Source organism: Procambarus clarkii, chromosome 7 (genome assembly GCF_040958095.1).
Source record: "Procambarus clarkii isolate CNS0578487 chromosome 7, FALCON_Pclarkii_2.0, whole genome shotgun sequence".
NCBI lineage: Eukaryota > Metazoa > Arthropoda > Malacostraca > Decapoda > Cambaridae > Procambarus > Procambarus clarkii.
The window spans coordinates 43,332,543-43,476,721 of NC_091156.1; the positions used below are offsets into that span (position 1 = coordinate 43,332,543).

At 43.5% G+C, this 144,179-nt stretch overlaps 1 protein-coding gene across 1 annotated transcript; it reads right to left on the minus strand.

Annotated features, from left to right (window-relative positions):
• Positions 1–38,546: 38,546 nt before the first annotated feature.
• On the minus strand, positions 38,547–79,216 carry LOC138358155 (spidroin-1-like). The gene is made up of 2 exons (XM_069315659.1): positions 76,666–79,216; positions 38,547–39,013 (listed from the first exon to the last, which is right to left on the minus strand). The coding sequence occupies exons 1-2, from the start codon at positions 79,214–79,216 to the stop codon at positions 38,547–38,549; spliced, it is 3,018 nt and encodes a 1,005-aa protein (XP_069171760.1).
• Positions 79,217–144,179: the final 64,963 nt, after the last annotated feature.

Below are 144,179 nucleotides of genomic sequence, written 5' to 3' on the forward strand. Positions count from 1 at the left end.
GACATGTGATAATATGAGTGACTGTTTCCGACAGGTTGACACCCCCCGCGTGACAGCTGAGCCTCAATGCAGCGTTATACGGAACGTTGGTCGACCTGACGGTGGCAGAGCGAATGCCATCTGCGATGTGCAAACAGCCCCGTTGAGACTAGGAGTGGACCTAGTAGGGTATGCCGTAAGTATTGACTTACCCACTGTCGCGATCACTCTGAATTATCTGACCCCTGTATTCCAGGTCCCTGTCTCCCTGAAGGACCACCGGACCGGTACTAGAAATACCGTCTGGGATCAGCCATCATCGGTGCCACGACGCAGGGAAGTGTCGAGACGCCCCAGATCGTGTCTACACCGATCCTTCCTTGAGACATGTGAGATGACGCCCCTGCTTGACTTCGCAGTGGAGACGTGGAAGGTTACGCCAGACAGGACATCGCCTTCAATCTGCAAGTTCCCATTGTGCCGGAATTGCCCAGTAGGACAATTCTGTAGACGAGACAGCCTCGCAATTCCAGATCATAAAGCATGCGTGTCCATTTGGAGTTGTGTCGTCGTACTAATTTGGTTTGTGTTTCTTTTTATAGAACCCCAAACCAAATTCTTTTTGGTGGGGAGGTGTTACGAACCCGGATCCAGCGTCCGAGCCTGGAGCAGTGACAAACACGCCATCTGTGGGTCAGCTCCCGAAACCCCCGCCAAACGAACGACGACACCTAGTGAGGACAGCGTGTACTGGCCTCGAGGACCAGTTTCCAGTCTGGTTCAGCGCTCAACACCGCCGCTCCTGACCTCTGGTGAGGTGGTGCTCCGACGACAGCGCCATCTATGGACTGGATACGTCAGGTGTTTGTGTCTGAGGCTGTAAGAGTGGTGTTTTAGTGTCCCTGTTATTGATGACGTGTCTGCTTACAGAGCTGACCTGGGACCACTGTGTTGAAGGTGGAGTCAGTCTACCCGAGGCAGCCAGTCTCCATACTGTGAAGTTTGCTGCAGCTGTTGTGACGTCGTCCCCCCGGAAGAACACTGTGGTGTGTTAGCCTGCCAGTGGAGTGGCAGTGAAAGGATTTACCCAGGACCGACTGTTGGAGACGATAATCCACTGGGGTATTGAGGACAGGAGGGTGATTTGTGATATCACACGAGACTCCTGTCTAGGGCGTACCCCTTTTATCGTTCGTGGAGTGGCCGTACCAGCCTTGGTGGCTCAGTACCTGCCAGCAGACCTGCTGGACGTGTGGTTGACGGCCTCCACGACGGTGCCCCCAGTGGACCTGTGTTTTGGCTGACCTGTGGCCAGGGTAGGCTCGGCGTTCTCAGAGGACACGTCTTGAGGCCACGAAGAAAGCACCGAGGACTCAGCACCTAGCTTCTTGATCAAGAGTCTTCAGCAGAAGACTAGTTTGTGCATGATCCCCTTTGTAAAGTGTTAATACCCCTCCCCCTTGTGTACTCTTTTATTTTATATATTTAAGTGGTGATGGTACTAATTATAATATTAAGTTCTTAACTTTCTTTCCCTACTCCCTTTTAAGTTACTTGCGTCACGGATCTCATCCCTTGATAGCCACTACTGGCTTGGGAACGGATACATATATCTTCCTCTAACAACATCAGAGCAAGAACCCCGTTGCGTCCCGAGAGGGCCGTAACAGAGAAGAACACGATCAATGGGATGGGAACACGAGCTAGGGGGAGAACAAGAAGAAATGCAGGAAGTCGGAGCCAGGGAAGAACAACAAAATCAGGACAACAAGAACAGAGTCAATGAAAGGGGAACAAGTGCAGCAGGAGAAGAACAGTATCAGTGGGAGGAGAACAAAAGGAAGAGGAGAACAGGCGAAAAGGGAGGAGGAAAAGAGAAGGGAAGGAGAACAGGAGCATCGGAAAGATAACAGGAACAGGGCAACTAGAATAGGCAGTGGGAGAACAGAAACAGGTGGAGAATAACAGGAGCATGAGAGGCGAAATACAACAGCTGGAGGAGAACAGGAGGAAGGGAAGGAGAACATTAGAAAGGGGGTAAAACAAAAGGAAGGGAAGGAGAAATGGAGAAATGGGGAGGAGAACAGGAGAAAGGAGAGGAGAACAGGAGCAAGGGGAGGAGGACATGAGCAATTTAAGGAGAAAACGAGCATGGAGAGAACAAAATAAAGGTGGGGAGAACACAAACAACTAGAGAAGAACTGCCGCCAAGGGAAGAAAACAGAACCAAGTGGACGAGAACATGAGCGAGGGCAGGAGAACAGGAGCCAGGGGAGGAGAACAGGAGGATACGAAGGAGAATAGGACCAAGTGTAGGAAAGTAGGAGCGAGAACCAAGAACAATGAATGGAGAAAAGGAGTAGGGAACACTTACAGAACACAATGAGGGTAGCGACGTGCCAGAGGTTAAAGGGTCTTGGCATGAGAGCCTCCTCCATGTTCTCCAGAGTATCACTTGCCACGGTGTACAGTCTGTGTCTCCGAAGGATCAGCTTGCTGGCTGCTCCAGCTCCTGGCCCATGTCTGCTGCCCATCATCCTGCAATATCCACAATACTGTTAGTGATGCTTTGCCTTGCTTCTGGCCCCTGCCTGCTGCCCATCATCCTGCAATATCCACAACACCGCTAGTGATGCTCTATCCTGCTGCTAATGGTATATTTAATGGTGTTATCTTACCTTGTGACACTGATGATACAGTCTCTCAGGGTATTATCGTACCTTACCTGATAACACTGGTGATACCAGGCTCTCATGGTGTTATCTGTAGTGGAAACCAGGACTACAACCTTGTGTTTTTGCTTTCCCAATGCACGGTTTTATTCCAGTGTCGTTTTTAGTTACCTCAGTGATACACGGCTGTAGTCTTGGACATTTTTAGTTACATCAGTGATGCTCGGTCAAAGTTCAGGCCTTTTTTAGTTACATCATTAATGCACGGTTGTAGTCCAGGCCGTTTGTAGTTACCTCATTGATACACAGTTGTAGTTCCGGTAGTTTTTAGTTACCTCAATGACGCACGGTTGTATTCCAGGCCGTTTTTAGTTACAGCAGAGATGCACGGTTGTATTCCAGGCCGTTTTTAGTTACAGCAGAGATGCAAGGTTGTAGTCCATGCCATTTTTAGTTACTCCAGTGATGAACGGCTGTAGTCCAAGCCGTTTTTAGTTACCTCCGTGATGCACGGTTGTAGTCCACGCCGTTTTTAATTACCTCAGTGACGAACGGTTATAGCCAGGCCTTTTTAAGTTACTTCTGTGATGCATGGTTGTAGTTCGGGCTTTTTTTAGTTACCTCAGTGACGCACGGTCGTAGTTCGGGCAGTTTTTAGTTACTTCAGTGATGCACGGTTGTGGTGCGCATGCTCACACACACCAAACCTCGCGGCTGATTGAACAGCGCTCTGGAGTCATAGTCCTTATGACCCGGGTTTGATGCCCGGCAGAGGCAGAAACAAATTTAACCCTGGTGCGCCTGTTCACCTAGCAGTAAATATGTACCTAGAAGTTAGACAACTGCTACGGGCAGCTTCCTTGGAATGTGTTTGTGTGTGTGCATGTGTTAGAGAGAAATATGTGTAGTAAACATAATAGAAGAAAATATAATTTGGTTAGAATGCTGGGCCCAAGAGATAATAGCTCGATTCTGCAAATACAAATAATAAATAAACACAAACGCCGACACGCACACACACGCTCACCTACTTTCTGCTTAAGGTAGTCTTGCAATGACTGGCACAGGAAGAGTTACTAGGGCGAGGAGCAAAGCAATGATAAGATTGGAGAAAAGAGTAACTAACGCAGAATCAGTTACAGCCTGGGTGGGGGTAGACAATCCAAGACACCGGAGCAGCAGAGGTAGAGTCAATCACCAAGATACCGAGCAAGCTGTGGAGGGAGGGAGAGAGAGGCGAGACTGCAACAGGTAGAGGACGAATTGGAAAGATTACAAAGCACCTCTTGAATATGTGAAAATGAAGGGAGCAATATTGTAATTAGAAACGACAAAGAGAAAGCTGTGGGCACAATATATCATCATCAGCAGCAGCAGAAGCAGAGAGAGATGATGACAAGGAACTACAGAAGAAAAGAACAATAGTAATACAGGGACTAATCGAGGAATGCATGCCTTCAAAACATGAGAGGATGCAATATGTCAAACTATAGCTGAGAGACATCATGAGATGTTTGAATGCTGACCGAGCGATGATGGGGATTGTGATATCCCATCGTATTGAACCATATACTCAGAATACTATGAATCTACCTGTTCTTGTAGAATTTACAAATGTACATCAAATTGAATATATATTGATTCACATACATTTACTAAGGAGGTCAGGGAATTAGTGTAATGTTTACATAGAATGATTCATGGCGAAGTATGAACAGAAGGACCATAAAACACAGAGATTTCATGCCAGTACAGGAAAAAACAATCAAACAATGACTGGAAGTACCTTGACTTCGCTACCACATAAAGAACTTGAATTAGAAGAAGAAAATGGAGCTCTCAGTAGTGAGTTTTTAACTTTAAAAGAAAGTATTCTTGAGCAAGGTAAGAAAACTACCATCTTAACAGACAAGGTGCGGATTCAGGAGGAACTAGAGAAAGAAAATGAGGTATGTAGAGAGAAGAGTGTTGAATTTGATGAAATTAACAAGAAAATGGTCTCATATGGTGAACAACTCCAAGAAACCCTGAAGGCCAACAGAGAGTTAGGCGAGAATATGCAAGGAGAAAATTCATGACAACTCACATAGAGAAGGTTAACAAAGAATTAGAAAATTAAAAGAAGGAAATTAAGGTGACATATGCACAAACTGTAAAAGAGAAAGGCACGATAACGGAAGTGTTTCTGGAAGTCAAAAGCAGAAATGGCCAACAAGCAGCAGACGTTTGGCAAGCAATTAGGAAATAGCTAGTTACCAACAGTAAACTAGTACAAAACACTGCAGATAGAAGCAAGTCCATAATAATTTTTGGGTGTTTAGAAAAGGAAATATCATCTAGGGTGGGCAAAACAGCAAAAGAAATGAAAATCATAAAGAAAATAGTAGGTTTAGGAGAAGGCCTCAATTCAACGGAAAATTCATTGATTTTAGGATAGGAAAATATGAGAACAAGAACACCCTTCCCCCCTTAAGGGTGACATTCAATGCAGTGAAACAAATGACGGAAGTGCTTAGAAATGCCAGGAAATTGGAGAGATGAGGTTGGTAAACTTTGGTCAATAAGTGAAAACCTTTCAAAGGAAAGCAAAGAAAAGCTGAAAACAAATCTCGATGAAGTAAAACGTCTAAATAGGAATAGAAATGAAGAAGAAAAAACTACTTATTTTTACAAAGCTTTAGGGACTGGAAAGGTAGTGAAATGGTATATAAAAACCAAGCAACCAAATCATTAGAGGAAAGGAATGTAAAGGACAAAGGGAAAGGGAACATATTCCTGAAAATTGTATATACCAACATAAATGGATTGGGATAAAAATACTGGAACTAAAAGATTACTTTCAGCTCAAGGTCACAGATATTGTCGCACTAACAGAGACGAAACTTGAGGAAAATATTTTATATGAGGTCGTATTTACAAGGGGCCACTCAGTTTGGAGACATGACAGGAAATTAGGAGGGGGGGGGGGGTGGCAGTGCTGGTGAAAGAACACCTGACAATAAGGGAGTTAATAATCAAAACCCTAGAGAAGTTGACATATTGGCATTGCAGGTCTGAACTCAGGATGATAAACTGATAATCATAAATGCCTACAGCCCACCAGCAACCAACACATGAACAAAGGAGGCACTAAATGACAAACGAGAGGGCCTCATAATGGTTATGAGAGATTGTAGTAAGAGCAGATAGAGATAAGTCGCAATTGTTGGTACTGAGGGACTTCAATTTGAAAACAATAGAGTGGGTGGCCTACAAAGCACGAACGTAAGACAATTGGACAGGCAGATTTGTAAACCTCATTCTGGAGATATTCGTGTATCAACACGTCAAGCAGGCCACAAGAATGAGGAAAGGGGATGTTCCATCAATACTGGATCAAATATTCACTAGGAAAGAAGAAGAGACATTTGTCATCCAGTACCTTCCTCCCTTGGGGAAGAGTGATCATATCCTGTTGGAAATTAAATATGCTTTGCGATATAATATAGAACAGAATGGGAACATTGAAATAGTTAATAAACTCAATTTCAAGAGAGGATACTATGAAGAACTTGGAAAATGTTTTTATGAGTTTAATTTGACAGACATGTTGCTAGGCAAGGAAGTAAGTAAACGAGATGAATGCTAAACATTGTGAAATATCCGATGAAAGCACACAAACATTTATACAATAAACGAAGACGCAGGACCAGAAAACAGGATTAATTCAACAGAAATTGCTAGAGGGACAGAGAGGAAAACACAAGAAAATGGGTTCATTATTGGAGGAAACCTGCAAACATACCAGATTACAAGCAAGCAAGAAACAATTACATAGCAGTGAGAAGAGAGGCAGCAAGGAACTTTGAGAAAGATGTAGTGGACAAGTGTAAAACAGATCCAGGCCTTTTCTATAAATTCATTAAAAGCAAATTGCGTGTAAAGGATAAAATCCAGAGATTGAGAACTGAGAACAGGACTACTGAAAATTAAAAAGTAATTTGTGAAATGCTAAATCAACAGATCCAAAGTGTTTTACAAAATGAGGATTTCATAGAGATGTACCAAATTCCAATGCCAGAACACGCAATAGAATACATAAAGGTATCTCAAGACGACGTGGAAAAAAATACTCATGGGGCTAGGAAGAAATAAAGTGGTTGGACCTGATGGAGATTCTTCTTCGGTGCTGCAAAAATGTCCAACTGAGCTGAACATTCCACTCCAGTTAATATTCCAGACATCCTTGTGCACAGGAATCTTAGCAGATATATGGAAAAAGGCAAACATAATACCAGTCTATAAAAATGGTAGTTAAGAGAAACCTCTAAATTATAGACCCATGTCATTAACAAGAATGGTAATCAAAACACTAGAAAAAAGGTAAAGTCAAATAGGTCAAACACCTAAAAAGTAATGACATATTAACGGACAGACAGAATGGTTTTCGAACAGGAAAATCCTGTATAACAAATCTACTTATCTTTTATGATAGAGCCACAGAGATAATATAGGAAAGACATAGATGGTTTGACTGTGTCCATCTGGAGTCCCACACAAGAGGCTGCTCTGGAAACTGGAACATGCTGGAGGAGTGACAGGGAGACTGTTATGAATAAAATATATTCTATCTGACAGACATATGAGGGCAGTAATCAAAGACAATGTATCTGACTGGAGAAGTGTCACTAGCGGAGTACCTCAGTGTTCAGTTCTTGCAACAGTAATGTTAATCATCTAAATAACGATCCACCAAAAGGATTTCAGAATTATATAAACATGTTTGCAGATGATGCTAAGATAATGGGAAAGATAGGAGACGCAGACGATTGCAATGCCCTTCAAATTTATGTCGATGAAGTAAGTGCTTAGAGAGTCAAGTAGCAAATAGAACTCAATGTGATTAAATGTTATTTTATGGAATGTGAAATAGGAGAAAAAATACCACACACAACTTACAAATTATGTGGAAAGGAATTATAGAACTCTAGTAAAGAATGAGACCTATGGCTGGTTTTGGATAATAAGCTGTCACCAGAGGAACACATAAACAATTGTGAGAGGAGCATATGCGTCGCTTTCCAACTTCAGGCTTGCTTTTAATTATATGGATGGTTAAATACAAAAGAAAATGTTCATAACTTTTGTAAGGCCAAAATTGGAATATGAAGCTATCTGTATGCTGCCCAAATCTCAGGAAGCACATAAATAAACTGAAAAAATTGCAGCAACATGCTACAAAATGGCTTCCGAAACTGAAAAACAAGAGTTACGAAGAGAGACTAGAGGCGTTAAACATGCCAAAACTGGAAGACAGAAGAAAGAGGTGATATGATCACCACTTACAAAATATTAACTGTAATTGACAAATTGACAAGGAGTAATTCCTGAAAACAGCAACTTCACGACCAAGAGGACACAGATTCCAGCTAAGGAAACAGAAGTGCCGAACAAATATCATAGCCATATCTTTTGCAAACAGAGTGGTAGACGGTTGGAACAAACAAAGTGAAATGGGGGTAGAACACACACACACACACACACACACAAGAAAGGGACAAGAAAATGAACAGAAGAAAGTGAGCTTCAAGGCGATGTACACTAACATAGATGGGATTACAAATAAAACAAGTGAACTCGGAGAATAGGCACTAGAAGAAAACCCAGACATAATAGCACTCACAGAAACAAAGCTAACAAAAATCATTACAAACGCAGTGTTTCCACAGGGCTATTATGTAGTAAGGAAAGAGAGAGAAGGGAGAGGAGGAGATGGTGTAGCTTTGCTACTAAGAGAAGGTTGGAGCTTCAAAGAGATGGTAATTCAGAACTGTGAAGGTTTCAGTGACTACATATCAGGCACTATAGCAACTGAAGAACAGAAAATTATAGTAGTAGTCATATATAACCCCCCACCGAATGACAGAACACCCAGACAGGAATATGATAGAAACAACTTGGCCACCATCAACATAATAGAGAGAGCAGCTTCTGTGGCTAGCAGGAACGGATCCAGACTACTAATCATGGGAAACTTCAACCATGGAAAGATAGATTGGGGGAACAGAGACCCACATGGAGGCCCAGACACATGGAGAGCTAAGCTGCTGGATGTGGCAACAAGAAACTTTCTAAGTCAACACATCAAGGGACCGACAAGAATGAGAGGAGGGGATGAACCAGCCTTGCATGATCTGATATTTACCCTAAATGAGTCGGTTATAAGGGAAGTTAAGTTGGAAGCCCCCTTGGGAATGAGTGATCATAGTGTATTGAGCTTTGAGTACCTGGTTGAGCTAGGAATTATCACCCCCAAAAAAGAACTGGGAAACAAAGGGCTGGCGTACCGAAAGGGAAACTATGAGGAAATGAATAAATTCCTATATTGGATATACATTGGGACACAGCACTCGGAAATAAGTCCGTACAAGACATGATGGACTATGTCACCCAAAAATGTCAGGAGGCTGGAAGCAGGTTTGTCCCAGCCCGACAGAAAAAACAGAGAAGCAAAGGAAGAATCCGTGGTTTAATAGGGAATGTATGAAAGCAAAGGAGTTGAACGAAAGGGCATGGAGGAACTTCCGTAATAACAGAACACCAGAAACTAGAGAGAAATACCAGAGAACCAGGAGCGAGTATGTTAGTGTGAGAAGAGCAGCTGAGAAAAGGTATGAAAATGATATGGCTAATAAAGCCAAGACCGAACCAAAGCTTCTACACAGTCACATCAGGAGGAAAACAACAGTGAAGGAACAGGTGATGAAACTTAGGGAGGGAGAGGACAGGTACACAGAGAATGACAAAGAGGTGTGTGACAAACTCAACCAAAGGTTCCAGGAGGTCTTTACAATAGAACAGGGAGATGTCACGGCGCTAGGAGAGGTGGCAGCAAACCAGGTGACCTTGGATAGGTTCGAAATTACAAGAGACGAGGTCAACAAGCACCTATTGGAGCTGGATGTGAGAAAAGCTCTTGGGCCGGACGGAATCTCACCATGGGTATTGAAAGAGTGTGCAGGAGCACTTTGCTTGCCACTCTCCATAGTGTATAGTAGGTCACTGGAAACGGGAGACCCACCAGAAGTATGGAAGACTGCTAATGTAGTACCAATATACAAAATGGGTGACAAACAAGAGGCACTGAACTACAGGCCAGTGTCCTTAACTTCTATACCATGCAAGGTGATGGAAAAGATTGTGAGAAAAAACCTAGTAACACATCTGGAGAGAAGAGACTTCGTGACAACCCATCAATATGGGTTCAGGAAGGGTAAATCTTGCCTTACAGGCTTGATAGAATTCTACAATCAGGTGACAAAGATTAAGCAAGAAAGAGAAGGATGGGCGAACTGCATTTTTTTTTGTACTGTCGGAAAGCCTTTGACACAGTACCCCATAAAAGGTTGATGCATAAGCTGAAGAAACAGGCAGGAGTAACTGGTAGGGCGCTCCAGTGGATAAGGGAGTACCTAAGCAATAGGAAGCAGAGAGTTACAGTGAGGGGTGAGACATCAGAATGGCGCGAAGTCACCAGTGGAGTCCCGCAGGGCTCTGTTCTTGGACCTATCCTGTTTCTGATATATGTAAATGATCTCCCAGAGGGTATAGACTCATTCCTCTCAATGTTTGCTGACGACGCAAAAATTATGAGAAGAATTAAGACAGAGGAGGACAGCTTGAGGCTTCAAGAAGACCTGGACAAGCTGCAGGAATGGTCGAACAAATGGCTGTTAGATTTTAACCCAAGCAAATGTAATGTAATGAAGATAGGGGTAGGAAACAGTAGACAAGATACAAGGTATCATTTGGGAGATGAGATACTTAAAGAGTCAGAGAGAGAGAAAGACCTGGGGGTTGATATCACGCCAGATCTGTCTCCTGAAGCTCATGTCAAGAGGATAACATCAGCAGCATATGCCAGGTTGGCTAACATAAGAACGCCCTTTAGAAACTTGTGTAAGGAATCTTTCAGAACATTATATACCATATATGTCAGACCAATCCTGGAGTATGCGGCTCCAGCATGGAGTCCATATCTAGTCAAGCATAAGACTAAACTGGAAAAGGTTCAAAGGTTTGCCACCAGACTAGTACCAGAGCTGAGAGGTATGAGCTACGAGGAGAGGCTACGGGAATTAAACCTCACTTCGTTGGAAGACAGAAGAGTTAGGGGGGACATGATCACCACATTCAAGATTCTCAAGGGAATCGACAGGGTTGATAAAGACAGGCTATTTAACACAAGGGACACACGCACTAGGGGGCACAGGTGGAAACTGAGTGCCCAAATGAGCCACAGAGATATTAGAAAGAACTTTTTTAGTGTCAGAATGGTTGACAAATGGAATGCATTAGGAAGTAATGTGGTGGAGGCTGACTCCATACAGAGTTTCAAGTGTAGATATGATAGAGCCCAATAGGCACAGGAAGCTGAACACCTGTTGATTGACGGTTGAGAGGCGGGACCAAAGAGCCAGAGCTCAACCCCCACAAGCACAACTAGGTGAGTACACACACACACACACAAACACACACGCACACACACACACGCACACACACTGGAAACAGGGGAACTGCCAGAAAATTGAAAAACAGCTAACGTAGTCCCGATATACAAGAAAGGGGATAGATAGGAGGCACTGAACTACAGGCCAGTGTCCCTAACCTGCATACCATACAAGCTGATCTAGAAGACTGTGCGAAGAAAGCTAGTGGAACATCTGGAGCGAAAGAACTTTGTAACACAGCATCAACATGGGTTCAGGGAAGGCAGGTCCTGCCTCACTGGGTTATCTTGAATTCTACGACCAGGCAACAAAAATCAGGCAAGAAAGAGAAGGGTGGGCAGACTGCATATTTTTGGATTGTCAGAAAGCCTTTGATACAGTACCACACAAGAGGCTAGTGAAAAAGCTGGAGTGAAAGGAAAGGTACTCCGTTGGATAAAGGAGTACCTAAGCAACAGGAGACAACGAGTCAGTGTGAGGGGTGAGGTCTCAGATTGGCGAGGGGTGAGGTCTCAGATTGGCGAGACGTTACAAGTGGAGTCCCACAGGGGTCAGTCCTTCGGCCTATAATGTTTCTGATATATATAAATGATCTCCCAGAGGACCTTGTGGATCCTCACTGATCCACAAGGTCCTCTGGGAGATCATTTATATATATATTAATATACACAATCATTTATATATTTATATAAATGCAAACAAGCCTGAATGGTCCCCAGGACTATATACAACTGAAAACTCACACCCCAGAAGTGACTCGAACCCCAGAAGTTCAAGTCACTTCTGGGGTGTGAGTTTTCAGTTATATTTATATAAATATATAATCAATCATTTATATACACACTCTCAGGGAGGACCTTGTGGATTCTCACTGAACACTTTGATATTTTCTTCTCCTACCACCCCTATTCTTTTGGTATGTGTGTATATTTATCTAACTTTATTTGAAAATGTCATTACACAAAAAAAAAGTTACAATATTACAATATTCCACTAGACTCGTTTCTCTCAATGTTTGCTGATGATGCAAAAATTATGAGGAGAATTGAAACAGAGGATGATAGTTGGAGGCTACAAGATGACCTAGACAGACTGAATGAATGGTCCAACAAATGGCTGTTGAAGTTCAACCCGAGTAAATGCAAAGTAATGAAACTAGGCAGTGGAAACAGGAGGCCAGACACAGGATACAGAATAGGAGATGAAGTACTTAATGAAACGGACAGAGAGAATGATCTAGGAGTTGATATCACACCAAACCTGTCTCCTGAAGCCCACATAAAAAGAATAACGTCTGCAGTATATGCGAGGCTGGCTAACATCAGAACAGTGTTCAGGAACCTGTGTAAGGAATCATTCAGAATCTTCTACACCATATATGTTGGACCAATCCTGGAGTATGCGGCCCCAGCATGGAGCCCGTTCCTTGTCAAGCACAAGATGAAGCTGGAAAAAGCCCAAGGTATGCCACTAGACTAGTCCCAGAAGAGGTACGAGTTTCAAGGAAAGGCTGCGGGAAATGCACCTTACGACACTAGAAGACAGAAGAGTAAGGGGAGACATGACCACAACCTACAAAATCCTCAGGGGAATCGACCAAGTAAAAAGGGATAAACTATTCAACACTGGTGGTACGCGAACAAGAGGACACAGGTGGAAACTGAGTACCCACATGAGCCACCGGGACGTTAGAAGGAACTTTTTCTGTGTCAGAGTAGTTAACGGATGGAATGCATTAGGCAGTGATGTGGTGGAGGCCGACTCCATACACAGTTTCAAATGTAGATATGATAGAGCCCAGTAGGCTCAGGAATCTATAAACCAGTTGATTGACAGTTGAGAGGCGGGACCAAAGAGCCAAAGCTCAACCTCCGCAAGCACAAATAGGTGAGTATACATTCACACACACACACACATTCACACACACACCACAACACTGGTGGCTGAGTAGACTGCATGCTGGATACGTAGCTCGGGGTTCGATTCCTGGCGCCGGCGGAAACAGATAGGCAAAGTTTCAACCACCCTGATGCCCCTGTTACCTAGCTGTAAATAGGTACCTGGGAGTTAGACAGCTGTTACAGTGTTACAGGCTGCTTCCTGAGGGTATGTGTGTGACATCAGAACATAAGAATGAATGCAGAAGGCCTGTTCGCCCATTTCAGCCGTAATATCGCCCATGTGAACAACATGGACAATACTGTGGCTGGAAATGGGAACAAACCCATTATTTGTACCAGTGCTGGAGGAAATGATATATGACGAGTTAGGAGTAAGGAACTGATTCAGAGGTTTAAGACAGCCATAGAAATAGTTAGGAGCAAGGGAGGAATCCCGATCATATGAGGCAATCTTCCAAGAAAGGGAGTTGGAAATGAATGGTTGTCAAGGGCACTTGGTGTCAATTGCCGACTGGACAAATATTGTAAATCAAAAGCAATATCATTTATAGATATCGTACAAAAGCATACAATATAATTTCTTCTATGGAAGAAATGACATCTATGCTCGGGATGGGGTGCATCTATCTAGGGCAAGGGTTGTTGCTGTTACCAACTCTTTGAAACCTGTGGTGGGAGGGATTTGTTTCGGTGTTTATCAACTGTTCGTTGATATTGGTATGGGAATTGATATGGAAAAAGAGGTAATAAAAATATATCTATGCGGGAGAAACAAATTGGCAAAATAATCAGGGAAGGAGTGGAGCATCAAAATAACAATACACTTATGGTATATTACACGAACAGTACGAGTCTAAAAAAAAACAAAATAAACGATTTAAATGCCCTTGTATGCATGGAAAAAATATATATTATTGCACTTACCGAAACGTAGATGAATGTAAAAAATAGAGAACTATTAGCAGAATTTCAAATAAATGGATTTTAACTATTTCACACAGATAGATATATTAGACGAGGAGGGGAGTAGCCATATATGTTAGGGAAAATTTGAGATGTAGTCTCCAAGAGGGAATCAAAAGTGAGCCACACACTCACACAGAAACTATTTGGCTACATTTAAACGAAAAAGTAAATAATCTTATATTAGGAGTTATATATAGGACACCAAATTTAGACAGAATAGAAGCAAATCATCTATGGGATAAAATATCTAGCGCATCTAGGTCTTGTGGGAAATTTTACCCACCATATCTAATAATCATCTAAGAAATGTATCATTTCTATATCATATAAAAATCATATCAAAATCATATTAGAATCATTATAGATTCATTATACAGCTTGATCCTAGATGACAATGCAACTATGATCACGTATGCTACAGGGCCCTATTGATGCCTACGTGACTTTGTGCATGATCTTTCAAGGATCCAGAAGCTTCTAGAAGGATTTGTTAATTAATAAACTATTGGAACATTGATTCAATATCCGGTGGGATAAAATCGAATCCTTAATAAGAATCGGTGGTACTATCAAGTACTACTTATAATATATCCTATATCTAATTATATTATAATCACATCTTATCTCAATCATAAGTCTAGACTGTAAAAATAATCAATCAATATTCATAGAAGGCTACCGTGCTCAGGGAGCATGGGGGGGGGGGACGATGGCTGGGAGAAGGGCCCAGGACACACCCCACGGCACTACCCGTTTGTTGACAAAACAGTGAACAGTGACGGATCCTTAGCGAACATTATTTGGCTTAGGACACCTTATCTAGTTATCTTTATCACCAGGGAATACTCTCTAGAACTGCGGGAGTACCTGGACAATATTTACAAGGAAAATCATTAGAACATTTATATCTATAAGTGTAGAGCAGAGCACACAGTGACTTGGCTCCACCTTCACCATCAACTATCATTCTTCTGCAACTGCAGGGACAAATACGTAGCAACGCTACCAGATCATCATACAGCAAAGCTGTGATATAAAATATCGTGCCTAAACTCAACAAGAGAAAGTTAATCAGTCTGGCACACAGTCAGACAGGCACACCGACTGGCAGAGAAGTATATTGAAGGTTATTTTGGTATATAATTGGCCAATTGTATGCTTGTGTGACTTTAATACTCTATAAATCTGTCTGTCGGTTAAAAAGCGAGGCAACACCTCATTTTTCAGTAAGTTTATTACAATTGTAGTGTAGCTGTGAATCATTATCCAAGCACTAGACCTCATGAGTGTCCATTGTGTCAGAAAAGGATTCAACTGCAATAAGTAATTTTTTTTTTTTTTTTTTTTTTTTTTTTTTTTTTTTTTTTTTTTTTTTTTTGAGATATATACGAGAGTTGTTACATTCTTGTACAGCCACTAGTACGCGTAGCGTTTCGGGCAAGTCCTTAATCCTATGGTCCCTGGAATACGATCCCCTGCCGCGAAGAATCGTTTTTTCATCCAAGTACACATTTTACTGTTGCGTTAAACAGAGGCTACAGTTAAGGAATTGCGCCCAGTAAATCCTCCCCGGCCAGGATACGAACCCATGACATAGCGCTCGCGGAACGCCAGGCGAGTGTCTTACCACTACACCACGGAGACTGCTGCGGAGTCCGTGGTGTTGGAAGAGATTCAGTCAAGCTGACTGTACCTTATTCATATAACACAAACACAAACACATATAACACCAACACAAAGCTGCTATTTGGACATTATCCAACTCTGGCCCCAGACATCACTCGGTTCCCTTACTCAAATCTCTGAATATGTTAGATATTAAGTCACTGCACATTCTCTCTTGTGTATTATACATATATAAAACGCTGAACTGTAATGCCAATCCTGACCTCAAAAGCTTCATTGAAGGTTGTAACAGAACCCATGAGCACCACACCAGAAATAAATACAGTTTTGATATTCCTAGAGTACGACTTAATCAAACTAGAAATGCTCTACAAATCAAGGGACCCAGAATGTGGAATGACCTTCCCAACCATGTTAAAGACTGTACCTCTCTCAACCAGTTTAAGATAAAAACTAAACACTACCTAATAAATTCCCTGTAACCTACCTCACTCCTCTATTGTCAACCCATGTATGTAATTTTTTTTGTTTAATCAACACTGTTTGTCAACCTATTGTATTTGTGCTGCTTTTTCAGTCATGTTCCCCTTTTTTTTTTTTATCTTTATTTGTATTTGTTCTCAACACTTTTTATTCTTTATGCTCAATTAGTATTAAGTTCTAGATATTAATGTTTTTCTTGCCCGAAACGCATTGCGTAATAGTGGCTTTAGGCATTGTATGTACTAGCTCTATCTATATATCAATCCATTAATGTAACATCACTTGTATGTATGTATGTACCTTACCTGAATAAACATATTTATTTATTTATTTATTTATTTATAAATTGCATATATACTTGAATATATAAATTAAGTTAACAATTGCTTGCTTAGTTATTTTTTAAGTTATCATATAAGTTCATTTAATTGAATATAATTTTGTACTTGGTAACAGTACATTTAAAGACATTTATTATACTTTTACAAATTTAATTTGCTGTTTATAGTATAAGAATATATTGGCTGTTAATAGTTATGGTGCTAGGCTAGACTATGTATGTTTTAATCCCTGATTTAAACAGAGCCAGTGTTCAGTCATATAACTGAATTTATTAAATCTTATCCTTGTATAAAATACAAGCTGATGTGAGATCCCTGTCTACAGGTGGACTGAAACTTTTATCAACTAATTCATTCACCCCACCTGTCCCTTACAGCCCACAATCTGTCATTAGGAAAAGAGGAGCTAGGATTTATAACCCTAGCTAGAGATTTTAGTTGAATTAATTTGCAGACAGTAAATTTTTAATTTAGTTCAGTACAAGTCCCTGGTAGTCTCCTCTTATTTCAATCCCAGCAGGTTTTTCCCACATTTTTGGTCCTTCGAACCTAGATATTTTTGGTCCTTCGTTTACCGAATATTATTACAGCAAATGCATAAGAAACTGTTTGAATTTGCATTGGAATAATTTTTATATATTCTAGCCTAACCTAGCTAACAGCCAATATTTATCATAGCTATATATCTAAGTAAACAAATTGTTTACAGTAGCTTAAGCCACCACATCCATTAACTAGTAAGCATTCATAGCATACTAATACTGTTCTGTGTTAAGAAACCACAGTACTTAAGTATCAGTGTCACAGACACTGCACTGCATCTTCTGCCCGAAACGCTTTGCATAATAGTGGCTTTAGGCATTGTATGTACTAGCTCTATCTATAAAGCCAACAAACTTTGTAAAATCTCTTTATGTATGTACCTTTACCTAAATAAATATTATTATTATTATTAATCATACCATTACCTACCTCACTTGTGGTAACATTACATACATATTTAAGTGTATTATCTAGCATTATCTCTAATCAACTGATTTTCAGAGCTGCTTATTACATAATATTCTTTAAAAAAAAGTGTTATCATCACTGTAAGAGTATTTCATTACCATCTAACCATAATTAACTGTACCAAACCCTATTACAGGTAAAACCAGTAGGCATTTTACGGTATTTTATCAAACAACGATTAGGGTAACAGATTTTGTAATAACTTTGCAAAAATAGTGCCATTTACTATTCTTTTTAAATTATTACAGGATTTACCAACTTGGCGCATTCGTGCATTCGGGTCATAAATCAAATTATTACAGTACTTTTCATAATTGAACACCTGCTACATCCAGATTCCAGGGAGGAAATGAAGGACGATCTTTGGAATCATTACCTAAGTACACAGGAAAGCTCATTTATCAAAACACATTAACATCATACCTATTTAACATATTTATCAGAAAAAAGAGAAAAATCTCGGAATCTCCGAAACTCGGAAAAGGTCAAAATGGCTGACAGTAAACCACCAGCAGCTGAAACAGGAAATAGGAGGACACTTAATCGTTTACAAAATCACCTAACTCAACTGATTGACATATGTCAAAAGTTGGCTAGACAACCATCTCCTGATTTAATAATTCTGAATACCAGAGTAAAAGCAGCTGTTGATAAGTATGAACAAATCAAACGCCATGCAGAGATTTATCTAACAGAAATGGTTAATGTAGATTTAACCCGAAGGGAACTTCAGGAAATTGTCGCTGAAATGACAATGTATGAAGATAAAATCCAACATCAACTTGATCCTTTAATCAAACAAATATCTCAAGTAGGAACCCAACCCAATGTGAGCTCATCCACTCAGCAGAGCAATGCAACTATCACACATATAGCAGCAGAGCTCCCAAAGGTACATTTACCATATTTTGAGGGCAAGGATGAAGACGATTGGGATACCTTATGAGAGCCTTTGATTCTATATTAAACTCCAAGACTTCTCTCAAAAAGCCGACGAAGTTTCAATATTTGCAAGGCCAGTTACGGGGAGAGGCAAGGCAGGTCATTGCTAATTTGTCATTAACAGATGATGATTACGACCATGCCTTACAGTTGTTACAAGATAACTACAGTGATAAGGAGACTGCAATTGCCCGTCTCTCATACAAATTATTGGATTTACCCTCTCCAAATAAAAGTTGAGTCACTACAATCATTTTGATTGTCTATAGAATCAATCATCAATGCCCTCAGTACAAAAGTACCTGTAAGAAATGCAGAGTGGCTTACAAAGTTAATCATTCAAAGGTAACTTCCTAATGAGGTCATAGACAGTCTGTGCACTCATTATAACACAAAGCCAAATCTTTGATGGACTTCGAGCTTACGTACAAAGATTACGAAGCCGAGGAAAACTTAGATCACAAGAAAAAATCACTAAAAGTGAATCCATGGACAAAAACAAAAATGTCCAAAATGGCAGTCAAAAATCAAGGCAACAAAACTCCTCTTCTGCAAAGTGGAAACAGAGTAATGTTGGCTCTAATGCTATATCCCCCACAGTTAACAGAACTGTAGGAAATCAAGCTCCTAAGACAGATAAGACAAAGGGAGCTGCAAGTGCCCCAAAATGTTTATTCTGTCAAGAAGCACATAACATTTATCAATGCACAGTTTATGAAGGCCGTGCCAGTCGAATCGATCGACTGAAATCTCTGAACAGGTGCAGCCGTTGTCTACGGAAGCACGATACAAGTGAGTGTAACACTCAATTGCAGAACTGCCAACATTGTCATAAAAGTGTACATCACACAGCACTCTGTGGTGATATCAACACTCAATCCAGATCGCAGACATCCAATAATCAACCTGCATCTCAGGCAAAGCCCAAAGATGATAATACCACCACAGCCGTACAATTCTGTACAGTAATGAGTAATGTCAACGACTTAGATACAGAAATTGTTACAACAGCCATATTACCTACTGCACAGCTAGAACTATGCAATCAAGGAATTTGTATTCAAACTAGAGGCTTTTTTGATCAAGGGTCACAGAAAACCTTTATCAGTAAAAAGATGACAGAAGATTTACAACTTAAATCTTCAAAGCAAGTATCTACATCCATATCAGGGTTTTTTACCAATTCAGGTAGTAGAACCTTTCCCGTAGTAAAACTCAATGTCTGTCTAGGTACATCCCAAAGGACAGTAGAAGCCATAGTAGTTGATAAAGTTTCTACTGAAATGGAAGTGACTGGTCTGGCAGCCACAATTAAATTCCTAAAAGAAAATGGAATCCAATTAGCAGATCCTCTGCTTGATTCTGACTACATAGGGGATATCGGAATCCTGATTGGAGCTGACTACTATCATCGATTCATTCTGGGATCAGAGGAATGTATGGGTATGAATATACTCAAATCAGCAGGAGGCATATTGATGACAGGGCCTATACTAGATCTTGAACCTTCAACTCCTGAAAAATCACATCATACAGAAACTGTAATAGTGGCGTGACTAGGCAAAGAACAGTCACCACTTAACATCCCCCACATGATTGATGATGGATTAGAATCTGTACATCAATTGTGGGAACTTGATGCCATAGGAATAATTCCTGAATAACCAAGTCCTGATGATGTCTGTGCATACAATCAGTACTTAGAAACTGTACAGTACCATGATGGACAATACTGGGTAAGGCTACCATGGAAAATCAACCATAAAACCTTACCTACCAATTATCACATGGCTTATAGTCAATTTAAATCTCAATTAGCAAAGCTAAGAAAAAGGCCTGAGCATTTAAAACTCTAACATGAGATTATTGTTCAACAATTAAAGAATAAATTCATCGAAGTCGTGAAACACGACAATAAGCAAGCAGACCATTTTTTACCACACATGGCTGTAATGAGAGAATCCAAAACGACTCCTTTACAGATAGTTTTTAATTGTAGCTCTAAATCTGGACCCCAAGGAACCAGTCTAAATGACTGTTTGCAAACAGGTCCAAGTCTAACTCAGAAATTGTATGACATACTGTTGAAGTTTAGACTTGACAAATATGTGTATTCAGCAGATATAAGTAAGGCCTTTCTAAGAGTCGGCTTGCAGGAAGAAGATAGAGACTTCACTAAGTTTCTATGGGTAGAGAACCCAGACGATATCAATAGTCCTATAGTGACTTACAGATTCTCCTCAGTTCTTTTCGGCGCGACGTTAAGTTCATTTCTGTTGCAAGCAACTCTAGATACTCATCTGAAGAAATCATCAAGTCCCTATAAGGCTAAAATCAGTCAGGATCTATATGTAGATAATTTTCAAGGGACAGTTAACAGTACAACTGAACTGTTACAATTATATCAAGAGACCAACAAGGAGCTACAAGGTGCCAACATGCCACTACAATCTTGGGCCTCTAATAATGCAACATTGAATAATCAAATAGCAAGAGATTACCCTGAATATCACGTACCAGAATCACAAAAGGTGTTAGGTATGGAGTGGGATTTAATCTCGGACACGATCTCGATCAGAGCTGTACCAGTAAATTATTGCATTGCTACAAAAAGGGATTTGCTTTCACAAGTTAGCAAAGTATTTGACCCACTTGGTCTACTAAATCCTTTAACTATCAAGTGGTGTTTATTGGTGCAAGAAGCTTGGAAGGCTAAAGTTGGTTGAGATGATCCACTACCAATCCAGTTACAAAAAGCTTGGATGGAAGTGGCTCAAGAACAAACTTTAGTTGAAAAGATAATCTTTCCGAGACACATAGTCGAGGAAAATGATAAAGGGATCACAACATGTATTTGCAGACTCGTCAGCCTAAGCTTTTGGAGCTTGTGCTTACTAAGTGACTTCTAATCAATCATATCTTATCACCTCTAAGGCCAGAGTCGCTCCATTGAAAAAGAGGACTTTGCCTCAGATGGAACTAACAGCACTGCTAACTGGCACACGCTTAGCAGTGCATATCAAACAAGTCTTGTCTACCATGAACTTCAAAGATGTCATTATATGGTCTGACAATGAAGCTGTCTTACAATGGGTACGAAACGACAACTGTCCAACTCCATATGTAAAAAATCGCGTCTCGGAAATTAAAGAAATTTCCGCAGGCTTTCAATTGTTGCATGTATCAACAAAAGATAATCCAGCTGATCTCTTATCAAGAGGTATGACATTTAAACAGTTTGCAAAGGCAGATATTTGGTTTCATGGGCCTCGATGGTTAGTGAATGGTAGTTGGCCTGAACAAAAGCCACACGTCATTACGACACAAACCATAACTACTACCAGGCAGCAAGCTCAAATATCAGTCTTGGATTGTACTCGTTACTCCTCGCTCATCAAATTAATCAATGTAACACAGAACGTGTTTCATTATCTCAGGAAAAAAGGTATAAAATACACTTTTCCAGATGCACTTATCTATTGGGTAAGACAAGCCAAGAGAGAAACTTATGGGAATAACTATGAAAATCTTCCGCATAAGTTAAAACACAATCTCGGTCTGTGGATAGACCAAGAAAATCACAACATTCTGCGTTGTGGAGGGAGACTTAAACACGCAGATATCAATCTAGATACCGTGTATCCATGGCTTTTACCAAAAAATCATTGGATCACAAGGTTGATTGTGTTACATACACATCAACAAATCATCAAACATGGAGGAGTGTTAGACACACTCACACAAATAAGACAGCAGTACTGGATTCCTCAGGGAAGACAGTCAGTCAAATCAATCTTGAAGAATTGCATGATATGCCGAAGGTACGATGCAAGAACTTGCTCTTATCCAGGGCCACCACCCCTACCAAAGGAACGAGTGGTCCATCTACACCCTTTCGAAACGACTAGAGTAGATTATACTGGAGCAATATATCTAACAGGGACTGCAGATAAGCAACCTATCAAGACATACATCTGTCTGTTCACCTGTGCTACCACCAGGGCAGTACAATTAGAGGTAACAAACGATATGACTGCTCAATCATTTATTCAAGCTTTCCGCAGATTTGCAGCACGCCGATCATGCCCTAAGCTGATGATTTCAGATAACGGAGCAAACTTGGTAGCTGGAGAAGCATGTCTACGGGAAATCTGTTCCCATCCTGCAGTTACTTCCACACTGGAACAGCGTCATTGCAGATGGAAATTTATCCCTCCGAGAGCCCCATGGCATGGCGGATTTTATGAACGGTTAATAGGAACTGTCAGAAGATCCTTGAGAAAATCTCTACACCGTCAGAAAATCAATCTTCAAGAACTCCAGACAGTAATCACGGAAATAGAATCAAGGGTGAATAACCGGCCGTTGATTTACTTGTCTGTGGATCCTACTCAACATGAGCCTTTAAGTCCTGCCCACCTAATGTATGGAAGACTTCTGACTCCAGTACCATCTCTAGTGGATGATGAGATCAGAGATCCCTCATATGTGGATCAGAGCGAGTTGGTTCAGGGGTATAAGCATCTATCCTGCATAATCCAAAAATGGAATGATGTTTGGACAAAAGAATATCTTACATCTCTACGAGAACATCACTATGGGGCCAATGTCCCACATAATATATCTAATCTCCAACCTGGTGATATTGTCTTGGTAGACAGTGATGGCCCTAGGGCTGACTGGCCATTAGGTAAAGTTGTCTCAGTCCATCCAGATAGCCAGGGGATGTTGAGAATAGTCAAAATCCTGTCTAAAGGAACAACTTCCTTGAAGACATTGGACAAACTCATCCACATGGAATCAGTGAGCCAGCTGCAGTTAGACCCTGAGAGACCTCAAGACACTCTAACGCCACAAGACCCACAGACTCCTAACAGACACAATCGTCCACAACGGACAGCAGCCCAAAAGTGCAAGCAAAATTTGCACTTGTATTATCAATCCAATGGAGAGTAAATAAATACATATGGTTACTATTGTCCTTAGTATTGGACTCTGTGCCAGTTCTCTCCCTCTGGAAGATGTGGGAAATTTTACCCACCATATCTAATAATCATCTAAGAAATGTATCATTTCTATATCATATCAAGATCATATTAGAATCATACTACCTACTTTAACTACCTTTGTGTACTTTAGCTCTGCCTTTCCTTTCAAAAGGTTTTAACTTTATTTAAAAAAATAATAATAATATTGTCATCTTTATTATTGTCTTTTTTTCTTTTTACTCCCATGTTCCATAGTACACTGGCTTTGCCTGTGTCCTCTAGTATTAACTTCATTATCCAGTGTTCCTGAGTGTATCTCTATTTAAACTACCTCAGTTTGTTTTAGTGTAACTTTAGTATTCAACTATAGTGTACTTATAATAGTATAGTAAGCAAGCTTTTCATTTTATAGATTTCATAATTGCTTTTTTACTTTTTTGGTCATCTATTGTTAGTAATTATTCTAGTTAATTTCTTACATTCCTAGTTCCCATTAAGTTTTTTTTTTCTTTTTACTTAAAATTACCATTAAGTTTATATTACTTTAGAATTTTTACTCTACTTTTTTCTTTGTTTTCTATTTTGTAATTTGCCATTCTTGCCTTGTTTTCCTGCAAACAGCCTTTTTATACAGACAAGAATAGACCCAGAACTAAACCTCTTATCCACTATCTATGAAAATCATCACTTCAATGATCAAAATTGCAGATATTTTACAGCACATGATGTAAAAAATGTATTAACAGTTAATCACAATATCTCTGTAATCAACTTGAACGTTAGATCCCTAGGTAAACACTTCGATGATGTTAGTGCCTCGATTGAAACTATTGACACCAAATTCTCTTTTATTATACTTACTGAAACGTGGTTGAAAGAGGATACTACTCAACTCTTTAACATGCCTAACTACTCGGCAATTCACAACTGTCGTCAAATGCAGAGAGGTGGTGGTACTGCTCTTTACTACCACCAAGAACTAACATGCTTAAAAATAATTAGAACTAGAGACTGCTGTGGGGAGTATACCTTCGCCAGTTTCAGAGTCAAGGGTGCCGAGTCTGGCCTGTCTGTGGGTGCAGTCTATAGAATTCCTAACACTGATGTGTCCGAATTCAATTCAAACCTTAGAAATCTAATACTAGATAACAGACTGAACAAAAACCATCTAATTATCGCAGGGGACTTTAATATTGACCTCTGCGAGCCTGAACACCCTACTGCTGTTAGCTTCCTCAACTGTATGAATTCCTGCTTCCTCATACCCTTAATCACTAGACCAACTAGAATCACTGATAGTACTGCTACGACTCTAGATCACATCTGGACCAACATAACCTCTCCGCTTACCTCAGGTATATTCACCGATAGCACTACAGACCATTACCCCACATTTCTCTTAACTAACATTATCAAACCACCTCTTGAGTCAGGGGAGTTAAGCTTTAGGCTGCACAATGAAACTGCTTTAAACAATTTTATAACTGCTGCTGATAATGTCAACTGGGAGTCCGAGTTAGGTAACATAGGGGACATCAACCTAGCAGTGCAATCTTTTCTACAAACAACTCTTAGCCTTTATAACACCCACTGTCCTATGCTTACAAAACAAGTCACAAACAAAAGGCTTAACAATCCTTGGCTTACAAAGGGAATACTTAAATCCATTAACAAAAAACACGACCGTGAGAAGAAGTATAGGTTAGGAACCGTCTCTAAAGAATTCTCAAAGAATTATTCGTTATTGCTATCTAAAATAATTAGACGAGCCAAAACTAAATACTATGAAGATAAATTTACCCAAATAAAGAGCAACATTAAAAAAACTTGGAGCACAATTTCACAAATATTGGGATCAAAGAAGATTTTAAATAACAAACCAACACTCCTGTCCAATAACGTTGGTCAGCTTTCAGCCTCTGATTCTGCTATTGAGTTCAATAGGTTCTTCTCTTCCATTGGGTCATCCCTTGCAAATGATATTCCATCTTCCAGTACTGATGTTAATGACTATCTTACAGGTAACTATCCACAGTCTCTGTACCTAAAGCCTAATAATTCCACTGATGTCAATGAGATAATCCTTTCCCTTAAAACCAAGTCTAGTGCCCTCGAGGAGATACCAACTTTAATTTACAAAAAAGCCTCCAGATCTTTAGCCCCTGCTATTGCATTGCTCTTCAACAAGTCACTTGAACTCCAAACCTTTCCAGACATTCTAAAAAAAGCAAGAGTAACCCCTGTCCACAAATGTGGTGATCACACAGATGTTAACAACTACAGACCTATATCAATCCTGCCTAATTTGTCAAAAATATTCGAAAAACTAATCTACAAGCAGCTTTACTCTTTTCTAGCCAAACACAATATACTTAGCTCTTGTCAATATGGCTTCAGACCCAAAAAAAGCACTAACGATGCACTTATTAGTATGATTAACTTGATTCACGCAGCTCTTGATAAAAAGGAGTTCCCTGTTGGGTTATTTGTGGACCTGCGTAAGGCTTTTGACACTGTCAACCACCAAAACCTTCTTCTTAAATTACATCATTATGGAGTCAGAGGACACTCCCTGCAATACCTCAAATCTTATCTTACTGACAGGCTCCAGTATGTTTCTGTGAATAATACAATTTCTCCCACCCTACCCATCAACATTGGTGTTCCTCAGGGCAGTATACTTGGCCCTCTCCTCTTTCTCATCTACATTAATGACCTTCCAAATGCCTCCCAACACCTCAAACCAATTCTATTTGCTGACGACACAACCTTTATTTACTCCAGTCCTGACCCCCTTGCTCTAAATGCCACAGTAAATACTGAGCTAGAGAAAGTCCATCTTTGGCTAACTGCCAACAAACTCACCCTTAACATTGACAAAACGTTTTATATTCTGTTAGGCAATAAATCCGCTAATCATATAAATCTCAAAATAAACAATACCCAAATTTGTAACAAATTAGATGGCAAATTCCTTGGCGTTCTCATCGACCACAAGCTGAATTTCCAGGGACACATTCTAAATATATCAAAAAAAGTTTCAAAAACTGTTGGCATTCTTTCTAAGATCAGATATTATGTACCCCGCCCTGCCCTGGTGACTCTCTATTACTCCCTCATCTATCCATATTTCAACTATGGTATTTGTGCTTGGAGTTCTACTACCCAAAATCATTTACGTCCTCTAATTACTCAACACAAAGCTGCTATTAGGACAATATCCAACTCTAGCCCCAGACATCACTCGGTACCCCTACTCAAATCTCTGAATATTTATTTATTTATGCATATACAAGAATGTACATAAGGAATGTGAGGATACAGATATGGTAATTACAGTCTTGTAAAGCCACTAGCACGCGCAGCGTTTCGGGCAGGTCCTTAATCTAAGAAAATTTTAAAGAGGTAAATACTTGCAAAATTTATAGACAAAAAAATGATAACAGATTACATGAAATGAAAACAAAGAAAATGACAGAAAAATGTAGGTACAGTATATTAAAGCACATAGGTAGCTAAGATTGATTGCAATGACAGCTTGAATGGTAGTTGACAACAAATTGGTAGGCACAATACAGCAGAAACAATATAAGATTGATTGTAATGACAGCTTGAATGGTAGTTGACAAAAATTGGTAGTCACAATACAGCATATGGCTAGCACATAAAAGAAGACAGCAATGAACACAATGATAAGGTTGTTTGATATTACATAAAAATTAGGAGATTGGGTAACACTAGGTACAGAGCAAATTTAAAGCTCAGTGTAGGAAACTAAGAAGATGAAGTTAGGTACTTTTTGGTTTTACTTTTAAATAAGGCAAAAGTTTTACAGTTTTTCAATTCACTAGGGAGTGAGTTCCATAGACTAGGTCCCTTAATTTGCATAGAGTGTTTACACAGATTAAGTTTGACCCTGGGGATATCAAAGAGATATTTATTTCTGGTGTGGTGATAATGGGTCCTATTACATCTGTCCAGGGAGAGTTTCAGAGCATGGTTTGCATTTAAGAACAGGGTTTTGTAAATGTAGTTGACACAAGAGAATGTGTGGAGGGAGTTAATATTTAGCAAGTTTAGGGATTTAAACAAGGGAGCTGAGTGTTGTCTGAAAGCAGAGTAAGTTATTATTATGATAGCAGATTTTTGCTGTGTGATGATGGGCTTAAGGTGGTTTGCAGTGGTAGACCCCCATGCACAGATGCCATAATTAAGATAGGGGTAGATTAGTGCATAATATAGTGAGAGGAGAGCAGAGTTAGGAACATAATATCTGATTTTGGAGAGTATACCAACTGTCTTAGAGACTTTTTTAGTTATGTGTTAAATGTGGGTGCTGAAGTTGAGTCTCTTGTCTAGGAATAGGCCAAGAAACTTGCCATCATTTTTATTACTGATGTTGATGTTGTCTATCTGCAGCTGAATTGCATTTGATGATTTGCTTCCAAATAAGATGTAGTAAGTCTTTTCGATGTTTAATGTTAGTTTGTTCGTTGACATCCATAAGTGGACTTTTTTTAATTCATTATTCACCACATTATTTAGTGTATGTGGGTTGAGGTTTGAATAGATAAGGGTAGTATCGTCAGCAAACAATATAGGTTTGAGAATATTAGTATTATATTAGAGAATATTGAGAATAATATCTAATATGTTAGATATTAAGTCATTGCACATTCTCTCATGTGTATTATACATATATAAAACGCTGAACTGTAATGCCAATCCTGATCTCAAAAGATTCATTGAAGGTTGTAACAGAACCCATGAGCACCACACCAGAAATAAATAGTTTTGATATTCCTAGAGTATGACTTAATCATACTAGAAATGCTCTTCAAATCAAGGGACCCAGAATGTGGAATGATCTTCCCAACCATGTTAAAGACAGTACCTCTCTCAACCAGTTTAAGATAAAAACGAAGCACTACCTAATAAATTCCCTGTAACCTACCTTACCCCGCTGTTGTCAACCCATGTATGTTTTTTTTTCAAAACAACGCTGTTTGAATGTAATTTTCTGTAATAATTTGTAATTGTATTTGTGCTGCTTTTTCAACCATGTTCCCCCCTCTTTTACCTCTATTTTTATTTGTTCTCAACACATTTTATTCTTTTTACCCATTAGTTTTAAGCTTTAGTCATTAATGTTTTTCCTGCCCGAAACGCTTTGCGTAATAGTGGCTTTAGGCATTGTATGTACTAGCTCTATCTATTAACCCAACAAACTTTGTAAAATCTCTTTATGTATGTACCCTACCTAAATAAAGATTTATTTATTTATTTATTTATTCATCATACAGCTTGATCCTAGATGACAATGCCACTATGATCACGTAAGCTACAGGGCCCTATTGAGGCCTACGTGACTTTATGCATGATCTCTCAAGGACCCAGAAGCTTCTAGAAGGATTTGTTAATTAATAAACTATTGGAACATTGATTCAATTTCCGGTAGGGATAAAATCGAATCCTTAATAAGAATCGGTGGTACTATCAAGTACTACTTATAATTTTTATATCCTATATCTAATTATATTATAATCTCATCTTATCTCAATCATAAGTCTAGACTGTAAAAATAATCAATCAATATTCATAGAAGGCTACCGTGCTCAGGGAGCATGGGGGGGGGGAGGGACGATGGCTGGGAGAAGGGCCCAGGACACACCCCACGGCACTACCCGTTTGTTGACAAAACAGTGAACAGTGACAAGATCCTTAGCGAACATTATTTGGCTTAGGACACCTTATCTAGTTATCTTTATCACCAGGGAATACTCTCTAGAACTGGGGGAGTACCTGGACAATATTTACAAGGAAAATCCCGAGAACATTTATATCTATAAGTGTAGAGCGGAGCACGCAGTGACTTGGCTCCAACTTCACCATCAACTATCATTCTTCTGCAAATGCAGGGACAAACACGTAGCAACGCTACCAGATCATCATACAGCAGAGCTGTGATATAAAATATCGTGCCTAAACTCAACAAGAGAAAGTTAATCAGTCTGGCACACTGTCAGACAGGCACTCCGACTAGCAGAGAAGTATATTGAAGGTTATTTTGGTATATGATTGGCCAATTGTATGCTTGTGTGACTTTAATATTCTATAAATTTTTCTGTCGGTTAAAAAGCGAGGCAACGCCTCATTTTTCAGTAAGTTTATTACAATTGTAGTGTAGCTATGAATCTTTATCCAAGCACTAGACCTCATGAGTGTCCATTGTGTCAGAAAAGGATTCAACTGCAATAAGTTATATACTTAGCCCTTGCCAATATGGCTTCAGACCCAAAAAAAGCACTAACGATGCACTTATTAGTATGCTTAACTCGATTCATACAGCTCTTGATAAAAATGAGTTCCCTGTTGGGTTGTTTGTGGACCTGCGTAAAGCTTTTGACACTGTCAACCACCAAAACCTTCTTCTTAAATTACATCATTATGGAGTCAGAGGACACTCCCTACAATACCTCAAATCCTACCTTACTGACAGGCTCCAATATGTTTCTGTGAATAATACAATTTCTCCCACCCTACCCATCAACATTGGTGTTCCCCAGGGCAGCATACTTGGCCCTCTCCTCTTTCTCATCTACATTAATGACCTTCCAAATGCCTCCCAACACCTCAAACCAATTCTATTTGCTGACGACACAACCTTCATTTACTCCAGTCCTGATCCCCTTGCTCTAAATGCCACAGTAAATACTGAGCTAAATAAAGTCCATCTGTGGCTAACTGCCAACAAACTCACCCTTAACATTGACAAAACCTTCTATATTCTGTTTGGCAATAAATCCTCTAATCAAATAAATCTCAAAATAAACAATACCCAAATTTGTAACAAATTAGATGGCAAATTCCTTGGCATTCTCATTGACCACAAGCTTAATTTCCAGGGACACATTCTAAACATATCAAAAAAAGTTTCAAAAACTGTGGGCATTCTTTCTAAGATCAGATATTATGTACCCCGCCTTGCCCTGGTGACTCTCTATTACTCCCTTATCTATCCATATCTCAACTATGGTATTTGTGATTGGGGCTCTACTACCCAAAATCACTTACGTCCTCTAATTACTCAACACAAAGCTGCTATTAGGACAATATCCAATTCTGGCCCCAGACATCACTCGGTACCCCTACTTAAATCTCTGAATATGTTAGACATTAAGTCACTGCACATTCTCTCATGTGTATTATACATATATAAAACGCTAAACTATAATACCAATCCTGATCTCAAAAGCTTCATAGAAGGTTGTATCAGAACCCATGAGCATCACACCAGAAATAAATACAGTTTTGATATTCCTAGAGTACGACTTAATCAAACTAGAAATGCTCTACAAATCAAGGGGCCCAGAATGTGGAATGACCTTCCCAACCATGTTAAAGACTGTACCTCTCTCAACCAGTTTAAGTTAAAAGTGAAGCTATACCTAATAAATTCCCTGTAACCTACCTTACCCTTCTATTGTCAACCAATGTCTGTTTTTTTCTTTAAAGAGCGCTGTTTGTCGACATAATTGTATTTGTGCTGCTTTTTCATCTATGTTTTCATTTCTTGTTTTCATTCTACTCATTATGCTCAATTAGTATTAAGCTTGTCATTGAAGTTTATCATGCCCGAAACGCTTTGCGTAATAGTGGCTTTAGGCATTGTATGTACTAGCTCTACCTATAAGTCAAACATTCCTTGTAAATATTTATTGTATGTATGTACCTTACCTAAATAAAATTGTATTGTAAAAAATAAAAAAAATTGTAAGTAAATAAAACCTCATAAGTGTCTGTGGTGTTGGAAGAGATTCAGCCAAGCTGACTGTACCTTATTCATATAAATTTAATATAAATACATTGAATATATAAATTAAGTTAACAATTGCTTGCTTAGTTATTTTTTAAGTTATCATATAAGTTCATTTAATTGAATATAATTTTGTACTTGGTAACAGTACATTTAATGTCATTTATTATACTTTTACAATTTAATTTGTTGTTTATAGTATAAGAATATATTGGCTGTTAATAGTTATGGTGCTAGGCTAGACTCAGTATGTTTAAATCCCTGATTTAAACAGAGCCAGTGTTCAGTCATATAACTGAATTTATTAAATCTTATCCTTGTATAAAATACAAGCTGATGTGAGATCCCTGTCTACAGGTGGACTGGAACTTCTATCAACTAATTCATTCACCCCACCTGTCCCTTACAGCCCACAATCTGTCATTAGGAAAAGAGGAGCTAGGATTTACAACCCTAGCTAGAGATTTTAGTTGAATTAATTTGCAGACAGTAAATTTTTAATTTAGTTCAGTACAAGTCCCTGGTAGTCTCCTCTTATATCAATCCCAGCAGGTTTTTTCCCCATAGGTCTAACAGTATTTATGTCATGGGTGACTTTAATTTAGTGGAATAAACTGTATTAACATAACAGGGAATAACAAAGCAGAAGATTTTCTAGAATTAATTGACGATTGCTTGCTTACTTAACACAATAAGGAACCAACACAGGAAAATAATATTTTAGATTTAGTGTTAACTAACACAGAAACACATCGAAATAGGGAGAGAACTAGAGAACAGTGATCACAAAGGCAAATTCCTTGGCATTCTCATTGACCACAAGCTGAATTTCCAGGGAAACATTCTAAATATATCAAAAAAAGTTTCAAAAATTGTGGGCATTCTTTCTAAGATCAGATATTATGTACCACGCCCTGCCCTGGTGACTCTCTATTACTCCCTTATCTATCCATATCTCAACTATGGTATTTGTGCTTGGGGCTCTACTACCCAAAATCACTTACGTCCTCTAATTACTCAACACAAAGCTGCTATTAGGACAATATCCAACTCTGGCCCCAGACATCACTCGGTGCCCCTACTCAAATCACTGAATATGTTAGACATTAAGGGCACTGCACATTCTCTCATGTGTATTATACATATATAAAACGCTAAACTATAATGCCAATCCTGACCTCAAAAGCTTCATAGAAGGTTGTAACAGAACCCATGAGCACTACACCAGAAATAAATACAGTTTTGATATTCCTAGAGTACGACTTAATCAAACTAGAAATGCTCTACAAATCAAGGGGCCCAGAATGTGGAATGACCTTCCCAACCATGTTAAAGACTATACCTCTCTCAACCAGTTTAAGATAAAAACGAAGCTATACCTAATAAATTCCCTGTAACCTACCTTACCCTTCTATTGTCAACCAATGTCTGTTTTTTTTAAAGAGCGCTGTTTGTCGACATAATTGTATTTGTGTTGCTTTTTCAGCTATGTTTTCATTTCTTGTTTTCATTCTACTCTTTATGCTCAATTAGTATTAAGCTTGTCATTTAAGTTTTTCATGCCGGAAACGCTTTGCGTCCTGTGGAACATGATGGTGAAAACTGTGTCGAAATAGCTCTGGATCTCATAAAAGACAAATTGCAGCTCATTCTAAACAAATCTGACGTTATTGCTGCCTACAGAGTAGGCAAAAAGAATCCACCAAGTCAAAACCAACGGAAAATTCGCCTGAAGCTGTCTTCCCAGTTCACGAAATCCAATCTAGTCCGGACAGCTGTAGCCCAACGGAAGGGATTATACATCAACGAGTGCTTGACTAGGAACAGACAGCACCTCCTCTACCGCCTGCGTCAAATCCGTCAAAAAAACCCAGATGCGATTCATCAGTGCTTCGTTAGAGATGGACTGATAAAGGTGAGAAAAACCGCAGAGGGCAAAATGTTCACAATTACTAAAGAAGAGAACCTCAACGCTTTCCTCTCCCAATGTGGTCTGTCTCAGCTCATTATCACTCCCAGTGAATTAACTTAATTAACCCCCTGTCAACTAGTGGGGCTAGGTTTCCTAAGTCTCATTGTTTCATTTTCTGACTTAATTTTAACTTACTCTTAACTAGTCATTTACTGAAATTATTTAATTGAGTGCATAAATAGTTCTTCAGGTCTTATTAATTATACAGTCATAACTGAACTATTTATAGTTAATAATCATTAGCTTAAATTTGCCTATGCTTATTATTCAACTTTTCTTTGATTCCATTTATTACCTAGGTTGCCTAGCCTCGCCATGCTCCCTTACTCCATTGTACCCCTGGCTTTGCCTGTATCTCAAATTGTAAATTGTTACTTACAGTGTACCTGAGAGTACTTGTAAGCAATCTACTTCATTTTTCATTTTTGCTCAATTTGTTTTTGTATTGCTTAGTCTTGTTTATATTTTTGTTTTGTATTTCTATATCTTGTGTTTTGTATAGTCCATGTTTATATGTTTTTTCGTTAATCTCATTTATTACCTAGGTTGCCTAGCCTAGCCATACTCCCTTACTCCATTGTACCCCTGTAAACCCCTTTTGAGTTTGCTTTGTTCTGTATTGTGTACATCTTTTTCCCTATTTTATAGCTTATTTCTACCTTGTTATTTGCCTTTCTTCCCTTGTTTTTACTGCAATCAGCTTTTTTTATGCAGGCAAGTATAGACCCTGAACTTAACCTCTTATCCACTATTTATGACAATTATCACTTTAATGATCTAAATTGCAGATATTTTGCAGCACATGATGTAAACAATGTATTAACTCATAATCACAATATCTCTGTAATCAATTTGAACGTTAGATCCCTAGGTAAACACTTTGATGATGTTAGTGCCTTGATTGAAGCTATTGACAACAAATTCTCTTTTATTATACTTACTGAAACATGGTTGAAAGAGGATACTACTCAGCTCTTTAACATGCCTAACTACTCAGCAATTCACAACTGTCGTCAAATTCAGAGAGGTGGTGGCACTGCTCTTTACTACCACCAAGAACTAACATGCTTAAAAGAAATTAGAACCAGAGACTGCTATGGGGAGTATATCTTCGCCAGCTTCAGAGTCAAGGGTGCCGAGTCTGTCCTGACTGTGGGTGCAGTTTATAGAATTCCTAACACTGATGTGTCCGAATTCAACTCAAACCTTAGAAATCTAATACTTGATAACAGACTGAACAAAAACCACCTAATTATCGCAGGGGACTTTAATATTGACCTCTGCGAGCCTGAACACCCCACTGCTGTTAGCTTCCTCAACTGTATGAATTCCTGCTTCCTCATACCCTTAATCACTAGACCTACTAGAATCACTGATAGCACTGCCACGACGCTCGATCACATCTGGACAAACATAACCTCTCCGCTTACTTCAGGTATAATCACCGATGGCACTACAGATCATTACCCCACATTTCTCTTAACTAACATTAGCAAACCACCTCTTGAGTCAAGAGTGATACGTTTTAGACTACACAATGAAACTGCTATAGACAATTTTATAACTGCTGCTGATAATGTCAACTGGGAGTCCGAGTTAGGTAACATAGTGGACATCAACCTTGCAGTACAATCTTTTCTTCAAAAAACTCTTAGCCTTTATAATACCCACTGTCCTATGCTTACAAAACAAGTCACAACCAAAAGGCTTAACAATCCCTGGCTTACAAAGGGAATACTTAAATCTATTAATAAAAAACATGACCTTGAGAAGAAGTATAGGTTAGGAATTGTCTCCAAAGAATTCTCAAAGAATTACTCATTATTGCTGTCTAAGATAATTAGACGAGCCAAAACTAAATACTACGAAGATAAATTTACCCAAATAAAGAGCAACATTAAACAAACTTGGAGAACAATTTCTAAAATATTGGGATCATAGAAGTCTTTAAATAACAAACTGACTCTCCTGTCTAATAACGATGGTCAGCTTTCAGCCTCTGATTCTGCTACTGAGTTCAATAGGTTCTTCTCTTCCATTGGTTCATCCCTTGCAAATGATATTCCATCTTCCAGTACAGACATTAATGACTATCTTTCAGGTAACTATCCACAGTCTCTGTACCTAAAGCCTATTAATTCCACTGACGTCAATGAGATAATCCTTTCCCTTAAAACCAAGTCTGGTGCCCTTGAGGAGATACCAACTTTAATTAACAAAAAAGCCTCCAGATCTTTAGCCCCTGCTATTGCTTTGCTCTTCAACAAGTCACTTGAACTCCAAACCTTCCCAGATATTCTAAAAAAAGCGAGAGTAACGCCTGTCCACAAATGTGGTAATCTCACAGATGTTAACAACTACAGACCTATATCTATCCTGCCAAACTTGTCAAAAATTTTTGAAAAACTAATCTATAAGCAGCTTTACTCATATCTAGCCAAACTCAATATACTTAGCCCTTGCCAATATGGCTTCAGACCCAAAAAAAGCATTAACGATGCACTTATTAGTATGCTTAACTCGATTCATACAGCTCTTGATAAAAATGAGTTCTCTGTTGGGTTGTTTGTGGACCTGCGTAAAGCTTTTGACACTGTCAACCACCAAAACCTTCTTCTTAAATTACATCATTATGGAGTCAGAGGACACTCCCTACAATACCTCAAATCCTACCTTACTGACAGGCTCCAAAATGTTTCTGTGAATAATACAATTTCTCCCACCCTACCCATCAACATTGGTGTTCCCCAGGGCAGCATACTTGGCCCTCTCCTCTTTCTCATCTACATTAATGACCTTCCAAATGCCTCCCAACACCTCAAACCAATTCTATTTGCTGACGACACAACCTTCATTTACTCCAGTCCTGATCCCCTTGCTCTAAATGCCACAGTAAATACTGAGCTAAATAAAGTCCATCTGTGGCTAACTGCCAACAAACTCACCCTTAACATTGACAAAACCTTTTATATTCTGTTTGGCAATAAATCCTCTAATCAAATTAACCTCAAAATAAACAATACCCAAATTTGTAGCAAATTAGATGGCAAATTCCTTGGCATTCTCATTGACCACAAGCTTAATTTCCAGGGACACATTCTAAACATATCAAAAAAAGTTTCAAAAACTGTGGGCATTCTTTCTAAGATCAGATATTATGTACCACGCCCTGCCCTGGTGACTCTCTATTACTCCCTTATCTATCCATATCTCAACTATGGTATTTGTGCTTGGGGCTCTACTACCCAAAATCACTTACGTCCTCTAATTACTCAACACAAAGCTGCTATTAGGACAATATCCAATTCTGGCCCCAGACATCACTCAGTACCCCTACTTAAATCTCTGAATATGTTAGACATTAAGTCACTGTACATTCTCTCATGTGTATTATACATATATAAAACCCTAAACTATAATGCCAATCCTGATCTCAAAAGCTTCATAGAAGGTTGTATCAGAACCCATGAGCATCACACCAGAAATAAATACAGTTTTGATATTCCTAGAGTACGACTTAATCAAACTAGAAATGCTCTACAAATCAAGGGGCCCAGAATGTGGAATGACCTTCCTAACCATGTTAAAGACTGTACCTCTCTCAACCAGTTTAAGTTAAAAGCGAAGCTATACCTAATAAATTCCCTGTAACCTACCTTACCCTTCTATTGTCAACCAATGTCTGTTTTTTTTCTTTAAAGAGCGCTGTTTGTCGACATAATTGTATTTGTGCTGCTTTTTCATCTATGTTTTCATTTCTTGTTTTCATTCTACTCATTATGCTCAATTAGTATTAAGCTTGTCATTTAAGTTTATCATGCCCGAAACGCTTTGCGTAATAGTGGCTTTAGGCATTGTATATACTAGCTATACCTATAAGTTAAACAATCCTTGTAAATATTTATTGTATGTATGTACCTTACCTAAATAAAATTGTATTGTATTGTATTGTATTGTATTGTATTGTATTGTAATAGTGGCTTTAGGCATTGTATGTACTAGCTCTACCTATAAGTCAACCAATCTTTGTAAAAATTTCTTGTATGTATGTACCTTACCTAAATAAACATTTATTTATTTATTTATTTATTTATTTAAATCAGATTTAGCATGGAATGCATCGGTAGGAGAAAATTCTGTTAAAGTGCCAGATTTTCGAAAAGCTAATTTTAATATCCTAAGAATTTTTGGAGGTCAAATAGATTGGAAAGTCTTGGGCATAGGGGGCAGGCCGGTCTTGGAGCAAGACGTGAACCCAGCGATGAATGATGTAAAAGGGGATATTGATGTGGATTCAAAATATACCTTATTTAAAAATATTTTAAGCAAAGCATAGGAACGTAGTACAAATACCGTACAAATTGAATAAATCGAATAATAATGACCCGAAATGGATAACAAAGTATCTGAAGAACCTTATAGGTAGAAAGAGAGGGTGGTATAAAAGGATTAAGAATGGGAAAGTCACTTTAGAACATGAATTCGTACAACTGGTTTTAAATGTTAAAAAAGAGATAAGGTGAGCAAAAAGAATCTATGAAGTTCGTATAGCAGGCCAAGCAGAGGCAAATCCTAAAGTTTTTTTTCAGTTATATCAAACAAAGGTTAGGGAAAGGATAGGTCCATTAAAAACCGAGGCAGGTCAGATAACGGATAATGACAAAGAGACAAGTAATATTTTTAATAAATACTTTATCTCTGTATTTACTAAAGAAGAACTTAACTCTATGCATTCAGCCGAACAAGTCTATGTTGGTGAGGACGAGGACAGGTTGACTAGTCTAACAGTTACCAGGGATGATGCTATTAAACACAAAATGAAACTCAAACCAAACAAATCCCCAGGACCAGATGAAATGTTTGCCAAGAAACCTTGCTTAAAGAATGCGAAGAGGAGCTTTGCGATCCATTGTCTACCATATGTAATTAATCATTAGAGTCAGGCAGAGTGCCAGAGTCATGGAAGGTGGCTAGTGTGGAAAAAAATTAAAAAAGAAGATAGATCACTGGCACGGATAAAAGCATAAACGACAAGGCATTAACGCAACACAACGAAATAAACAACCTCAACCTCTCATGCACCATGCATCTCCATTGCCGGGTGGGTAAAAATTGAGCAGATGACTAGCTTCATTCTAGATTGTCACTCCCCACTCATATCTTGGTACTATATACCTATAAGAGACGGTAAGCAATCTCCAGTGATGCGGTAGTCATTGAAAGATTCACCGTCATCATGATCTACCGCGTCAAGGTCCGGTTTCGGGATGAAACCATATACAACGCCTCCAATTACTAAGGAAAATCGTCGACATAATGAATGCTGCTCCATTGGACATCCGCGACGAAGCTGTACTTCTCTATTCAAGCAAGGAAGCTCTGGAGCAACTGTTTGCACTAGAACACCAGGACGCTCTTCGTAACTGAAGCTGATCATCATTCCTACCAGACGCTACTTGGCTGAACGAACCATCTTCGTCAGCCACACGAGTGTCTACATCGCCATCCAGGACCCTGTCACCATACTTGATAGCATCAACTCCAGGAACCCTGCCCTGACTGCAGCTAAAGTGAAAGCCATCAAGAACGACGACAGCCCAAAGCTTACTCTCAAGGTCACCTTCACAACAGTTGCTGCAGCGACCCAAGCTGTGGAAAATGGATTCAGATGCTTGGATATTTCCATTACACTTGCCACTGTAAAGAAGGAGCGTTACTACATCGTATGCCAATGTTTTAAGTGAAATAAATACGACCACGATACCAGGAACTGCCCACAAGTAGAGGCAAAGTGCAGCATTTGCACCCAAGATCATCACTTCAAAACCTGCCAGTCACCCAGCAAATTATGTCTCAATTTATGGGGAGCTCACACCGCAGTCTCCATGGACTGCCAAGTACGACTTCATGAAATCAAGAAAACAGCAACTGCCAACCCAACCACTAATCAGCCGGCGAGCTTCAATATCCAGGCTACATCGTTCCCAGTGCTTCCCAACGCTTCTGCTAAACAGACGTCTACACCAGGCCAGACCTCCTCATCACTGGGGACCTAGCACACAATAGGACAATGAGAATCAAGTTCCTCCGACAACACTGACTACTTCAACTTACATGCTGGTGTTCCCCAAGGCTCTGTTCTTTCCCCAACACTCTACATCCTATACATCAACGACATTCCTGACCCTGTTCATCACACTTCATTAACCATATGCTTTACCGATGATATCTCTCACCTTATCACCAGCAACACCATTGATACACTAACAAACAGAGCACAAACGGAACTTGATGTTGTCACTGAATGGGAGTATAACTGGCGTATCAAAACCAACTCCACCAAATCCAAAATCACCTACTTTTTCTGTAAAAGAACTATTCGCCCTATTCCTCTTAAACTCTATTCATACACTCCAAATCCTACTTATATCTCTGTGTCTCCCTCCTCCACAGTCCTTGGACTCACATTTGATCGACAACTACTCTTTCACACACATTACACAGAAACATGCAATAGCTCTTTAAGCCATGAAAAAACTGTACAGACTTAGATATGCAAAACCTGACACAAAAATGCACCTTTACAAAGCACTTATTAGACCTCTCTTAACATATGCTCCACTAGTTCTTTCTTTATCTGCACGTACTAACAAACCAAAGCTTCAAAGAATACAGAACAGAGCACTTAGATAGGTACACAACACCCGGTAGCAAGAGTTAAATACCAGTCAAAGTCTCCATGAAAGTACGAACATTCCTGCCCTAAATGTCTACTGGAAAACTTTATCAGACAAACAACTTGATAACTTGATAGTTATCAAGACAGACAACAACTTGATAGACTACTCACTTATCATGAACAACGCATTGATTTTCTCCTACATACTCTCAGACCACCACGAAACACCTATGACCTCTTCTCTACTATCCCTGATCCTTCTCCTAACTCTGTATTTCGATAAATTTTAGCTCACAACACCCAGCATCCACCATCATTACATATTCAGCTCTCAACAACCAGCACAAACCATCCGTAAAAGTTTAACCTTGACGATTTTGAGCCAATCACTGCCATTTTGTGTGTTTTGTGATGTCCTTGTTGCTGTCACTGAAACACCCGACTGAGTCCCTGCCTCGAATACCGCAACCAAGCGACACGTAGCTGGGTTTAGCCCTGGCACTTTTTCTCCTACATATCTTCTTCCTCTCACCCCCCTTATCTTCCTTTGTCCCCACTTCCAAGCTCGCCCTTCGGGGTATCTTATCCTGTATATATTCTGATTCCAGCACACAGGTGATTGCAGCCCAGCCAGCCAACTCTCCAGTCAACCAATCAGCGGTCTCGGCCGCCACCACTTTCATCCCATCCCTGATCAGGTCCTAGTCAACAACGGCTTCTCCAATGGTTTCGTTGAAGACATCATAAGAAGGAAGGTGAAACGCCATGCAACCTCTGAAGAGACAACTAACACAACACTTGTACCCCCTATTAGACTATTTTACAGTAACTTCTTTTCCACTGCTCATAAAACGGAGGAAAGGGTCCTGAAAGGTATTGTTAATAGAAACGTTATCCCTACAGACAAAAATCAGAAGATACAATTGACGATTTACTATAAAACGAAGAAAACTGCCAACCTACTCATGAGAAACTCTCCAGACACAAAGCAGAACGCATTGAAAGAGACCAATGTCGTCTATGCCTTCAAATGCCTACTTAGGGACTATAAGCCTCAAAAAACTCAGTATATAGACAAGACCACAACATCTCTTTCCAGACGATTAACGATGCATAAGCAACAGGGCTCCATTAAGGAACATATAATCTCTTCTCACAACCAGACCATCACCAGAGAAGTCTTAACAAAAAACACGGAAATCATCGATAGATACAGCGATAGCAGACGGGTTGATATCTGCGAGGCAGTACACATTAAGAAGTCAACACCAGCAATCAACAGCCAATTAATGCACAACTATATTCTAACAGCTTCAAGAGTCCGCACCAATATAGAAGCATCAAGAAATATGGACCAATAGGCCCTTTGCATTTCCATTCTTCTCCTTTAACTTTACCCAATATTACCCAATATTTCGTGTTCTATCTTGTGTTGAAAGTTTGTTTTCACCTCATCCAAAACTGTTGTAACATATCACCTCACCCAAATGCAGGTATATAAAATGAAAAGCCATTTGAATTATAGCATAGTAAGAAATCTGTTTTACTGTTTGCAGGTTATAGTTGTGTGTGTATAAACTAAAGTCTTTGAAAATGTAATAAGTTATTACGAAACGCGTTCAAGTGTCTCGTCAGACTAGAAATAAAAATGAATTTTGGAGGATTGATTTTTCAATTACCATCAACAGTGAAAAGAAATATAAGAAACAGAGAAAATTCGTGTTAGAATTGTTAATCTTACTTTTTCGTTAATATATAATAATATATATGTACATACATATATATATATATATATGTAGTATATATATATATGTATATATATATATATATATATATATATATATATATATATATATATATATATATATATATATATATATATATACTACATATATATATATATATATATATATATATATATATATATATATATATATATATATATATATATATATATATATATATATATTTTTTTTTTTTTTTTTTTTTTTTTTTTTCAGTGAGAATCCATAAGGTCTTCTCTGAATACTCTTTATTTTCTTCTTCGAGGATGCGAGTCCCTACAAATGCACCAGAGGTGGTAACCCTAATATATATATATATATATATATATATATATATATATATATATATATATATATATATATATATATATATATATATATACATACATATATATAGGTTGATGCAAAAATAATAATGCAAAAAGGTGCTTAAAGGTTATGGATCTCTTGAAAAACACAACAATGGGAAACATTGATGAATATCACAGACGGGTTCGATCATTGTTGCAAGTCAAACACTTCTTCGAATTCCTCTGAAGATGGACTAGTGCCCAAGACGCAACAGGCATTTCCCCTCTGAATCGCAACACTGAGGCGCTGGAACAAGAAACTTTTTGCTCTCTGGTCTTTTGTAGCGCTGATCAATTTGTCCCCCAATTCCTTCAGGAACTTCAATGCACATTTTCCCCACGAACCGAGGGTCTCCGAGCCGATCGGAACAAAGCTGTAGCAGTGTGCTATACCTCTGTATTTAATAATTTTCTGCGATTCCCTGAAAGAAGCAGCACCACCGCTTTCACGTGTGCTGTAGTGGAGGTAGGTACTGGCCAGTGTGGCAGCGCACGTGTAGTCCCATACCACTTGCTTACCATCCTTCCAAGGTAGCAAGGTGACCCCATCAGGGCGCTTCTGAGGGTCGTTAGGTCTGGATAAGTGTGGTTCTCTTTGTGCTGGGCAGCGGGCTGTGGCGAGGCTCCTCTTGATGATGTCGTTGACTTCTTCATGTCTTGCAGTTTTACCCTGTGATTTACGACATACCAGACCATGACGACCATATTGGTCTGCCATCGCAGTTCCGCAGATGCACCTATGTTCGGTGAGGATGGGGGCGGCAAGGCGAAGGGCAACTCCAATGCGGAGAGCGTCATGACTGAGGCGAGTTCCCAGGGCTGCATTGGGCACAGCAAATAAAAAATCCCCGGCGTGGGGTGCTGTTACCGCTAGGAGGCGGGCTTTGTTTTCAGCATCAGCGTTGTCAATCATTGCTGTGACAGTCTTTTCCATTATGGGGCTATCTCAGTGGGCCTGCTTGTGGTCTTTTGGGACTTGTGGTCGGGGTTGAGGGTGTGCAATGGTGTCCCATTGTCTGGCTGCTTCGATGAACGTTTGATCATGAGTTCCCGCTGTCTCTCTCATACGCTCTGGTAGGATCTGCCCTACCAATACGTTGGCTGCTGTACATGAGGATAAGAATGCTGGAAGTGCTACCTCAGATGCCTTTCGTATGCCTATCCCTCCAAATCTCACTGGTAGTGTTGCTTGGTCCCACTGACTGTCATCTAAATCTAGGTTGAGCGCCTTCCTGAATATTGACCTGAGGAGCTCATCATATTGATTTAGAAGTGGGTTGCCAAAAGTTGGTGCACACCTTAAGAAGTATGTTAGCCTGGGCAAGGTAAGGCACTTTGTGAGAAGGTAGAGGGCATCGTGGGAGTCCAAGTCCCCAATTCTCTCTTCCATCCTCTTTAGGTCTCTAAACTTTTCGTCAAGGACTGCAGCAATGGCATTGTGGCCCAGAGGTGCTCCGAGTAGTGTGCTGTCGGTAGGTTTAACGACTGAGGCTTCTGGTAGAACTGATTTCACTACTCTAATGATTACTTCACTGGATGCAATAATTTCGCACTTGGAGGGGTTAAGAACGAGACCCATGGACTCCCCCCGTGTCTTCACCAGCTGTAGGTCTTCTAGCAGGGAATCTTGTGTGCCTGCCAGAGTGCCATCATCCAGGAACCAGATGTTGAGCTCACTGGACAGTCTGGTTGTAATTTCTCGAACCGTTATGCAAAAGAGGAACGGTGCAAGTGGGTCACCCTGTTGAATTCCCTCTGCTGAGGTGACTTCATGTTTGCCAAACAGGAGGATTGAGTCTTTGCTGTAGCCTGCTGACACAAACGGGAGAATGCTTGGGCAATGTTCCTGGACTGCAGTGAGGATTGCTTCCCTTTTGACCGAGTTGAACGCGTTTTTAAAATCTAATTTTACTACTGCCTGGTCTTCAGTAAGAGAGCTAATGTAGGCTCGTGCAGCATGAGCCGCTGCTTCACAGCCTTGGGGGACTCCAAACCCCAGCTGGTTGGGTTGCAGCATGGTGGCTGCTTCCATTCGGATACTTCTGACAGCAGCCCTTGCAACTAGGCGGCGAAGGGTATTACCAACGGCAATGGGTCTGATCCCTCCCCCCTTCTTTTTAAGGGCACATAGGGATGCACCAAAGAAGAATGGTTTGATTTCATCAGGGATTAACCCGGCGAGGCAGTTGTTGACAAACGTTGTGATTTCTGTCAGGAGCGCTTCTGCAGCTGGGCCAAGAACAGGGTTCACCATTTCCTTCACATGTTGAGGTCTTACCCCTGTGTAGCCTCCTGAGGAGCCCGGGGGAAATGAAACGATAGCTTTATAAACCTCTGACTCCCGGAGGACAAGAGGTTCCTGGTTAGGGGCGAGCCTGACCTGTGGGGGAGGTCCACCTACGGCCCTGAGGGGGTGTTTTTCTCTCAGTGCTTGGGCTGTGGTTTCATCCCTGGGCGAAATTTTGTCCTCACCTGTGATCAACCTGAGTGCCCCGACTGTGTTGCCCTCTTCAATTTTCTTGCTGACTTGGGTACCTAATTTTCTGTTGTCGCTGATTGTCGTACTTGGTCTGCCTCGGCGGTGTTTGGTGTGTTTGGGGAGGCGGACTAGGTTGTCAGCCCTAGGAAAATCCCTAATTGCTTTATTGACGGATGAGGCCAGTGTCTTGCCTCCTCTGTCTGGTACACCTAAGCATGCATTGCCAAAAAGTAACAGATTGTGCCAGGCTTTGATGGTATCAGGTGCATCAAGGTTATTTGACCCTCTGTTGACTTTTGCGATGAGGTCCGTGTATTTCCCTGCAGCAAAAGGGCGAGAGGCCTTTGGGATGTGGGTGAGTGTCCTGGTTGACGTTGCTTTAATTGCCTCTAGCAGGTCGTCTGTTGCAATGTAATCTGTTGCGATTTGTACTGGTGCAACAGGCTCCTGAGTGCTGCCTCCTCCCACGGGAGGCCTCCCTGACCCAGGACAGTCACCATGCTGGTGTATGACTCTGGAGACAGAGTTGATGCTGTTGTTGCTCCCACAAACACTGCATGTGCCTCTCCTTTGATTGGCTTCGGGAGGGGTGAGCTGGCTGGTAGCGGCTTCTTCTGCCATCCCCTTAGGTAAAGTGAATGTCACCTTGCACTGGAGTATTTGTCTCTCCCTCCTGGCTGGGGGGGACGAGGTTGTCCCCTATACTATGCGTCATGTCTGGGCAAATGTCTGGGGTGGGTGGGCTCATGGAGGTGGTGGGTGGGGGTTGCTGCGCTGGCCCGGTCTGGGAAGGGGGCCGGAGAGGGGAAGGCGCGACCACCTGATCGTGGGAGGTGGGGGCGGGAGAGCGGAAGACACTGCACCACACGGAGGGGGGTGGGGAGACACTACACAAGTGGAGCGGGCGAGCGGGAGACACTACACTCAGGGGGTGGGGGGAGGGTTGATGTGGCACGTAACACTTGGATAATTTCCTTTTAATATATTCTCCAATATTTTCCTTTGAATATATATATATATATATATATATATATATATATATATATATATATATATATATATATATATATATATATATATATATATATATATATATGTACTACATATATATATATATATATATATATATATACTACATATATATATATATATATATATATATATATATACGTATATATATATACTACATATATATATATATATATATATATATATATATATATATATATATATATATATATATATATATATATGTAGCCGGCACTCGGATAGTAAAATAGATAGTATGCTATGCCTCGGATAGTATGCTATGCCCAAGATTACTATCCGAGTGCCGGCAGTGGGGTGGTTCAAATAGCCTCGGCTATCACCTCATTTTGTCCGGTCGTGATGGTCAAGTGGATTAAGGCGTCTTGTACATACCAGTTGCGTTGCTCCTGGGAGTATGGGTTCGAGTCACTTCTGGGGTGTGAGTTTTCAGTTGCATATTGTCCTGGGGACCATTCAGGCTTGTTCGCATTTGTGTTCCTCACGTGTGCCCCAAAGAATGAGGTGATTTGGTAAAATGCTATGCCCAAGATTACTATCCGAGTGCCGGCGGTGGGGTGGTTCAAATAGCCTCGGCTATCACCTCATTTTGTCCGGTCGTGATGGTCAAGTGGATTAAGGCATCTTGTACATACCAGTTGCGTTGCTCCTGGGAGTATGGGTTCGAGTCACTTCTGGAGTGTGAGTTTTCAGTTATATATATATATATATATATATATATATATATATATATATATATATATATATATATATATATATATATATATATATATATATATATATATATATATGTATGTATATGTATATGTATATATATATATATATATATATATATATATATATATATATATATATATATATATATATATATATATATATATATATATATATATATATATATATATTATTAAATATGACCGAAAAAGTAAGATTAATAATTCTAACACGAATTTTCTCAATCTTTCGTACATTACGCTTCACTGTTGGAGGTAAATCAAAAATCACTTCTCCAAAATTCATTTTTATTTCTAGTCTGACGCGACACGGGCGCGTTTCGTAAAACTTATTACATTTTTAAAGACTTCACAAATACACAACTGATTAGAACTTGCGTTTCCCTGATTTTATATCTACATTTGAGTGAGGTGGGAAGGGTGATGTGGCATTACATTTGAGTGAGGTGGGAAGGGTGATGTGGCATTAACACAAGACAGAACACTAGGGGATATTAATAGGGTATTAAAAGTATCAACACAAGACAGAACAGAAACAATGGGTATTGAATAGAAGTGTTTGTAGAAAGCCTATTGGTCCATATTTCTTGATGCTTCTATATTGGAGCGGAGTCTTGAGGTGGGTAGAATATAGTTGTGCAATAATTGGCTGTTGATTGCTGGTGTTGACTTCTTGATGTGTAGTGCCTCGCAAACGTCAAGCCGCCTGCTATCGCTGTATCTATCGATGATTTCTGTGTTGTTTACTAGGATTTCTCTGGCGATGGTTTGGTTATGGGAAGAGATTATATGTTCCTTAATGGAGCCCTGTTGTTTATGCATCGTTAAACGCCTAGAAAGAGATGTTGTTGTCTTGCCTATATACTGGGTTTTTTTGGAGCTTACAGTCCCCAAGTGGGCATTTGAAGGCATAGACGACGTTAGTCTCTTTTAAAGCGTTATGTTTTGTGTCTGGAGAGTTTCTCATGAGTAGGCTGGCCGTTTTTCTGGTTTTATAGTAAATCGTCAGTTGTATCCTCTGATTTTTGTCTGTAGGGATAACGTTTCTATTAACAATATCTTTCAGGACCCTTTCCTCTGTTTTATGAGCTGTGGAAAAGAAGTTCCTGTAAAATAGTCTAATAGGGAGTATAGGTGTTGTGTTAGTTGTCTCTTCGGAGGTTGCATGGCTTTTCACTTTCCTTCTTATGATGTCTTCGATGAAACCATTGGAGAAGCCGTTATTGACTAGGACCTGCCTTACCCTACAGAGTTCTTCGTCGACTTGCTTCCATTCTGAGCTGTGGCTGAGAGCACGGTCGACGTATGCGTTAACAACACTCCTCTTGTACCTGTCAGGGCAGTCGCTGTTGGCATTTAGGCACATTCCTATGTTTGTTTCCTTTGTGTAGACTGCAGTGTGGAAACCTCCGACCTTTTCCATGACTGTTACATCTAGAAAAGGCAGCTTCCCATCCTTTTCCGTCTCGTAAGTGAAACGCAGCACGGAACTCTGCTCAAATGCCTCCTTCAGCTCCTGCAGATGTCTGACATCAGGTACCTGTGTAAAAATGTCGTCAACATACCTGCAGTATATGGCCGGTTTCAAGTTCATGTCGACTAAGACTTTTTGCTCGATGGTACCCATGTAGAAGTTTGCAAACAGGACACCTAGGGGAGAACCCATGGCGACCCCATCTACTTGCTTATACATGTGCCCATCCGGGCTCAAGAAGGGTGCCTCTTTAGTACAAGCTTGGAGTAGTTTCCTCAGAATACTTTCTGGCATGTCAAGAGGAGTACAGGCTGGATCACGATACACTCTGTCGGCTATCATTCAGATTGTCTCGTCCACAGGTACGTTGGTAAACAGCGATTCTACGTCCAACGAGGCTCTTATCCCTGTGGCCCGTGCGCCCCGCAGTAAGTCCACAAATTCCTTTGGAGACTTCAGGCTGAAGGCGCAAGGAACATAAGGAGTCAGCAGGCCGTTGAGTCGCTTCGCCAGTCTGTACGTGGGTGTGGGTATCTGGCTAATGATTGGCCGAAGTGGGTTTCCAGGCTTGTGCGTCTTGACATTTCTATACGCATATCCAGGTTTATATTCCCCAATGATCTTTGGCAGGTGGAGTCCGGATTTCTTGGCGTTCACAGTTTCGATCAGTTTGTTGACCTTTGCTTTTAATTCGGCTGTAGTGTCCTTCGTTACCCTTTGGAACTTAGTTTGGTCAGAGAGTATGATGTTCATTTTCGCCAGATATTCGTCTTTTTTAAGAATGACATATATTGGCGACTTGTCACCTCTCCTGACAACTATCTCCTTGTTCTCACGAAGGCTTTTAGCTGCCGTGGGTATCTGGCATTAGCCAGATACCCACACCCACGTACAGACTGGCGAAGCGACTCAACGGCCTGCTGACTCCTTATGTTCCTTGCGCCTTCAGCCTGAAGTCTCCAAAGGAATTTGTGGACTTACTGCGGGGCGCACGGGCCACAGGGATAAGAGCCTCGTTGGACGTAGAATCGCTGTTTACCAACGTACCTGTGGACGAGACAATCTGAATGATAGCCGACAGAGTGTATCGTGATCCAGCCTGTACTCCTCTTGACATGCCAGAAAGTATTCTGAGGAAACTACTCCAAGCTTGTACTAAAGAGGCACCCTTCTTGAGCCCGGATGGGCACATGTATAAGCAAGTAGATGGGGTCGCCATGGGTTCTCCCCTAGGTGTCCTGTTTGCAAACTTCTACATGGGTACCATCGAGCAAAAAGTCTTAGTCGACATGAACTTGAAACCGGCCATATACTGCAGGTATGTTGACGACATTTTTACACAGGTACCTGATGTCAGACATCTGCAGGAGCTGAAGGAGGCATTTGAGCAGAGTTCCGTGCTGCGTTTCACTTACGAGACGGAAAAGGATGGGAAGCTGCCTTTTCTAGATGTAACAGTCCTGGAAAAGGTCGGAGGTTTCCACACTGCAGTCTACACAAAGGAAACAAACATAGGAATGTGCCTAAATGCCAACAGCGACTGCCCTGACAGGTACAAGAGGAGTGTTGTTAACGCATACGTCGACCGTGCTCTCAGCCACAGCTCAGAATGGAAGCAAGTCGACGAAGAACTCTGTAGGGTAAGGCAGGTCCTAGTCAATAACGGCTTCTCCAATGGTTTCATCGAAGACATCATAAGAAGGAAAGTGAAAAGCCATGCAACCTCCGAAGAGACAACTAACACAACACCTATACTCCCTATTAGACTATTTTACAGGAACTTCTTTTCCACAGCTCATAAAACAGAGGAAAGGGTCCTGAAAGATATTGTTAATAGAAACGTTATCCCTACAGACAAAAATCAGAGGATACAACTGACGATTTACTATAAAACCAGAAAAACGGCCAGCCTACTCATGAGAAACTCTCCAGACACAAAACAGAACGCTTTAAAAGAGACTAACGTCGTCTATGCCTTCAAATGCCCACTTGGGGACTGTAAGCTCCAAAAAACCCAGTATATAGGCAAGACAACAACATCTCTTTCTAGGCGTTTAACGATGCATAAACAACAGGGCTCCATTAAGGAACATATAATCTCTTCCCATAACCAAACCATCGCCAGAGAAATCCTAGTAAACAACACAGAAATCATCGATAGATACAGCGATAGCAGGCGGCTTGACGTTTGCGAGGCACTACACATCAAGAAGTCAACACCAGCAATCAACAGCCAATTATTGCACAACTATATTCTACCCACCTCAAGACTCCGCTCCAATATAGAAGCATCAAGAAATATGGACCAATAGGCTTTCTACAAACACTTTTATTCAATACCCATTGTTTCTGTTCTGTCTTGTGTTGATACTTTTAATACCCTATTAATATCCCCTAGTGTTCTGTCTTGTGTTAATGCCACATCACCCTTCCCACCTCACTCAAATGTAATGCCACATCACCCTTCCCACCTCACTCAAATGTAGATATAAAATCAGGGAAACGCAAGTTCTAATCAGTTGTGTATTTGTGAAGTCTTTGAAAATGTAATAAGTTTTACGAAACGCGCCCGTGTCGCGTCAGACTAGAAATAAAAATGAATTTTGGAGAAGTGATTTTTTATTTACCTCCAACAGTGAAGCGTAATGTACGAAAGATTGAGAAAATTCGTGTTAGAATTATTAATCTTACTTTTTCGGTCATATTTAATAATATATGTCTACAGGAAAGACTGCTACCAAAATATACTAATATATATATATATATATATATATATATATATATATATATATATATATATATATATATATATATATATATATATATATATATATATATATATATATATATATATAATAAATATGACCGAAAAAGTAAGATTAATAATTCTAACACGAATTTTCTCGATCTTTCGTACGTTTCTTTTCACTGTTGGTGGTAATTCAAAAATCAATTCTCCAAAATTCATTTTTATTTCTAGTCTGACGCGACACTTGAGCGGGTTATTACATTTTCAAAGAATTTAGCTTACACATACACAACTGAATAGAACTTACACATCTTCGATTTGTTTATATCTACATTTGAGTGAGGTGGATGGGGTGAGGTGGTATTAATAGGGTATTAAATTCCTAAACACAAGACAGAACACGAAACAATGGGTATTGAATAGAAGTGATTTGTAGAAAGCCTATTGGTCCATATTTCTTGATGCTTCTATATTGGACCATATATATATATATTTGCTTCTATATTGCAGCATCAAGAAATATGGACCAATAGGCTATCTACAAATCACTTCCGTTCAATACCCATTGTTTTGTGTTCTGTCTTGTGTTTAGGAATTTAATACCCTATTAATACCACCTCACCCCATCCACCTCACTCAAATGTAGATATAAACAAATCGAAGATGTGTAAGTTCTATTCAGTTGTGTATGTGTAAGGTAAAGTCTTTGAAAATGTAATAAGTTTTACGAAACGCGCTCAAGTGTCGTGTCAGACTAGAAATATAAATGAATTTTGGAGAATTGATTTTTGAATTACCACCAACAGTGAAAAGAAACGTACGAAAGATCGAGAAAATTCGTGTTAGAATTATTAATCTTACTTTTTCGGTCATATTTAATAACATATGTCTACAGGAAAGACTGCTACCAAAATATACTAATATATATATATATATATATATATATATATATATATATATATATATATATATATATATATATGTCGTACCTAGTAGCCAGAACTCACTTTTTGGCCTACTATTCAAGGCCCGATTTGCCTAATAAGCCAAGTTTTCCTGAATTAATATATTTTTTCTAATTTTATTCTTATGAAATGATAAAGCTACCCATTTCATTATGTATGAGGTCAATTTTTTTTTATTGTAGTTAAAATTAACGTAGATATATGACCGAACCTAACCAAACCTAACCTATCTTCATAGGTTAGGTTGGGTTAGGTTGCCGAAAAAGGTAGGTTAGGTTAGGTTAGGTAGGTTAGGTAGTCTAAAAACCATTAATTCATGAAAACTTGGCTTATTAGGCAAATCGGGCCTTGCATAGTAGGCTGAGAAGTGCGTTCTGGCTATTAGGTACGACATATATATAAATATATATATATATATATATATATATATATATATATATATATATATATATATATATATATATATATATATATATATATATATATATATATATATATATATATATATATATATATATATATATATATATATATATATATATATATATACTATATATATATATACTATATATATATATATACTATATATATATATATACTATATATATATATATATATATATATATATATATATATTATATATATATATATATATATATTATATATATATATATATTATATATATATATATATATATATATATATATATATATATATATATATATATAACTGAAAACTCACACCCCAGAAGTGACTCGAACCCATACTCCCAGAAGCAACGCAACTGGTATGTACAAGACGCCTTAATCCACTTGACCATCACGACCGGACATAATGAGGTGATAGCCGAGGCTATTTGAACCACCCCACCGCCGGCACTCGGATAGTTATCTTGGGCATAGCATTTTACCAAATCACCTCATTCTTTGGGGCAACACGTGAGGAACACAAATGCGAACAAGCCTGAATGGTCCCCAGGACATATGCAACTGAAAACTCACACCCCAGAAGTGACTCGAACCCATACTCCCAGAAGCAACGCAACTGGTATGTACAAGACGCCTTAATCCACTTGACCATCACGACCGGACATAATGAGGTGATAGCCGAGGCTATTTGAACCACCCCACCGCCGGCACTCGGATAGTTATCTTGGGCATAGCATTTTACCAAATCACCTCATTCTTTGGGGCAACACGTGAGGAACACAAATGCGAACAAGCCTGAATGGTCCCCAGGACATATGCAACTGAAAACTCACACCCCAGAAGTGACTCGAACCCATACTCCCAGAAGCAACGCAACTGGTATGTACAAGACGCCTTAATCCACTTGACCATCACGACCGGACATAATGAGGTGATAGCCGAGGCTATTTGAACCACCCCACCGCCGGCACTCGGATAGTTATCTTGGGCATAGCATTTTACCAAATCACCTCATTCTTTGGGGCAACACGTGAGGAACACAAATGCGAACAAGCCTGAATGGTCCCCAGGACATATGCAACTGAAAACTCACACCCCAGAAGTGACTCGAACCCATACTCCCAGAAGCAACGCAACTGGTATGTACAAGACGCCTTAATCCACTTGACCATCACGACCGGACATAATGAGGTGATAGCCGAGGCTATTTGAACCACCCCACCGCCGGCACTCGGATAGTTATCTTGGGCATAGCATTTTACCAAATCACCTCATTCTTTGGGGCAACACGTGAGGAACACAAATGCGAACAAGCCTGAATGGTCCCCAGGACATATGCAACTGAAAACTCACACCCCAGAAGTGACTCGAACCCATACTCCCAGAAGCAACGCAACTGGTATGTACAAGACGCCTTAATCCACTTGACCATCACGACCGGACATAATGAGGTGATAGCCGAGGCTATTTGAACCACCCCACCGCCGGCACTCGGATAGTTATCTTGGGCATAGCATTTTACCAAATCACCTCATTCTTTGGGGCAACACGTGAGGAACACAAATGCGAACAAGCCTGAATGGTCCCCAGGACATATGCAACTGAAAACTCACACCCCAGAAGTGACTCGAACCCATACTCCCAGAAGCAACGCAACTGGTATGTACAAGACGCCTTAATCCACTTGACCATCACGACCGGACATAATGAGGTGATAGCCGAGGCTATTTGAACCACCCCACCGCCGGCACTCGGATAGTTATCTTGGGCATAGCATTTTACCAAATCACCTCATTCTTTGGGGCAACACGTGAGGAACACAAATGCGAACAAGCCTGAATGGTCCCCAGGACATATGCAACTGAAAACTCACACCCCAGAAGTGACTCGAACCCATACTCCCAGAAGCAACGCAACTGGTATGTACAAGACGCCTTAATCCACTTGACCATCACGACCGGACATAATGAGGTGATAGCCGAGGCTATTTGAACCACCCCACCGCCGGCACTCGGATAGTTATCTTGGGCATAGCATTTTACCAAATCACCTCATTCTTTGGGGCAACACGTGAGGAACACAAATGCGAACAAGCCTGAATGGTCCCCAGGACATATGCAACTGAAAACTCACACCCCAGAAGTGACTCGAACCCATACTCCCAGAAGCAACGCAACTGGTATGTACAAGACGCCTTAATCCACTTGACCATCACGACCGGACATAATGAGGTGATAGCCGAGGCTATTTGAACCACCCCACCGCCGGCACTCGGATAGTTATCTTGGGCATAGCATTTTACCAAATCACCTCATTCTTTGGGGCAACACGTGAGGAACACAAATGCGAACAAGCCTGAATGGTCCCCAGGACATATGCAACTGAAAACTCACACCCCAGAAGTGACTCGAACCCATACTCCCAGAAGCAACGCAACTGGTATGTACAAGACGCCTTAATCCACTTGACCATCACGACCGGACATAATGAGGTGATAGCCGAGGCTATTTGAACCACCCCACCGCCGGCACTCGGATAGTTATCTTGGGCATAGCATTTTACCAAATCACCTCATTCTTTGGGGCAACACGTGAGGAACACAAATGCGAACAAGCCTGAATGGTCCCCAGGACATATGCAACTGAAAACTCACACCCCAGAAGTGACTCGAACCCATACTCCCAGAAGCAACGCAACTGGTATGTACAAGACGCCTTAATCCACTTGACCATCACGACCGGACATAATGAGGTGATAGCCGAGGCTATTTGAACCACCCCACCGCCGGCACTCGGATAGTTATCTTGGGCATAGCATTTTACCAAATCACCTCATTCTTTGGGGCAACACGAGAGGAACACAAATGCGAACAAGCCTGAATGGTCCCCAGGACATATGCAACTGAAAACTCACACCCCAGAAGTGACTCGAACCCATACTCCCAGAAGCAACGCAACTGGTATGTACAAGACGCCTTAATCCACTTGACCATCACGACCGGACATAATGAGGTGATAGCCGAGGCTATTTGAACCACCCCACCGCCGGCACTCGGATAGTTATCTTGGGCATAGCATTTTACCAAATCACCTCATTCTAGCCTCGGCTACCTCAAATAGCCTCGGCTATCACCTCATTATGTCCGGTCGTGATGGTCAAGTGGATTAAGGCGTCTTGTACATACCAGTTGCGTTGCTTCTGGGAGTATGGGTTCGAGTCACTTCTGGGGTGTGAGTTTTCAGTTGCATATGTCCTGGGGACCATTCAGGCTTGTTCGCATTTGTGTTCCTCACGTGTTGCCCCAAAGAATGAGGTGATTTGGTAAAATGCTATGCCCAAGATAACTATCCGAGTGCCGGCGGTGGGGTGGTTCAAATAGCCTCGGCTATCACCTCATTATGTCCGGTCGTGATGGTCAAGTGGATTAAGGCGTCTTGTACATACCAGTTGCGTTGCTTCTGGGAGTATGGGTTCGAGTCACTTCTGGGGTGTGAGTTTTCAGTTGCATATGTCCTGGGGACCATTCAGGCTTGTTCGCATTTGTGTTCCTCACGTGTTGCCCCAAAGAATGAGGTGATTTGGTAAAATGCTATGCCCAAGATAACTATCCGAGTGCCGGCGGTGGGGTGGTTCAAATAGCCTCGGCTATCACCTCATTATGTCCGGTCGTGATGGTCAAGTGGATTAAGGCGTCTTGTACATACCAGTTGCGTTGCTTCTGGGAGTATGGGTTCGAGTCACTTCTGGGGTGTGAGTTTTCAGTTGCATATGTCCTGGGGACCATTCAGGCTTGTTCGCATTTGTGTTCCTCACGTGTTGCCCCAAAGAATGAGGTGATTTGGTAAAATGCTATGCCCAAGATAACTATCCGAGTGCCGGCGGTGGGGTGGTTCAAATAGCCTCGGCTATCACCTCATTATGTCCGGTCGTGATGGTCAAGTGGATTAAGGCGTCTTGTACATACCAGTTGCGTTGCTTCTGGGAGTATGGGTTCGAGTCACTTCTGGGGTGTGAGTTTTCAGTTGCATATGTCCTGGGGACCATTCAGGCTTGTTCGCATTTGTGTTCCTCACGTGTTGCCCCAAAGAATGAGGTGATTTGGTAAAATGCTATGCCCAAGATAACTATCCGAGTGCCGGCGGTGGGGTGGTTCAAATAGCCTCGGCTATCACCTCATTATGTCCGGTCGTGATGGTCAAGTGGATTAAGGCGTCTTGTACATACCAGTTGCGTTGCTTCTGGGAGTATGGGTTCGAGTCACTTCTGGGGTGTGAGTTTTCAGTTGCATATGTCCTGGGGACCATTCAGGCTTGTTCGCATTTGTGTTCCTCACGTGTTGCCCCAAAGAATGAGGTGATTTGGTAAAATGCTATGCCCAAGATAACTATCCGAGTGCCGGCGGTGGGGTGGTTCAAATAGCCTCGGCTATCACCTCATTATGTCCGGTCGTGATGGTCAAGTGGATTAAGGCGTCTTGTACATACCAGTTGCGTTGCTTCTGGGAGTATGGGTTCGAGTCACTTCTGGGGTGTGAGTTTTCAGTTGCATATGTCCTGGGGACCATTCAGGCTTGTTCGCATTTGTGTTCCTCACGTGTTGCCCCAAAGAATGAGGTGATTTGGTAAAATGCTATGCCCAAGATAACTATCCGAGTGCCGGCGGTGGGGTGGTTCAAATAGCCTCGGCTATCACCTCATTATGTCCGGTCGTGATGGTCAAGTGGATTAAGGCGTCTTGTACATACCAGTTGCGTTGCTTCTGGGAGTATGGGTTCGAGTCACTTCTGGGGTGTGAGTTTTCAGTTGCATATGTCCTGGGGACCATTCAGGCTTGTTCGCATTTGTGTTCCTCACGTGTTGCCCCAAAGAATGAGGTGATTTGGTAAAATGCTATGCCCAAGATAACTATCCGAGTGCCGGCGGTGGGGTGGTTCAAATAGCCTCGGCTATCACCTCATTATGTCCGGTCGTGATGGTCAAGTGGATTAAGGCGTCTTGTACATACCAGTTGCGTTGCTTCTGGGAGTATGGGTTCGAGTCACTTCTGGGGTGTGAGTTTTCAGTTGCATATGTCCTGGGGACCATTCAGGCTTGTTCGCATTTGTGTTCCTCACGTGTTGCCCCAAAGAATGAGGTGATTTGGTAAAATGCTATGCCCAAGATAACTATCCGAGTGCCGGCGGTGGGGTGGTTCAAATAGCCTCGGCTATCACCTCATTATGTCCGGTCGTGATGGTCAAGTGGATTAAGGCGTCTTGTACATACCAGTTGCGTTGCTTCTGGGAGTATGGGTTCGAGTCACTTCTGGGGTGTGAGTTTTCAGTTGCATATGTCCTGGGGACCATTCAGGCTTGTTCGCATATATATATATATATATATATATATATGATCCAGCCTGTATTCCTCTTGACATACCAGAAAATAATCTAAGGAAACTAATCCAAGCTTGTACTAAAGAGGCACTCTTCTTGAGCCCGGATGGGCACATGTATAAGCAAGTAGATGGGGTCGCCATGGGTTCTCCCCTAGGTGTCCTGTTTGCAAACTTCTACATGGGTACCATCGAGCAAAAAGTCTTAGTCGACATGAACTTGAAACCGGCCATATACTGCAGGTATGTTGACGACATTTTTACACAGGTACCTGATGTCAGACATCTGCAGGAGCTGAAGGAGGCATTTGAGCAGAGTTCCGTGCTGCGTGTCACTTACGAGATGGAAAAGGATGGGAAACTGCCCTTTCTAGATGTAACAGTCATGGAAAAGAGCAGAGGTTTCCACACTACAGTCTACACTAAGGAAACGAACATAGGAATGTGCCTAAATGCCAACAGCGACTGCCCAGACAGGTACAAGAGGAGTGTTGTTAACGCATATGTCGACCGTGCTCTCAGCCACAGCTCAGAATGGAAGCAAGTCGACGAAGAACTCTGTAGGGTAAGGCAAGTCCTAGTCAACAACGGCTTCTCCAATGGTTTCTTCGAAAACATCATAAGAAGGAAAGTGAAACGCCATGCAACCTCTGAAGAGACAACTAACACAACACCTATACCCCCTATTAGACTATTTTACAGGAACTTCTTTTCCACAGCTCATAAAACGGAGGAAAGGGTGCTGAAAGATATTGTTAATAGAAACGTTATCGCTACAGACAAAAATCAGAGGATACAACTGACGATTTACTATAAAACCAGAAAAACGGCCAGCCTACTCATGAGAAACTCTCCAGACACAAAGCAGAACGCTTTAAAAGAGACCAACGTCGTCTATGCCTTCAAATGCCCTCTTGGGGACTGTAAGCTCCAAAAAACCCAGTATATAGGCAAGACAACAACATCTCTTTCTAGGCGTTTAACGATGCATAAGCAACAGGGCTCCATTAAGGAACATATAATCTCTTCCCACAACCAAACCATCGCCAGAGAAATCCTATTAAACAACACAGAAATCATCGATAGATACAGCGATAGCAGGCGGCTTGACGTTTGCGAGGCACTACACATTAAAAAGTCAACACCAGCAATCAACAACCAATTAATGCACAACTATATTCTACCCACCTCAAGACTCCGCTCCAATATAGAAGCATCAAAAAATATGGACCAATAGGCTTTCTACAATCACTTCCATTCAATACCCATTGTTTCGTGTTCTGTCTTGTGTTGATACTTTTAATACCCTATTAATATCCCCTCTTGTTCTGTCTTGTGTTAATGCCACATCACCCCTCCCACCTCACTCAAATGTAGATATAAAATCAGAGATACGTAAGTTCTATTCAGTTGTGTATTTGTGAACTAAAGTCTTTGAAAACGTAATAAGTTTTACGAAACGCGCCCGTGTCGCGTCAGACTAGAAATAAAAATGAATTTTGGAGAATTAATTTTTGATTTACCTCCAACAGTGAAGCGTAATGTACGAAAGATTGAGAAAATTCGTGTTAGAATTATTAATCTTACATTTTCGGTCATATTTAATAATATATATATATATATATATATATATATATATATATATATATATATATATATATATATATATATATATATATATATATATATATATATATATACATATATATATATATATATATATATATATATATATATACATATATATATATATATATATATATATATATATATATATATATATATATATATATATACATATATATAAATATATATATGTATATATTTTATACATTTATATATATATATATATATATATATATATATATATATATATATATATATATATATATATATATATATATAGGGTTGTATATATATATATATATATATATATATATATATATATATATATATATATATATATATATATATATATATATATATATATATATATATATATATATATATATATATATATATATATGTATGTATATATATATATATATATATATATATATATATATATATATATACTGAAAACTCACACCCCAGAAGTGACTCGAACCCATACTCCCAGAAGCAACGCAACTGGTATGTACAAGACGCCTTAATCCACTTGACCATCACGACCGGACATAATGAGGTGATAGCCGAGGCTATTTGAACCACCCCACCGCCGGCACTCGGATAGTAATCTTGGGCATAGCATTTTACCAAATCACCTCATTCTTTGGGGCACACGTGAGGAACACAAATGCGAACAAGCCTGAATGGTCCCCAGGACAATATGCAACTGAAAACTTACACCCCAGAAGTGACTCGAACCCATACTCCCAGAAGCAACGCAACTGGTATGTACAAGACGCCTTAATCCACTTGACCATCACGACCGGACATAATGAGGTGATAGCCGAGGCTATTTGAACCACCCCACCGCCGGCACTCGGATAGTAATCTTGGGCATAGCATATTAAGGCGTCTTGTACATACCAGTTGCGTTGCTTCTGGGAGTATGGGTTCGAGTCACTTCTGGGGTGTGAGTTTTCAGTTGCATATTGTCCTGGGGACCATTCAGGCTTGTTCGCATTTGTGTTCCTCACGTGTGCCCCAAAGAATGAGGTGATTTGGTAAAATGCTATGCCCAAGATTACTATCCGAGTGCCGGCGGTGGGGTGGTTCAAATAGCCTCGGCTATCACCTCATTATGTCCGGTCGTGATGGTCAAGTGGATTAAGGCGTCTTGTACATACCAGTTGCGTTGCTTCTGGGAGTATGGGTTCGAGTCACTTCTGGGGTGTGAGTTTTCAGTTGCATATTGTCCTGGGGACCATTCAGGCTTGTTCGCATATATATATATATATATATATATATATATATATATATATATATATATATATATATATATATATATATATATATATATATATGTATATATATATATATTTATTGGTGTATACTGGCAGCAGGTTTTCTTTCAAACATGTTTCATTGAATATGACCGCATATTCTGTATTTATTATTTTCTGGTTTAGGGCTTCTATCCCTCTAACTATTTTCTTAGCATCAGGGCTTAATTGAAATAGGAGTTCTCCAAAACTCATTTTCGTACTTTTAAGGTGAAGAAAAGAAGTGATTTACTATAGAGTGTATTACACTTATTTGTATAATTTGCACGACGTTTCGAACCTCCATGGTTCATTCTCAAGTGAACAGATCTTACAATACTAGTTGATTTTATACCCGCATTAGGTCAGGTGATAATACAATGAAGGTGAAAACATGGGGGGATACATAAGGGATAAACATAGGGGCTGCAGAAGGCTTATTGGCCCATACGAGGCATCTCCTATCTAAACACAAAGATTAATCCAGTGTAATTGGCAAATTACACAAAGATTAATCCAGTGTAATTGGCAAATTACACTGGATTAATCTTTGTGTTTAGATAGGAGATGCCTCGTATGGGCCAATAAGCCTTCTGCAGCCCCTATGTTTATCCCTTATGTATCCCCCCATGTTTTCACCTTCATTGTATTATCACCTGACCTAATGCGGGTATAAAATCAACTAGTATTGTAAGATCTGTTCACTTGAGAATGAACCATGGAGGTTCGAAACGTCGTGCAATTTATACAAATAAGTGTAATACACTCTATAGTAAATCACTTCTTTTCTTCACCTTAAAAGTACGAAAATGAGTTTTGGAGAACTCCTATTTCAATTAAGCCCTGATGCTAAGAAAATAGTTAGAGGGATAGAAGCCCTAAACCAGAAAATAATAAATACAGAATATGCGGTCATATTCAATGAAACATATATATATATATATATATATATATATATATATATATATATATATATATATATATATATATATATATATATATATATATATATATATATATATAATGATGCCATCAGCATACCCCACATGCAACATAATGATGCCATCAGCATACCCCACATGCTAATGACATCATTAGGCAATCAGTCAGCAATCTCATCTACTGACTCACCACACAACACAGTACATAAAAACATGCAAATGCCTGAATAATCATAGAAATGGCATTCACATAATCAATGAAAATTATATCACCAGATAAATGTATCTCTAACTACGCAGACCTCAGGGTATCCACTGACATCCCTGCACCACTGGCCTGCCTACCTCTACAATGGTATAATTTTACATGCTGGTACTCCATAGCACTAATCCAGTCTGACCGATTATATAGAATCGACAACTGGATCATTTATATGGTAAATCTCTACACTGACCGGTTACATACCCGAGTCAGTCTACACACTTATATAAACTTTATATAACACAGTGTGGTCCCGTGTACAACATCCATCTCCAGGTACCGCCCCTACCAGTCACCTGGACGTGACACTGATAGCTGTCACTCAGCTGCTTCCCTAGCCTGGCAAGGCTATGGGACAACACAGCTTTTACCGGGATTTCCACCGGTCCTCAACACACTGTTACACAATGATAATTGTACTCACGTTCTGTTTTAAATCCGCCATAACAATCATATATCCCTGGTCACTATCTCTCCGGCTGTAAACACCTAGCTCGCTCCTCCTGTGTCGACAAGATGTGGCCCCTAGGCTGTCCAGGGAAAGTGGCCTAAACACGTGGCCCAAACATGTGGCCACCTCGTGGCTTTAAGGGGTGGCCACGGGTAGCGCATGACGTCACAGCACCCCACCCGAATGAGCTGGTGCGCGGGGTGGGGTGGGGTTCGGGCGGCCTGGGGTGGCGCGCGGGCGCATGGGATGCCTCAGCCCAGCTGGCTGGCTGCGCCTACAGACATACACACGTAGATGGGAGATCACTTTACACTCCATCATACCAGCATGCTCGCTCGTACACTTGGGTGACAATGGCCAGCGGCGTCACCACATGGCAGACTGGCTAGGTGGAATTCAAAGTCCAACAGGGGCCTGTAATATTGCCTTAATTACACTGCCCATATTCCACCAATTGTGCATCAACACTAGACAGGATATTCGAACCACCTGTTACACCTTGAGGCTCTGCCAGCTGCCTCATGGGTGCCCATTGTCTCTGAGGCTTTTTTTTTTACTGGTTCTTCCGTGCCTCATCGGCCCCAATTTCACGCAAATTGGGCCTAGACACAACCCAGGATGGCAGGAGTGCCATCCACGCTGAGTAACAAGGGAATGACAGCGATTAATGGGGGTGGAGGTGGCAGGCTGCCACCTCCACCCAGCTACGTCCTCCTCCACTTGCTGCCCAGCTCAAACTGACGATTTCGCGTGCTAAGGGAACTCAAAATGCCCATATCTCCCCCCCCCCTACCTTGTCTTCACCAATCAGCACGAAGCCGGCACAACTCAAGGTGCCGCTTCCAATCACAGCTGTTTGCGCCAAAATTCAGCTAGGAGCAGAGATGCCTAACCCAATCACAGGCCTACCCCACCCTCAGGCGTCCCGTGACGTCACAAGGAGGGGGAGGCCTAAACACAGTGGCACAGTCTCACATGGTGGGGGGGGGGGCAACGTTCACCCCTCTGTCCTTCCCCCCTGTCTAACGGTCATAGAAAAGTACCTACTCACACCACTCACTTTCAACTCCCATCCTATTTCACAGAAACAGGATAATTTCTGTAATTCTCTCTACAGAGCAATCACAGACTTCTGACTAGTCTTAAATGATAGTCCATAGCAAGAGCTTTCATCCAACACCCCACAAGTGTATGTTAGTTTGAAAACTTCTTGACTTGAGTCCCTAGAGCAACTAGCCAAATTTAGAAAACTAGGAGAGGGAATATACATTCCCTCACACTACCACAGTACAATATTGCAAGGTACATCAAGAAGTAAATGTACTTGCTACTGAGTCAGGCAATAATACTACTCTGCCTACGGCTCAACTCAAACTAATTGATAGGAAGTCTAGAGTTAACACTAGAGGTCTCTTTGATCAAGGATCACAGAAAACCTTCATCACACACCAATTAGTCAAGCAGTTAAAATTAAAACCTGCCAAAAGTGTGAGACTGAATATTTCTGGGTTCTTGACTAATAGTGGACCTCGTGAATACCAAGTAGTCAAGGTGTTTGTGAGACTTGGATCTTCCACTAGTCCAATACAAGCGGTAGTAGTAGATAAACTTCCTTCAGACCTGCAGGTCACAGGACTAACTCGCACTGCGAGATATCTCAAACGTAACCGCATGAGGCTAGCAGATCACAAAATAAATTCTGACTGCCTCACAGATGTTGGTATCCTTACAGGCGCTGACCATTATTATAAATTTATAACAGGATGCACCAGACAACATGGAATGAATTTGTTGGCATCTGCTGGAGGCAAATTGCTTACTGGACCGGTGCTTTTCCAACAAAAAACTGTGTCAACCAACAAACAAACTAACAATAGTGGCGTGACGAGGCTTGGAACAGTCACCCCTACATTACAGAGAAATATCTAAAGATAATGAGTCTGATCCACCTGTACATCGTCTGTGGGATTTAGACACTTTAGGTATTGTCCCTGAACAACCAAGCCCTGATGATACGTGGACTTACCAGCAATATCTGGACACGGTTGTCTATAAAGACAAACAATACTGGGTGAGACTACCATGGAAGTTGAATCATCCACAACTTCCAGTTAATTATTTCATGGCAGCCTCTTAATTACAGTCTCAATTAATACGGCTGAAGAAACAGCCAGATAAATTGTTGTTGAATTAATTGTATCATCAATTAATTCAACAACAACTCAATAGTAAATTCATCGAATTGTTGATAATGATGACCGAAAAACAGGTCACTAGTTACCCCATCACGCTGTGGTAAAAGATTCATTGACAACACCAATACGTATCGTCTTCAACTGTAGTGCCAAAATGAAGACAAACAGCGTGTCCTTGAATGAATGTCTCCAAACGGGACCTAGCCTAACACAAAGGCTACATGATGTATTATTACGATTCCGCACTGGTATTTTCGCTTATACTGCTGATATCAGTAAAGCTTTCCTTAGAGTAGGCTTGCAAGAGGAGGATCGTAATTACACCAAATTTCTCTGGATTAAAGACCCACTGGATCCTGGCAGTGATGTCATAACCTACCGGTTTGCCTCTGTGCTATTCGGCGCGACTTCTTCACCGTTTCTACTTCAAGCCACATTAGATACACATTTGAAGAAGTCAAATAGCCCCTATAAAGCAGAGATCAGTGACAACTTGTATGTCGATAATTTCCAGGGAACTACAAATGATCAATCCAAATTGGTAGAAATCTACCATGAGGCTAACCGTGAGTTATTAGGAGCTAATATGCCACTACAATAATGGGCCTCAAACAATAAATCATTAAACCAGATAATCGAGAAAGAATTTCCGGGTTATCAGGTGCCTAATCAATTAAAAGTTCTGGACATGGAATGGAACACAGGTACTGATGAGATGAATGTCAAGTCAGTACAAACCAATAATTCATCCCTTACCATGAGAAAATTACTCGCGTATGTTAGTCAACCAGTTGACCCTTTGGGCTTACTTAGTCCTATATTAATAAGGGGCAAGCTCCTCATGCAGGAATGCTGGCAGAAACATATGGGATGGGATGATCCGTTGCCAATTGAGTTGCAAGATAAATGGCAAATACTCGCAACGGATTTCAATCAATTAGGTGTTTTGAAATTTCCTCGTAATGCTTCAGGACAAAACTTACCCACAAATTTGCACGTTTTTTCCGATGCCTCTGGCAAAGCGTATGGCGCTGCAGCCTACTTAGTCAATAGTGCACAATCAATTTTACTCACATGTAAAGCAAGAGTTGCTCCAATCAAGAAAAGATCTTTACCTCAAATGGAGTTAACTGCATTGCAGGTAGGAGTACGATTGGCTCATTGCCTGACCAAGACACTCAACAATGTTCACTTTGGTGAAATCGTCGTGTGGTCAGACAATGAAGCAGTCTTACAATGGGTAAGAAATAACATCAACAATACTCCCTAAGTTAGTAATCGCTTTAGGGAAATTCATGAATTATCTGCTGGATATAAATTCAGACATGTCCCCACTTTGGACAATCCTGCAGATTACTTATCACGAGGATTAACATTAAACCAGCTAATGAAGTCTTCGATGTGGTTTAATGGACCTTCATGGCTTGTTAGCGGTCAGTGGCCCAAACAGAAACCACAAGTCATAGTGACCAGTATCGCCACTCCCATGAAAGACCCAGAACCTCATCGAATCTCAGTTATTAATCCTCACCATTATTCTAACTTGAGTAAGTTATTAAGAGTGACAGCACATGTGTTTGACCTTCTTGCTAAGATAGGTATCAAGCATAAGTTTCCCAATCCTATCCTCTACTGGATCAAACGTGCACAACAAGAGATGTATGGAAGTGAATATGAAAATCTTCCAGACAAATAACCAAGTCTCTAGATATCTGGTATGATACCAACACTCATAATATATTAAGATGTGGAGGACGTCTGCTTCATGCAGAAATTGATTTGGTCACAAAGAATCCGATCCTTCTACCACGTCACCAAATTATTACCAAACTTCTAGTTTTACATCATCATCAATATGGTACTTTACATGGTGGATTGTTGGACTCTCACCGACTTGAGACAGAAATATTGGCTTCCCCAAGGTCGTCAAACTGTCAAATCACTCATTAAGTTCTGTGTAATCTGCAAAAGATACGACGCTCGAGTGTGTCCTTACCCAGGACCTCCACCACTCCTTAAGGAGAGAGTAGTACATCTTCGTCCCTTTGAGACCACTGGTGTCGATTACACAGGAGCCTTACTTCTCACTGGCACTCCAGATAAGATACCAGTGAAAGCTTATATTTGCCTCTTCACGTGTGCAACCACACGAGACATACATCTAGAAGTAACTTCTGACATGAGTGCCGAAGCCTTCATTCAAGCTTTTCGTAGATTTGCAGCACGCAGATCCTGTCTCAAACTAATGATATCCGATAATGGTTCAAATTTTGTGGCAGGAGAAGCCTGCCTACGAGAGATATGGAATCATCCAGAAACGCAGTCTGTCATGCGGAGACGACTATGCCACTGGAAATTTATTGCTCCAAGAGCCCCCTGGCAAGGTGGGTTCTACGAACGTATGATAGGGACTATCAAGAAATGTTTAAGGAAGACCTTGCATCGACAGAAAATTAGTTTCTCTGAACTCCAAACACTCGTCATGGAAATTGAGGCGCGAGTCAACAATCGCCCATTAACTTACCTATCAGATGACTTCTCACAGAGAGAACCCCTGAGTCCCTCACATTTAATACATGGAGGCCTGCTGAGCCCTCTGATACCTTTGGCAGAAGGGGATCCCGTTGACCCTTCCCATGTAACTAGGAGTGACTTAGTGGAAAGTTACTACCATCTCTCGAGAGTAATTGAAAGGTGGAATGAGGTGTGGACTCGAGAGTACCTCACAGCTCTACGAGAGTACCACTATGGAGCTTCGAGTCCCTATAATAAAGTTCAACTCAAACCAGGAGACCTAGTGTTGATTGACAGTGATGGACCCAGGTCTGAATGGCCTATAGGCAAAATTGTCTCTATCCACCCAGATCACCAAGGCATCCTGAGAGTAATACGGGTTTTGTGCCGAGGCACTACTACCCTAAAACATTAGAGAAGTTGGTACCTCTCGAATTAGCAGAACAAGAGTGTTTAGCAGAACCAACTTCACCTACAGTTTCCGAGGATAACAATTCTGATCCACCGAGCACACGTCCACCTAGAGCAGCTGCTCAACAATGTAAACGGAAACTACAAGCCTATTATAACTCTGACTAAGAGAAAATAATTTCCTATCCAATTTGAGTAATCATGATGATGCTGTGTTGTGATGTCAAGTAACAAATCAGGTACAAGTCACAATGACCCAGGACATTGACCTCACGGTGGATTCTCAGTTACCTTAAATTGTATGATTTAATCATTAATTTGTTTGTGTGGGCTATGAAATATAATATTATTCCATCTAGAGCATTTATGAGTTTACAAAGCTTTAAGACTTAGTAACATAACCGTTAAACGTCATCGCAACACTAGTCTTTGAGTATATTGTAGGCGTTATTAGTTATTAACTTTAGATGATTCACAATTCCATGCTTTACATTTAACATGAGTTTCTTTACAAGACTTAAAGTCTTGTATGTCCTTGACAATTACGGGACATCCGTTATGTGTGTACTAACGTACTAACATACTAACATTAATATTAACTTCGGGATAGGAACGTCAGTACTCAACATTGAACTGCGACCCGAGTTCCCCCCCCCCCCCTCCCCCCCAGAGTTATGTTGGAAATTTCCAACACTAATACACTACCATTGTATTATAATACATCATTATTATATACTAATTACAGTAGTTATTAATTTCACTAACGGTAGTGTTAACATGAATTAATATTTCTGTATCTGAGCCTATTGCTAATATTCTCACGACATCGAGAGACAGGATTGCGTCAGATAATGTACATTTAAACATATTTATTACCAATATGTTGGAGAATTGAATGTGGTTCTCTAAAATTATCAGTATTCCGTACAGTAATTAACTATGGATAATATAGCTCCCATTAATCCAAAACCGAGAGTTATTAACTGAAATTATTATCAAGTAGCAGTTTCATCTGTTACGTACGAATGCTATGGAGATAAATTTTCTCTCCATTTCTCGTTTAACACCATTTAACGAGAATATGATATTATATAATTCCCTATAATTGCAACCCGGTTCTCATTAACGCGTTACATCAGTAATTACACGGAAAAGAATTATCCATGATTAGTAATTTCTGTTGTGAATGCGTGAGACGAGTTGAGGGAGGGCGCAGACGCCGCCATTATTCGCCTCTAGCTACCACGCCGTGAGGACGTGTTATTCCTGCTCCAGCCACGAGCAACGACGCCAACAATTACATCGTGCGTCTCGGGAGTGTCGATTTCCACCAATACTACGTTAGGCCCTTGCAGTTAATGGGCCTAGGAGCATGCAATTGCTCCAGTAGCAATCTGGAATTACTTCGGTGGACAACCAGCAGGTTAAGTGCTATAGTTTTGGTTATATAAAGAGATCTCTTTTTATATCCTTGTACTGTGCACTGTCCATCGTTATGCTACGCGACCTCCCCAAACAATAAGTACGTCCATAAGGAATTAAATTTATTCCTTTTATGGCATAGTGAGGATATTAGATAGTAGGTGTAACCCATGATTATATACAGTTGAAATTTCAGCTTGTGTTGTAAGTGGTCGTAGTCCTCATGTTCCCAAGCCATGCTTGAACTCACGTTGCAGCAAGTAGCAGACGACGCCATTGCACCTCTACCTCTCCGTTCACTATTACAGCTAAGCACCTGAAATCTTTTCACTTATTTCTTTGATTGAGAAAAATCTAGATCAATCGAAAGAATTTAGTTTATTTGATTTGAGATATTTAACGTAATATGTTAGCCTCATATAGATCAAATGAGAATAGTTGCTTGGTTAATCAATATATAATTTTTTATTAGTAATCAATTTATCTAATGTTTCTTAATAGTATTTAGTAGAATTACTAATTTTTATTCGAGGAAGAACCAGCCTCGATGAAGCGTACTGGGAGTAGATTACTTCTGGTATTAACCCCCCATTTTGTGAAGGACGGAAAGTTTATTTTCGAACATTAATATATTATACAGCCCATTTAATTTTTTAGAATAATCTATAAAAGTTTCTTATCCATAGGCACTGGTGTTTCAGACCTAATCATTTAACTTCATCTGTTTCCCTTTTCAGTCAAAATAGGGTGGTCCTTCGATTAATTCAAATTAATCTATTAATTAAATATCAATCAATCAATAGAGAGTAAACTTTCTTCGCAACAGGTAGATGGTGGGTCAGGTGGATGGTGGGTCAGGTGGATGGTGGGTCAGGTAGATGGTGGGTCAGGTGGATGGTGGATGGTGGGTCAGGTGGATGGTGGGTCAGGTGGAGGGTGGATGGTGGATGGTGCGTCAGGTGGATGGTGGGTCAGGTGGATGGTGGGTCAGGTGGAGGGTGGAAGGTGGGTCAGGTGGATGGTGGGTCAGGTGGATGGTGGGTCAGGTGGAGGGTGGATGGTGGGTCAGGTGGATGGTGGGTCAGGTGGAGGGTGGGTCAGGTGGATGGTGGGTCAGGTGGATGGTGGGTCAGGTGGATGGTGGGTCAGGTGGAGGGTGGATGGTGGGTCAGGTGGATGGTGGGTCAGGTGGAGGGTGGATGGTGGGTCAGGTGGATGGTGGGTCAGGTGGAGGGTGGGTCAGGTGGAGGGTGGATGGTGGGTCAGGTGGATGGTGGGTCAGGTGGATGGTGGGTCAGGTGGATGGTAGGTCAGGTGGATGGTAGGTCAGGTGGATGGTGGGTCATTTGGATGGTGGGTCAGGTGGATGGTGGGTCAGGTGGAGGGTGGATGGTGGGTCAGGTGGATGGTGCGTCAGGTGGAGGGTGGGTCAGGTGTAGGGTGGATGGGGGGTCAGGTGGATGGTGGGTCAGGTGGAGGGTGGATGGTGGGTCAGGTGGATGGTGGGTCAGGTGGATGGTGGGTCAGGTGGAGGGTGGATGGTGGGTCAGGTGGATGGTGGGTCAGGTGGAGGGTGGATGGTGGGTCAGGTGGATGGTGGGTCAGGTGGATGGTGGGTCAGGTGGAGGGTGGGTCAGGTGGAGGGTGGATGGTGGGTCAGGTGGATGGTGGGTCAGGTGGATGGTGGGTCAGGTGGATGGTAGGTCAGGTGGATGGTAGGTCAGGTGGATGGTGGGTCATTTGGATGGTGGGTCAGGTGGATGGTGGGTCAGGTGGAGGGTGGATGGTGGGTCAGGTGGATGGTGCGTCAGGTGGAGGGTGGGTCAGGTGTAGGGTGGATGGGGGGTCAGGTGGATGGTGGGTCAGGTGGAGGGTGGATGGTGGGTCAGGTGGATGGTGGGTCAGGTGGATGGTGGGTCAGGTGGAGGGTGGATGGTAGGTCAGGTGGATGGTAGGTCAGGTGGATGGTGGATGGTAGGTCAGGTGGAGGGTGGATGGTAGGTCAGGTGGATGGTGGGTCAGGTGGAGGGTGGATGGTGGGTCAGGTGGATGGTGGGTCAGGTGGAGGGTGGATGGTGGGTCAGGTGGATGGTGGGTCAGGTGGAGGGTGGATGGTGGGTCAGGTGGATGGTGGGTCAGGTGGAGGGTGGGTCAGGTGGATGGTGGGTCAGGTGGATGGTGGGTCAGGTGGATGGTGGGTCAGGTGGAGGGTGGATGGTGGGTCAGGTGGATGGTGGGTCAGGTGGATGGTGGGTCAGGTGGATGGTGGGTCAGGTGGATGGTGGGTCAGGTGGATGGTGGATGGTAGGTCAGGTGGATGGTGGATGGTAGGTCAGGTGGATGGTGGGTCAGGTGGATGGTGGGTCAGGTGGAGGGTGGATGGTGGGTCAGGTGGAGGGTGGATGGTGGGTCAGGTGGAGGGTGGATGGTGGGTCAGGTGGATGGTGGGTCAGGTGGATGGTGGGTCAGGTGGATGGTGGGTCAGGTGGATGGTGGGTCAGGTGGAGGGTGGATAGTGGGTCAGGTGGATGGTGGGTCAGGTGGAGGGTGGATGGTGGGTCAGGTGGATGGTGGGTCAGGTGGATGGTGGGTCAGGTGGATGGTGGGTCAGGTGGAGGGTGGATGGTAGGTCAGGTGGATGGTGGATGGTAGGTCAGGTGGAGGGTGGATGGTAGGTCAGGTGGATGGTGGGTCAGGTGGAGGGTGGATGGTGGGTCAGGTGGATGGTGGGTCAGGTGGAGGGTGGATGGTGGGTCAGGTGGATGGTGGGTCAGGTGGAGGTTGGATGGTGGGTCAGGTGGATGGTGGATGGTGGGTCAGGTGGATGGTGGGTCAGGTGGAGGGTGGATGGTAGGTCAGGTGGAGGGTGGATGGTAGGTCAGGTGGAGGGTGGATGGTAGGTCAGGTGGAGGGTGGATGGTAGGTCAGGTGGAGGGTGGATGGTAGGTCAGGTGGAGGGTGGATGGTGGGTCAGGTGGTGGGTGGATGGTGGGTCAGGTGGAGGGTGGATGGTGGGTCTGGTGGAGGGTGGATGGTAGGTCAGGTGGGTCAGGTGGAGGGTGGATGGTAGGTCAGGTGGATGGTGGGTCAGGTGGAGGTTGGATGGTGGGTCAGGTGGATGGTAGGTCAGGTGGAGGGTGGATGGTAGGTCAGGTGGAGGTTGGATGGTGGGTCAGGTGGAGGGTGGATGGTGGGTCAGGTGGAGGGTGGATGGTGGGTCAGATGGAGGGTGGGTCAGGTGGATGGTGGATGGTAGGTCAGGTGGTGGGTGGATGGTGGGTCAGGTGGAGGGTGAATGGTGGGTCAGGTGGAGGGTGGGTCAGGTGGAGGGTGTGTTACGGACCCGGATCCAGCGTCCGAGCACGGAGCAGTGACAACCGCGCCATCTGTGGGTCAGCTCCCGAAACCCCCTCCAAATTGACGACGACACCTGGTGAGGACGAAGTGTACTGGCCACAAGGGCCAGTTTCCAGTCCTGTGCAGCTCACAACACCGCCGCTGCTGACCTCTGGTGAGGTGGTGCTCAGACGACAACGCCATCTATGGAGTGGATATGTCGGGCGTTTGTGTCTGAGCCTGTAAGTGAGGTGCTTTAGTGTGTCCCTGTTATTGATGACGTGTCTGCTTACAGAGTCGACCTGGGACTGCTGTAAGGGAAGTTGAGTCAGTCTACCCAAGGCAGCCATCCCCATTCCAAGTGCTTTGCTGCAGCAGCTGTGAGTCGCCTCCCGGAGGAACACTGTGGTGTTACCCTGCCAGTGTAGTGGCAGTTGAAGGATTGTCGTACCCGGGACCGACTGCTGGAGACAATTGACCACTGGGGTATTGTGGACAGGAGAGTGATCAGTGGTATCACACGAGGCTCCTGACTAAGGCGCGACCCTAGTATCGCTCGTGGAGTGGCCTGAACAGCGTTGCTGATCCGGAACCTGCCAGCAGTCTGCTGGACTTGTGGTTGACGGCCTCCACGGCGGTGCCCCCAGTGGACCTGTGTTTTGGCTGGCCTGTGGCCGGGGTAGACTCAGCTTCTCAAAGGATTCGTTGTGAGGCCACGAGAGCACCGAGGGCTTGACACCGAGAGGATCCAGAGTCTTCAGAAGAAGACGACAGTGTAAATAAGTGTTTATACCCCTTCCCCGTGTAATCTTTTTATATATTATTTATTGGTAGCGGTCATTATATTATACTAAGTTTTTGCCTTTCTTTCCCTTCCCCTTTTAGTTTACTTGCGTTACTGATCACATCCCTTGAAAGCCACTACTGGCTTGGGGCCGGATACCCTTCCTCTAACAACATCAGAGTACGAACCCAGTTGCGACCCGAGAGGGCCGTAACAGGGTGGATGGTAGGTCAGGTGGATGGTGGATGGTGGGTCAGGTGGAGGGTGGATGGTAGGTCAGGTGGATGGTGGATGGTGGGTCAGGTGGAGGGTGGGTCAGGTGGAGGGTGGATGGTGGGTCAGGTGGATGGTAGGTCAGGTGGAGGGTGGATGGTGGGTCAGGTGGAGGGTGGATGGTGGGTCAGGTGGAGGGTGGATGGTGGGTCAGGTGGAGGGTGGATGGTGGATGGTGGGTCAGGTGGAGGGTGGGTCAGGTGGAGGGTGGATGGTGGGTCAGGTGGAGGGTGGATGGTGGGTCAGGTGGAGGGTGGATGGTGGGTCAGGTGGTGGGTGGATGGTGGGTCAGGTGGATGGTGGGTCAGGTGGAGGGTGTATGGTGGGTCAGGTGGATGGTGGGTCAGGTGGAGGGTGGATGGTGGGTCAGGTGGATGGTGGGTCAGGTGGAGGGTGGATGGTGGGTCAGGTGGATGGTGGGTCAGGTGGAGGGTGGATGGTGGGTCTGGTGGAGGGTGGATGGTGGGTCAGGTGGATGGTGGGTCAGGTGGAGGGTGGATGGTAGGTCAGGTGGAGGGTGGATGGTAGGTCAGGTGGAGGGTGGATGGTAGGTCAGGTGGAGGGTGGATGGTAGGTCAGGTGGAGGGTGGATGGTAGGTCAGGTGGAGGGTGGATGGTAGGTCAGGTGGAGGGTGGATGGTAGGTCAGGTGGAGGGTGGATGGTGGGTCAGGTGGTGGGTCAGGTGGAGGGTGGATGGTGGGTCAGGTGGAGGGTGGATGGTAGGTCAGGTGGGTCAGGTGGAGGGTGGATGGTAGGTCAGGTGGGTCAGGTGGAGGGTGGATGGTAGGTCAGGTGGATGGTGGGTCAGGTGGGTCAGGTGGATGGTAGGTCAGGTGGATGGTGGATGGTGGGTCAGGTGGAGGGTGGATGGTGGGTCAGGTGGATGGTAGGTCAGGTGAAGGGTGGAAGGTGGGTCAGGTGGAGGGTGGATGGTGGGTCAGGTGCAGGGTGGATGGTGGGTCAGGTGGAGGGTGGATGGTGGGTCAGGTGGAGGGTGGATGGTGGGTCAGGTGGATGGTGGGTCAGGTGGAGGGTGGATGGTGGGTCAGGTGGTGGGTGGATGGTGGGTCAGGTGGAGGGTGGATGGTGGGTCAGGTGGAGGGTGGGTCAGGTGGATGGTGGGTCAGGTGGATGGTGGGTCAGGTGGATGGTGGGTCAGGTGGAGGGTGGGTCAGGTGGATGGTGGGTCAGGTGGAGGGTGGGTCAGGTGGATGGTTGGTCAGGTGGAGGGTGGGTCAGGTTGAGGGTGGGTCAGGTGGATGGTGGGTCAGGTGGAGGGTGGGTCAAGAGGATGGTGCGTCAGGTGGAGGGTGGATGGTGGGTCAGGTGGAGGGTGGATGGTGGGTCAGGTGGATGGTGGGTCAGGTGGATGGTGGGTCAGGTGGATGGTGGGTCAGGTGGATGGTAGGTCAGGTGGAGGGTGGATGGTAGGTCAGGTGGAGGGTGGATGGTAGGTCAGGTGGAGGGTGGATGGTAGGTCAGGTGGAGGGTGGATGGTAGGTCAGGTCAAGGGTGGATGGTGGGTCAGGTGGTGGGTGGATGGTGGGTCAGGTGGAGGGTGGATGGTAGGTCAGGTGGGTCAGGTGGAGGGTGGATGGTAGGTCAGGTGGATGGTGGGTCAGGTGGATGGTAGGTCAGGTGGAGGGTGGATGGTAGGTCAGGCGGAGGGTGGATGGTAGGTCAGGTGGAGGTTGGATGGTGGGTCAGGTGGATGGTGGGTCTTGTGGAGGGTGGATGGTGGGTCAGGTGGAGGGTGGATGGTGGGTCAGGTGGAGGGTGGGTCAGGTGGATGGTGGATGGTAGGTCAGGTGGTGGGTGGATGGTGGGTCAGGTGGAGGGTGGATGGTGGGTCAGGTGCAGGGTGGGTCAGGTGGAGGGTGTGTTACGGACCCGGATCCAGCGTCCGAGCACGGAGCAGTGACGACCGCGCCATCTGTGGGTCAGCTCCCGAAACCCCCTCCAAATTGACGACGACACCTGGTGAGGACGAAGTGTACTGGCCACAAGGGCCAGTTTCCAGTCCTGTGCAGCTCACAACACCGCCGCTGCTGACCTCTGGTGAGGTGGTGCTCAGACGACAACGCCATCTATGGAGTGGATATGTCGGGCGTTTGTGTCTGAGCCTGTAAGTGAGGTGCTTTAGTGTGTCCCTGTTATTGATGACGTGTCTGCTTACAGAGTCGACCTGGGACTGCTGTAAGGGAAATTGAGTCAGTCTACCCAAGGCAGCCATCCCCATTCCAAGTGCTTTGCTGCAGCAGCTGTGAGTCGCCTCTTGGAGGAACACTATGGTGTTACCCTGCCAGTGTAGTGGCAGTTGAAGGATTGTCGTACCCGGGACCGACTGCTGGAGACGATTGACCACTGGGGTATTGTGGACAGGAGAGTGATCAGTGGTATCACACGAGGCTCCTGACTAGGGCGCGACCCTAGTATCGCTCGTGGAGTGGCCTGAACAGCGTTGCTGATCCGGAACCTGCCAGCAGTCTGCTGGACTTGTGGTTGACGGCCTCCACGGCGGTGCCCCCAGTGGACCTGTGTTTTGGCTGGCCTCTGGCCGGGGTAGACTCAGCTTCTCAAAGGATTCGTTGTGAGGCCACGAGAGCACCGAGGGCTTGACACCGAGAGGATCCAGAGTCTTCAGAAGAAGACGACAGTGTAAATAAGTGTTTATACCCCTTCCCCCGTGTAATCTTTTTATATATTATTTATTGGTGGTGGTCATTATATTATATTAAGTTTTTGCCTTTCTTTCCCTTCCCCTTTTAGTTTACTTGCGTTACTGATCACATCCCTTGAAAGCCACTACTGGCTTGGGGCCGGATACCCTTCCTCTAACAACATCAGAGTACGAACCCAGTTGCGACCCGAGAGGGCCGTAACAGGGTGGATGGTAGGTCAGGTGGATGGTGGGTCAGGTGGAGGGTGGATGGTAGGTCAGGTGGATGGTGGATGGTGGGTCAGGTTGAGGGTGGATGGTGGGTCAGGTGGAGGGTGGATGGTAGGTCAGGTGGAGGGTGGATGGTGGGTCAGGTGGAGGGTGGATGGTGGGTCAGGTTGAGGGTGGATGGTGGGTCAGGTGGAGGGTGGATGGTGGGTCAGGTGGAGGGTGGATGGTGGGTCAGGTGGAGGGTGGATGGTGGGTCAGGTGGAGGGTGGATGGTGGGTCAGGTGGAGGGTGGATGGTGGGTCAGGTGGAGGGTGGATGGTGGGTCAGGTGGAGGGTGGGTCAGGTGGATGGTGGGTCAGGTGGATGGTGGGTCAGGTGGATGGTGGGTCAGGTGGAGGGTGGGTCAGGTGGATGGTGGGTCAGGTGGAGGGTGGGTCAGGTGGATGGTTGGTCAGGTGGAGGGTGGGTCAGGTGGAGGGTGGGTCAGGTGGATGGTGGGTCAGGTGGAGGGTGGGTCAGGAGGATGGTGGGTCAGGTGGAGGGTGGATGGTGGGTCAGGTGGAGGGTGGGTCAGGAGGATGGTGGGTCAGGTGGAGGGTGGATGGTGGGTCAGGTGGATGGTGGGTCAGGTGGAGGGTGGATGGTGGGTCAGGTGGATGGTGGGTCAGGTGGAGGGTGGATGGTAGGTCAGGTGGAGGGTGGATGGTAGGTCAGGTGGAGAGTGGATGGTAGGTCAGGTGGTGGGTGAATGGTGGGTCAGGTGGATGGTGGGTCAAGTGGATGGTGGGTCAGGTGGGAGAAGGGGTCAGGATTTTTTTTTATTTTTTTGTTATTTTCTGCCATATATAATGCCACTTGGTCCCACATTTACAATGCTAACCAGTATTTTTATAGTTTTTTCCGTTCTCCATGGACAGGGTTCGAGATCTGTTAAACATATACTTCAGTGCTTTATTGAACAATCAACCTCAGAAGGTGATTGTAGTGCTTTTTAAAATGCTAAGCTAACCTACAGACACCATCACCCATGGTCCCATCACCCATGGTCCCATCACCCAAGGTCCCATCACCCATGGTCCCATCACCCAAGGTCCCATCACCCATGGTCCCATCACCCAAGGTCCCATCACCCATGGTCCCATCACCCAAGGCACCATCACCCATGGTCCCATCACCCAAGGCACCATCACCCATGGTCCCATCACCCAAGGTCCCATCACCCATGGTCCCATCACCCAAGGTCCCATCACCCATGGTCCCATCACCCAAGGCACCATCACCCATGGTCCCATCACCCAAGGCACCATCACCCATGGTCCCATCACCAAAGGCACCATCACCTAAGGTCCCATCACCCAAGGTCCCATCACCCATGGTCCCATCACCCAAGGCACCATCACCCAAGGTCCCATCACCCATGGTCCCATCACCCAAGGCACCATCACCCATGGTCCCATCACCTAAGGTCCCATCACCCAAGGTCCCATCACCCAAGGTCCCATCACCTAAGGCACCATCACCCAAGGTCCCATCACCCAAGGCACCATCACCCAAGGCACCATCACCCATGGTCCCATCACCCAAGGCACCATCACCCAAGGCACCATCACCCATGGTCCCATCACCCAAGGCTCCATCACCCAAGGCACCATCACCCATGGCCCCATCACCCAAGGCACCATCACCCATGATCCCATCACCCAAGGCACCATCACCCAAGGCACCATCACCCATGGTCCCATCACCCAAGGCACCGTCACCCATGGCACCATCACCCATGGTCCCATCACCCAAGGCCCCATCACCCATGGTCCCATCACCCAAGGCACCATCACCCAAGGCACCATCACCCATGGTCCCAACACCTAAGGCATCATCACCCATGGTCCCATCACCCAAGGCACCATCACCCAAGGCACCATCACCCAAGGCACCATCACCCAAGGCACCATCACCCATGGTCCCATCACCTAAGGCACCATCACCCATGGTCCCATCACCCAAGGCACCATCACCCAAGGCACCATCACCCATGGTCCCATCACCTAAGGCACCATCACCCATGGTCCCATCACCCAAGGCACCATCACCCAAGGCACCATCACCCAAGGCACCATCACCCAAGGCACCATCACCCATGGTCCCATCACCCAAGGCACCATCACCCAAGGCACCATCACCCAAGGCACCATCACCCAAGGCACCATCACCCAAGGCACCATCACCCATGGTCCCATCACCCAAGGCACCATCACCCAAGGCACCATCACCCAAGGCACCATCACCCAAGGCACCATCATCCAAGGCACCATCACCCATGGTCCCATCACCCAAGGCACCATCACCCAAGGCACCATCACCTAAGGCACCATCACCCAAGGCACCATCACCCAAGGCACCATCACCCAAGGCACCATCACCCAAGGCACCATCACCCAAGGCACCATCACCCATGGTCCCATCACCTAAGGCACCATCACCCATGGTCCCATCACCCAAGGCACCATCACCCAAGGCACCATCACCCAAGGCACCATCACCCAAGGCACCATCACCCAAGGCACCATCACCCAAGGCACCATCACCCATGGTCCCATGACCCAAGGCACCATCACCCAAGGCACCATCACCCATGGTCCCATCACCTAAGGCACCATCACCCATGGTCCCATCACCCAAGGCACCATCACCCAAGGCACCATCACCCAAGGCACCATCACCCAAGGCACCATCACCCATGGTCCCATCACCTAAGGCACCATCACCCATGGTCCCATCACCCAAGGCACCATCACCCAAGGCACCATCACCCATGGTCCCATCACCTAAGGCACCATCACCCATGGTCCCATCACCCAAGGCACCATCACCCAAGGCACCATCACCCAAGGCACCATCACCCATGGTCCCATCACCCAAGGCACCATCACCCAAGGCACCATCACCCAAGGCACCATCACCCAAGGCACCATCACCCAAGGCACCATCACCCAAGGCACCATCACCCAAGGCACCATCACCCATGGTCCCATCACCCAAGGCACCATCACCCAAGGCACCATCACCCAAGGCACCATCACCCAAGGCACCATCACCCAAGGCACCATCACCCATGGTCCCATCACCCAAGGCACCATCACCCAAGGCACCATCACCCATGGTCCCATCACCCAAGGCACCATCACCCAAGGCACCATCACCCAAGGCACCATCACCCAAGGCACCATCACCCATGGTCCCATCACCCAAGCCACCATCACCCATGGTCCCATCACCCAAGGCACCATCACCCATGGTCCCATCACCCAAGGCACCATCACCCAAGGCACCATCACCCATGGTCCCATCACCCAAGGCACCATCACCCAAGGCACCATCACCCATGGTCCCATCACCCAAGGCACCATCACCCAAGGCACCATCACCCAAGGCACCATCACCCAAGGCACCATCACCCAAGGCACCATCACCCAAGGCACCATCACCCATGGTCCCATCACCCAAGGCACCATCACCCAAGACACCATCACCCATGGTCCCATCACCTAAGGCACCATCACCCATGGTCCCATCACCCAAGACACCAGCTGTTGTGGCTGTGTATACTCCACAATACACTACACTCCTCCCCGCCTGTATAACTACTATACAGGTGTTGTGGGTGTGTATACTCCACAATACACTACACTCCTCCCCGCCTGTATAACTACTATACAGGTGTTGTGGGTGTGTATACTCCACAATACACTACACTCCTCCCCGCCTGTATAACTACTATACAGGTGTTGTGGGTGTGTATACTCCACAATACACTACACTCCTCCACACATAAATAGTTTACCTTCAGCCAGTGTGGTGATGGAAAACTGTTAACTTAGACTCCTCGAAAAATTTACCAAGTTAGAGCAGAAACTGTTGAGGTCCGTGTGACGGGCCTCTAATGGTCCCTCTAACGTGCAGGAGCCAGTGTGACGGGCCACTAATGGTCCCTCTAGCGTGTAGGAGCCAGTGTGACGGGCCTCTAATGGTCCCTCTAGCGTGCAGGAGCCATTGTGACGGGCCACTAATGATCCCTCTAGCGTGCAGGAGCCAGTGTGACGGGCCACTAATGATCCCTCTAGCGTGCAGGAGCCAGTGTGACGGGCCACCATTGGTCCCTCTAGCGTGCAGTGGCCAGTGTGACGGGCCACCAATGGTCCCTCTAGCGTGCAGTGGCCAGTGTGACGGGCCACTAATAGTCCCTCTAGCGTGCAGGGGCCAGTGTGACGGGCCACTAATGGCCACTCTAGCGTGCAGGGGCCAGTGTGACGGGCTACCAATGGTCCCTCTAGCGTGCAGTGGCCAGTGTGACGGGTCACCAATGGTCCCTCTAGCGTGCAGTGGCCAGTGTGACGGGCCAATAGTCCCTCTAGCGTGCAGGGGCCAGTGTGACGGGCCACTAATGCCCACTCTAGCATGCAGGGACCAGTGTGACGGGCCACCAATGGTCCCTCTAGCGTGCAGTGGCCAGTGTGACGGGCCACCAATGGTCCCTCTAGCGTGCAGTGGCCAGTGTGACGGGCCACTAATAGTCCCTCTAGCGTGCAGGGGCCAGTGTGACGGGCCACTAATGGCCACTCTAGCGTGCAGGGGCAAGTGTGACGGGCCACTAATGGTATCTCTAGCGCGCAGGGGCCAGTGTGACGGGTCACCAATGGTCCCTCTAGCGTGCAGTGGCCAGTGTGACGGGCCACTAATAGTCCCTCTAACATGCAGGGGCCAGTGTGACGGGCCACTAATGCCCACTCTAGCATGCAGGGGCCAGTGTGACGGGCCACTAATGAACACTCCAGTGTGCAGTGGCCAGTGTGACGGGCCACTAATGACCACTCTAGCGTGCAGGGGCAAGTGTGACGGGCCACTAATGGTCCCTCTAGCCTGCAAGGGCCAGTGTGAAGGGCCACTAATGGTCACTCTAGCGTGCAGGGGCCAGTGTGACGGGCCACAAATGGTCCCTATAGCGTGCAGTGGCCGGTGTGACGGGCCACTAATATTCCCTCTTGCGTGCAGGGGCTAGTGTGACGGGGCCACTAATGGCCACTCTAGCGTGCAGTGGCCAGTGTGACGGGCCTGGTTACCTGGTTGATACCTGGTTGATGGGGTTCTGGGAGTTCTTCTACTCCCCAAGCCCGGCCCGAGGCCAGGCTCGACTTGTGAGAGTTTGGTCCACCAGGCTGTTGCTTGGAGCGGCCCGCAGGCCCACATACCCACCACAGCCCGGTTGGTCCGGCACGCCTTGGAGGAATAAATCTAGTTTCCTCTTGAAAATGTCCACGGTTGTTCCGGCAATATTTCTTATGCTTGCTGGGAGGACGTTGAACAACCGCGGACCTCTGATGTTTATACAGTGTTCTCTGATTGTGCCTATGGCACCTCTGCTCTTCATTGGTTCTATTCTACATTTTCTTCCATGTCGTTCACTCCAGTACGTTGTTATTTTACTGTGTAGATTTGGTACTTGGCCCTCCAGTATCTTCCAGGTGTATATTATTTGATATCTCTCTCGTCTTCTTTCTAGTGAGTACATTTGGAGGGCTTTGAGACGATCCCAATAAGTTAGGTGCTTTATTGCGTCTATGCGTGCCGTATATGTTCTCTGTATTCCCTCTATTTCAGCAATCTCTCCTGCTTTGAAGGGGGAAGTGAGTACTGAGCAGTACTCAAGACGGGACAACACAAGTGCCTTGAAGAGTACAACCATTGTGATGGGATCCCTGGATTTGAAAGTTCTCGTAATCCATCCTATCATTTTTCTGGCTGTCGCAATATTTGCTTGGTTATGCTCCTTAAACGTTAGGTCGTCCGACATTATTATTCCCAAATCCTTTACATGCTGTTTTCCTACTATGGGTACATTTGATTGTGTTTTGTACTCTGTATTATGTTTAAGGTCCTCATTTTTACCGTACCTGAGTACCTGGAATTTATCACTGTTAAACATCATGTTATTTTCTGATGCCCAGTCGAAAACTTTATTAATATCAGCTTGAAGTTTTTCAATGTCCTCAGCCGAGGTAATTTTCATACTGATTTTTGTGTCATCTGCAAAGGATGATACGAAGCTGTGACTTGTATTTTTGTCTATATCTGATATGAGAATAAGGAAAAGCAGTGGTGCAAGGACTGTACCCTGAGGTACAGAGCTTTTCACTGCACTTGGACTAGATTTTATATGGTTGACAGTTACTCGCTGAGTCCTGTTTGACAGAAAACTGAGTATCCAGCGTCCTACTTTACCGGTTATTCCCATTGACTTCATTTTGTGTGCTATCACGCCATGGTCACATTTATCGAAGGCCTTTGCGAAGTCCGTGTATATCACATCAGCATTCTGTTTCTCTTCTAATGCCTCAGTGACTTTGTCGTAGTGCTCAAGTAGCTGTGAGAGGCACGATCTTCCCGCTCGAAATCCATGTTGGCCTGGGTTATGAAGGTCATTGGTCTCCATGAAATTGGTGACCTGACTCCTAATCACTCTCTCAAATACTTTTATGATGTGCGATGTTAGTGCAACTGGTCTATAATTTTTTGCCAATGCTTTGCTCCCTCCCTTGTGTAGAGGGGCTATGTCTGCTACATTAAGTGCATCTGGTATCTCCCCCGTGTCCAAGCTCTTCCTCCACATTATACTGAGTGCCTGTGCTACCGGCACTTTGCATTTCTTTATAAATATTGAATTCCATGAGTCTGGACCTGGGGCCGAGTGCATGGGCATGTTTTCAATTTCTTTTTCAAAATTTAGTGCGCTCGTGTTTATATCAGTTATATTTACCGGGGTTTGAATATCCCGCATAAAGAAAATGTCTGGATCTTCCACCTTCATGTTGTTTATTGGAGTGCTAAACATGTCCTCATACTGCTTTTTTAGGATTTCACTAATTTCTTTGTCATCCTCCGTGTATGAACCTTCACTTGTACGAATAGGTCCAATACTGGCAGTGGTTTTTGCTTTTGATTTCGCATATGAGAAGAAATATTTTGGATTTTTCTTTATTTCCTGAATTGCTTTCTGTTCTAACTGCCTTTCTTCAGTTTCATATGAGTGTTTCAATTTCCGTTCGATTTCTTCAATCTCCCTATTTAAATTATTCCTTCTTTGACGGGAAATTCGTGTCTGCATAAGCAGTTCCGTTATTTTTTTCCTGCGTTTATAGTGTCGTCTGCGTTCTCTTTCTACGTTAGATCTCTTTCTGGCTTTCCTCAAAGGAACATGTTTCAGACAGACTTGATACGCTTCTGAAGTAAGTTTTTCTATTCCTTCTGTAGGACTTGTATTATTTAGAACAGTTCCCCATGGAATGTTTGTAAGTTCCCTGTTTATTATCTCCCAGTCTATCCTTTTATTATTAAAATTGAATTTACTGAATAGCCCCTCTCGCTTTATCAACGTTTTAGGTCTATTCTGAGTATTGATGGTCGTTTGCACTTCAATGAGTTTGTGATCTGAGTATGTGGTATCTGATATCGTAATGTCTCTGATAATGTCTTCATTGTTCGTAAAGACCAGATCTAGAATATTTTCATTTCTCGTTGGCTCCGATATCTGCTGATTGAGTGAAAATTTGTCACAGAATCTAAGTAGTTCTCTAATCTGTGGTTGGTTAGGTCCTGATAGATTTCCTGGTATAATATTATTGTTTGCTATTTTCCACCTGAGACTAGGCAAGTTGAAGTCACCTAGGAAAATAATATCAGGTATCGGGTTCTCCAAATTATCAAGGCTATTCTCTATTTTGCTTATCTGTTCTGTGAATTCCTCAGCCGTTGCATCTGGCGGTTTGTATATTAGTATAATCACTAAATTTATTTTCTCTATTTTTAATCCCAGTACCTCTACCACCTCATTTGTAACGTTTAGGAGCTCCGAGCATACAAGGTCTTCCCTAATATACAGACCCACTCCTCCATGTGACCTAATTTTCCTATCACACCTGTATAGATTATATCCTGGAATCCAGATCTCACTGTCCAACAATTTCCCTGCATGGGTTTCTGTGAAAGCTCCAAATACTGCATTTGACTCCGTGAGGAGGCCATTTATGAACTGTACTTTGTTGTTTGTTCTTGTTTTCAGTCCTTGTATGTTGGCAAAGATGAATGAGGTTACTCTATTAGTGATAGTTTGAATGGGAGACTTTTTCGGCACGTCCATTAATCGTGGACATAATGAGTTTGTTCTGACCAGTACTGATTGTTGTAGGGCAGTTTTCTGTCGTAGTTGTAGTTCCCTTTCGGTGGGTAATTGTATCTGTAATTCTGGAATGCCAGTGGATCTGTCATCCAGTTCCATACACTCTCCATGCTGCTCCTTTTGAATTCTCTGCCGGTCTGGTATAAAAAATTTATAGAGTTTCCTCCAAATTCATTATCCTGCTTGCCACTCTTTATGTAGCGTTCCGTGCCTTTCACGTGAAAGTGTGGGCAGCTAAGGTCATAGCATTTTCTGTCCTCCAGTGAGGTTTGGCACATGTCAGGATGGAAAAACCTACATATTGATCCAAATCGACACTCACCTTTCCTAAGCATATTTAAACATTTTTTGGGATGTTGGTAACTGCATTCTAATCCTTTCTTATTACCAGCATATCTATGTCTGCATATGCCCTTTGCATAAAATTTGCATAAGTCTGTCCTTCTGTTCTGAATTGCTCTATCGAGAACCGTCGTGGTGTCTGTACCAATCGAGCTGTCAGGTACACTTTCTAGTTTAATGTCATCTACATCCAGGCCTACTGAGTCAGAGTTTGCAACTTCCTGAGTTTCAGCCTCAGTTTCATCCCTGACTATAGCCTCCGCCCCTTGTATATTAGAATTGTTGTTCCTTTCCCACTCCTTCTGGATGGCTGGTAGGCTTCCAATGAATGATGTTTTCCGTTCATGCGTCATGTTATCTAGAAGGTTTTTTAGGATATTCCAAGCTGGCAGGTCATTTTTACACACCCAGAGCAAGTGGCCATCTCTCAGTGCCGTAGTGTTACTCACTCCTGTACAAGCCGAATGGAATCTAGTCTTACAGATATAACATTCAATTCCCGTTCCCGGCCAGTAATGGTCCCTCGAGCGTGCAGGGGCCAGTGTGACGGGGGCATAACTGGTCACTCTAGCGTGCAGGGGACAGTGTGACGGACCACTAATGGTCACACTAGCGTGCAGAGACCATTGTGACGGACAACTAATGATCAAACTAGCGTGCAGGGGCCAATGTGACGGACCACTAATAGTCACTCTACTGTACAGAGGCCAGTGTGACGGGTCACTACTGGTTCCTCTAGCGTGCAGAGGCCAGTGTGACGAGCCACTCATGGTCCCTCTAGGGTGCAGGGTCCAATGTGTCACGGGCCACTAATTGTCACACTAGCGTGCAGGGGCCAGTGTGATGGGCCACTAATGGTCCCTCTAGCGTGCAGTGGCTAGTGTGACGGGCCACTAATATTCCCTCTAGCGTGCAGGGGCCAGTGTGACGGGGCCACTAATGGCCACTCTAGCGTGCAGTGGCCAGTGTGACGGGCCAGTAATGGTCCCTCGAGCGTGCAGGGGCCAGTGTGACGGGCCACTAATGGCCACTCTAGCGTCCAGGGGCCAGTGTGACGGGCAAATACTGGTCACTCTAGCGTGCAGGGGCCAGTGTAACGGGCCACAAATGGTCCCTATAGTGTGCAAGGGCCACAGTGACGGACCATTAATGGTCCCTTTAACATGCAGGGGCCAGTAGGATGGGCCACTAATGGTCCCTCTAACATGCAGGGGCCAGTAGGATGGGCCACTAATGGTCCCTCTTAACATGCAGGGGCCAGTGTGACGGGCCACTAATGGCCACTCTAGCGTGCAGGGGCCAGCGTAACGGGCCACTAATGGTCCCTCTAACATGCAGGGGCCAGTGTGACGGGACACTAATGGCCACTCTAGCGTGCAGGGGCCAGTGTGACGGGCCACAAATGGTTCCTATAGCGTGCAGTGGCCAGTGTGACGGGCCACTAATAGTCCCTCTAGCGTGCAGGAGCCAGTGTGACGGGCCACTAATGGCCACTTTAGCGTGCAGAGTCCAGAGTGACGGGCCACTAATGGCCACTCTAGCGTGCAGGGGCCAGTGTGACGGGCCACAAATGGTTCCTATAGCGTGCAGTGGCCAGTGTGACGGGCCACTAATGGTCCCTCTATCGTGCAGGGGACAGTGTGACGGGCCACTAATGGCCACTTTAGCGTGCAGAGTCCAGAGTGACGGGCCACTAATGGCCACTCTAGCGTGCAGGGGCCAGTGTGACGGGCCACAAATGGTTCCTATAGCGTGCAGTGGCCAGTGTGACGGGCCACTAATGGTCCCTCTATCGTGCAGGGGACAGTGTGACGGGCCACTAATGGCCACTTTAGCGTGCAGAGTCCAGAGTGACGGGCCACTAATGGCCACTCTAGCGTGCAGGGGCCAGTGTGACGGGGCATAACTGGTCACTCCAGCGTGCAGGGGACAGTGTGACGGGCCACTAATGGTCCCTCTATCGTGCAGGGGACAGTGTGATGGGCAACTAATGGCCACTCTAGCGTGCAAGGGCCAGTGTGACGGGGGCATAACTGGTCACTCTAGCGTGCAGGAGGCCAGAGTGACGGACAACTAATGATCAAACTAGCGTGCAGGGGCCAATGTGACGGACCACTAATAGTCACTCTACCGTACAGAGGCCAGTGTGACGGGTCACTACTGGGTCCTCTAGCGTGCAGGGGCCAGTGTGACGAGCCACTCCTGGTCCCTCTAGCGTGCAGGGTCCAATGTGTCACGGGCCACTTATGGTCACAGTAGCGTGTAGGGGCCAGTGTGATGGACCACTAATGGTCACACTAGCGTGCAGAGACCAATGTGAAGGACAACTAATGGTCACACTAGCCTGCAGGAGCCAGTGTGACGGACCACTAATGGCCACACTAGCTTAAAGGGGCCAGTGTGACGGACCAATAATAGTCACACTAGCGCGCAGGTTCGTGTGACGGATCACTAATCGTCACACTAGCGTGCAAGGGCCAGTGTGACGGACCACCAATGGTCACTCTAGCGTGCAGGGGCCAGTGTGACGGACCACTAATGGTTCCTCAAGCGTGGAAGGGCCAGTGTGACGGACCACTAATGGTCCCTCTAGCGCGCAAGGGCCAGAGTGACGGACCACTAATTGGTCCCTCTAGCGTGCAGGGGCCAGCGTAACGGGCCACTAATGGTCCCTCTAACATGCAGGGGCCAGTGTGACGGGACACTAATGGCCACTCTAGCGTACAGGGGCCAGTGTGACGGGTCACTAATTTTCATTCTAGCGTGCAGGAGCCAGTGTGACGGGCCACTAATGGTCCCTCTATCGTGCAGTGGCCAGTGTGACGGGCCACTAATAGTCCCTCCTGCGTTAAGGCCCAGTGTGACGGGGCCACTAATGGCCACTCTAGCGTGCAGTGGCCAGTGTGACGGGCCTCTAATGGTCCCTCGAGCGTGCAGGGGCCAGTGTGACGGGCCACTAGTGGTCACTCTAGCGTGCAGGGGCCAGTGTGACGGGCCACTAGTGGTCACTCTAGCGTGCAGGGGCCAGTGCGACGGACCACTGATGGTCCCTCTAGCGTGCAGGGGCCAGTGTGACGGGCCACTAATGGCCACTCTAGCGTGAAGGGGCCAGAGTGACGGGCCACAAGTGGTCACTCTAGCGCGCAGGGGACAGTGTGACACACCACTAATGGTCACACTAGCGTGCAGAGACCAATGTGAAGACAACAAATTGTCACACTAGCGTGCAGGGGCCAGTGTGACAGACCACTGATGGTCACTCTACCGTACAGAGGCCAGTGTGACGGGTCACTACTGGTTCCTCTAGCGTACAGAGGCCAGTGTGACGGGTCACTACTGGTTCCTCTAGCATGCAGGGGCCAGTGTGACGAGCCACTCATGGTCCCTCTAGCGTACAGGGTCCAATGTGTCACGGGCCACTAATTGTCACACTAGCGTGCAGGGGCCAGTGTGACGGGCCACTAATGGTCCCTCTAACGTGCAGTGGCTAGTGTGACGGGCCACTAATATTCCCTCTAGCGTGCAGGGGCCAGTGTGACGGGGCCACTAATGGCCACTCTAGCGTGCAGTGGCCAGTGTGACGGGCCAGTAATGGTCCCTCGAGCGTGCAGGGGCCAGTGTGACGGGCCACTAATTGTCACACTAGCGTGCAGGGGCCAGTGTGACGGGCCACTAATGGTCCCTCTAGCGTGCAGTGGCTAGTGTGACGGGCCACTAATATTCCCTCTAGCGTGCAGGGGCCAGTGTGACGGGGCCACTAATGGCCACTCTAGCGTGCAGTGGCCAGTGTGACGGGCCAGTAATGGTCCCTCGAGCGTGCAGGGCCAGTGTGACGGGCCACTAATGGCCACTCTAGTGTGCAAGGGCCACAGTGACGGACCACTAATGGTCCCTCTAACATGCAGGGGCCAGTAGGATGGGCCACTAATGGTCCCTCTAACATGCAGGGGCCAGTAGGATGGGCCACTAATGGTCCCTCTTAACATGCAGGGGCCAGTGTGACGGGCCACTAATGGCCACTCTAGCGTGCAGGGGCCAGTGTGACAGCCACTAATGGTCCCTCTAACATGCAGGGGCCAGTAGGATGGGCCACTAATGGTCCCTCTTAACATGCAGGGGCCAGTGTGACGGGCCACTAATGGCCACTCTAGCGTGCAGGGGCCAGCGTAACGGGCCACTAATGGTCCCTCTAACATGCAGGGGCCAGTGTGACGGGACACTAATGGCCACTCTAGCGTGCAGGGGCCAGTGTGACGGGCCACAAATGGTTCCTATAGCGTGCAGTGGCCAGTGTGACGGGCCACTAATAGTCCCTCTAGCGTGCAGGAGCCAGTGTGACGGGCCACTAATGGCCACTTTAGCGTGCAGGGTCCAGAGTGACGGGCCACTAATGGCCACTCTAGCGTGCAGGGGCCAGTGTGACGGGGGCATAACTGGTCACTCTAGCGTGCAGGGGACAGTGTGACGGGCCACTAATGGTCCCTCTATCGTGCAGGGTCCAGTGTGACGGGCCACTAATGGCCACTCTAGCGTGCAGGGGCCAGTGTTACGGGGGCATAACTGGTCACTCTAGCGTGCAGGGGACAGTGTGACGGGCAACTAATGGTCCCTCTATCGTGCAGGGGACAGTGTGACGGGCCACTAATGGCCACTCTAGCGTGCAGGGGCCAGCGTAACGGGCCACTAATGGTCCCTCTAACATGCAGGGGCCAGTGTGACGGGACACTAATGGCCACTCTAGCGTGCAGGGGCCAGTGTGACGGGCCACAAATGGTTCCTATAGCGTGCAGTGGCCAGTGTGACGGGCCACTAATAGTCCCTCTAGCGTGCAGGAGCCAGTGTGACGGGCCACTAATGGCCACTTTAGCGTGCAGGGTCCAGAGTGACGGGCCACTAATGGCCACTCTAGCGTGCAGGGGCCAGTGTGACGGGGGCATAACTGGTCACTCTAGCGTGCAGGGGACAGTGTGACGGGCCACTAATGGTCCCTCTATCGTGCAGGGTCCAGTGTGACGGGCCACTAATGGCCACTCTAGCGTGCAGGGGCCAGTGTTACGGGGGCATAACTGGTCACTCTAGCGTGCAGGGGACAGTGTGACGGGCAACTAATGGTCCCTCTATCGTGCAGGGGACAGTGTGACGGGCCACTAATGACCACTCTAGCGTGCAGGGGCCAGTGTGACGGGGGCATAACTGGTCACTCTAGCGTGCAGGGGGCCAGAGTGACCGACAACTAATGATCAAACTAGCGTGCAGGGGCCAATGTGACGAACCACTAATAGTCACTCTACCGTACAGAGGCCAGTGTGACGGGTCACTACTGGTTCCTCTAGCGTGCAGGGGCCAGTGTGACGAGCCACTCATGGTCCCTCTAGCATGCAGGGTCCAATGTGTCACGGGCCACTAATTGTCACACTAGCGTGCAGGGGCCAGCGTGACGGGCCACTAATGGTCACAGTAGCGTGTAGGGGCCAGTGTGATGGACCAATAATGGTCACACTAGCGTGCAGAGACCAATATGAAGGACAACTAATGGTCACACTAGCCTGCAGGAGCCAGTGTGACGGACCACTAATGGCCACACTAGCTTAAAGGGGCCAGTGTGACGGACCAATAATAGTCACACTAGCGCGCAGGTTCGTGTGACGGATCACTAATCGTCACACTAGCGTGCAAGGGCCAGTGTGACGGACCACCAATGGTCACTCTAGCGTGCAGGGGCCAGTGTGACGGACCACTAATGGTTCCTCTAGCGTGGAAGGGCCAGTGTGACGGACCACTAATGGTCCCTCTAGCGCGCAAGGGCCTGAGTGACGGACCACTAATTGGTCCCTCTAGCGTGCAGGGTCCAGCGTAACGGGCCACTAATGGTCCCTCTAACATGCAGGGCCAGTGTGACGGGACACTAATGGCCACTCTAGCGTACAGGGGCCAGTGTGACGGGTCACTAATTTTCATTCTAGCGTGCAGGAGCCAGTGTGACGGGCCACTAATGGTCTCTCTAGCGTGCAGTGGCCAGTGTGACGGGCCACTAATAGTCCCACCTGCGTTAAGGCCCAGTGTGACGGGGCCACTAATGGCCACTCTAGCGTGCAGTGGCCAGTGTGACGGGCCTCTAATGGTCCCTCGAGCGTGCAGGGGCCAGTGTGACGGGCCACTAGTGGTCACTCCAGCGTGCAGGGGCCAATGTGACGGGCCACTAATGGCCAGTCTAGCGTGAAGGGGCCAGTGTGACGGGCCACTAGTGGTCACTCTAGCGTGCAGGGGCCAGTGCGACGGGCCACTGATGGTCCCTCTAGCGTGCAGGGGCCAGTGTGACGGGCCACTAATGGCCACTCTAGCGCGCAGGGGACAGTGTGACACACCACTAATGGTCACACTAGCGTGCAGAGACCAATGTGAAGACAACAAATGGTCACACTAGCGTGCAGGGGCCAGTGTGACAGACCACTAATGGTCACTCTACCGTACAGAGGCCAGTGTGACGGGTCACTACTGGTTCCTCTAGCGTACAGAGGCCAGTGTGACGGGTCACTACTGGTTCCTCTAGCGTGCAGGGGCCAGTGTGACGGGCCACTAGTGGTCACTCTAGCGTGAAGGGGCCAGTGTGACGGGCCACTAATCGTTCCTCTAGCGTGCAGGGGCCAGTGTGACGGGTCTCTAATGGTCCCTTAAGCGTACAGGGGCCAGTGTGACGGACAACTAATGGACACAATAGCGTGCAAGGGGTCATTGTGACGGGCCACTAATTCTCAAACTAGCGTGCAGGGGCCAGTGTGACGGGCCACTAATGGTCACACTAGCGTGTAGGGGCCAATGTGAAGGATAACTAATGGTCACACTAGCCTGCAGGAGCCAGTGTGACGGACCACTAATGGTCACACTAGCATGCAGGGGACAGTGTGACGAACCACTAATGGTCACACTAGCGTGCAGGGGCCAGTGTGACGGACTAATAATAGTCACACTAGCGCGCAGGGTCCAGTGTGACGGATCAGTAATCGTCACACTAGCGTTCAAGGGCCAGTGTGACGGACTTCTGATGGTCATACTAGCGTTTAGGGGCCAGTGTGACGGACCACCAATGGTCACTCTAGCGTGCTGGGGCCAGTGTGACAGACCACTAATGGTCGCTCTAGCGTGCAAGGGCCAGAGTGACGGACTACTAATGGCCCCTCTATCGTGCAGGGGCCAGTGTGACGGGCCGCTAATGGTCCCTCTAGCGTGCAGGGGCCAGTGTGACGGGCCATTAATGGTCCCTCTGGCGTGTAGGGGCCAGTGTGACGGGCCACTAATGGCCACTCTAGCGTGCAGGGGCCAGCGTAACGGGCCACTAATGGTCCCTCTAACATGCAGGGGCCAGTGTGACGGGACACTAATGGCCACTCTAGCGTGCTGGGGCCAGTGTGACGGGCCACAAATGGTTCCTATAGCGTGCAGTGGCCAGTGTGACGGGCCACTAATAGTCCCTCTAGCGTGCAGGAGCCAGTGTGACGGGCCACTAATGGCCACTTTAGCGTGCAGGGTCCAGAGTGACGGGCCACTAATGGCCACTCTAGCGTGCAGGGGCCAGTGTGACGGGGGCATAACTGGTCACTCTAGCGTGCAGGGGACAGTGTGACGGGCCACTAATGGTCCCTCTATCGTGCAGGGTCCAGTGTGACGGGCCACTAATGGCCACTCTAGCGTGCAGGGGCCAGTGTTACGGGTGCATAACTGGTCACTCTAGCGTGCAGGGGACAGTGTGACGGGCAACTAATGGTCCCTCTATCGTGCAGGGGACAGTGTGACGGGCCACTAATGGCCACTCTAGCGTGCAGGGGCCAGTGTGACGGGGGCATAACTGGTCACTCTAGCGTGCAGGGGGCCAGAGTGACCGACAACTAATGATCAAACTAGCGTGCAGGGGCCAATGTGACGGACCACTAATAGTCACTCTACCGTACAGAGGCCAGTGTGACGGGTCACTACTGGTTCCTCTAGCGTGCAGGGGCCAGTGTGACGAGCCACTCATGGTCCCTCTAGCATGCAGGGTCCAATGTGTCACGGGCCACTAATTGTCACACTAGCGTGCAGGGGCCAGCGTGACGGGCCACTAATGGTCACAGTAGCGTGTAGGGGCCAGTGTGATGGACCAATAATGGTCACACTAGCGTGCAGAGACCAATATGAAGGACAACTAATGGTCACACTAGCCTGCAGGAGCCAGTGTGACGGACCACTAATGGCCACACTAGCTTAAAGGGGCCAGTGTGACGGACCAATAATAGTCACACTAGCGCGCAGGTTCGTGTGACGGATCACTAATCGTCACACTAGCGTGCAAGGGCCAGTGTGACGGACCACCAATGGTCACTCTAGCGTGCAGGGGCCAGTGTGACGGACCACTAATGGTTCCTCTAGCGTGGAAGGGCCAGTGTGACGGACCACTAATGGTCCCTCTAGCGCGCAAGGGCCTGAGTGACGGACCACTAATTGGTCCCTCTAGCGTGCAGGGGCCAGCGTAACGGGCCACTAATGGTCCCTCTAACATGCAGGGCCAGTGTGACGGGACACTAATGGCCACTCTAGCGTACAGGGGCCAGTGTGACGGGTCACTAATTTTCATTCTAGCGTGCAGGAGCCAGTGTGACGGGCCACTAATGGTCTCTCTAGCGTGCAGTGGCCAGTGTGACGGGCCACTAATAGTCCCTCCTGCGTTAAGGCCCAGTGTGACGGGGCCACTAATGGCCACTCTAGCGTGCAGTGGCCAGTGTGACGGGCCTCTAATGGTCCCTCGAGCGTGCAGGGGCCAGTGTGACGGGCCACTAGTGGTCACTCCAGCGTGCAGGGGCCAATGTGACGGGCCACTAATGGCCAGTCTAGCGTGAAGGGGCCAGTGTGACGGGCCACTAGTGGTCACTCTAGCGTGCAGGGGCCAGTGCGACGGGCCACTGATGGTCCCTCTAGCGTGCAGGGGCCAGTGTGACGGGCCACTAATGGCCACTCTAGCGCGCAGGGGACAGTGTGACACACCACTAATGGTCACACTAGCGTGCAGAGACCAATGTGAAGACAACAAATGGTCACACTAGCGTGCAGGGGCCAGTGTGACAGACCACTAATGGTCACTCTACCGTACAGAGGCCAGTGTGACGGGTCACTACTGGTTCCTCTAGCGTACAGAGGCCAGTGTGACGGGTCACTACTGGTTCCTCTAGCGTGCAGGGGCCAGTGTGACGGGCCACTAGTGGTCACTCTAGCGTGAAGGGGCCAGTGTGACGGGCCACTAATCGTTCCTCTAGCGTGCAGGGGCCAGTGTGACGGGTCTCTAATGGTCCCTTAAGCGTACAGGGGCCAGTGTGACGGACAACTAATGGACACAATAGCGTGCAAGGGGTCATTGTGACGGGCCACTAATTCTCAAACTAGCGTGCAGGGGCCAGTGTGACGGGCCACTAATGGTCACACTAGCGTGTAGGGGCCAATGTGAAGGATAACTAATGGTCACACTAGCCTGCAGGAGCCAGTGTGACGGACCACTAATGGTCACACTAGCATGCAGGGGACAGTGTGACGAACCACTAATGGTCACACTAGCGTGCAGGGGCCAGTGTGACGGACTAATAATAGTCACACTAGCGCGCAGGGTCCAGTGTGACGGATCAGTAATCGTCACACTAGCGTTCAAGGGCCAGTGTGACGGACTTCTGATGGTCATACTAGCGTTTAGGGGCCAGTGTGACGGACCACCAATGGTCACTCTAGCGTGCTGGGGCCAGTGTGACAGACCACTAATGGTCGCTCTAGCGTGCAAGGGCCAGAGTGACGGACTACTAATGGCCCCTCTATCGTGCAGGGGCCAGTGTGACGGGCCACTAATGGTCCCTCTAGCGTGCAGGGGCCAGTGTGACGGGCCATTAATGGTCCCTCTGGCGTGTAGGGGCCAGTGTGACGGGCCACTAATGGCCACTCTAGCGTGCAGGGTCCAGTGTGACGGGCCAGTAATGGTCACACTAGTATACAGGGGCCAGTGTAACGGGCCACTAATGATCCCTTCAACATGTAGGGGCCAGTGTGACGGGCCACTAATGGTCACTCTAGCGTGCAGGGGCCATCGTGACGGGCCACTAATGGCCACTCTAGCGTGCAGGGGCCAGTGTGACGGGCCACTAATGGTCCCTCTAGCGTGCAGGGGCCAGTGTGATGGGGCACTAATGGCCACTCTAGCGTGCAGGGTCCAGTTTGACGGGCCAGTAATGGTCACACTAGTGTGCAGGGGCCAGTGTGACGGGCCACTAATGGTCCCTCTAGCGTGCAGTGGCCAGTGTGACGGACCACTAATGGTCCCTCTATCGTGCAGGGGCCAGTGTGACGGGCCACTAATGGCCACTCTAGCGTGCAGGGGCCAGTGTGACGGGCCAATAGTGGTCACTCAAGTGTGCAAGGGACATTTTGACGGACCACTAATGGTCACACTAGCGTGCAGGAGCCAGTGTGACGGACCACTAATGGTCACACTAGCGTGCAGGGAACAGTGTGACGGACTACTAATGGCCACACTAGCGTGCAGGGGCCAGTGTGACGGACCAATTATAGTCACACTAGCGTGCAGGGACCAGTGTGACAGACGACCACTAATGGTCACTCTACCGTACAGAGGCCAGTAGTAGTAGGGATGACATGCCACAGACGATATTTTTTTTGGGCCAGAGGACCCCTGTGGACTGTACAGTCCACAGACGATATTTTTTTTCTGGGAAATATCGTGTGTAGCATGTCAGGGTTTTCAGGCGAATTTAGAAATATCGTGTGTAGCATGTCAGTGTTTTCAGGCGAATTTAGAAATATCGTGTGTAGCATGTCAGGGTTTTCAGGTAAATTTTGTCAGTCACAGATTTTGGATTAAGGATTTCTTATGAGTAAGTAATTTCCGAGATTTTAGAAGTATGGAATTCTTATGAGAAAAATAATTTCCGAGACTTAGAAGTTTGTTAAGGCCTTATGGGAGAAATTCAAATAACGTATGTAGCGCTTTAGGGTTTCCAGGAGAACTCTACGGACATATTTTACATGTTTTCAACTTACAAATATCGTCTATGTAAGCCATAGTTTTTCAGGTAAATTTAGAAAATCACCTTTGTAAGTCAGGGTTTTCAGGTCTAGTACCTCACACCCCCTCCCTCCCCCCTTACCTCGCAATCTCTCGCGTCACCTTTATTTACCTTACGCCCGGCCAGCCAGACGCTTCGTGTAGGTCGCCTCTTATCATATCTTATCTTTTCTTCTCCATAATATCTGGACCGTCCCTCCTCTCTCTCTCTCTCTCTCCTTTCATTCAGTTCAGCTATTTTCCAACATCGTATGTTTGCTCCTTTTCATTAAGCAAGTCAGTTTTACACAAATAAATCGTGTTAGTAAGCATGTTCTAGCTCACGTTCCCCGCCTTAGTCCCCTGTCGTATAATGAATACTATCACTCCAATCCCTCTAAAATTTAAAAAATAATCATATTTCAAACGTAGTTCAATACAGTAATTTAGTTACCGAGCTCCAGCGCTTGTCCTCCGCCTTAGCTCTCTCTCATATCTTCGTTAATACCTATTCAAATTCCCCGAAATTTCTACCCGCTGTTATTCAGACATAGTTTAGTAAATGCAAACAATTATCAAACTCTAGCTCTTGTCCCCAGCTTAGTTCATTTGTACAAATCATTAGTAACAGTCCAAATTCCCTGAGATTTTTACCCTCTGTATTTCAGACACCGTAAATAAGATCAAAACAGTTATCGAGCTCCAGCTCTCGTCCCCCACCTTAGTTCGTTTATACAAGATCGTTAGTAACAGTCCAATTTCCCTAAAATTTTTACCCTCTGTATTTCAGGCACCGTAAATAAGATCAAAACAGTTATCGAGCTCCAGCTCTCATCCCCCGCCTTAGTTCTCTCTCGTATATTTGTAAATAACCCATCAATTTCCCGAAATTTAAAAGCAGACATACTTCAAAGTTAGTAAATAAGATCAAGTCAGTTACTGAGCTCCAGCTCTCGTCCCCACCTTAGTTCTCTTTCGTATCTTTGTAAAATATCCCATCAATTTCCCTGAAATTTTTACCCTCTGTATTTCAGACATAGTAAATATGAAGTAAACAATTATAAAACTCTAGCTCTTGTCCTCTGTCCAAGTTCACTCATGTAAATTCATTACTCTCAGTCCAAATCCCCCTGAGATTTAAACACCCAACTACATTTTCAGACATAGTAAATAAAAACCAGTTCAGTTATCAAGTTTCAACTCTTGTACCCCCCCCCCCCCAGCTTAGTTCATTTTGTACAAGTTCTTTATTTTCCAACTAAATCACCCTGAGATTTAAGATCACCTTATTTTCTAACGTAGTAAAATTAATCTGGACATTAACCAAGCTCCATTTTCTCAGCCTTAGATCATCAGACATAAATATATTCCATCAAGTCCGTCTCCAGCCTAACTCTTATCCGAGTACACACATAACCCCAACCTGTGTAATTATCTTTCACCCCCTCCCACCTTCCTCCATCTCATCTCACCTTACCCTTTCCCTCCCTTACCTTCTCATCCCCAACTTATCCAAACCTTCAATAATCGTACTGTATTTGCATATTTTCTCTATATTCACTGTGTTCTTCGTATTCTCATCCGTGTTCACTCCATGTTCTTCAAATGTTCACAGTCCCATTCAGTTCATATTTTCACAAGTATCTCCATTTTTTCTGTAATCTTTCTCTTAGTCTCATTATGTTCTCTACAAATTCTAGTCATATTTTCTATGTTTTCATGTTCATCACATGTTCTCTTTACAACTTTTATACTCAATATTCATGCTAACTTCCATATTTTTGTGTTCTTCGTCAATATTCATGTTCCTCTACAAGTTCATGTTCCTCACAAGATCACTTCGTTTTTCACCTTCACTTACATGTTTTCTACATTCTTTGTCATATTCTCCATGTTCTTCACAAGTCCATTGTTCATTCTTTGCATTCCCTATTCTCCTTATCATGTTTTCATGTTCTCTGTAAGTTCATATTCCCAGCATGTTCACTGTATTCATCAACTTTTCTTACATATGTTCTTTGCCATGTTCCCCATATGTTCTCTGGGTTTTTCCCCTTACATGTTATTTAACGTTCCTTAACTAAAAAAATCTTTCGCCAATCAACTAAAACATAGTCACTTTCGTCATTTCGCAACTAAACTTATTATCCAGTCAACTAAAAATAGTCAGAAATAGCCTCGTTCAACACTGTTCTTAACTAAAACAACCTTTCTCTTAGCTAAAAATTGTCGAAGGAAACTTCTTTCAGCACTTTCTTAACAGCCGCTACGTTTCATCAAGTAAGAAAAAATTGTCAAAGGAAACTTTCCAAAACTGTTCATAACTAGCTTTTATCCATCGTCAATCAACTAAAAATAATAACTTTCATCATTTCTTAACTAAACTTATTCCCCAGTCATCAGAAAATAACCGTGTTCTTCATGTTTCATTGTCATTTCATAACTAAAATTATCCATCAATCAACAGAAAAAGCCATGTTCATCATGTTTTGTCTTTTGCTCAACTAAAGTATTCATCAGTCAACTAAAAAATAGTTACTTCATCATGTTTCCTTGTCATTTCTTAACTGAAATATCACTTCTCTCATTTAAAATAGTCAGGTGTAGCCTCTTTCCAACACTGTTCTTAACTAAAGTAACCTTTCACTTCGCTAGAATAGTCATATTCATCGTTGTTCCTAACTAAAATTATATGTCGTTAAGTAAGAAATATAGTCAAAGACACTCTTCGAGACATCAAGGACTTACTCAAAGACATCAAAGTTGCACTCAAAGACATCCTTTGAGACATCAAAGACATCCTTTAAGACTTCAATGGGACTCTTCGAGATATCAAAAGACACTCTCAAACACTCAAAAATTTACTTGCATCCTCAAAGTTATTCTCAGAGGAATAAAAGTCATTCTCAGAGCTATCAAACTATTCTCGATGTCATCAAAAAGTATTTTCTCGTTCATCAAAGTTAATCTCAGAGTTAACAAAGGTAATCTCTAACTCACTCTCGTACATCAAAGTTGTTTCAAAGACATCAAAGTTAATCTCAGAGTTATCCAAAGATATTCTCATGTCCACAAAAGTTATTCTGAGCTATCAAAGTTAATCTCAAACATCTCCGTTCATAAAAGTTATTCTCTAAGAGCTATCAAAAGTTATTCTCAGTCATCAAAGTTATTCCAAGAGACGTCAAAGTTAATCCAAGACATCATCTTTCATCAAAGATATTCTCTCTAAGCCATCAATGTTCTTCTCTAAGACATAAAAGTTATTCTCTATGTCATCAAAAAGTTATTCTCTGAGCTAACAAAATACTACTCATGTTCTCAAAGACATTCTCCAATTCATCAATGTTGTTTCAAAGACATCAAAGTTAATCTCAGAGTTATCCAAAGACATTCTCAAAGTCATCTAAAGTTATTCTCTAAGACATCAAAGTTATTCTAAGAGTTATCAAAAGTTATTCTCAGTCATGTTATGTTATTCTCTAACTCACTTCCATTCATCAAAGACATTCTCTAAGCCCTCAAAGTTATTCTCTAAGACAACAAAGTCATTCCCAGAGTCATCAAAAAAGTTATTCTTCGAAACATAAAATTTGCTCTGTAAGATATCTTCGTTCATCAAACTTATTCTCAGAGATATCTAAAGTTATTCTCAGAACAATCAAAAGTTATTCTAAGACAACAAAAGTTATTCTCAGAGCTACCCAAAGCTATTCTCAGAGTCACCTTCGTTCGTCAGAGAAACTTTCAAAACATCTTTGTTCATCAAACTTGTTTTCAAAGTCATCAAAAGTTAATCTAAGACATCTTCTTTCATCAAAGTTATTTTCAGAGACATCTAAAGTTATTCTCAGAGCTATCAAACTTGTTCTCAGAGTCATCAAATGTTATTCTCGAAGTCATCAAAGATATTTTCAGAGACATCTAAAGTTAATTTCTATGTTATAAAAGTTATTCTCAGAGACATCTAAAGTTAATCTTGCTCATCAAAGTTGTTCTCTAAGACATAAAAGTTATTCTCAGAGTCATCAAAGTGATCTCTAATTCACCTTCGTTCTCCCAAAGTTGTTCTCTAAGACACCTTCGTTCATCAAAGAAACTCTCCTTCTTCCATCATGTTATTCTTTAAGATATCTTCAGTCATAAAATTTCTCTCCAAAATGTAACTAGTTCAGCTTTTCATACCAAACCTGCTTTTCTGTTAAAACATATTTTCTTAGTTGCTTTACCCTAAAACTGTTCTCTGAACTACACTGTTCAAACCTACGTAACCTATCCTCTCCACCCAATGTTACTTAGTTAACGTAACGTTCCTAAACCTAACTTTACCTATCCTAACATAACTTACCTTACCTTACCTATCTTACCTGACTTTACCTATCTTACCTAACTTGACCTGCATAACCTAACTTTACCTATGTTACCTTACCTTACCTATCTTACCTAACCTAACCTAACTTTACCTATGTTACCTTACCTTACCTACCTTTCCTAACTTAACCTATCTTACCTAACTTTACCTATCTTACCTAACTTAACTTTCATAACCTATTTTTACCTATCCTAACATAACTTACCTTACCTTCCCTATCTTACCTAACTTTACCTATCCTAACATAACTTACCTTACCTATCATACCTAACTTAACCTAACTTTACCTATCCTAACTTAACTTACCTAACTTATTCTGCTTAACCTAACTTACCTACATTACCTAACTTAACCTGCTTAACCTAACTTACCTTACCTTACCTAACTTAACCTGCTTAACCTAACTTATTTAACTTATCTATCCTATCCTAACCTAACTTGCTTTACCTAACTTAATCTTACATTCCCAAACTGATGTATCCTAACTTATCTAGTCAAACCAGACATGATTTAACTTACATAAGTATTCCTTCTTGTCTTTTGTGTTTCGTCAATCATTGTCTCATATTCATTTACTCATTTCATTAGTTAATTTCTCAAATGGTCACTTATGGATTTCAAGTGCTATTTGTTAGAGATTGGATATTTAAGCATTTCAAAGAATTATAATTTCTCAAATGGTCACTTATGCATTTCAAGTGCTATTTGTTAGAGATTGGATATTTAAGCATTTCAAAGAATTTTTGTTATATATGGGCATTTACTCATTTCAAGGGATAATTTCTCAAATGGACGTTTTTGCATTTCAAGTGTTATTTGTTTAAGATTGGGTGTTTAACCATTTCAAAGGTTTTTGTTATATATGGGAACTTACTCGTTTCAAGGGCCAATTTCTCAAATGGTCATTTTTGCAGATCAAGGGTTATTTGTTAAAGTTCATCAAGTTGCTCATAAGTTGTATTTATTATGTTTGTTACCATTTATTCTTATTCCCCAACCCCTTAACCTAACCTCTTGTAATCTTAACCTCTAAGTAATCTTTGAAATGCTTAAATATCCAATCTCTAACAAATAGCACTTGAAATGCATAAGTGACCATTTGAGAAATTATAATTCTTTGAAATGCTTAAATATCCAATCTCTAACAAATAGCACTTGAAATCCATAAGTGACCATTTGAGAAATTAACTAATGAAATGAGTAAATGAATATGAGACAATGATTGACGAAACACAAAAGACAAGAAGGAATACTTATGTAAGTTAGATCATGTCTGGTTTGACTAGATAAGTTAGGATACATCAGTTTGGGAATGTAAGATTAAGTTAGGTAAAGCAAGTTAGGTTAGGATAGGTAAGATAAGTTAAATAAGTTAGGTTAAGCAGGTTAAGTTAGGTAAGGTAAGGTAAGTTAGGTTAAGCAGGTTAAGTTAGGTAATGTAGGTAAGTTAGGTTAAGCAGAATAAGTTAGGTAAGTTAAGTTAGGATAGGTAAAGTTAGGTTAAGTTAGGTATGATAGGTAAGGTAAGTTATGTTAGGATAGGTAAAGTTAGGGAAGGTAAGGTAAGTTATGTTAGGATAGGTAAAGTTAGATTATGAAAGTTAAGTTAGGTAAGATAGGTAAAGTTAGGTAAGATAGGTTAAGCAGGTTAAGTTAGGAAAGGTAGGTAAGGTAAGGTAACATAGGTAAAGTTAGGTTAGGTTAGGTAAGATAGGTAAGGTAAGGTAACATAGGTAAAGTTAGGTTATGCAGGTCAAGTTAGGTAAGATAGGTAAAATCAGGTAAGATAGGTAAGGTAAGGTAAGTTATGTTAGGATAGGTAAAGTTAGGTTTAGGAACGTTACGTTAACTAAGTAACATTGGGTGGAGAGGATAGGTTACGTAGGTTTGAACAGTGTAGTTCAGAGAACAGTTTTAGGGTAAAGCAACTAAGAAAATATGTTTTAACAGAAAAGCAGGTTTGGTATGAAAAGCTGAACTAGTTACATTTTGGAGAGAAATTTTATGACTGAAGATGTCTTAAAGAATAACATGATGGAAGAAGGAGAGTTTCTTTGATGAACGAAGGTGTCTTAGAGAACAACTTTGGGAGAACGAAGGTGAATTAGAGATCACTTTGATGACTCTGAGAATAACTTTTATGTCTTAGAGAACAACTTTGATGAGCAAGATTAACTTTACATGTCTCTGAGAATAACTTTTATAACATAGAAATTAACTTTAGATGTCTCTGAAAATATCTTTGATGACTTCGAGAATAACATTTGATGACTCTGAGAACAAGTTTGATAGCTCTGAGAATAACTTTAGATGTCTCTGAAAATAACTTTGATGAAAGAAGATGTCTTAGATTAACTTTTGATGACTTTGAAAACAAGTTTGATGAACAAAGATGTTTTGAAAGTTTCTCTGACGAACGAAGGTGACTCTGAGAATAGCTTTGGGTAGCTCTGAGAATAACTTTTGTTGTCTTAGAATAACTTTTGATTGTTCTGAGAATAACTTTAGATATCTCTGAGAATAAGTTTGATGAACGAAGATATCTTACAGAGCAAATTTTATGTTTCGAAGAATAACTTTTTTGATGACTCTGGGAATGACTTTGTTGTCTTAGAGAATAACTTTGAGGGCTTAGAGAATGTCTTTGATGAATGGAAGTGAGTTAGAGAATAACATAACATGACTGAGAATAACTTTTGATAACTCTTAGAATAACTTTGATGTCTTAGAGAATAACTTTAGATGACTTTGAGAATGTCTTTGGATAACTCTGAGATTAACTTTGATGTCTTTGAAACAACATTGATGAATTGGAGAATGTCTTTGAGAACATGAGTAGTATTTTGTTAGCTCAGAGAATAACTTTTTGATGACATAGAGAATAACTTTTATGTCTTAGAGAAGAACATTGATGGCTTAGAGAGAATATCTTTGATGAAAGATGATGTCTTGGATTAACTTTGACGTCTCTTGGAATAACTTTGATGACTGAGAATAACTTTTGATAGCTCTTAGAGAATAACTTTTATGAACGGAGATGTTTGAGATTAACTTTGATAGCTCAGAATAACTTTTGTGGACATGAGAATATCTTTGGATAACTCTGAGATTAACTTTGATGTCTTTGAAACAACTTTGATGTACGAGAGTGAGTTAGAGATTACCTTTGTTAACTCTGAGATTAACTTTGATGAACGAGAAAATACTTTTTGATGACATCGAGAATAATTTGATAGCTCTGAGAATGACTTTTATTCCTCTGAGAATAACTTTGAGGATGCAAGTAAATTTTTGAGTGTTTGAGAGTGTCTTTTGATATCTCGAAGAGTCCCATTGAAGTCTTAAAGGATGTCTTTGATGTCTCAAAGGATGTCTTTGAGTGCAACTTTGATGTCTTTGAGTAAGTCCTTGATGTCTCGAAGAGTGTCTTTGACTATATTTCTTACTTAACGACATATAATTTTAGTTAGGAACAACGATGAATATGACTATTCTAGCGAAGTGAAAGGTTACTTTAGTTAAGAACAGTGTTGGAAAGAGGCTACACCTGACTATTTTAAATGAGAGAAGTGATATTTCAGTTAAGAAATGACAAGGAAACATGATGAAGTAACTATTTTTTAGTTGACTGATGAATACTTTAGTTGAGCAAAAGACAAAACATGATGAACATGGCTTTTTCTGTTGATTGATGGATAATTTTAGTTATGAAATGACAATGAAACATGAAGAACACGGTTATTTTCTGATGACTGGGGAATAAGTTTAGTTAAGAAATGATGAAAGTTATTATTTTTAGTTGATTGACGATGGATAAAAGCTAGTTATGAACAGTTTTGGAAAGTTTCCTTTGACAATTTTTTCTTACTTGATGAAACGTAGCGGCTGTTAAGAAAGTGCTGAAAGAAGTTTCCTTCGACAATTTTTAGCTAAGAGAAAGGTTGTTTTAGTTAAGAACAGTGTTGAACGAGGCTATTTCTGACTATTTTTAGTTGACTGGATAATAAGTTTAGTTGCGAAATGACGAAAGTGACTATGTTTTAGTTGATTGGCGAAAGATTTTTTTAGTTAAGGAACGTTAAATAACATGTAAGGGGAAAAACCCAGAGAACATATGGGGAACATGGCAAAGAACATATGTAAGAAAAGTTGATGAATACAGTGAACATGCTGGGAATATGAACTTACAGAGAACATGAAAACATGATAAGGAGAATAGGGAATGCAAAGAATGAACAATGGACTTGTGAAGAACATGGAGAATATGACAAAGAATGTAGAAAACATGTAAGTGAAGGTGAAAAACGAAGTGATCTTGTGAGGAACATGAACTTGTAGAGGAACATGAATATTGACGAAGGACACAAAAATATGGAAGTTAGCATGAATATTGAGTATAAAAGTTGTAAAGAGAACATGTGATGAACATGAAAACATAGAAAATATGACTAGAATTTGTAGAGAACATAATGAGACTAAGAGAAAGATTACAGAAAAAATGGAGATACTTGTGAAAATATGAACTGAATGGGACTGTGAACATTTGAAGAACATGGAGTGAACACGGATGAGAATACGAAGAACACAGTGAATATAGAGAAAATATGCAAATACAGTACGATTATTGAAGGTTTGGATAAGTTGGGGATGAGAAGGTAAGGGAGGGAAAGGGTAAGGTGAGATGAGATGGAGGAAGGTGGGAGGGGGTGAAAGATAATTACACAGGTTGGGGTTATGTGTGTACTCGGATAAGAGTTAGGCTGGAGACGGACTTGATGGAATATATTTATGTCTGATGATCTAAGGCTGAGAAAATGGAGCTTGGTTAATGTCCAGATTAATTTTACTACGTTAGAAAATAAGGTGATCTTAAATCTCAGGGTGATTTAGTTGGAAAATAAAGAACTTGTACAAAATGAACTAAGCTGGGGGGGGGGGGACAAGAGTTGAAACTTGATAACTGAACTGGTTTTTATTTACTATGTCTGAAAATGTAGTTGGGTGTTTAAATCTCAGGGGGATTTGGACTGAGAGTAATGAATTTACATGAGTGAACTTGGACAGAGGACAAGAGCTAGAGTTTTATAATTGTTTACTTCATATTTACTATGTCTGAAATACAGAGGGTAAAAATTTCAGGGAAATTGATGGGTTATTTAAAAAGATACGAAAGAGAACTAAGGCGGGGACGAGAGCTGGAGCTCGATAACTGTTTTGATCTTATTTACGGAGCCTGAAAATACAGAGGGTAAAAAATTTCAGGGGAATTGATCTGTTACTAACGATCTTGTACAATTGAACTAAGGTGGAGGACGAGAGCTGGAGCTCGATAACTATTTTGATCTTATTTACGGTGCCTGAAATACAGAGGGTAAAAATTTCAGGGAAATTGATGGGTTATTTAAAAAGATACGAAAGAGAACTAAGGCGGGGACGAGAGCTGGAGCTCGATAACTAAATTACTGTATTGAAATACGTTTGAAATATGATTATTTTTAAATTTTAGAGGGATTGGAATGATAGTATTCATTATACGACAGGGGACTAAGGCAGGGAACGTGAGCTAGAACTTGCTTACTAACATAATTTATTTGTGTAAAACTGAGTTGCTTAATGAAAAGGAGCAAACATATGATGTCAGAAAATAGCTGAACTGAATGAAAGGAGAGAGAGAGAGAGTGCAGGGACGGTCCAGATATTATGGAGAAGATAAGATAAGATATGATAAGAGGCGACCTACAAGAAGCATCTGGCTGACGTCTAAAGTAATCACAGGTGAGGCGACAGATTGCTATTTCTCCCATAAGCCCTTAACAAACTTCTATGTCTCGGAAATTATTTTCATCATAAGAAATCCTTACTTCTAAAACCTGTGACACAAAATTTACCTGAAAACCCTGGCTCACAGACACGATATTTCCCAGAAAAAAAAAGGAGCCGCTGGCGCTTACACCTCACAGGGGTTCTCTGGCCTGAAAAAAAAAGGAGCCGCTGGCGCTTACACCCCACAGGGGTCCTCTGGCCTGAAAAAAAAAGGAGCCGCTGGCGCTTACACCCTACTACTGCCAGTGTGACGGGTCACTACTGGTTCCTCTAGCGTACAGAGGCCAGTGTGACGGGTCACTACTGGTTCCTCTAGCGTGCAGGGGCCAGTGTGACGGGCCACTAGTGGTCACTCTAGCGTGCAGGGGCCAGTGTGACGGGCCACTAATCGTTCCTCTAGCGTGCAGGGGCCAGTGTGACGGGTCTCTAATGGTCCCTTAAGCGTACAGGGGCCAGTGTGACGGACAACTAATGGACACAATAGCGTGCAAGGGGTCAGTGTGACGGGCCACTAATTGTCAAACTAGCGTGCAGGGGCCAGTGTGACGGGCCACTAATGGTCACACTAGCGTGTAGGGGCCAGTGTAATGGACCACTAATGGTCACACTAGCATGCAGGGGACAGTGTGACGAACCACTAATGGTCACACTAGCGTGCAGGGGCCAGTGTGACGGACCAATAATAGTCACACTAGCGCGGAGGGTCCAGTGTGACGGATCACTAATCGTCACACTAGCGTTCAAGGGCCAGTGTGACGGACTTCTGATGGTCATACTAGCGTTTAGGGGCCAGTGTGACGGACCACCAATGGTCACTCTAGCGTGCTGGGGCCAGTGTGACGGACCACTAATGGTCGCTCTAGCGTGCAAGGGCCAGAGTGACGGACTACTAATGGTAACTCTATCGTGCAGGGGCCAGTGTGACGGGCCACTAATGGTCCCTCTAGCGTGCAGGGGCCAGTGTGATGGGCCATTAATGGTCCCTCTGGCGTGTAGGGGCCAGTGTAACGGGCCACTAATGGTCCCTTCAACATGTAGGGGCCAGTGTGACGGGCCACTAATGGTCACTCTAGCGTGCAGGGGCCATCGTGACGGGCCACTAATGGCCACTCTAGCGTGCAGGTGCCAGTGTGACGGGCCAATAATGGTCCCTCTAGCGTGCAGGGGCCAGTGTGACGGGCCACTAATGGTCCCTCTAGCGTGCAGGCGCCAGTGTGACGGGCCACTAATGGTCCCTCTAACATGTAGGGGCCAGTGTGACGGGCCACTAATGGCCACTCTAGCTTGCAGGGTCCAGTGTGACGGGCCAGTAATGGTCACACTAGTGTGCAGGGGCCAGTGTGACGGGCCACTAATGGTCCCTCTAGCGTGCAGTGGCCAGTGTGACGGACCACTAATGGTCCCTCTATCGTGCAGGGGCCAGTGTGACGGGCCACTAATGGCCACTCTAGCGTGCAGGGGCCATTGTGATGGGCCAATAGTGGTCACTCTAGTGTGCAAGGGACATTTTGACGGACCACTAATGGTCACACTAGCGTGCAGGGGCCAGTGTGACGGACTACTAATGGCCACACTAGCGTGCAGGGGCCAGTGTGACGGACTACTAATGATCAAACTAGCGTGCAGGGGCCAATGTGACGGACCACTAATAGTCACTCTACCGTACAGAGGCCAGTGTGACGGGTCACTACTGGTTCCTCTAGCGTGCAGGGGCCAGTGTGACGAGCCACTCATGGTCCCTCTAGCGAGCAGGGTCCAATGTGTCACGGGCTACTAATTGTCACACTAGCGTGCAGGGGCCAGCGTGACGGGCCACTAATGGTCACAGAAGCGTGTAGGGGCCAGTGTGATGGACCACTAATGGTCACACTAGCGTGCAGAGACCAATGTGAAGGACAACTAATGGTCACACTAGTCTGCAGGAGCCAGTGTGACGGACCACTAATGGCCACACTAGCTTAAAGGGGCCAGTGTGACGGACCAATAATAGTCACACTAGCGCGCAGGTTCGTGTGACGGATCACTAATCGTCACACTAGCGTGCAAGGGCCAGTGTGACGGACCACCAATGGTCACTCTAGCGTGCAGGGGCCAGTGTGACGGACCACTAATGGTTCCTCTAGCGTTGAAGGGCCAGTGTGACGGACCACTAATGGTCCCTCTAGCGCGCAAGGGCCTGAGTGACGGACCACTAATTGGTCCCTCTAGCGTGCAGGGGCCAGCGTAACGGGCCACTAATGGTCCCTCTAACATGCAGGGCCAGTGTGACGGGACACTAATGGCCACTCTAGCGGACAGGGGCCAGTGTGACGGGTCACTAATTTTCATTCTAGCGTGCAGGAGCCAGTGTAACGGGCCACTAATGGTCCCTCTAGCGTGCAGTGGAGTAGTGAATAAGGAGACAGATTGAGGTAAAAAAATTTCAGAAACCGTTGGGCACTTCCATGCCGACTTGACCCTGTCGGGCCAGATCGTCCATCCCTCTTGTTTTAGGTGGTTAGGTTAGGGCACAGTCAGCGCGCTCCTGGCTGGCTGGCGGTGGTGGGGTGGTGGTCTCCCCTGGGGTCCCGGGGGGACCACCACCCATGGTGTACCTGAGGAACTGGTGCCCTATCCTAACCTGTTTTTTGGCACGATTCGTCTCGAGCTTTTAAGATGAGTCTAGGGCCTCAAGAAGGGGGTCTCTACTTATGAGAGGTACCGAGGATGAATGTTCAATAGTTGGAAACCAAAAAATACACTGGTGAAAGGTGTATAAACGTTTTTGGTGTATTTTAATGGCATGAGCAAAAATGCACGATTTGTCCCGGGGGTGTTACGAGAGTACTACGGTATCAATTTGGGGGCCCTTACTTTTGAATGGATCAGAGGGTGAATGTTCAATAGATTCAAACCAAGAAACGCAGTTGAAAGCGAATATAGAAGTTTTTGGAGTACTTTAATGAGGCTATGACTGAATATTATAGGGAGCCCTTGGGCACAGCTCCATTTTCTGTAATGGTCAGAGGTGGATAACCCCAGTGGGGGTCAAGCATACAAGGGGGGTCAAGATTCCTTACAAAGACCAAGTTTGGATATATAGGTGTAGTAAGCCTTATCTTGAATTTGCATGATACTGTGGGGTACATTGACATGAAGGGCGAGTCATAGAACAGGATCTGCATGTGATATGGGTCATATTGGGGTTTTAAAGAAGTTAAGATAGCTTTAAAGAGTCCTGTGTGCTTGATAGTGGGGAAATGTTCAGTCAATAATTCTCGTGTTTTGAATCTGAATGAGGGGTCCTAGTTTGCGTTCTAGTCGTAAAATGAGTTCCTTAGTATATTTGCTATGGAAAATGAGCTTTCAGTACTCTATATAATTTGAAATGAGGTCAAGAAAGACATGTTTATGTGCGAGAAGAGTCAGGTTGGAAACTGTTTATTCCAGTCATCCCCCTCGGCATTGCTCTGTTTTCTGTAGCTAAAGTAAAGATTCCATTTTCTGTGGTATTCAGTTGAATACTGGTGAAAAAGGCATACTTGCATTTGTATGGTTCTAACCTGTTTATAGATATATTTTTCGGGCCTCAAATTAGATTTTAATATGAAAAATAGCATCAAATGTATGTCTATCTTTTGTAATAAACGTTACAAGCATTAACAATACCTGTGATATTTCATAGCATACGAAAAGAAGTTTAAATAGTGGGGCCTCAGCCATATTGTGTTGGGTTTGACACTCCAAGCGTTAGTTTGACACTCGTAAATATACTATAAAGGAAAGTAGTTGAGTGGATTATGCAATTTAATACATACTGGGAATCTGTCTGTATTAAATTTCATTTTTTTAACATAATAGTTTTCAGCTATTGTGGTGGGGGCCCAATAACTTCATATAGCGCATCGACATGGTATATCAAGCGCAAAGGTTTTCAGAAAATGTTACACCTCCACCTTTCAAAAAAGTGAAAAGATGAATTCATTTTGGCATTACTGTCATTACTTTGGAAGTTTTTTAATTATAGCACATGCTTAAACAAACTCGCTCGCAAAAACAAACTCATTTTTTTTTTTTTAACTTACACAAATAAACCCAGGGCTTTCACATTCGCGCAAAATACTTAGTCCCCCCTAAACTTAAAACAGTTGCACAATCTTACTTAAACACATTGCTAAACTCTTATACACAAACAAAGACTGAATTTTTAACTTACACAAATAAACCCAGGGCTTTCACATTCGCGCAAAATACTTAGTCCCCCCTAAACTTAAAACAGTTGCACAATCTTACTTAAACACATTGCTAAACTCTTATACACAAACAAAAACTAAATTTTTAACTTACACAAATAAACCCAGGGCTTTCACATTCGCGCAAAATACTTAGTCCCCCCTAAACTTAAAACAGTTGCACAATCTTACTTAAACACATTGCTAAACTCTTATACACAAACAAAAACTAAATTTTTAACTCACACAAATAAACCCAGGGCTTTCACATTCGCGCAAAATACTTAGTCCCCCCTAAACTTAAAACAGTTGCACAATCTTACTTAAACACATTGCTAAACTCTTATACACAAACAAAAACTCAATTTTTAACTTAAACAAATAAACACGGGCTTTGCACATTCACACACAAAAAATGCTTAGTCCCCCTAGACTTGAACACTCACAATCTTACGGTGCTTTAATTTCCAAAGCCTTCCAAACCTGCACTGGGTCCTGCCCAGCAGACTGCGGCTGGATGGGAAATTACAATTGAGCCAAAAACAGTTGGTCAGGGCGAGATACGGCCTCATTTTTAGAGACATTTACTATAGCAAAAGCTTGAACATCGAGAACTGAATGCGGGCCTACACGAGAGTTGTTCTTGGCACTCAAATGTTTAGAGATTAAAATACATAGAATCTGCAAGAGCCCACCCAAGTCGCTCACGCGGGCAATAGACATGTTTTTCGCCCAAGTGTATTTATTTAAAATAAATATACGTCAGATAGAAAGATTTTCTGCATTGCCATTATATTTACCTTATAAAGCCTCTTTATAAAAATGATATGCCACTGCGTATTATAATTGTTTTATAATAAATATTGCATAAATACTTACACGATTTCATAAACAAAAAATTATTTTAATGAGCCATGTTAGGAAGGCATTATCATTACAATAAATGTAAACTTTTAAACTAACTAAAAAGATATATCTCATAGAGGAAGACTTATTCTTCAAGATATATGTTATTGTTTAAGAGTTTCATTCTGTATCAAAAGGTTTGCCAATGTTTTCAAAACTCTGGGCTACAAATTTTTTTTTAAGGTTTTCCGAGGGAGTAAATCTTGCTTCCTCTCTTTCTCCCACGTGTGTCCTCATTTGGGCCGGATGCAGAGTAACCTTCGTGCAAGTCCTGACTCAGTTCCCCAACGTCCAAACTATTGGACATTGCAATATTTCACTAAATAATGCGTGCAAGTCCTGACTCAGTTCCCCAACGTCCAAACTATTGGACATTGCAATATTTCACTAAATAATGCGGTATTTTAGTTGCCGCCTCTAATTATAGAGATTTTAATCTCTAAACATTTGAGTGTCAAGAACAACTCTCGTGCAGGCCCGCGTTCAGTCCCTGACGTTCAAGCTTTTTTCTATAGTAAATGTCTCTAAAATGAGGCCGTATCTCGCCCTGACCAACTGTTTTTGGCTCAATTGTAACCCATCCAGCAGCAGTCTGCTGGATAGAAGGGCAGTGGGCCTTCTTGAGGTTATCTTGAGACGATTTCGGGGCTTTAGTGTCCCCGCGGCCCGGTCCTCGACCAGGCCTCCACCCCCAGGAAGCAGCCCGTGACAGCTGACTAACTCCCAGGTACCTATTTACTGCTAGGTAACAGGGGCATTCAGGGTGAAAGAAACTTTGCCCATTTGTTTCTGCCTCGTGCGGGAATCGAACCCGCGCCACAGAATTACGAGTCCTGCGCGCTATCCACCAGGCTACGAGGCCTGATAAAAATAAAAAAAAATAAACATAAATTGTTAGACTAGCTCTTTACATATGCTAGTTGTTTAATTTATTAACTGCTACTAACATTCTCCATTTGTACTCCAGTACTCCATTTGTACACATGTTCTTAGGAAACATGATAAAATTCGCCATATCTCTATCATTAAATAATAAAATTTTTCCTTAACCTGGCCTATAATCCCACCCCCCAATTGGGACAAATTTGGGTTAGATTTGGGTTATATTAAGCCAATGTGAAAATATATTCCTTCTTTAATTCTTTAATATCCATAATTTGCCAGAATTTCGAGGGGGGGGGGGGGGGATTATAGGCCAGGTTAAGGAAAATTTTTATTATTTAATGATAGAGATATGGCGAATTTTATCATGTTTCCTAAGAACATGTGTACAAATGGAGTTCAGATCCATTTATATGAGGTTGGGTTGTGTTTGAACTGATGTAGAGAAAAATGGTCATTAAACCCATAGTTAATAGAGGTTAGGTTGGGATGGATTGGCTGTGTCCCAAGAATAAGATACCATATATGGAACCAAGATTTTTTTTTTGGTATCAGAGGTATGGGCAAGGGCGGTTGGGTTGATGCAAAAACATCACTTTCCCCCCAAAAAAAGAAGGTGCAACAATTAACGTCAGGTCAAGGCAGGTTAGCTTCAGGGTTGTTGAGTCCATAAACAACATTGACAGGAATATTCGGCAAAGATCCACGCAGGTTAGGGTACCGGGTGGTTGGGTTAATATCCAAACAAATACTTTTCTAAGAATATAAAATACAATATTTAACAAAGATCCATAACTAACAAATAAAAAAAGAAAACAGTCGAGATTATTGGACTGCATATTGAAAATGCGCCTTAAATTTGCAGTGTATGGAATATGCGAAACTTGGGGGGAAAATTGGGCATTGACCTTGCTATAATACGTAAAATCGGGTAAATTTGGTAGAAAATGTCTTAAATTTGGATAAATTGGGGCAAATTAGGTAGAAATTGTCTTAAATTGTGATACATTTGGTTAAATTTGGTCTTAGCCATGTTAGGGTTGGGTCTGGTTTTTAGGTAGGATTGATGTATATAAACGCATCTGTATATTGGAAGTGGCTCGTCAGACCCTACACTATCACTATGAAATGGTCTCTGGGAATGAAGTATGACATCGACCACTGGATATTGGATACTGGAAATGCACATAAAAGTTATATGGAATGAGTGAAACTTGGACAAACTGGGGCTTTGGCTGTGCTATGATAAGGTGAACTATGGTAAAATTTGGTGGAAATTGGATAAAATTGTGGCAAATTAGGTGGAAATTATCTTAAATTGGGGAAAATTTGGTTAAATTTGGCCTTAGCCGTATTGGGTTAGGTCTGTTTTTGGTAGGTTTGATGATATATAAACACATCTGGAACATGGAAATGGCTGGATGAACACTGCACTATTACTATGAAATGGTCTTTGGGAATAGGCTGTGACATTGGGGGGCGACCTGATATTGAAGATTCACATTAAATTTAATTGGGATAGGTGAAACTTGGTCAAATTGGGGCTTTGGTTGTGCTATGAAATGGTAAACTCGGGTAAATTTGACGGGAATTGGATTAAATTTGAATAAATTGGATCAAATTAGGTGGAAATTGGATTAAATTGGGATAAATTTGGCCTTAGCTGTGTGTTAGGTTAGGTCTGGTTTCGTAGGATTGAAGATATATAAACACATCTGGATATTTGGAAACAGCTGGATGGACACTGCGCTATGAAATGGTCTTGGGAATAGGGCGTGACATAGGGAACCTGGATATTAGATATTGAAAATGCACATTAAATTTATATGGGATAGGTAAAACTTGGGTGAAATGGGCTTTGGCTGTGATATGATTTGGCATATTTTTGCCAATATTTAATGGGGAATTGTCATTAATTGGGATGAAATTAGGTAGATGACCACAGCACTAACTCTATGAAATGGTCTTGGGAATGGGGAATATGTGGTGGCTGGATAATGGGCATTGGAAATGAACGTTATTTTTAGATGAGATAGAGAAAACTCGGGTGAATTGGGCTTTGGCTTGAACAAAGTAGGCCTATTCCTGGGGGGTGGGGTGGGGGTTGAGTGGGTGGGGGAGGGGGAGGGACAGTATATATATATATATATATATATATATATATATATATATATATATATATATATATATATATATATTATATATATATATATTGGGTATTGGAAATGCATTTTTTTTTTAATTTAGATGGGATACCTTGAGGTTACCTTGAGGTGCTTCCGGGGCTTAGCGTCCCCGCGGCCCGGTCGTCGACCAGGCCTCCTGGTTGCCGGACTGATCAACCAGGCTGTTGGACGCGGCTGCTCGCAGCCTGACGTACAACGGAAAAGTTGACGTATAGGGAAAGTTTAGGGGAGTATATTGGTCTTTTGGTTGTGCTATGACACGGCGAACCCCCCCTGAATATAATGCATATTTTAGCTGAAAATAAAAGGGATCTCCCGCATATAGCGGGGGAAAAGGGTTCGAGAGCCGCATAATTGATTTGGAAACTGAACCCTACATATTGTTTAGCTATGTAAGTGACAATCTCTTGAAAGCTCGTTACATACACACACACACACACACACACACACATATATGCACCCTAAGTGATTCAACAAGAGGCTTGCAACGGTCTCTATGCAAGGCATTTTTACGACTATGGGAAATCTGCAGTTGCTGGTCTCACTCCACAACCACCTAACCGGAGAGTCATGTGCATCCTGCACATACATACAGTAAGCAAATATTTTGGTTACTTTGCTAAGATTCCTGGCAGCGCATCATTATGAATGAAGTACAAGCGTATTTCTTGGACTCCATTGATGGTGTTATCTCTGAATTCTGCGAATTTCCTTTTCGTATTCCATTATATAATGACGCAAAGTATGCGAATAGTTAAACTTGCTCAATGAATTTGTGTTAGCTTGCTAATGTAATTGTATGGGGGTTGCATAAGTTTGTTGAGAATATAATTGAATGCTAGTTTAGTTCATTTATTATGAATCCCATCATATGGGGCGGGTAGTTGGAAGGGTTACCACGGTGGGAAATGGACTCTGGTAATGAACCCAACAATTCATTTTTGGCTCAAGCAAGAAAAACAAACAAATAATGGGTAAACGAAATTGCCAAAATTAATTTGTGCAAGTTTTGCAAATGTGATTGTAAAGTTTTTTTTTGCATAAGTTTGAGAATATATAATTGAATGTTAGTTTTAATTAATTTTATTAATGCAGCCCCCCCCCCTATTCCCCTCTTCCTATGGGGGGGGGGGGGCTAAGCCGAGCAGTAGTAACATCTAGAAGTCTGCTGCTTTTATTGGTTGATCCATAGATGTGTACTGGCTCCTCTTGCATCATCATCGCATTAGTAGCAGTTAATAAATTAAACAACTAGCATATGTAAAGAGCTAGTCTAACAATTTATGTTTATTTTTTTTTTATTTTTATCAGGCCCACTGCCCTTCTATCCAGCAGACTGCTGCTGGATGGGTTACAATTGAGCCAAAAACAGTTGGTCAGGGCGAGATACGGCCTCATTTTAGAGACATTTACTATAGAAAAAAGCTTGAACGTCAGGGACTGAACGCGGGCCTGCACGAGAGTTGTTCTTGACACTCAAATGTTTAGAGATTAAAATCTCTATAATTAGAGGGGGCAACTAAAATACCGCATTATTTAGTGAAATATTGCAATGTCCAATAGTTTGGACGTTGGGGAACTGAGTCAGGACTTGCACGCATTATTTAGTGAAATATTGCAATGTCCAATAGTTTGGACGTTGGGGAACTGAGTCAGGACTTGCACGAAGGTTACTCTGCATCCGGCCCAAATGAGGACACACGTGGGAGAAAGAGAGGAAGCAAGATTTACTCCCTCGGAAAACCTTAAAAAAAAATTTGTAGCCCAGAGTTTTGAAAACATTGGCAAACCTTTTGATACAGAATGAAACTCTTAAACAATAACATATATCTTGAAGAATAAATCTTCCTCTATGAGATATATCTTTTTAGTTAGTTTAAAAGTTTACATTTATTGTAATGATAATGCCTTCCTAACATGGCTCATTAAAATAATTTTTTGTTTATGAAATCGTGTAAGTATTTATGCAATATTTATTATAAAACAATCATAATACGCAGTGGCATATCATTTTTATAAAGAGACTTTATAAGGTAAATATAATGGCAATGCAGAAAATCTTTCTATCTGACGTATATTTATTTTAAATAAATACACTTGGGCGAAAAACATGTCTATTGCCCGCGTGAGCGACTTGGGTGGGCTCTTGCAGATTCTATGTATTTTAATCTCTAAACATTTGAGTGCCAAGAACAACTCTCGTGTAGGCCCGCATTCAGTTCTCGATGTTCAAGCTTTTGCTATAGTAAATGTCTCTAAAAATGAGGCCGTATCTCGCCCTGACCAACTGTTTTTGGCTCAATTGTAATTTCCCATCCAGCCGCAGTCTGCTGGGCAGGACCCAGTGCAGGTTTGGAAGGCTTTGGAAATTAAAGCACCGTAAGATTGTGAGTGTTCAAGTCTAGGGGGACTAAGCATTTTTTGTGTGTGAATGTGCAAAGCCCGTGTTTATTTGTTTAAGTTAAAAATTGAGTTTTTGTTTGTGTATAAGAGTTTAGCAATGTGTTTAAGTAAGATTGTGCAACTGTTTTAAGTTTAGGGGGGACTAAGTATTTTGCGCGAATGTGAAAGCCCTGGGTTTATTTGTGTGAGTTAAAAATTTAGTTTTTGTTTGTGTATAAGAGTTTAGCAATGTGTTTAAGTAAGATTGTGCAACTGTTTTAAGTTTAGGGGGGACTAAGTATTTTGCGCGAATGTGAAAGCCCTGGGTTTATTTGTGTAAGTTAAAAATTTAGTTTTTGTTTGTGTATAAGAGTTTAGCAATGTGTTTAAGTAAGATTGTGCAACTGTTTTAAGTTTAGGGGGGACTAAGTATTTTGCGCGAATGTGAAAGCCCTGGGTTTATTTGTGTAAGTTAAAAATTCAGTCTTTGTTTGTGTATAAGAGTTTAGCAATGTGTTTAAGTAAGATTGTGCAACTGTTTTAAGTTTAGGGGGGACTAAGTATTTTGCGCGAATGTGAAAGCCCTGGGTTTATTTGTGTAAGTTAAAAAAAAAAAAAATGAGTTTGTTTTTGCGAGCGAGTTTGTTTAAGCATGTGCTATAATTAAAAAACTTCCAAAGTAATGACAGTAATGCCAAAATGAATTCATCTTTTCACTTTTTTGAAAGGTGGAGGTGTAACATTTTCTGAAAACCTTTGCGCTTGATATACCATGTCGATGCGCTATATGAAGTTATTGGGCCCCCACCACAATAGCTGAAAACTATTATGTTAAAAAAATGAAATTTAATACAGACAGATTCCCAGTAAGTATTAAATTGCATAATCCACTCAACTACTTTCCTTTATAGTATATTTACGAGTGTCAAACTAACGCTTGGAGTGTCAAACCCAACACAATATGGCTGAGGCCCCACTATTTAAACTTCTTTTCGTATGCTATGAAATATCACAGGTATTGTTAATGCTTGTAACGTTTATTACAAAAGATAGACATACATTTGATGCTATTTTTCATATTAAAATCTAATTTGAGGCCCGAAAAATATATCTATAAACAGGTTAGAACCATACAAATGCAAGTATGCCTTTTTCACCAGTATTCAACTGAATACCACAGAAAATGGAATCTTTACTTTAGCTACAGAAAACAGAGCAATGCCGAGGGGGGATGACTGGAATAAACAGTTTCCAACCTGACTCTTCTCGCACATAAACATGTCTTTCTTGACCTCATTTCAAATTATATAGAGTACTGAAAGCTCATTTTCCATAGCAAATATACTAAGGAACTCATTTTACGACTAGAACGCAAACTAGGACCCCTCATTCAGATTCAAAACACGAGAATTATTGACTGAACATTTCCCCACTATCAAGCACACAGGACTCTTTAAAGCTATCTTAACTTCTTTAAAACCCCAATATGACCCATATCACATGCAGATCCTGTTCTATGACTCGCCCTTCATGTCAATGTACCCCACAGTATCATGCAAATTCAAGATAAGGCTTACTACACCTATATATCCAAACTTGGTCTTTGTAAGGAATCTTGACCCCCCTTGTATGCTTGACCCCCACTGGGGTTATCCACCTCTGACCATTACAGAAAATGGAGCTGTGCCCAAGGGCTCCCTATACTATTCAGTCATAGCCTCATTAAAGTACTCCAAAAACTTCTATATTCGCTTTCAACTGCGTTTCTTGGTTTGAATCTATTGAACATTCACCCTCTGATCCATTCAAAAGTAAGGGCCCCCAAATTGATACCGTAGTACTCTCGTAACACCCCCGGGACAAATCGTGCATTTTTGCTCATGCCATTAAAATACTCCAAAAACGTTTATACGCCTTTCACCAGTGTATTTTTTGGTTTCCAACTATTCAGATTCAGATTCAGATGTTTATTCAGGTAAGGTATATACATACAAGTGATGTTACATTAATGGATTGATATATAGATAGAGCTAGTACATACAATGCCTAAAGCCACTATTACGCAATGCGTTTCGGGCAAGAAAAACATTAATATCTAGAACTTAATACTAATTGAGCATAAAGAATAAAAAGTGTTGAGAACAAATACAAATAAAGATAAAAAAAGGGGGAACATGACTGAAAAAGCAGCACAAATACAATAGGTTGACAAACAGTGTTGATTAAAAAAAAAAGAAAATGAAAATTTATTTATTTATTTATTTATGCATATACAAGAATGTACATAAGGAATATTGAACATTCATCCTCGGTACCTCTCATAAGTAGAGACCCCCTTCTTGAGGCCCTAGACTCATCTTAAAAGCTCGAGACGAATCGTGCAAAAAAACAGGTTAGGATAGGGCACCAGTTCCTCAGGTACACCATGGGTGGTGGTCCCCCCGGGACCCTAGGGGGGACCACCACCCCACCACCGCCAGCCAGCCAGGAGCGCGCTGACTGTGCCCTAACCTAACCACCTAAAACAAGAGGGATGGACGATCTGGCCCGACAGGGTCAAGTCGGCATGGAAGTGCCCAACGGTTTCTGAAATTTTTTTACCTCAATCTGTCTCCTTATTCACTACTCAGTGGCCAGTGTGACGGGCCACTAATATTCCCTCCTGCGTTAAGGCCCAGTGTGACGGGGCCACTAATGGCCACTCTAGCGTGCAGTGGCCAGTGTGACGGGCCTCTAATGGTCCCTCGAGCCTGCAGGGGCCAGTGTGACGGGCCACTAGTGGTCACTCCAGCGTGCATGGGCCAATGTGACGGGCCACTAATGGCCACTCTAGCGTGCAGGGGCAAGTGTGACGGGCCACTAGTGGTCACTCTAGCGTGCAGGGGCCAGTGTGACGGGCCACTAGTGGTCACTCTAGCGTGCAGGGGCCAGTGCGACGGGCCACTGATGGTCCCTCTAGCGTGCAGGGGCCAGTGTGACGGGCCACTAATGGCCACTCTAGCGTGAAGGGGCCAGAGTGACGGGCCACAAGTGGTCACTCTAGCGCGCAGGGGACAGTGTGACACACCACTAATGGTCACACTAGCGTGCAGAGACCAATGTGAAGACAACAAATGGTCACACTAGCGTGCAGGGGCCAGTGTGACAGACCACTAATGGTCACTCTACCGTACAGAGGCCAGTGTGACGGGTCACTACTGGTTCCTCTAGCGTACAGAGGCCAGTGTGACGGGTCACTACTGGTTCCTCTAGCGTGCAGGGGCCAGTGTGACGGGCCACTAGTGGTCACTCTAGCGTGCAGGGGCCAGTGTGATGGGTCTCTAATGGTCCCTTAAGCGTACAGGGGCCAGTGTGACGGACAACTAATGGACACAATAGCGTGCAAGGGGTCAGTGTGACGGGCCACTAATTCTCAAACTAGCGTGCAGGGGCCAGTGTGACGGGCCACTAATGGTCACACTAGCGTGCAGGGGCCAGCGTGGCGGGCCACTAATGGTCACAGTAGCGTGTAGGGGCCAGTGTGATGGACCACTAATGGTCACACTAGCATGCAGAGACCAATGTGAAGGATAACTAATGGTCACACTAGCCTGCAGGAGCCAGAGTGACGGACCACTAATGGTCACACTAGCATGCAGGGGACAGTGTGACGAACCACTAATGGTCACACTAGCGTGCAGGGGCCAGTGTGACGGAATAATAATAGTCACACTAGCGCGCAGGGTCCAGTGTGACGGATCAGTAATCGTCACACTAGCATTCAAGGGCCAGTGTGACGGACTTCTGATGGTCATACTAGCGTTTAGGGGCCAGTGTGACGGACCACCAATGGTCACTCTAGCGTGCTGGGGCCAGTGTGACGGACCACTAATGGTCGCTCTAGCGTGCAAGGGCCAGAGTGACGGACTACTAATGGCCCCTCTATCGTGCAGGGGCCAGTGTGACGGGCCACTAATGGTCCCTCTAGCGTGCAGGGGCCAGTGTGACGGGCCATTAATGGTCCCTCTGGCGTGTAGGGGCCAGTGTGACGGGCCACTAATGGCCACTCTAGCGTGCAGGGTCCAGTGTGACGGGCCAGTAATGGTCACACTAGTGTGCAAGGGCCAGTGTAACGGGCCACTAATGGTCCCTTCAACATGTAGGGGCCAGTGTGACGGGCCACTAATGGCCACTCTAGCGTGCAGGGGCCAGTGTGACGGGCCACTAATGGTCACTCTAGCGTGCAGGGGCCATCCTGACGGGCCACTAATGGTCCCTCTAGCGTGCAGGGGCCAGTGTGACGGGGCACTAATGGGCCCTCTAGCGTGCAGGGGCCAGTGTGACGGGCCATTAATGGTCCCTCTGGCGTGTAGGGGCCAGTGTAACGGGCCACTAATGGTCCCTTCAACATGTAGGGGCCAGTGTGATGGGCCACTAATGGCCACTCTAGCGTGCAGGGGCCAGTGTGACGGGCCACTAATGGTAACTCTATCGTGCAGGGGCCAATGTGACGGGCCACTAATGGTCCCTCTAGCGTGCAGGGGCCAGTGTGACGGGCCATTAATGGTCCCTCTGGCGTGTAGGGGCCAATGTAACGGGCCACTAATGGTCCCTTCAACATGTAGGGGCCAGTGTGACGGGCCACTAATGGCCACTCTAGCGTGCAGGGGCCAGTGTGACGGGCCACTAATGGTCACTCTAGCGTGCAGGGGCCATCGTGACGGGCCACTAATGGTCCCTCTAGCGTGCAGGGGCCAGTGTGACGGGGCACTAATGGCCACTCTAGCGTGCAGGGTCCAGTGTGACGGGCCAGTAATGGTCACACTAGTGTGCAGGGGCCAGTGTGACGGGCCACTAATGGTCCCTCTAGCGTGCAGTGGCCAGTGTGACGGATCACTAATGGTCCCTCTATCGTGCAGGGGCCAGTGTGACGGGCCACTAATGGCCACTCTAGCGTGCAGGGGCCACCCGCCAAACACACAGCGAAACTACGACGTTGGTACAACGTTCGAACAAGTTTTAACACCTCCTAACCAGTTATAACAACCAATATAGCAAGTTGTAACAACGTTCAAATACGTCATAAACACGTTAAGCCAAGATGTAACAACTTTATTACAAGTTGTAACAAGCGGAAAATAGAGACAGTTTCGGTTTGTGTTTCCAGGGCAGTGTGACGGGCCAATAGTGGTCACTCAAGTGTGCAAGGGACATTTTGACGGACCACTAATGGTCACACTAGCGTGCAGGAGCCAGTGTGACGGACCACTAATGGTCACACTAGCGTGCAGGGGACAGTGTGACGGACTACTAATGGCCACACTAGCGTGCAGGGGCCAGTGTGACGGACCAATTATAGTCACACTAGCGTGCAGGGACCAGTGTGACAGACCACTAATGGTCACTCTACCGTACAGAGGCCAGTGTGACGGGTCACTACTGGTTCCTCTAGCGTACAGAGGCCAGTGTGACGGGTCACTACTGGTTCCTCTAGCGTGCAGGGGCCAGTGTGACGGGCCACTAGTGGTCACTCTAGCGTGCAGGGGCCAGTGTGACGGGCCACTAATCGTTCCTCTAGCGTGCAGGGGCCAGTGTGACGGGTCTCTAATGGTCCCTTAAGCGTACAGGGGCCAGTGTGACGGACAACTAATGGACACAATAGCGTGCAAGGGGTCAGTGTGACGGGCCACTAATTGTCAAACTAGCGTGCAGGGGCCAGTGTGACGGGCCACTAATGGTCACACTAGCGTGTAGGGGCCAGTGTAATGGTCACACTAGCATGCAGGGGATAGTGTGACGAACCACTAACGGTCACACTAGCGTGCAGGGGCCAGTGTGACGGACCAATAATAGTCACACTAGCGCGCAGGGTCCAGTGTGACGGATCACTAATCGTCACACTAGCGTTCAAGGGCCAGTGTGACGGACTTCTGATGGTCATACTAGCGTTTAGGGGCCAGTGTGACGGACCACCAATGGTCACTCTAGCGTGCTGGGGCCAGTGTGACGGACCACTAATGGTCGCTCTAGCGTGCAAGGGCCAGAGTGACGGACTACTAATGGTAACTCTATCGTGCAGGGGCCAGTTTGACGGGCCATTAATGGTCCCTCTGGCGTGTGGGGCCAGTGTAACGGGCCACTAATGGTCCCTTCAACATGTAGGGGCCAGTGTGACGGGCCACTAATGGCCACTCTAGCGTGCAGGGGCCAGTGTGACGGGCCGCTAATGGTCACTCTAGCGTGCAGGGGCCATCGTGATGGGCCACTAATGGCCACTCTAGCGTGCAGGTGCCAGTGTGACGGGCCAATAATGGTCCCTCTAGCGTGCAGGGGCCAGTGTGACGGGCCACTAATGGTCCCTCTAGCGTGCAGGCGCCAGTGTGACGGGCCACTAATGGTCCCTCTAACATGTAGGGGCCAGTGTGACGGGCCACTAATGGCCACTCTAGCGTGCAGGGTCCAGTGTGACGGGCCAGTAATGGTCACACTAGTGTGCAGGGGCCAGTGTGACGGGCCACTAATGGTCCCTCTAGCGTGCAGTGGCCAGTGTGACGGACCACTAATGGTCCCTCTATCGTGCAGGGGCCAGTGTGACGGGCCACTAATGGCCACTCTAGCGTGCAGGGGCCATTGTGACGGGCCAATAGTGGTCACTCTAGTGTGCAAGGGACATTTTGACGGACCACTAATGGTCACACTAGCGTGCAGGAGCCAGTGTGACGGACCACTAATGGTCACACTAGCATGCAGGGGCCAGTGTGACGGACTACTAATGGCCACACTAGCGTGCAGGGGCCAGTGTGATGGGCCACTAATGGCCACACTAGCATGTAGGGGCCAGTGTGACGGGCCACTAATGGCCACACTAGCGTGTAGGGGCCAGTGTGACGGGCCACTAATGGCCACACTAGCGTGTAGGGGCCAGTGTGACGGGCCACTAATGGCCACACTAGCGTTCAGGGGCCAATGTGACGGGCCACTAATGGCCACACTAGCGTGTAGGGGCCAGTGTGACGGGCCACTAATGGCCACACTAGCGTGTAGGGGCCAGTGTGACGGGCCACTAACTCCCAGCTCTACCTAGAACAATCAACCTTCGCTGGAACAGCCAAATCAACTTTCCCATCATCAACCAGCTCATTTGCAATGCAAATTTATTGTCCATTCTCCAAGGAAAGAAAGCCTAATTTCATTGCAGTTTGATCAACGATTGCAGAGCTGCAACATTTCACTGCCCCAGCACGGAGGAGCAGCACACTCCTCACCATCAAGAAACTTTGTAAAAAGATATCTCACACAGTTGTTATCTTCGCCTCATGACAGTTGTTATGTTTGGGGCAGTTGGTGAGGGCGACCTCTGAGTGACGTTCCCTAGTGTGCACTCTGGCCCCAACTGACATGCACTCACTGGCTTGCACTCTTTGATGTACCTGAGAGGCCAGAATTCAATGACATATACTCACTTGCATCAACTCACCTGTGTGCACTCATTAACCTGCTCTCTCTGACCTGTATTCATTCACCTGAACTTACTGACCCACACTCTCTGACCTGTAAACATTAACTTGCCCTCAATGATATGCACTCTCTGACCTGTAAACATTAACTTGCCCTCAATGATATGCACTCTCTGACCTGTAAACATTAACTTGCCCTCAATGATATGCACTCTCTGACCTGTAAACGTTAACCTGCTCACTCTGAAATGTACTCATTGATCTGTTCACACTAGCCTGCACATTGAAAAAAATCACATGGCCTGATATATCACTGCAATCTGAGTGTGACGTAAGAGTGTGAACCATTGGTCAGAGTGTGGTCGGGTTGACAGTAAAAACCCTGGTTGGGCTCCGGCTCGGGGCCTCCAGAACCTCCTAGTGAGACCAGTAGAGTTCAGGGTTGTCGACTTTTGTGCCATCATGGCTGAGATGGTTAAGGCACGTGCCTGACATTCACTAGAACAATAGTTACAAATACGCCAGTGCCTTAAAATTATTTTTTTTAACGTTCATATTGATTGGCTTTCTGACTTGTACTCGTACACCTTTACCAACTAACATGTACTCACTGACCAGCACTCATTGACATGTACTCACTGACCAGCACTCACTACCATGTACTCACTGACCTGCACTCACTAACATGTACTCACTGACCTGCACTCACTAACATGTACTCACTGACCTGCACTCACTACCATGTACTCACTGACCTGCACTCACTAACATGTACTCACTGACCTGTACTCACTAACATGTACTCACTGACCTTCACTCACTAACATGTACTCACTATACCAGCACTCACTGACATGTACTCACTATACCAGCACTCACTAACAAGACACCTGGTTGATACCTGGTTGATGGGGTTCTGGGAGTACTTCTACTCCCCTGACTTGTGAGAGTTTGGTCCACCACGCTGTTGCTTGGAGCGGCCCGCAGGCCCACATACCCACCACACTTTTGGTTCAGAACTTTTTTTTTAGAAAACAATCTAGTTTCCTCTTGAAGATGTCCACTGTTGTTCTGGCAATATTTCTTATGCTTGCTGGGAGGACGTTGAACAACCGCGGACCTCTGATGTTTATACAGTGTTCTCTGATTGTGCCTATGGCACCCCTGCTCTTCACTGATTCTATTCTGCATTTTCTTCCATGTCGTTCACTCCAGTACGTTGTTATTTTACTGTGTAGATTTGGGACCTGACCCTCCAGTATTTTCCATGTGCATATTATTTGGTATCTCTCTCGTCTCCTTTCTAGTGAGTACATTTGGAGAGCTTTGAGACGATTCCAATAATTTAGGTGCTTTATCGCGTCTATGTATGCCGTATATGTTCTCTGTATTCCCTCTATTTCAGCAAACTCTCCTGCTCTGAAGCGGGTGAGTACCGAGCAGTACTCAAGACGGGAGAGCACGAGTGATTTGAAGAGTACAACCATTGTGATGGGATCCTTGGATTTGAAAGTTCTCGTAATCCATCCTATCATTTTTCTGGCTGACGCAATATTTGCTTGGTTATGCTCCCTAAAAGTTAGGTCGTCAGACATCATTACTCCCAAATCCTTGACATGCTGTTTTCCTACTATGGGCAGATTCGATTGTGTTTTGTACCCTGTGATATGTTTCAGATCCTCATTTTTGCCGTACCTGAGTACCTGGAATTTATAACTGTTAAACATCATGTTACTTTCTGCTGCCCAATCGAAAACTTTCTTAATACCTGCTCATAGTTATTAAATGTCTTCAGAGAAGGTAATTTTCATGGTGATTTTTGTGTCATCTGCAAGGGATGACACAAAGCTGTAACTTGTATTTTTGTCTATATCAGATATGAGAATAAGGAACAGCAGTGGTGCTAGGACTGTACCTTGAGGTACAGAGCTTTTAACTTCGCTTGGACTTCATTTTATTTGATTGACTGTTACTCTTTGTGTTCTGTTCGACAGGAAATTGAGTATCCAGCGTCCTACTTTACCAGTTAATCCCATTGACCTCATTTTGTGTGCTATCACCCCATTGTCACATTTGTCGAATGCCGTTGTAAAGTCTGTGTATACAACATCTGCATTTTGCTTTCTTCTAAAGCTTCTGTGATTTTGTCACAGTGGTTGAGTAACTGTGACAGGCAGGATCTTCCTGCTCTAAATCCATGTTGTCCTGGGTTGTATAGCTCATTATTTTCCATAAAACTAGAAATTTGATTCCTTATCACTCTTTCAAACACTTTTATTATGTGTGATGTTAGTGCAACTGGTCTATAATTTTTTGCCAAGGCTTTACTACCCCCTATTGTGCAGAGGAGGCATATCTGCAAAATTAAGTGCAGCTGGTATCTGCCCTGTATCCAGGCTCTATCTCCATATTACACAGAGTGCTCGCGTTACTGGTACTTTACATTTCTTTATGAATATTGAATTCCACAAGTCAGGCCCAGGAACTGAGTGCATAGGCATATTGTCAATTTATCTTTCAAAGTCTTCCGAGTTCGTGTTAATATCCGTTATGTTATCTGCAGCTTGAATGTCATTCATAAAGAAGCTGTCTGGATCATCAACTTTCATGTTGTTTATTGGTGTGCTAAACATAGTCTCATACTGGCTTCTTAGAATTTCACTAATTTCTTTGTAGTCCTCTGTGTACGTTCCTTCGGTTGTAATTAAAGGTTCAATATTGGTGGAGGTTTTTTATTTTGATTTTGAGTATGTGAAAAAATATTTTGGATTTTTCTTTATCGCTTTCTGTTCCAATTCCATTTCCTCTGACTCATATGATCGCTTCAATGTTTGCTCTATTTTTTCGATCTCCCTGTTTAGGTCTATTTTCCTTGTTTGTGATAGTCGTGTCTGCCATAGCATTTCCGTAATTTTTTCCTTCTCCTGTACAGTCGTCTGCGTTCTCTTTCTAGAGTGGTCCTCTTTCTGCCCCTCCTCACAGGCACTTCAGGCAGACCTTGTAAGCTTCAGCTTTCAGTTGAGCTATTCCCTGTGTGGGAGTTTTGTCGTTTAGGACTGTCTCCCATTGAATGGTTGCAAGGTCTACATTTATTTTTTCCAAGTCGATCCTCTTATTGTTGAAACTGAATTGGTTGAATACCCCTTCTCGCTTGTTGGGTCTATTAGACATATTACCGTTATTTATGCTAGTTCGCACTTCAATGAGCATATGGTCTGAGTATGAAATATCTGAGAGTGTAATGTCTCTGATTAGTTCATCATTGTTTGTGAATAAGAAGTCTAATGTGTTTTCGTTCCTAGGTGGTCCTGTAATCTGTTGATTGAGCGAGAATTTGTCACAAAACCTCAAAAGTTCTCTGACCTGTGGTTGGTTATTTCCCGGGTCATTCCCTGTATGATATTTGTGTTTGCCGTTCTCCATCTAAGACTTGGTAAATTGAAATCTCCCAGAAAGATAATATCTGGTGCTGGGTTCGCTAGATTATCAAGGATGTTCTTTATTTTGTGCATCTGCTCTGTGAATTCTTCAACCGTTCTATCTGGTGGTTTATATATTAAAATAATAATTAGGTGTATTTTTTCTATCTTAATTTCAAGTACCTCTACCACCTCATTAGTTGAGTTTAGTAGCTCTGTCCATACCAGGTCCTCTTTAATATTCAGACCAACTCCTCCATTTGAGCTAGTTTCTCTTTCACATCTATATAAATTATAATTTGGAATCCAGATTTCACTATCCATGTAATCTTTCATATGAGTTTCCGTGAATGCCCCAAATATTGAGTCTGACTGTAATAGAAGGCCATTTATGAACCTAACTTTATTTTTTGACTTTGACTTTAGGCCTTGTATGTTTGCAAATATGAATGATTTTCCATATTGTGTGTCACTTCTGGAAGGTTTTTGTAGTTCTCTCTCCTCTCTACCCTGACCCAGGGTGTGTGGTTGTGGCAATGGTTTGTCCAGTTTTGCAAGTGATACTGGGGAGTGTGGTAGTCTCTGTGTAGTTGGGGGGTGTAGTATGTGTGGGCTTGATGACGAACCGTAGTCCAGTCTTGGGCATTTCCCCCTCCCCATCCATACTCATGCAACGTTTCTGCCTGTCTGTTCCTCCCTCTGTTTCTGCCTGCCTCTAAAAAAATTTCAGGGCTATTATATTGGAGTTCCTCTCTTATAAAGCGCTGTGTACCTCGGATCAATTAAGGTCGTAGCATTTCCTCTCATTAACTGAGAGTTTGCATAGCTTAGGGTGGAAATATCTACACTCTGCACCAAAACGACATCTGCCTTTCCTTAACCAGTTTCGGCATTTCCGTGGGTGCATGAATGAGCATTCAGTGCCTCTAGGCCCATATCTGCACTGTCCTTTTGCATAATACCTGGAAATATTTTCATCTGTGATTGTATTCTTATTGTTAGTACCTGTGCATGCCTTGGGTACCTCTGTGTTTTTGTTCTAATTTTCTCGTTTCCGTATTCTTTCTCGGTATTGCCCTTATCTTTCTCCTTGTTGCTTTCATCTTTCTCATTTTTGTTCTCGTCTTTCTCATCTTTTCTCTTCTTATTCAGATTACCAGTTCGCACTGCAATATTGCTTTCATTTTTGTGTACCTTTACTCACTTTCCTTCCTCAGTGCTAATTTGGCCCTATAAACTCTCAGTCCCTGGGTTGTGTTCAGTGTTCGTTGCTGTCTTTACATACTCTGCATATATTTCGGGTAACTTTTGTGTGAAAGGTCGCCTATGCGCTTCAGTAATGTCATTCATTAGTTTGGTGATGTTTTTCCCATACCCGTCTATCATTGTGACAGATCCAGTAGGTACCTTGTCTGTTTGCATATTGTGTAGGTAATCCTGTACAACTCAGGTGAAATCTTATATTACAAATGTTACATACAATCCCTACAACACTCTTCCTAAGTGACTTAAGGGGCCATATCACCCGGATTTAAAAAATTGTTGTAGGGTATTCATAATTTATTATCCTGATACATGTGAAAGGTGCTGCACCTAGGCCAAGTTTCAGCATCTCAGCCTAAATAGAGACGGAGAAAAAAACAAAACAAAAAAAGACGAATTTTTCAACCATGTTCAAAAAATTTCACAGCCCACAATTGTGAACCAAAATCATTTATACGACCCTCAGCTATGACCTTACTATATAATAAAGATTTGCATGTCACATTATTATCCCAGATGTATTTAGTGCAATAATACAGATTTTATAAAAGTTTCCCAAAAACGTATGCAACAAAATGAGGTGTATCATTATTTATAAAATCAATAAATCTACGTAGATAAGAATAATGACATGCGTTTATAGAGGCGTATTTTCTACATATAATGTGCAAGTTTCATGTAAATAGAATAATAAATAAAGGCTGTGAAATTTTATCTAGTATTAAAAGTTGGAGTTGCGTAGCGCGCTCTCAAAGTCTACTGAACCTGCGGTCACTCGTGAGTGGTGATTTACGCATTGCGGCCAGCTCGTATGGAGAGCTCGCATGCATCTAGCTGTCAATGCTTCTCTCTTGTTCGTTTGGTAAGTCATATTGCAGTACAAATAGCTAAAAATCCAAAAATAGCATGTTCTGGGAGATAGTGTGAGCGCGTCAGCATACATCCTCTCTCCATGAGAGACACGCAGTCACTGACTGCACCACCCTCGTGTCAGACCATATGTTGTGTTGCCATATGGTTAGTTTATATTCATTTTATGCATAACATGTTATTTTCAACGCTATTACGAAAAATAAGACATCTACAACGTAAGATACAATACCCCGCGGCGTACTCACGGCGCGAGGACCAGATTCACGAAAGTTGCAGCGGGAAATTTGACTCTAATTACGTTATTTTTCAAGATATCATTAAACGGTTTGGACCACAGTGTTGCCAGAACGTTGTAGTATTTTTCGTAATTTTTCGTAAATATTCCATTTTTCATCGGATTTTCGGTGACATGGCCCCTTGCAGCCTCCACACACCTCCATGTTGGGGTTGTGGTGTAGAGGTTGTCTGGTCCCCTATTTGTGGTATATTATCTATTTATCCCGTTGACTCTAATAATTGACCCTTGTTGTCCCAGGTCGCGGGATGGATGCCACCGGTTGTAAGTTCCTTCATTTACAACACTGATTATTGGTCTGTATTACCCTAGTGGATTTTCTGCTTACTCTCCGGCATGCAATGGTGTTCACTTACTCTATTACTAATTCCTAAATCCACATTCCCGTATTACAATATATATTGCCAGTATATTATCACTGAGGGAGTGTACTATCACTGATGGAGTATATTATCACTGAGGGAGTATACTATCACTGAGGGAGTATACTATCACTGAGGGAGTGTACTATCACTGAGGGAGTATATTATCACTGAGGGAGTGTACTATCACTGAGGGACTGTACTATCACTGAGGGAGTGTACTATCACTGAGGGAGCATACTATCACTGAGGGAGTATATTATCACTGAGGGACTGTACTATCACTGAGGGAGTGTACTATCACTGAGGGAGCATACTATCACTGAGGGAGTATACTATCACTGAGGGAGTGTACTATCACTGAGGGAGTGTACTATCACTGAGGGAGTGTACTATCACTGAGGGAGCATACTATCACTGAGGGAGTATACTATCACTGAGGGAGTGTACTATCACTGAGGGAGTGTACTATCACTGAGGGAGTATACTATCACTGAGGGAGTATATTATCACTGAGGGAGTATACTATCACTGAGGGAGTATACTATCACTGAGGGAGTGTACTATCACTGAGGGAGTATATTATCACTGAGAGAGTGTACTATCACTGATGGAGTATATTATCACTGAGGGAGTATACTATCACTGAGGGAGTATACTATCACTGAGGGAGTATACTATCACTGAGGGAGTATACTATCACTGAGGGAGTATACTATCACTGAGGGAGTATACTATCACTGATGGAGTATATTATCACTGAGGGAGTATACTATCACTGAGGGAGTATACTATCACTGATGGAGTATATTATCACTGAGGGAGTATACTATCACTGAGGGAGTATACTATCACTGAGGGAGTATACTATCACTGAGGGAGTATACTATCACTGAGGGAGTATACTATCACTGAGGGAGTATACTATCACTGAGGGAGTATACTATCACTGAGTGAGTATACTATCACTGAGGGGGTATACTATCACTGAGGGAATATACTATCACTGAGGGAGTATATTATCACTGAGGGAGTATACCATCACTAAGTGAGTATACTATCACTGAGGGAGTATACTATCACTGAGGGAGTATACTATCACTGAGGGAGTATACTATCACTGAGGGAGTATACTTTCACTGAGGGAGTATACCATCACTGATGGAGTATACTATCACTGAGGGGAGTATACCATCACTGAGGGAGTATACCATCACTGATGGAGTATACTATCACTGAGGGGAGTATACCATCACTGAGGGAGTATACCATCACTGAGGGAGTATACTATCACTGATGGAGTATATTATCACTGAGGGAGTATACTATCACTGAGGGAGTATACTATCACTGAGGGAGTATACTATCACTGAGGGAGTATACTATCACTGAGGGAGTATATTATCACTGAGGGAGTATACTATCACTGAGGGAGTATACTATCACTGAGGGAGTATACTATCACTGAGGGAGTATACTATCACTGAGGGAGTATATTATCACTGAGGGAGTATACTATCACTGATGGAGTATATTATCACTGAGGGAGTATACTATCACTGAGGGAGTATACTATCACTGAGGGAGTATACTATCACTGAGGGAGTATACTATCACTGAGGGAGTATACTATCACTGAGGGAGTATACTATCACTGAGGGAGTATACTATCACTGAGTGAGTATACTATCACTGAGGGGGTATACTATCACTGAGGGAATATACTATCACTGAGGGAGTATATTATCACTGAGGGAGTATACCATCACTGAGTGAGTATACTATCACTGAGGGAGTATACTATCACTGAGGGAGTATACTATCACTGAGGGAGTATACTATCACTGAGGGAGTATACTTTCACTGAGGGAGTATACCATCACTGATGGAGTATACTATCACTGAGGGGAGTATACCATCACTGAGGGAGTATACTATCACTGAGGGAGTATACTATCACTGATGGAGTATATTATCACTGAGGGAGTATACTATCACTGAGGGAGTATACTATCACTGAGGGAGTATACTATCACTGAGGGAGTATACTATCACTGAGGGAGTATACTATCACTGAGGGAGTATATTATCACTGAGGGAGTATACTATCACTGAGGGAGTATACTATCACTGAGGGAGTATACTATCACTGAGGGAGTATATTATCACTGAGGGAGTATACTATCACTGATGGAGTATATTATCACTGAGGGAGTATACTATCACTGAGGGAGTATACTATCACTGAGGGAGTATACTATCACTGAGGGAGTATACTATCACTGAGGGAGTATACTATCACTGAGGGAGAATACTATCACTGAGGGAGTATACTATCACTGAGGGAGTATACTATCACTGAGGGAGTATACTATCACTGAGTGAGTATACTATCACTGAGGGGGTATACAATCACTGAGGGAATATACTATCACTGAGGGAGTATATTATCACTGAGGGAGTATACCATCACTGAGTGAGTATACTATCACTGAGGGAGTATACAATCACTGAGGGAGTATACTATCACTGAGGGAGTATACTATCACTGAGGGAGTATACTTTCACTGAGGGAGTATACCATCACTGATGGAGTATACTATCACTGAGGGGAGTATACCATCACTGAGGGAGTATACTATCACTGAGGGAGTATACTATCACTGATGGAGTATATTATCACTGAGGGAGTATACTATCACTGAGGGAGTATACTATCACTGAGGTAGTATACTATCACTGAGGGAGTATACTATCGCTGAGGGAGTATATTATCACTGAGGGAGTATACTATCACTGAGTGAGTATACTATCACTGAGGGAGTATACTATCACTGAGGGAGTATATTATCACTGAGGGAGTATACTATCACTGAGGGAGTATACTTTCACTGAGGGAGTATACCATCACTGAGGGAGTATACTATCACTGAGGGAGTATACTATCACTGAGGTAGTATACTATCACTGAGGGAGTATACTATCACTGAGGGAGTATACTATCACTGAGGGAGTATATTATCACTGAGGGAGTATACTATCACTGAGTGAGTATACTATCACTGACTGAGTATACTATCACTGAGGGAGTATACTATCACTGAGTGAGTATACTATCACTGAAGGAGTATACTATCACTGAGGGAGTATACTATCACTGAGGGAGTATACTATCACTGAGGGAGTATACTATCACTGAGGGAGTATACTATCACTAAGGGAGTATACTATCACTGAGTGAGTATACTATCACTGAGGAGTATACTATCACTGAGGGAGTATACTATCACTGAGGGAGTGTTACGGCCCTCTCGGGTCGCAACTGGGTTCTTACTCTGATGTCGTTAGAGGAAGGGTATCCGGCCCCAAGCCAGTAGTGGCTTTCAAGGGATGTGATCAGTGACGCAAGTAAACTAAAAGGGGAAGGGAAAGAAAGGCAAAAACTTAATATAATATAATGACCGCCACCAATAAATAATATATAAAAAGGTTACACAGGGGGAGGGGTACTAACACTGCACAGGGGACTTATTTACATTGTAGTCTTCTTCTGAAGACTCTGGATCTTCTTGGTGCCAAGTTCTCGGTGCTCTCGTGGCCTCTCGACGAATCCTTCGACAAGCTGAGTCTACCCCGGACACAGGCCAGCCAAAACACAGTTCCACTGGGGGCACCGCCGTGGAGGCCGTCAACCACAAGTCCACCAAACTGCTGGCAGGTTCCGGATCAGCAACGCTGTTCAGGCCACTCCACGAGCGATACTAGGGTAGCGCCCTAGTCAGGAGCCTCGTGTGATACCACAGATCACTCTCCTGTCCCAAAATACCCCAGTGGTCAATCGTCTCCAGCAGTCAGTCCCGGGTACGACAATCCTTCAACTGCCACTTCACTGGCAGGGCAACACCACAGTGTTCCTCCGGGAGGCGACTCACAGCTGCTGCAGCAAAGCACTTGGTATGGGGACGGCGGCCTTGGGTAGACTGACTCAACTTCCCTTACAGCAGTCCCAGGTCGACTCTGTAAGCAGACACGTCATCAATAACAGGGACACACTAAAGCACCTAACTTACAGGCTCAGACACAAACGCCCAACGTATCCACTCCATAGATGGCGTTGTCGTCTGAGCACCACCTCACCAGAGATCAGCAGCGGCGGTGTTGTGAGCTGCACAGGACTGGAAACTGGCCCTTGTGGCCGGTACAATTCGTCCTCACCAGGTGTCGTCGTCCATTGGGAGGGGGTTTCGGGAGCTGACCCACAGATGGCGCGGTCGTCACTGCTCAGTGCTCAGACGCTGGATTCGGGTCCGTAACAGGGAGTATACTATCACTGAGGGAGTATACTATCACTGAGGAGAGTATACTATCACTGAGGGAGTATACTATCACTGAGGGAGTATACTATCACTGAGGGAGTATACTATCACTGAGGAGAGTATACTATCACTGAGGGAGTATACTTTCACTGAGGGAGTATACTATCACTGAGGGAGTATACTATCACTGAGGGAGTATACTATCACTGAGGGAGTATACTATCACTGAGGGAGTATACTATCACTGAGGAGAGTATACTATCACTGAGGGAGTATACTATCACTGAGGGAGTATACTATCACTGAGGAGAGTATACTATCACTGAGGGAGTATACTATCACTGAGGGAGTATACTATCACTGAGGGAGTATACTATCACTGAGGGAGTATACTATCACTGAGGAGAGTATACTATCACTGAGGAGTATACTATCACTGAGGGAGTATACTATCACTGAGGGAGTATACTATCACTGAGGAGAGTATACTATCACTGAGGGAGTATACTATAACTGAGGGAGTATACTATCACTGAGGGAGTAGTCTATCACTGAGGATAGTATACTATCACTGAGTGAGTATACTATCACTGAGGGAGTATACTATAACTGAGGGAGTATACTATCACTGAGGGAGTAGTCTATCACTGAGGATAGTATACTATCACTGAGTGAGTATACTATCACTGAGGGAGTATACTATCACTGAGTGAGTATACTATCACTGAGGGAGTATACCATCACTGAGTGAGTATACCATCACTGAGGGAGTATACTATCACTGAGGGAGTATACCATCACTGAGTAAGTATACCATCACTGAGTGAGTATACCATCACTGAGTGAGTATACCATCACTGAGTGAGTATACCATCACTGAGTGAGTATACTATCACTGAGGGAGTATACTATCACTGAGTGAGTATATTATCACTGAGGGAGTATACTATCACTGAGTGAGTATACTATCACTGAGGGAGTAAACTATCACTGAGTGATAATACTATCACTGAGGGAGTATACTATCCCTGAGTGAGTATACTATCACTGAGTGAGTATACTATCACTAAGGGAGTAAACGATCACTGAGTGAGTATACTATCACTGAGGGAGTATACTATCACTGAGTGAGTATACTATCACTGAGTGACTATACTATCACTGAGGGAGTATACTATCACTGAGTGAGTATACTATCACTGAGTGAGTATACTATCACTGAGTGAGTATACCATCACTGAGTGAGTATACTATCACTGAGGGAGTATACTATCACTGAGTGAGTATATTATCACTGAGGGAGTATACTATCACTGAGCGAGTATACTATCACTGAGTGGGTATACTATCACTGAGTGAGTATACTATCACTGAGGGAGTATACTATCCCTGAGTGAGTATACTATCAATGAGTGAGTATACTATCACTAAGGGAGTGAACGATCACTGAGTGGGTATACTATCACTGAGGGAGTATACTATCACTGAGTGAGTATACTATCACTGAGTGAGTATACTATCACTGAGGGAGTATACTATCACTGAGTGATTATACTATCACTGAGTGAGTATACTATCACTGAAAGAGTATACTATCACTGAGTGAGTATACTATCACTGAAAGAGTATACTATCACAGAGGGAGTATACTATCACTGAGGGGAGTATACTATCACTGAGTGAGTATACTATCACTGAGGGAGTATACTATCATTGAGGGAGAATACTTTCACTGAGGGAGTATACCATCACTGAGGGAGTATACTATCACTGAGGGAGTATATTATCACTGAGTGAGTATACTATCACTGAGAGAGTATACTATCACTGAGGGAGTATACTTTCACTGAGGGAGTATACTATCACTGAGGGAGTATACTTTCACTGAGGGAGTATACCATCACTGAGGGAGTATACCATCACTGAGGGAGTATACCATCACTGAGGGAGTATACCATCACTGAGGGAGTATACTATCACTGAGTGAGTATACTATCACTGAGGGAGTATACCATCACTGAGGGAGTATACTATCACTGAGGGAGTATATTATCACTGAGTGAGTATACTATCACTGAGGGAGTATACCATCACTGAGGGAGTACACTATCACTGAGGGAGTATATTATCACTGAGTGAGTATACTATCACTGAGGGAGTATACTATCACTGAGGGAGTATACTTTCACTGAGGGAGTATACTATCACAGAGGGAGTATACTATCACTGAGTGAGTATACTATCACTGAGGGAGTATACTATCACTGAGTGAGTATACTATCACTGAGGGAGTATACTATCACTGAGTGAGTATACCATCACTGAGGAGAGTATACCATCACTGATTGAGTATACTATCACTGAGGAGAGTATACCATCACTGAGGGAGTATACCATCACTGAGTGAGTATACTATCACTGAGGGAGTATACTATCACTGAGGAGAGTATACCATCACTGAGGAGAGTATACCATCACTGAGTGAGTATACTATCACTGAGGAGTGTATACCATCACTGAGGGAGTATACCATCACTGAGGAGAGTATACTATCACTGAGGGAGTATACTATCACTGAGTGAGTATACCATCACTGAGTGAGTACACCATCACTGAGGAGAGTATACCATCACTGAGGGAGTATACCATCACTGAGTGAGTATACTATCACTGAGGAAGTATACTATCACTGAGGGAGTATACTAACACTGAGTGAGTATACTATCATTGAGGGAGTATACTATCACTGAGGGAGTATACTATCACTGAGGGAGTATACTATCACTGAGGGAGTATACTATCACTGAGGGAGTATACTATCACTGAGGGAGTATACTATCACTCAGGGAGTATACTATCACTGAGTGAGTATACTATCATTGAGGGAGTATACTATCACTGAGGGAGTATACTATCACTGAGGAGAGTATACTATCACTGAGGGAGTATACTATAACTGAGGGAGTATACTATCACTGAGGGAGTAGTCTATCACTGAGGATAGTATACTATCACTGAGTGAGTATACTATCACTGAGGGAGTATACTATCACTGAGTGAGTATACTATCACTGAGGGAGTATACCATCACTGAGTGAGTATACTATCACTGAGGGAGTATACTATCACTGAGGAGAGTATACTATCACTGAGGAGTATACTATCACTGAGGGAGTATACTATCACTGAGGGAGTATACTATCACTGAGGAGAGTATACTATCACTGAGGGAGTATACTATAACTGAGGGAGTATACTATCACTGAGGGAGTAGTCTATCACTGAGGATAGTATACTATCACTGAGTGAGTATACTATCACTGAGGGAGTATACTATCACTGAGTGAGTATACTATCACTGAGGGAGTATACCATCACTGAGTGAGTATACTATCACTGAGGGAGTATACTATCACTGAGGGAGTATACCATCACTGAGTAAGTATACCATCACTGAGTGAGTATAAAATCACTGAGTGAGTATACCATCACTGAGTGAGTATACTATCACTGAGGGAGTATACTATCACTGAGTGAGTATATTATCACTGAGGGAGTATACTATCACTGAGTGAGTATACTATCACTGAGGGAGTAAACTATCACTGAGTGATAATACTATCACTGAGGGAGTATACTATCCCTGAGTGAGTATACTATCACTGAGTGAGTATACTATCACTAAGGGAGTAAACGATCACTGAGTGAGTATACTATCACTGAGGGAGTATACTATCACTGAGTGAGTATACTATCACTGAGTGAGTATACTATCACTGAGGGAGTATACTATCACTGAGTGAGTATACTATCACTGAGTGAGTATACTATCACTGAGTGAGTATACCATCACTGAGTGAGTATACTATCACTGAGGGAGTATACTATCACTGAGTGAGTATATTATCACTGAGGGAGTATACTATCACTGAGCGAGTATACTATCACTGAGTGGGTATACTATCACTGAGTGAGTATACTATCACTGAGGGAGTATACTATCCCTGAGTGAGTATACTATCACTGAGTGAGTATACTATCACTAAGAGAGAGAACGATCACTGAGTGGGTATACTATCACTGAGGGAGTATACTATCACTGAGTGAGTATACTATCACTGAGTGAGTATACTATCACTGAGGGAGTATACTATCACTGAGTGAGTATACTATCACTGAGTGAGTATACTATCACTGAGGGAGTATACTATCACTGAGTGAGTATACTATCACTGAGTGAGTATACTATCACTGAAAGAGTATACTATCACTGAGTGAGTATACTATCACTGAAAGAGTATACTATCACAGAGGGAGTATACTATCACTGAGGGGAGTATACTATCACTGAGTGAGTATACTATCACTGAGGGAGTATACTATCATTGAGGGAGAATACTTTCACTGAGGGAGTATACCATCACTGAGGGAGTATACTATCACTGAGGGAGTATATTATCACTGAGTGAGTATACTATCACTGAGAGAGTATACTATCACTGAGGGAGTATACTTTCACTGAGGGAGTATACTATCACTGAGGGAGTATACTTTCACTGAGGGAGTATACCATCACTGAGGGAGTATACCATCACTGAGGGAGTATACCATCACTGAGGGAGTATACCATCACTGAGGGAGTATACTATCACTGAGTGAGTATACTATCACTGAGGGAGTATACCATCACTGAGGGAGTATACTATCACTGAGGGAGTATATTATCACTGAGTGAGTATACTATCACTGAGGGAGTATACCATCACTGAAGGAGTACACTATCACTGAGGGAGTATATTATCACTGAGTGAGTATACTATCACTGAGGGAGTATACTATCACTGAGGGAGTATACTTTCACTGAGGGAGTATACTATCACAGAGGGAGTATACTATCACTGAGTGAGTATACTATCACTGAGGGAGTATACTATCACTGAGTGAGTATACTATCACTGAGGGAGTATACTATCACTGAGTGAGTATACCATCACTGAGGAGAGTATACCATCACTGATTGAGTATACTATCACTGAGGAGAGTATACCATCACTGAGGGAGTATACCATCACTGAGTGAGTATACTATCACTGAGGGAGTATACTATCACTGAGGAGAGTATACCATCACTGAGGAGAGTATACCATCACTGAGTGAGTATACTATCACTGAGGAGTGTATACCATCACTGAGGGAGTATACCATCACTGAGGAGAGTATACTATCACTGAGGGAGTATACTATCACTGAGTGAGTATACCATCACTGAGTGAGTACACCATCATTGAGGAGAGTATACCATCACTGAGGGAGTATACCATCACTGAGTGAGTATACTATCACTGAGGAAGTATACTATCACTGAGGGAGTATACTAACACTGAGTGAGTATACTATCATTGAGGGAGTATACTATCACTGAGGGAGTATACTATCACTGAGGGAGTATACTATCACTGAGGGAGTATACTATCACTGAGGGAGTATACTATCACTCAGGGAGTATACTATCACTCAGGGAGTATACTATCACTGAGTGAGTATACTATCATTGAGGGAGTATACTATCACTGAGGGAGTATACTATCACTGAGGGAGTATACTATCACTGAGGGAGTATACTATCACTGAGTGAGTATACTATCACTGAGTGAGTATACTATCACTGAGGGAGTATACTATCACTGAGGGAGTATGCTATCACTGAGTAGAGTATACTATCACTGAGGGAGTATGCTATCACTGAGTGAGTATAATATCACTGAGGGAGTTTGCCATCACTGATGGAGTATACCATCACTGAGGAGAGTATACCATCACTGAGGGAGAGTATACCATCACTGAGGGAGTATGCCATCACTGAGGAGAGTATACCATCACTGAGGGAGTATATTATCACTGAGGGAGTATACCATCACTGAGTGAGTATACTATCACTGAGGGAGTATACTATCACTGAGGGAGTATACTTTCACTGAGGGAGTATACCATCACTGAGGGAGTATACTATCACTGAGGGAGTATACTATCACTGAGGTAGTATACTATCACTGAGGGAGTATACTATCACTGAGGGAGTATATTATCACTGAGGAAGTATACTATCACTGAGTGAGTATACTATCACTGAGGGAGTATACTATCACTGAGGGAGTATACTATCACTGAGGGAGTATATTATCACTGAGGGAGTATACCATCACTGAGTGAGTATACTATCACTGAGGGAGTATACTATCACTGAGTGAGTATACCATCACTGAGTGAGTACACCATCATTGAGGAGAGTATACCATCACTGAGGGAGTATACCATCACTGAGTGAGTATACTATCACTGAGGAAGTATACTATCACTGAGGGAGTATACTAACACTGAGTGAGTATACTATCATTGAGGGAGTATACTATCACTGAGGGAGTATACTATCACTGAGGGAGTATACTATCACTGAGGGAGTATACTATCACTGAGGGAGTATACTATCACTGAGGGAGTATACTATCACTCAGGGAGTATACTATCACTGAGTGAGTATACTATCATTGAGGGAGTATACTATCACTGAGGGAGTATACTATCACTGAGGAGAGTATACTATCACTGAGGGAGTATACTATAACTGAGGGAGTATACTATCACTGAGGGAGTAGTCTATCACTGAGGATAGTATACTATCACTGAGTGAGTATACTATCACTGAGGGAGTATACTATCACTGAGTGAGTATACTATCACTGAGGGAGTATACCATCACTGAGTGAGTATACTATCACTGAGGGAGTATACTATCACTGAGGAGAGTATACTATCACTGAGGAGTATACTATCACTGAGGGAGTATACTATCACTGAGGGAGTATACTATCACTGAGGAGAGTATACTATCACTGAGGGAGTATACTATAACTGAGGGAGTATACTATCACTGAGGGAGTAGTCTATCACTGAGGATAGTATACTATCACTGAGTGAGTATACTATCACTGAGGGAGTATACTATCACTGAGTGAGTATACTATCACTGAGGGAGTATACCATCACTGAGTGAGTATACTATCACTGAGGGAGTATACTATCACTGAGGGAGTATACCATCACTGAGTAAGTATACCATCACTGAGTGAGTATAAAATCACTGAGTGAGTATACCATCACTGAGTGAGTATACTATCACTGAGGGAGTATACTATCACTGAGTGAGTATATTATCACTGAGGGAGTATACTATCACTGAGTGAGTATACTATCACTGAGGGAGTAAACTATCACTGAGTGATAATACTATCACTGAGGGAGTATACTATCCCTGAGTGAGTATACTATCACTGAGTGAGTATACTATCACTAAGGGAGTAAACGATCACTGAGTGAGTATACTATCACTGAGGGAGTATACTATCACTGAGTGAGTATACTATCACTGAGTGAGTATACTATCACTGAGGGAGTATACTATCACTGAGTGAGTATACTATCACTGAGTGAGTATACTATCACTGAGTGAGTATACCATCACTGAGTGAGTATACTATCACTGAGGGAGTATACTATCACTGAGTGAGTATATTATCACTGAGGGAGTATACTATCACTGAGCGAGTATACTATCACTGAGTGGGTATACTATCACTGAGTGAGTATACTATCACTGAGGGAGTATACTATCCCTGAGTGAGTATACTATCACTGAGTGAGTATACTATCACTAAGAGAGTGAACGATCACTGAGTGGGTATACTATCACTGAGGGAGTATACTATCACTGAGTGAGTATACTATCACTGAGTGAGTATACTATCACTGAGGGAGTATACTATCACTGAGTGAGTATACTATCACTGAGTGAGTATACTATCGCTGAGGGAGTATACTATCACTGAGTGAGTATACTATCACTGAGTGAGTATACTATCACTGAAAGAGTATACTATCCCTGAGTGAGTATACTATCACTGAAAGAGTATACTATCACAGAGGGAGTATACTATCACTGAGGGGAGTATACTATCACTGAGTGAGTATACTATCACTGAGGGAGTATACTATCATTGAGGGAGAATACTTTCACTGAGGGAGTATACCATCACTGAGGGAGTATACTATCACTGAGGGAGTATATTATCACTGAGTGAGTATACTATCACTGAGAGAGTATACTATCACTGAGGGAGTATACTTTCACTGAGGGAGTATACTATCACTGAGGGAGTATACTTTCACTGAGGGAGTATACCATCACTGAGGGAGTATACCATCACTGAGGGAGTATACCATCACTGAGGGAGTATACCATCACTGAGGGAGTATACTATCACTGAGTGAGTATACTATCACTGAGGGAGTATACCATCACTGAGGGAGTATACTATCACTGAGGGAGTATATTATCACTGAGTGAGTATACTATCACTGAGGGAGTATACCATCACTGAAGGAGTACACTATCACTGAGGGAGTATATTATCACTGAGTGAGTATACTATCACTGAGGGAGTATACTATCACTGAGGGAGTATACTTTCACTGAGGGAGTATACTATCACAGAGGGAGTATACTATCACTGAGTGAGTATACTATCACTGAGGGAGTATACTATCACTGAGTGAGTATACTATCACTGAGGGAGTATACTATCACTGAGTGAGTATACCATCACTGAGGAGATTATACCATCACTGATTGAGTATACTATCACTGAGGAGAGTATACCATCACTGAGGGAGTATACCATCACTGAGTGAGTATACTATCACTGAGGGAGTATACTATCACTGAGGAGAGTATACCATCACTGAGGAGAGTATACCATCACTGAGTGAGTATACTATCACTGAGGAGTGTATACCATCACTGAGGGAGTATACCATCACTGAGGAGAGTATACTATCACTGAGGGAGTATACTATCACTGAGTGAGTATACCATCACTGAGTGAGTACACCATCATTGAGGAGAGTATACCATCACTGAGGGAGTATACCATCACTGAGTGAGTATACTATCACTGAGGAAGTATACTATCACTGAGGGAGTATACTAACACTGAGTGAGTATACTATCATTGAGGGAGTATACTATCACTGAGGGAGTATACTATCACTGAGGGAGTATACTATCACTGAGGGAGTATACTATCACTGAGGGAGTATACTATCACTGAGGGAGTATACTATCACTCAGGGAGTATACTATCACTGAGTGAGTATACTATCATTGAGGGAGTATACTATCACTGAGGGAGTATACTATCACTGAGGGAGTATACTATCACTGAGGGAGTATACTATCACTGAGTGAGTATACTATCACTGAGTGAGTATACTATCACTGAGGGAGTATACTATCACTGAGGGAGTATGCCATCACTGAGTAGAGTATACTATCACTGAGGGAGTATGCTATCACTGAGTGAGTATAATATCACTGAGGGAGTTTGCCATCACTGATGGAGTATACCATCACTGAGGAGAGTATACCATCACTGAGGGAGAGTATACCATCACTGAGGGAGTATGCCATCACTGAGGAGAGTATACCATCACTGAGGGAGTATATTATCACTGAGGGAGTATACCATCACTGAGTGAGTATACTATCACTGAGGAAGTATACTATCACTGAGGGAGTATACTAACACTGAGTGAGTATACTATCATTGAGGGAGTATACTATCACTGAGGGAGTATACTATCACTGAGGGAGTATACTATCACTGAGGGAGTATACTATCACTGAGGGAGTATACTATCACTGAGGGAGTATACTATCACTCAGGGAGTATACTATCACTGAGTGAGTATACTATCATTGAAGGAGTATACTATCACTGAGGGAGTATACTATCACTGAGGGAGTATACTATCACTGAGGGAGTATACTATCACTGAGTGAGTATACTATCACTGAGTGAGTATACTATCACTGAGGGAGTATACTATCACTGAGGGAGTATGCCATCACTGAGTAGAGTATACTATCACTGAGGGAGTATGCTATCACTGAGTGAGTATAATATCACTGAGGGAGTTTGCCATCACTGATGGAGTATACCATCACTGAGGAGAGTATACCATCACTGAGGGAGAGTATACCATCACTGAGGGAGTATGCCATCACTGAGGAGAGTATACCATCACTGAGGGAGTATATTATCA

Coding starts and splice junctions, on each gene's coding strand:
- LOC138358155 (XM_069315659.1), bottom strand. CDS start 79,216: ATGGGTGATGGTGCCTTAGGTGATGGGACCATGGGTGATGGTGTCTTG. Junction 39,014..76,665: donor GACCATGGGTGATGGTGTCT/GTAGGTTAGCTT, acceptor GGTGACTGGCAG/GTTTTGAAGTGATGATCTTG.